Source organism: Somniosus microcephalus, chromosome 12 (genome assembly GCF_052327205.1).
Source record: "Somniosus microcephalus isolate GS21.2 chromosome 12, FLI_Smic_1.0, whole genome shotgun sequence".
NCBI lineage: Eukaryota > Metazoa > Chordata > Chondrichthyes > Squaliformes > Somniosidae > Somniosus > Somniosus microcephalus.
The window spans coordinates 210,225,056-210,369,234 of record NC_140998.1 but is presented as its reverse complement, the minus strand read 5'-3'; the positions used below and the strand labels follow the sequence as shown (position 1 = coordinate 210,369,234).

Below are 144,179 nucleotides of genomic sequence, written 5' to 3'. Positions count from 1 at the left end.
ATTGGGGCGGTACTGTCACATAAATTCCTTGATGGTTTAGAGAGGCCGATAGCTTTTGCGTCACGCTCGTTAACTTCTGCCGAGCGTAACTACGCCCAGATTGACAGAGAGGCCCTCAGCCTAGTGTGGGGGGTGAAGAAGTTCAATCACTATCTGCACGGTCAAAAATTTACTCTACTAACCGATCATCAACCTCTTGTCTCCATTTTCAACCCTCAGAAGGGCGTACCGATAATGACGGCACAACGGCTGCAGAGATGGCCCCTTTTCCTAGGGGCACACCAATATGACATCGAGTACAAAGGAACTAAACAGCATGGAAATGCTGATGGATTGTCACGCCTACCGTTGCCGATGGTGGAAGAAGAAGACCTTGCAGTGGATCCAATGGAGTTATTCCACTCGACCATAGTCGAATGTCTCCCTGTGACAAATGCAAAAATAGAAAAGGAAACACGGAATGACCTGACACTATCACGGGTCTATGATTTAACGGTGAAGGGATGGCCAGCACATGGCGAACCACTGCTGCCAGCATTCTCACCGAGAAGAGAACAGCTGTCAGTGTGCAGAGGAACCTTGATGTGTGGATCCAGAGTAGTAATTCCACCTAAGTTGATGGATAGAGTACTCAATGAGCTTCATGCGGGTCACCTGGGTGGGGTAAAAATGAAGAACTTAGCCAGAGCGTTTGTGTGGTGGCCGGGAATCGATAGAGAAATCGAAGAGATGACCAAGAGCTGTGCAGGATGCCAGAAGGTCCAAAACACCCCACCACAAGCTCCTCTGCATCCATGGGAGTGGCCCTCATCTCCATGGCAACGGGTGCACATTGATTTTGCTGGTCCCTTCATGGACTCGATGTTTTTAATTGCGGTGAATGCACATTCAAAGTGGCCAGAGGTAATAAAAATGTCCTCAACCACCACGGAAAAAACTATCACAGTTTTGCGAACCATATTCGCCAGGAATGGGCTGCCTGAACAGATTTGCTCTGACAATGGACCACAGTTTGTGTCTGAAGAGTTCCGGAGGTTCTTAAAGAACAATGGCGTTAAGCATTACACATCTGCCCCATATCATCCAGCCACTAATGGATTGGCCGAGAGGTTTGTCCAAACATTCAAGAAGGCTATCAAGGCAATGTGTAATGAAGATATACCCCTACAACACAAGGTGGACAACTTTTTTTTTGCCTACCGGAATGCGACACATGTGGTTACCAACCAAACTCCAGCCATGATGTTCTTCAATCGAAGACTACGATGCCGCTTGGATTTGGTTAAGCCAAACGTCCGAAGAGATGTGGAGAACAGGCAGTTTCAGAATATGAATGAAAGGCCGACCAGGAGTTTTAAGATAGGTCAACCAGTTTTGGCCCGGGACTACCGCACTGAGAAATGGCAGCCAGGAACGATTTGTACATGACAAGGACCTCTCATGTATACCGTGGACATTGGGGAGAGCATTGTAAGACGCCATGCTGACCAGATTCTAGAGTCACTGGAAAACGTCAACTCCACACCACGATCTGATACACCTGGTAATGAAATTGATGTTCCAATTGCAGCTACCGCAGAGCCGGTAATATTGGAAGCAGATGAACCAAACAACGACATTGATCCCGACGCAACATTGCCAGAAGAACCTGATACCCCAAAGAGGCGTTATCCAGACAGAATCAGAAAGCCTCCTCAGAGACTGAACTTATAATTGCTTAAACTTAACCAATGTATCTAGCAACAGTAATTGTGATTGTAATTAGTTATCATTTAGTTGTTAAATGAATGTTACGTACTGTTTATCTAAAAGGGGAGGAATTGTTGTGTATGTACCGTTAAGAGAATAACTGGTCTCAGACTGCAGTACCGGCAGTGACCACCCCTGTATAAAAGGCGCTAGAGAGCCTCTGTTTGTTAGTTTTCACTATTGACTTCCACCAGTAAAGACTTGTTTGTTTTCACTCCTGCTAGTCCGTGTCTCAATCATTCACGGACTTAACAACGTCCTGGTGAATTTTCCCTGCACCCTCTCCAAAGCAATCACATCCTTCCTATAGTGAGGTGACCAGAACTGCACACAGTACTCCAGCTGTGGCCTTACCAGCTTATTGTACAGCTCCATCATAACCTCCCTGCTCTTATATTCTATGCCTCGGCTAATGAAGGCAAGTATCCCATATGCCTTTTTAACCACCTTATCTACCTGTTCCACTGCCTTCAGGGATCTATGTACATGTACACCAAGGTCCCTCTGGCCCTCTGTACTTCCTAGGGTCCTACCACTCATTGTGTATTCCCTTGCCTTATTTGTCCATCCAAATGCATCACCTCGCACTTTTCAGGGTTAAATTCCATTTGCCACTTTTCCGCCCATCTGACCAACCCGTTTATATCGTCCTGTAGCCTGAGGCTTTCCTCCTCGCAATTTACCACCCCACCAATTTTCGTGTCATCTGCGAACTTACTGATCATACCTTTTACATTCTCATCCAAATCATTTATGTAGATCACAAACAGCAAGGGACCCAGCACCGATCCCTGAGGTACCCCACTGGACACAGGCTTCCAGTCACAAAAGCAACCTTCGACCATCACCCTCTGCCTCCTGCCACTCAGCCAGTTTAGGATCTAACGTGCCAAGGCACCCTGGATCCCATGGGCTCTTACCTTCTTGACCAGTCTCCTATGCGGGATTTTGTCAAAAGCCTTACTGAAGTCCATGTATACCACATCCACAGCATTTCCCTCATCCACACATCTAGTCACCCCCTCAAAAAATTCAACCAGATTGGTCGGACATGATTTACCCTTGAAAAAGCCATGCTGACTATCCCCGATTAATCCTTGCCTCTCCAAGTGGAGACTAATTTTGTCCCTCAGAATTTTTTCCAATAATTTCCCTACCACAGATGTTAGGCTCACTGGCCTGTAATTCCCTGGTTTATCCCTGCTACCCTTCTTGAATAATGGTACTACGTTAGCTGTTCTCCAGTCCTCTGGTACATCCCCTGTGGCCAGAGAGGTTCTGAAAATTTGTGTCAGAGCCCCTGCAATCTCCTCCCTTGCCTCCCACAACAGCCTGGGATACATCTCGTCCGGGCCTGGGGATTTATCCACTTTTTGGCCTGCTAAAACCGCTAGTACCTCCTCCCTCTCGATGCTAATATGTTCAAGTATATCACAGCCCCCTTGCCCGATTTCTATGTCTACATCGTCTTTCTCCATAGTGAACACAGATGCAAAAAATTCATTTAAAACCCCGCCTACATCATCTGGCTCGACACACAGAATGCCACTTTGGTCCCTAATGGGCCCTACCCTTTCCCTGGTTATCCTCTTGCCTTTAATATACTTATAAAACATCTTAGGATTTTCCTTTATTTTGCTCGCCAGTGTTATTTCATGGCCCCTCCTCGCTCTCCTAATTTCTTTTTTAAGTATGCCCCTGCACTTTTTATACTCCTCTAGGGCTTCCTCCGTCTTTAGTCTTTTGTAACTGCCAAAAGCCCCCCTTTTTTTCCTAATGCATTTTTGTATATCCCTTGTCATCCAAGGTTCCCTTTGCTTGTTGGTCCCACCCTTGATCTTTACGGGAACATGTTGGCGTTGTACTCTCTCTATTTCCCTTCTGAAAGTCTCCCACTGCTTTGATGTGGATTTTCCTATAAGTAGCTGCTCCCAGTCCACTTTGGCCAGATCCTGCCTTATCATATTAAAATCGGCCTTCCCCCAATTTAGAACCCTTATTTCCGGGCCGTCTTTGTCTTTTTCCATGACCACCTTAAATCTCACCGAATTATGGTCACTGTCGCCAAAATGCTCTCCTACTGACACTTCCACTACTTGCCCGGCTACATTCCCTAGAATTAGGTCCAGTACCGCCCCCTCTCTTGTAGGACTTTCTACATGTTGGCTCAAAAAGCTCTCCTGGATGCACTTTAAGAATTCTGCACCCTCTAAGCCTTTCACACTTTGACTATCCCAATTAATATTGGGGAAGTTGAAATCCCCCACTATTATTACCCTATTATTTTCGCACTTCTCTGAAATTTGCCTACATATCTGTTCCTCTATCTCCCCCTGACTGTTTGGGGGCCTATAGTACACTCCCAGCAAAGTGCTTGCCCCCTTTTTGTTTTTAAGTTCTACCCATATGGCCTCATTAGAAGAACCCGCTAATATATCATCCCTCCTTACAGCAGTAATTGACTCCTTAATTAATATTGCAACACCCCCTCCCCTTTTACCCCCCCTCCCTCTGTCTCGCCTGAAGATTCTATACCCTGGAATATTGAGCTGCCAGTCCTGACCCTCCCTCAACCATGTCTCCGTGATAGCAACAATATCGTACTCCCATGTGTTCAACAACAACTTCAGTTCATCCACCTTATTTGCAAGACTCCTTGCATTAAAATAAATGCCTTCCAGCCTTGCCATATTCCCTTTTGCCTTCACATATTTGCTCTGCCTTCCCAGTTGACTTGTTCTTTCCTCCGTATTTGGCTGTAAATCACCCCCTACTATAGCTCCACTCTGTATCCCATCCCCCTGCCAAGTTAGTTTAAACCCCCAACAACAGTGCTAGCAAACCTCCCCGCAAGGATATTTGTCCCCCTCTGGTTCAGGTGTAAACCGTCCGACTTGTACAAGTCCCACCTTTCCCAGAAGCAGACCCAGTGATCCAGGAAACTAAAGCCCTCCCTCCTGCACCATCCCTTTAGCCACGCATTAATCTGTTCTATCTTCCTATTCCTATACTCACAAGCACGTGGCACCGGGAGAAATCCAGAGACAGTGCGGCGCTCCCTCAGTACTGCCCCTCCGACAGTGCGGTGCTCCCTCAGTGCTGCCACCCCGACAGTGCGGCGCTCCCTCAGTACAGCCCCCTCCGACAGTGCGGCGCTCCCTCAGTACGCCCCGCCGACAGTGCGCCGCTCTCCCAGTACTACCTCTCCCACACGGCGGCGCTCCCTCGGTACTGCCCCTCAGACAGTGCGTCGTGCCCTCTGTACAGCTCCTCCGACAGTGCGGCGCTCCAACAGTACTGCCTCTGCGACAGTGCGGTGCTCCCTCAGGACTGCCCCTCCGACAGTAAGGCCCTCCCTCAGTACTGCCTCTGACAGTGCGGTGCACCCTCAGTACTGCCCCTCCGACAGTGCGGTGCTCCCTCAGTACTGCCACTCCGACAGTGCAGTGCTCCCTCAGTACTGAACCTCCAACAGCGCTGTGCTCCCTCAGTACTGCCCCTCCGAGAGCGCTGCGCTCTCTCAGTACTGCCACTCTGACAGTGCGGCACTCCATCAGTACTGCCCCTCCGACAGTACGGCACTGCCAGAGTACTGCCCATCCGACAGTGCGACGCTCTCTCAGTACTGCCCCTTTGACAGTGCGGTACTCCCTCCGTACTGCCCCTCCGCCAATGCGGCGCTCCCTCAGTACTGCCCTTCCGACAGTGCGGTGCTCCCTCAGTGCTGCCACCCCAACAGTGCGGCGCTCCCTCAGTACAGCCCCCTCCGACAGTGCGGCGCTCCCTCAGTACGCCCCGCCGACAGTGCGCCGCTCTCCCAGTGCTACCTCTCCCACAGGGCGGCGCTCCCTCGGTACTGCACCTCCGACAGTGCGTCGCGCCCTCTGTACAGCTCCTCTGACAGTGCGGCGCTCCATCAGTACTGCCTCTGAGACAGTGCGGTGCTCCCTCAGGACCACCCCTCCGACAGTAAGGCCCTCCCTCAGTACTGCCTCTGACAGTGCGGTGCACCCTCAGTACTGCCGCTCCGACAGTGCGGTGCTCCCTCAGTACTGCCACTCCGACAGTGCAGTGCTCCCTCAGTACTGCCCCTCCGACAGTGCGGCGCTCCCTCAGTACTGCCGCTCCGACAGTGCAGTGCTCCCTCAGTACTGCCCCTCCGACAGTGCGGTGCTCCCTCAGTACTGCCGCTCCGACAGTGCGGTGCTCCCTCAGTACTGCCCCTCCGACAGTGCGGCGCTCTCTCAGTACTGCCGCTCCGACAGTGCAGTGCTCCCTCAGTACTGCCGCTCCGACAGTGCGGTGCTCCCTCAGTACTGCCCCTCCGACAGTGCGGCGCTCTCTCAGTACTGCCCCTCCGACAGTGCGTCGCGCCCTCTGCACAGCTCCTCCGACAGTGCGGCGCTCCCTCAGTAATGCCTCTGCGACAGTGCGGCGCTCCCTCAGGACTGCCCCTCCGACAGTGCGGCACTCCCTCAGTACCGCCTCTGACAGTGCAGTGCACCTTCAATACTGCCCCTCCGACAATGCGGTGCTCCCTCAGTACTGACCCTCCAACAGTGCGGCGCTCCCTCAGTACTGACCCTCTGACAGTGCGGCACTCCCTCAGTACTGCCCCTCCGACATTGTGGCACTGCCTCAGTACTGCCCATCTGACAGCACGATGCTCTCTCAGTACTGCCCCCCCGACAGTGCGGCACTCACTCAGTACTGCCTCTCCGACAGTGCGACGCTCCCTCAGTACTGCCCATCTGAGAGTGTGGCGCTCTCTCAGTACTGCCCCTCCGACAGTGCGGTGCTCCCTCAGTAAAGCCCCCCGACAGTGCGGCACTCCCTCAGTACTGCCCCTCCAAGAGTGCGGTGCTCCCTCAGTACTGTCCCTCCGACAGTGTGGCACTCCCTCAGTACTGCCTCTCCGACAGTGCAGCACACCCTCAGTACTGCCCCTCAGACAGTGCGGCGTTCCCTCAGTACTTCCTCTCCAACAGTGCAGTGCTCCCTCAGTACCGCCCCTCCCACAGTGCAGTGCTCCCTCAGTAATGCTCTTTCGACAGTGCGGAGCTCCCTCAGTACTGCCCCTCCGACAGTGCCGCGCTCCCTCAGTACATCCACCCCGACAGAGCGGCGTTCCCTCAGTACTGTCCCTCCGACAGTGCCGCGCTCCCTCAGTACTGACCCTCCGACAGTGCCGCGCTGCCTCAGTGCTGCTCCCCGGACAGTGCGGCGCTCCCTCAGTACTGCCCTTCCGACAGTGCGGCGCTCCCTCAGCAATGCCCCTCCGACAGTGCAGCATTCCTCAGTACTGACCCTCTGACAGTACAGGGCTCCCTCAGTACTACCCCTCCGACAGTGCAGCGCACCCTCAGTACTGCCCCTGAGACAGTGCGGCGTTCCCTCAGTACTGCCACTCCAACAGTGCGGCGCTCACTCTGTACTTCCTCTCCAACAGTGCAGTGCTCCCTCAGTACCGCCCCTCCCACAGTGCAGTGCTCCCTCAGTAATGCTCTTTCGACAGTGCGGAGCTCCCTCAGTACTGCCCCTCCGACAGTGCCGCGCACCCTCAGTACTTCCACCCCAACAGAGCGGCGTTCCCTCAGTACTGCCCCACCGAGAGTGACCCATTCCCTCAGTACCACCCCTCCGATAGTGCAGCCCTCCCTCAGTACTGCCCCTCCGACAGTGCGGCGCTCCCTCAGCACTGTCCCTCGGACAGTGCCGCGCTGCCTCAATACTGCTCCCCGGACAGTGCGGCGCTCCCTCAGTACTGCCCTTCCGACAGTGCGGCTCTCCCTCAGTAATGCACCTCCGATAGTGCGGCACTCCCTCAGTTCTGCCCCTCCAACAGTGCAGCATTCCTCAGTACTGACCCTCTGACAGTACAGGGCTCCCTCAGTACTATCCCTCCGACAGTAGAGGGCTACCGCTGTACTGCCCCTCCGACAGTGCAGCAATCCCTCAGTACTGCCCCTCCGACACTGCGGCGCTCCCTCAGTACTGCCCCTCCGACAGTGCGGCGCTCCCGCAGTACTGTCCCTCCGACAGTTCGGCGCTCCCTCAGCAATGACCCGATGACAGTGCGGCGCTCCCTCAGTACTGCCCCTCCGACAGTGCGACACTCCCTCAGTACTGCCCCTCCGACAGTGCAGCACTCCCTCAGTACTGCCCCTCCGACAGTGCGGCACTCCCTCAGTACTGCCCCTCCGACAGTGCGGCGCTCCCTCGGTACTGCCCCTCCGAAAGTGCAGCGCTCCCTCAGCACTGCCCCTCTGACAGTGCGGCGCTCCCGCAGTACTGCCCCTCCGACAGTGCGGCGCTCCCTCAGTACTGCCCCTCCGACAGAGCGGCGCTCCCTCAGTACTGCTCCTCCGACAGTGCTGCGCTCGCTGATTACCGCCCCTCCGACAGTGCGGCGCTCCTTCAGTACTGTCCCTCCGACAGTGCGGCGCTCCCTCAATACTGTCCCTCCGACAGTGCGGCGCTCCCTCAGTACTGTCCCTCCGACAGTGCCGCGCTCCATCAGTACTGAACCTTCAACAGAGCAGCGCTCCCTCAGTACTGCCCCTCCGACAGTGCTGCGATCCCTCAGAACTGCCCCTCCGACAGTGTGGCACTCCCTCAGTACTGCCCTTCCCACAGTGCAGCGCTCCCTCAGTACCGCCCCTCCAACAGTGCAGCGCTCCCTCAGTACTGCCCCTCCGAAAGAGCGGTGCTCCCTCAGTACTACACCTCCGACATTGCGGCGCTCCCTCAGTACTGCCCCTCCGACAGTGCGGCGCTCCTTCAGTATTGCCCCTCCGACAGTGCGGCGCTCCCTCAGTACTGCCCCTCCGACAGTGCCGCGCTCCCTCAGTACTGCCCCTCCGACAGTGCGGCGCTCCCTCAGTACTGCCCCATCGAGAGTGCAGAACTCCCTCAGTACTGCCCCTCCGACAGTGCAGCACTCCCTCAGTACTGCCCCTCCGACAGTGCAGCACTCCCTCAGTACTGCCCCTCCGACAGTGCAGCGTTCCCTCAGTACTGCCCTTTCGACAGTGCGGCGCTCCCTCAGTACTGCCCCTCAGACAGTGCGGCGCTCCCTCAGTATTGCCCCTCCGACAGTGCCGCGCTCCCTCAGTACTGCCCCCCCGACAGTGCCACGTTCCCTCAGTACTGCCACCCCGACACTGCGGCGCTCCCTCGGTACTGCCCCTCCGACAGTACGGCTCTCCCTCAGTACTGCCCCTCCGACAGTGCAGCGTTCCCTCAGTACTGCCCCTCCGACAGTGCAGCACTCCCTCAGTACTGCCCCTCCGACAGTGCAGCGTTCCCTCAGTACTGCCCCTTCGGCAGTGCGGCGCTCCCTCAGTACTGCCCCTCCGACAGTGCGGCGCTCCCTCAGTATTGCCCCTCCGACAGTGCCGCGCTCCCTCAGTACTGCCGCTCCGACAGTGCCACGTTCCCTCAGTACTGCCACCCCGACACTGCGGCGCTCCCTCGGTACTGCACCTCCGACAGTACGGCTCTCCCTCAGGACTGCCCCTCCGACAGTGTGGCGCACCCTCAGAACGGCCCCTCCGAAAGTGCGACGCTCCCTCAGTACTGCCCCTCCGACAGTGCGGCGCACCCTCAGTACGGCCCCTCCGACAGTGCGGCGCTCCCTCAGTACTGCCCCTCCGACAGTGCGGCGCACCCTCATTACGGCCCCTCCAACAGTGCTGCGCTACCTCAGTACTGCCCCTCCGACAGTGCGGCGTTCCCTCAGTACTTCCCCGCTGGCAGTACGGCGCGCCCTCAGTCCTGCCCCTCCGACAGTGCTGCGCTCCCTCAGTACTGACCCTCAGACAGTGCGGCGCTCCCTCAGTTCGGCCCCTCCGACAGTGTGGCGCTCCCTCAGTACCGCCCATCTGACAGTGCGGCGCTCTCTCAGTACTGCCCCTCCGACAGTGCGGCGGCCATCAGTACTGCCCCTCCGAGAGTGCGGCGCTCCCTCAGCACGGCCCCTCCGACAGTGCGGCACTCCCTCAGTACTGCCCTTCCGACAGTGCGGTGCTCCCTCAGTGCTGCCACCCCAACAGTGCGGCGCTCCCTCAGTACAGCCCCCTCCGACAGTGCGGCGCTCCCTCAGTACGCCCCGCCGACAGTGCGCCGCTCTCCCAGTGCTACCTCTCCCACAGGGCGGCGCTCCCTCGGTACTGCACCTCCGACAGTGCGTCGCGCCCTCTGTACAGCTCCTCTGACAGTGCGGCGCTCCATCAGTACTGCCTCTGAGACAGTGCGGTGCTCCCTCAGGACCACCCCTCCGACAGTAAGGCCCTCCCTCAGTACTGCCTCTGACAGTGCGGTGCACCCTCAGTACTGCCGCTCCGACAGTGCGGTGCTCCCTCAGTACTGCCACTCCGACAGTGCAGTGCTCCCTCAGTACTGCCCCTCCGACAGTGCGGCGCTCCCTCAGTACTGCCGCTCCGACAGTGCAGTGCTCCCTCAGTACTGCCCCTCCGACAGTGCGGTGCTCCCTCAGTACTGCCGCTCCGACAGTGCGGTGCTCCCTCAGTACTGCCCCTCCGACAGTGCGGCGCTCTCTCAGTAATGCCGCTCCGACAGTGCGGTGCTCCCTCAGTACTGCCGCTCCGACAGTGCGGTGCTCCCTCAGTACTGCCCCTCCGACAGTGCGGCGCTCTCTCAGTACTGCCCCTCCGACAGTGCGGCACTCCCTCAGTACCGCCTCTGACAGTGCAGTGCACCTTCAATACTGCCCCTCCGACAATGCGGTGCTCCCTCAGTACTGACCCTCCAACAGTGCGGCGCTCCCTCAGTACTGACCCTCTGACAGTGCGGCACTCCCTCAGTACTGCCCCTCCGACATTGTGGCACTGCCTCAGTACTGCCCATCTGACAGCACGATGCTCTCTCAGTACTGCCCCCCCGACAGTGCGGCACTCACTCAGTACTGCCTCTCCGACAGTGCGACGCTCCCTCAGTACTGCCCATCTGAGAGTGTGGCGCTCTCTCAGTACTGCCCCTCCGACAGTGCGGTGCTCCCTCAGTAAAGCCCCCCGACAGTGCGGCACTCCCTCAGTACTGCCCCTCCAAGAGTGCGGTGCTCCCTCAGTACTGTCCCTCCGACAGTGCGGCGTTCCCTCAGTACTTCCTCTCCAACAGTGCAGTGCTCCCTCAGTACCGCCCCTCCCACAGTGCAGTGCTCCCTCAGTAATGCTCTTTCGACAGTGCGGAGCTCCCTCAGTACTGCCCCTCCGACAGTGCCGCGCTCCCTCAGTACGTCCACCCCGACAGAGCGGCGTTCCCTCAGTACTGTCCCTCCGACAGTGCCGCGCTCCCTCAGTACTGACCCTCCGACAGTGCCGCGCTGCCTCAGTGCTGCTCCCCGGACAGTGCGGCGCTCCCTCAGTACTGCCCTTCCGACAGTGCGGCGCTCCCTCAGCAATGCCCCTCCGACAGTGCAGCATTCCTCAGTACTGACCCTCTGACAGTACAGGGCTCCCTCAGTACTACCCCTCCGACAGTGCAGCGCACCCTCAGTACTGCCCCTGAGACAGTGCGGCGTTCCCTCAGTACTGCCACTCCAACAGTGCGGCGCTCACTCTGTACTTCCTCTCCAACAGTGCAGTGCTCCCTCAGTACCGCCCCTCCCACAGTGCAGTGCTCCCTCAGTAATGCTCTTTCGACAGTGCGGAGCTCCCTCAGTACTGCCCCTCCGACAGTGCCGCGCTCCCTCAGTACTTCCACCCCAACAGAGCGGCGTTCCCTCAGTACTGCCCCACCGAGAGTGACCCATTCCCTCAGTACCACCCCTCCGATAGTGCAGCCCTCCCTCAGTACTGCCCCTCCGACAGTGCGGCGCTCCCTCAGCACTGTCCCTCGGACAGTGCCGCGCTGCCTCAATACTGCTCCCCGGACAGTGCGGCGCTCCCTCAGTACTGCCCTTCCGACAGTGCGGCTCTCCCTCAGTAATGCACCTCCGATAGTGCGGCACTCCCTCAGTTCTGCCCCTCCAACAGTGCAGCATTCCTCAGTACTGACCCTCTGACAGTACAGGGCTCCCTCAGTACTACCCCTCCGACAGTAGAGGGCTACCGCTGTACTGCCCCTCCGACAGTGCAGCAATCCCTCAGTACTGCCCCTCCGACACTGCGGCGCTCCCTCAGTACTGCCCCTCCGACAGTGCGGCGCTCCCGCAGTACTGTCCCTCCGACAGTTCGGCGCTCCCTCAGCAATGACCCGATGACAGTGCGGCGCTCCCTCAGTACTGCCCCTCCGACAGTGCAGCACTCCCTCAGTACTGCCCCTCCGACAGTGCGGCACTCCCTCGGTACTGCCCCTCCGACAGTGCGGCGCTCCCTCGGTACTGCCCCTCCGAAAGTGCAGCGCTCCCTCAGCACTGCCCCTCTGACAGTGCGGCGCTCCCGCAGTACTGCCCCTCCGACAGTGCGGTGCTCCCTCAGTACTGCCCCTCCGACAGAGCGGCGCTCCCTCAGTACTGCTCCTCCGACAGTGCTGCGCTCGCTGATTACCGCCCCTCCGACAGTGCGGCGCTCCTTCAGTACTGTCCCTCCGACAGTGCGGCGCTCCCTCAATACTGTCCCTCCGACAGTGCGGCGCTCCCTCAGTACTGTCCCTCCGACAGTGCCGCGCTCCATCAGTACTGAACCTTCAACAGAGCAGCGCTCCCTCAGTACTGCCCCTCCGACAGTGCTGCGATCCCTCAGAACTGCCCCTCCGACAGTGTGGCACTCCCTCAGTACTGCCCTTCCCACAGTGCAGCGCTCCCTCAGTACCGCCCCTCCAACAGTGCAGCGCTCCCTCAGTACTGCCCCTCCGAAAGAGCGGTGCTCCCTCAGTACTACACCTCCGACATTGCGGCGCTCCCTCAGTACTGCCCCTCCGACAGTGCGGCGCTCCTTCAGTATTGCCCCTCCGACAGTGCGGCGCTCCCTCAGTACTGCCCCTCCGACAGTGCCGCGCTCCCTCAGTACTGCCCCTCCGACAGTGCGGCGCTCCCTCAGTACTGCCCCATCGAGAGTGCAGAACTCCCTCAGTACTGCCCCTCCGACAGTGCAGCACTCCCTCAGTACTGCCCCTCCGACAGTGCAGCACTCCCTCAGTACTGCCCCTCCGACAGTGCAGCGTTCCCTCAGTACTGCCCTTTCGACAGTGCGGCGCTCCCTCAGTACTGCCCCTCAGACAGTGCGGCGCTCCCTCAGTATTGCCCCTCCGACAGTGCCGCGCTCCCTCAGTACTGCCCCCCCGACAGTGCCACGTTCCCTCAGTACTGCCACCCCGACACTGCGGCGCTCCCTCGGTACTGCCCCTCCGACAGTACGGCTCTCCCTCAGTACTGCCCCTCCGACAGTGCAGCGTTCCCTCAGTACTGCCCCTCCGACAGTGCAGCACTCCCTCAGTACTGCCCCTCCGACAGTGCAGCGTTCCCTCAGTACTGCCCCTTCGGCAGTGCGGCGCTCCCTCAGTACTGCCCCTCCGACAGTGCGGCGCTCCCTCAGTATTGCCCCTCCGACAGTGCCGCGCTCCCTCAGTACTGCCGCTCCGACAGTGCCACGTTCCCTCAGTACTGCCACCCCGACACTGCGGCGCTCCCTCGGTACTGCCCCTCCGACAGTACGGCTCTCCCTCAGGACTGCCCCTCCGACAGTGTGGCGCACCCTCAGAACGGCCCCTCCGAAAGTGCGACGCTCCCTCAGTACTGCCCCTCCGACAGTGCGGCGCACCCTCAGTACGGCCCCTCCGACAGTGCGGCGCTCCCTCAGTACTGCCCCTCCGACAGTGCGGCGCACCCTCATTACGGCCCCTCCAACAGTGCTGCGCTACCTCAGTACTGCCCCTCCGACAGTGCGGCGTTCCCTCAGTACTTCCCCGCTGGCAGTACGGCGCGCCCTCAGTCCTGCCCCTCCGACAGTGCTGCGCTCCCTCAGTACTGACCCTCAGACAGTGCGGCGCTCCCTCAGTTCGGCCCCTCCGACAGTGTGGCGCTCCCTCAGTACCGCCCATCTGACAGTGCGGCGCTCTCTCAGTACTGCCCCTCCGACAGTGCGGCGGCCATCAGTACTGCCCCTCCGAGAGTGCGGCGCTCCCTCAGCACGGCCCCTCCGACAGTGCGGCACTCCCTCAGTACTGCCCTTCCGACAGTGCGGTGCTCCCTCAGTGCTGCCACCCCAACAGTGCGGCGCTCCCTCAGTACAGCCCCCTCCGACAGTGCGGCGCTCCCTCAGTACGCCCCGCCGACAGTGCGCCGCTCTCCCAGTGCTACCTCTCCCACAGGGCGGCGCTCCCTCGGTACTGCACCTCCGACAGTGCGTCGCGCCCTCTGTACAGCTCCTCTGACAGTGCGGCGCTCCATCAGTACTGCCTCTGAGACAGTGCGGTGCTCCCTCAGGACCACCCCTCCGACAGTAAGGCCCTCCCTCAGTACTGCCTCTGACAGTGCGGTGCACCCTCAGTACTGCCGCTCCGACAGTGCGGTGCTCCCTCAGTACTGCCACTCCGACAGTGCAGTGCTCCCTCAGTACTGCCCCTCCGACAGTGCGGCGCTCCCTCAGTACTGCCGCTCCGACAGTGCAGTGCTCCCTCAGTACTGCCCCTCCGACAGTGCGGTGCTCCCTCAGTACTGCCGCTCCGACAGTGCGGTGCTCCCTCAGTACTGCCCCTCCGACAGTGCGGCGCTCTCTCAGTACTGCCGCTCCGACAGTGCGGTGCTCCCTCAGTACTGCCGCTCCGACAGTGCGGTGCTCCCTCAGTACTGCCCCTCCGACAGTGCGGCGCTCTCTCAGTACTGCCCCTCCGACAGTGCGTCGCGCCCTCTGCACAGCTCCTCCGACAGTGCGGCGCTCCCTCAGTAATGCCTCTGCGACAGTGCGGCGCTCCCTCAGGACTGCCCCTCCGACAGTGCGGCACTCGCTCAGTACCGCCTCTGACAGTGCAGTGCACCTTCAATACTGCCCCTCCGACAATGCGGTGCTCCCTCAGTACTGACCCTCCAACAGTGCGGCGCTCCCTCAGTACTGACCCTCTGACAGTGCGGCACTCCCTCAGTACTGCCCCTCCGACATTGTGGCACTGCCTCAGTACTGCCCATCTGACAGCACGATGCTCTCTCAGTACTGCCCCCCCGACAGTGCGGCACTCACTCAGTACTGCCTCTCCGACAGTGCGACGCTCCCTCAGTACTGCCCATCTGAGAGTGTGGCGCTCTCTCAGTACTGCCCCTCCGACAGTGCGGTGCTCCCTCAGTAAAGCCCCCCGACAGTGCGGCACTCCCTCAGTACTGCCCCTCCAAGAGTGCGGTGCTCCCTCAGTACTGTCCCTCCGACAGTGTGGCACTCCCTCAGTACTGCCTCTCCGACAGTGCAGCACACCCTCAGTACTGCCCCTCAGACAGTGCGGCGTTCCCTCAGTACTTCCTCTCCAACAGTGCAGTGCTCCCTCAGTACCGCCCCTCCCACAGTGCAGTGCTCCCTCAGTAATGCTCTTTCGACAGTGCGGAGCTCCCTCAGTACTGCCCCTCCGACAGTGCCGCGCTCCCTCAGTACGTCCACCCCGACAGAGCGGCGTTCCCTCAGTACTGTCCCTCCGACAGTGCCGCGCTCCCTCAGTACTGACCCTCCGACAGTGCCGCGCTGCCTCAGTGCTGCTCCCCGGACAGTGCGGCGCTCCCTCAGTACTGCCCTTCCGACAGTGCGGCGCTCCCTCAGCAATGCCCCTCCGACAGTGCAGCATTCCTCAGTACTGACCCTCTGACAGTACAGGGCTCCCTCAGTACTACCCCTCCGACAGTGCAGCGCACCCTCAGTACTGCCCCTGAGACAGTGCGGCGTTCCCTCAGTACTGCCACTCCAACAGTGCGGCGCTCACTCTGTACTTCCTCTCCAACAGTGCAGTGCTCCCTCAGTACCGCCCCTCCCACAGTGCAGTGCTCCCTCAGTAATGCTCTTTCGACAGTGCGGAGCTCCCTCAGTACTGCCCCTCCGACAGTGCCGCGCTCCCTCAGTACTTCCACCCCAACAGAGCGGCGTTCCCTCAGTACTGCCCCACCGAGAGTGACCCATTCCCTCAGTACCACCCCTCCGATAGTGCAGCCCTCCCTCAGTACTGCCCCTCCGACAGTGCGGCGCTCCCTCAGCACTGTCCCTCGGACAGTGCCGCGCTGCCTCAATACTGCTCCCCGGACAGTGCGGCGCTCCCTCAGTACTGCCCTTTCGACAGTGCGGCTCTCCCTCAGTAATGCACCTCCGATAGTGCGGCACTCCCTCAGTTCTGCCCCTCCAACAGTGCAGCATTCCTCAGTACTGACCCTCTGACAGTACAGGGCTCCCTCAGTACTACCCCTCCGACAGTAGAGGGCTACCGCTGTACTGCCCCTCCGACAGTGCAGCAATCCCTCAGTACTGCCCCTCCGACACTGCGGCGCTCCCTCAGTACTGCCCCTCCGACAGTGCGGCGCTCCCGCAGTACTGTCCCTCCGACAGTTCGGCGCTCCCTCAGCAATGACCCGATGACAGTGCGGCGCTCCCTCAGTACTGCCCCTCCGACAGTGCAGCACTCCCTCAGTACTGCCCCTCCGACAGTGCGGCACTCCCTCAGTACTGCCCCTCCGACAGTGCGGCGCTCCCTCGGTACTGCCCCTCCGAAAGTGCAGCGCTCCCTCAGCACTGCCCCTCTGACAGTGCGGCGCTCCCGCAGTACTGCCCCTCCGACAGTGCGGCGCTCCCTCAGTACTGCCCCTCCGACAGAGCGGCGCTCCCTCAGTACTGCTCCTCCGACAGTGCTGCGCTCGCTGATTACCGCCCCTCCGACAGTGCGGCGCTCCTTCAGTACTGTCCCTCCGACAGTGCGGCGCTCCCTCAATACTGTCCCTCCGACAGTGCGGCGCTCCCTCAGTACTGTCCCTCCGACAGTGCCGCGCTCCATCAGTACTGAACCTTCAACAGAGCAGCGCTCCCTCAGTACTGCCCCTCCGACAGTGCTGCGATCCCTCAGAACTGCCCCTCCGACAGTGTGGCACTCCCTCAGTACTGCCCTTCCCACAGTGCAGCGCTCCCTCAGTACCGCCCCTCCAACAGTGCAGCGCTCCCTCAGTACTGCCCCTCCGAAAGAGCGGTGCTCCCTCAGTACTACACCTCCGACATTGCGGCGCTCCCTCAGTACTGCCCCTCCGACAGTGCGGCGCTCCTTCAGTATTGCCCCTCCGACAGTGCGGCGCTCCCTCAGTACTGCCCCTCCGACAGTGCCGCGCTCCCTCAGTACTGCCCCTCCGACAGTGCGGCGCTCCCTCGGTACTGCCCCATCGAGAGTGCAGAACTCCCTCAGTACTGCCCCTCCGACAGTGCAGCACTCCCTCAGTACTGCCCCTCCGACAGTGCAGCACTCCCTCAGTACTGCCCCTCCGACAGTGCAGCGTTCCCTCAGTACTGCCCTTTCGACAGTGCGGCGCTCCCTCAGTACTGCCCCTCAGACAGTGCGGCGCTCCCTCAGTATTGCCCCTCCGACAGTGCCGCGCTCCCTCAGTACTGCCCCCCCGACAGTGCCACGTTCCCTCAGTACTGCCACCCCGACACTGCGGCGCTCCCTCGGTACTGCCCCTCCGACAGTACGGCTCTCCCTCAGTACTGCCCCTCCGACAGTGCAGCGTTCCCTCAGTACTGCCCCTCCGACAGTGCAGCACTCCCTCAGTACTGCCCCTCCGACAGTGCAGCGTTCCCTCAGTACTGCCCCTTCGGCAGTGCGGCGCTCCCTCAGTACTGCCCCTCCGACAGTGCGGCGCTCCCTCAGTATTGCCCCTCCGACAGTGCCGCGCTCCCTCAGTACTGCCGCTCCGACAGTGCCACGTTCCCTCAGTACTGCCACCCCGACACTGCGGCGCTCCCTCGGTACTGCCCCTCCGACAGTACGGCTCTCCCTCAGGACTGCCCCTCCGACAGTGTGGCGCACCCTCAGAACGGCCCCTCCGAAAGTGCGACGCTCCCTCAGTACTGCCCCTCCGACAGTGCGGCGCACCCTCAGTACGGCCCCTCCGACAGTGCGGCGCTCCCTCAGTACTGCCCCTCCGACAGTGCGGCGCACCCTCATTACGGCCCCTCCAACAGTGCTGCGCTACCTCAGTACTGCCCCTCCGACAGTGCGGCGTTCCCTCAGTACTTCCCCGCTGGCAGTACGGCGCGCCCTCAGTCCTGCCCCTCCGACAGTGCTGCGCTCCCTCAGTACTGACCCTCAGACAGTGCGGCGCTCCCTCAGTTCGGCCCCTCCGACAGTGTGGCGCTCCCTCAGTACCGCCCATCTGACAGTGCGGCGCTCTCTCAGTACTGCCCCTCCGACAGTGCGGCGGCCATCAGTACTGCCCCTCCGAGAGTGCGGCGCTCCCTCAGCACGGCCCCTCCGACAGTGCGGCACTCCCTCAGTACTGCCTCTCCGACATAGCGGCGCTCCCTCAGTACTCCCCCTCTGACAGTGTGGCGCTCTCTCAGTACTGCCCCCCGACAGAGCGGCGCTCCCTCATTACTGCCCCTCCGAGAGTGCGGTGCTCCCTCAGTACTGTCCCTCCGACAGTGCGGGACTCCCTCAGTACTGTCCCTCCAACAGTGCGGCACTACCTCAGTACTGCCCCTCCAAAAGTGCGGCGCTCCCTCAGTACTGCCACTCCGACAGTGCGGAGCTCCCTCAGTATTGCCCCTCCCACAGTGCGGCACTCCCTCAGTACTTCCCCCCCGACAGAGCGGCGCTCCCTCAGTATTGCCCCTCCCACAGTGCGGCACTCCCTCAGTACCGCCCCTCCGACAGTGCGCCGCTCCCCCAGTACTGCTTCTCCCGCAGTGCGGTGCTCCCTCAGTACTGCCCCTCCGACAGTGCGGCGCTCCCTCAGTAATGCCTCTGCGACAGTGCGGCGCTCCCTCTGGACTGCCCCTCCGACAGTGCGGCACTCCCTCAGTACCGCCTCTGACAGTGCAGTGCACCTTCAATACCGCCCCTCCGACAATGCGGTGCTCCCTCAGTACTGACCCTCCAACAGTGCGGCACTCCCTCAGTACTGCCCCTCTGACATTGTGGCACTGCCTCAGTACTGCCCATCTGACAGCACGATGCTCTCTCAGTACTGCCCCCCCGACAGTGCGGCACTCCCTCAGTACTGCCTCTCCGACAGTGCGACGCTCCCTCAGTTCTGCCCATCTGACAGTGTGGCGCTCTCTCAGTACTGCCCCTCCGACAGTGCGGCGCTCCCTCAGTAAAGCCCCCCGACAGTGCGGCTCTCCCTCAGTACTGCCCCTCCAAGAGTGCGGTGCTCCCTCAGTACTGTCCCTCCGACAGTGTGGCACTCCCTCAGTACTGCCTCTCCGACAGTGCAGCGCACCCTCAGTACTGCCCCTCCGAGAGTGCGGACCTCCCTCAGTACTGTCCCTCCGACAGTGCGGCACTTCCTCAGTACTGCCCCTCCAAAAGTGCGGCGCTCCCTCAGTACTGCCACTCCGACTGTGCGGCGCTCCCTCAGTACTTCCCCCCCGACAGAGCGGCGCTCCCTCAGTATTGCCCCTCCGACAGTATCGCGCTCCCTCAGTACTTCCCCCCAGACAGAGCGGCGCTCCCTCAGTATTGCCCCTCCCACAGTGCGGCACTCCCGCAGTACCGCCCCTCCGACTGAGCGGCGCTCCCCCAGTACTGCTTCTCCCACAGTGCGGTGCTCCCTCAGTACCGCCCCTCCGACAGTGCGCCGCTCCCCCAGTACTGCTTCTCCCACAGTGCGGTGCTCCCTCAGTACTGCCCCTCCGACAGTGCGTCGCGCCCTCTGCACAGCTCCTCCGACAGTGCGGCGCTCCCTCAGTAAAGCCTCTGCGACAGTGCGGCGCTCCCTCAGGACTGCCCCTCCGACAGTGCGGCACTCCCTCAGTACCGCCTCTGACAGTGCAGTGCACCTTCAACACTGCCCCTCCGACAATGCGGTGCTCCCTCAGTACTGACCCTCCAACAGTGCGGCGCTCCCTCAGTACTGACCCTCTGACAGTGCGGCACTCCCTCAGTACTGCCCCTCCGACATTGTGGCACTGCCTCAGTACTGCCCATCTGACAGCACGATGCTCTCTCAGTACTGCCCCCCCGACAGTGCGGCACTCCCTCAGTACTGCCTCTCCGACAGTGCGACGCTCCCTCAGTTCTGCCCATCTGACAGTGTGGCGCTCTCTCAGTACTGCCCCTCCGGCAGTGCGGCGCTCCCTCAGTAAAGCCCCCCGACAGTGCGGCGCTCCCTCAGTACTGCCCCTCCAAGAGTGCGGTGCTCCCTCAGTACTGTCCCTCCGACAGTGTGGCACTCCCTCAGTACTGCCTCTCCGACAGTGCAGCGCACCCTCAGTACTGCCCCTCAGACAGTGCGGCGTTCCCTCAGCACTGCCCCTCCAACAGTGCGGCACTCAGTCTGTACTGCCTCTCCAACAGTGCAGTGCTCCCTCAGTACCGCCCCTCCCACAGTGCAGTGCTCCCTCAGTAATGTTCCTTCGACAGTGCGGAGCTCCCTCAGTACTGCCCCTCCGACAGTGCCGCGCTCCCTCAGTACTTCCACCCCGACAGAGCGGCGTTCCCTCAGTACTGCCCCACCGAGATTGCCCCATTCCCTCAGTACCGCCCCTCCGACAGTTCCGCACTCCCTCAGTACTGCCCCTCCGACAGTACGGCACTCCCTCAGTACTTTCCCTCCGACAGTGCCGCGCTCCCTCAGTACTGACCCTCCGACAGTGCCGCGCTGCCTCAGTACTGCTCCCCGGACAGTGCGGCGCTCCCTCAGTACTGCCCTTCCGACAGTGCGGCGTTCCCTCAGTAATGCCCCTCCGACAGTGCGGCGCTCCCTCAGTTCTGCCCCTCCAACAGTGCAGCGTTCCTCAGTACTGACCATCTGACAGTACAGGGCTCCCTCAGTACTACCCCTCCGACAGTAGAGGGCTCCCGCTGTACTGCCCCTCCGACAGTGCAGCAATCCCTCAGTACTGCCCCTCCGACAGTGCGGCGCTCCCGCAGTACGGTCCCTCCGACAGTTCAGCGCTCCCTCAGCATTGATCCGATGACAGTGCGGCGCTCCCTCAGTAATGCCCCTCCGACAGTGCAGCACTCCCTCAGTACTGCCCCTCCGACAGTGCGGCACTCCCTCAGTACTGCCCCTCTGACAGTGCGGCGCTCCCTCGGTACTGCCCCTCCGACAGTGCAGCGCTCCCTCAGCACTGCCCCTCTGACAGTGCGGCGCTCCCTCAGTACTGCCCCTCCGGCAGTGCGGCGCTCCCTCAGTACTGCCCCTCCGACAGTGCGGAGCTCCCTCAGTACTGCTCCTCCGACAGTGCTGCGCTCCCTGATTACCGCCCCTCCGACAGTGCGGCGCCCCTTCAGTACTGTCCCTCCGACAGTGCGGCGCTCCCTCAATAACGTCCCTCCGACAGTGCGGCGCTCCCTCAGTACTGTCCATCCGACAGTGCCGCGCTCCATCAGTACTGAACCTCCGACAGTGCCGCGCTGCCTCAGTACTGCTCCCTGGACAGTGCGGCGCTCCCTCAGTACAGCCCCTCCAACAGCGCGGCGCTCCCTCAGTAATGCCCCTCCGACAGTGCTGCGATCCCTCAGTACTGCCCCTCCAACAGCGCAGCGCTCCCTCAGAACTGCCCCTCCGACAGTGTGGCACTCCCTCAGTGCTGCCCCTCCCACAGTGCAGCGCTCCCTCAGTACCGCCCCTCCAACAGTGCAGCGCTCCCTCAGTACTGCCCCTCCGAAAGAGCAGTGCTCCCTCAGGACTACACCTCCGACAGTGCGGCGCTCCCTCAGTACTGCCCCTCCGACAGTGCGCTGCTCCTTCAGTAATGCCCCTCCGACATTGCGGCGCTCCCTCAGTACTGCCCCTCCGACAGTGCCGCGCTCCCTCAGTACTGCCCCTCTGACAGTGCAGCGTTCCCTCAGTACCGCCCCTCCAACAGTGCGGCGCTCCCTCAATACTGCCCCACCGAGAGTGCAGAACTCCCTCAGTACTGCCCCTCCGACAGTGCAGCACTCCCTCAGTACTTCCCCTCCGACAGTGCAGCACTCCCTCAGTACTGCCCCTCCGACAGTGCAGCGTTCCCTCTGTACTGCCCCTTCGACAGTGCGGCGCTCCCTCAGTACTGCCCCTCCGACAGTGCAGCGCTCCCTCAATACTGCCCCTCCGAAAGTGCGGCGCTCCCTCAGCACTGCCCCACCGACATTGCGGTGTTCCCTCAGTATTGCCCCTCCGACAGTTCGGCACTCCCTCAGTACTGCCCCTCCGACACTGCCGTGCTCCCTCAGTACTGCCCCACCGACAGTGCAGCGTTCCCTCACTACTGCCCCTCCGATAGTGCGGCGCTCCCTCAGTACTGCCCCTCCGACAGTGCGGTGCTCCCTCAGTACTGCCACCCCGACAGTGCGGCGCTGCCTCAGTACTGCCCCTCCGACAGTGCGGCGCTCCCTCAGTATTGCCCCTCCGACAGTGCGGCGCTCCCTCAGTACTGCCACTCCGACAGTGCGGTGCTCCCTCAGTATTGCCCCTCCGACAGTACGGCGCTCCCTCAGTACTGCCCCTCCGACAGTGCGGTGCTCCCTCAGTATTGCCCCTCCGACAGTGCGGCGCTCCCTCAGTACTGCCCCTCCGACAGTGCGGTGCTCCCTCAGTACTGCCCCTCCGACAGTGCCACGTTCCCTCAGTACTGCCACACCGACACTGCGGCGCTCCCTCGGTACTGCCCCTCCGACAGTACGGCTCTCCCTCAGGACTGCCCCTCCGACAGTGTGGCGCACCCTCAGCACGGCCCCTCCGAAAGTGCGGCGCTCCCTCAGTACTGCCCCTCCGACAGTGCGGCACACCCTCAGTACGGCCCCTCCGACAGTGCGGCGCTCCCTCAGCACTGCCCCTCCGACAGTGCGGCACACCCTCAGTACGGCCCCTCCAACAGTGCTGCGCTACCTCAGTACTGCCCCTCCGAAAGTGCGGCGTTCCCTCAGTACTTCCCCACTGACAGTGCGGCGCTCCCTCAGTCCTGCCCCTCCGACAGTGCTGCGCTCCCTCAGTACTGACCCTCTGACAGTGCGACGCTCCCTCAGTTCGGCCCCTCCGACAGTGTGGCGCATCCTCAGTACCGCCCCTCCGACAGTGCGGTGCTCTCTCAGTACCGCCCCTCCGACAGTGCCGCGCTCCCTCAGTACTGCCCCTTCGACAGTGCAGCGCTCCCTTGGCACTGCCCCTCTGACAGTGCGACATTCCCTCAGTACTGTCCCTCCGACAGTGCTGCGCTCCCTCAGTACTGCCCATCCGACAGTGCGGCGCTCCCTCAGTACTGACCCTATGACAGTGCGGCGCTCCCTCAGTACTGCCCCTCCGACAGTGCGGCTCTCCCTCAGTACCAGCCCGCCGACAGTGCGGCGCTCCATCATTACCGCCCCTCCGACAGTCCGGTCCTCCCTCAGTACTGCCCCTCCGATAGTGCGGCGCTCCCTCAGTACTGCCCATCCGACAGTGCGGCGCTCCCTCAGTACTGTCCCTTCGACAGTGCGGTGCTGCCTCAGTACTGCCCATCCGACAGTGCGGCGCTCCCTCAGTACTGGCCCTCTGACAGTGCAGCGCTCCCTCAGTACTGACCCTATGACAGTGTGGCGCTCCCTCAGTACTGCCCCTCCGACAGTGCGGCGCTCCCTCGGTACTGCCCCACCGACAGTGCAGCGCTCCCTCAGTACTGCCCCTCCGACAGTGCGGCTCTCCCTCAGTACCGCCCCGCCGACAGTGCGGCGCTCCATCAGTACCGCCCCTCCGACAGTGCGGCCCTCCCTCAGTACTGCCCCTCCGATAGTGCGGCGCTCCCTCAGTCGTACCCCTCCGACAGTGCTGCACTCCCTCAGTACCGCCCGCCGACAGTGCGGCGCTACCTCAGTACTGCCCCTCCGACAGTGCGGCGCTCCCTCAGTACTGCCCCTCCGACAGTGCGGCGCTCCCTCAGTACTGCTCCTCCGACAGTGCTGCGCTCCCTGATTACCGCCCCTCCGACAGTGCGGCGCTCCCTCAGTACTGTCCCTCCGACAGTGCGGCGCTCCCTCAATACTGCCCCTCCGACAGTGCGGCGCTCCCTCAGTACCGCCCTTCCAACAGTGCGGCGCTCCCTCAGTACTGCCCCTCTGACAGTACAGGGCTCCCTCAGTACCGCCCCTCCGACAGTAGAGGGCTCCCGCTGTACTGCCCCTCCGACAGTGCAGCAATCCGTCAGTACTGCCCCTCCGACAGTGCGGCGCTCCCGCAGTACGGTCCCTCCGACAGTTCGGCGCTCCCTCAGCATTGATCCGATGACAGTGCGGCGCTCCCTCAGTACTGCCCCTCCGACAGTGCAGCACTTCCTCAGTACTGCCCCTCCGACAGTGCGGCACTCCCTCAGTACTGCCCCTCTGACAGTGCGGCGCTCCCTCGGTACTGCCCCTCCGACAGTGCAGCGCTCCCTCAGCACTGCCCCTCCGACAGTGCGGAGCTCCCTCAGTACTGCCCCTCCGACAGTGCGGAGCTCCCTCAGTACTGTCCATCCGACAGTGCGGCGCTCCATTATTACTGCCCCTCCGACAGTGTGGCACTCCCTCAGTACTTCCCCTCCCATAGTGCAGCGCTCCCTCAGTACCGCCCCTCCAACAGTGCAGCGCTCCCTCAGTACTGCCCCTCCGAAAGAGCGGTGCTCCCTCAGTACTACACCTCCGACAGTGCGGCGCTCCCTCAGTACTGCCCCTCCGACAGTGCGGTGCTCCTTCAGTAATGCCCCTCCGACAGTGCGGCGCTCCCTCAGTACTGCCCCTCCGACAGTGCGGCGCTCCATCAGTACTGCTCCTCCGACAGTGCTGCGCTCCCTGATTACCGCCCCTCCGACAGTGCGGCGCTCCCTCAGTACTGTCCCTCCGACAGTGCGGCGCTCCCTCAATACTGCCCCTCCGACAGTGTGGCGGTCCCTCAGTACCGCCCTTCCAACAGTGCGGCGCTCCCTCAGTACTGCCCCTCTGACAGTACAGGGGTCCCTCAGTACCGCCCCTCCGACAGCAGAGGGCTCCCGCTGTACTGCCCCTCCGACAGTGCAGCAATCCGTCAGTACTGCCCCTCCGACAGTGCGGCGCTCCCGCAGTACGGTCCCTCCGACAGTTCGGCGCTCCCTCAGCATTGATCCGATGACAGAGCGGCGCTCCCTCAGTACTGCCCCTCCGACAGTGCAGCACTTCCTCAGTACTGCCCCTCCGACAGTGCGGCACTCCCTCAGTACTGCCCCTCTGACAGTGCGGCGCTCCCTCGGTACTGCCCCTCCGACAGTGCAGCGCTCCCTCAGCACTGCCCCTCCGACAGTGCGGAGCTCCCTCAGTACTGCCCCTGCGACAGTGCGGAGCTCCCTCAGTACTGTCCATCCGACAGTGCGGCGCTCCATTATTACTGCCCCTCCGACAGTGTGGCACTCCCTCAGTACTTCCCCTCCCATAGTGCAGCGCTCCCTCAGTACCGCCCCTCCAACAGTGCAGCCCTCCCTCAGTACTGCCCCTCCGAAAGAGCGGTGCTCCCTCAGTACTACACCTCCGACAGTGCGGCGCTCCCTCAGTACTGCCCCTCCGACAGTGCGGTGCTCCTTCAGTAATGCCCCTCCGACAGTGCGGCACTCCCTCAGTACTGCCCCTCCGACAGTGCCGCGCTCCCTCAGTACTGCCCCTCTGAAAGTGCAGCGTTCACTCAGTACCGCCCCTCCAACAGTGCGGCGCTCCCTCAGTACTGCCCCACCGAGAGTGCAGAGCTCCCTCAGTACTGCCCCTCCGACAGTGCAGCACTCCCTCAGTACTTCCCCTCCGACAGTGCAGCACTCCCTCAGTACTGCCCCTCCGACAGTGCAGCGTTCCCTCAGTACTTCCCCACTGACAGTGCGGCGCTCCCTCAGTCCTGCCCCTCCGACAGTGCTGCGGTCCCTCAGTACTGACCCTCTGACAGTGCGACGCTCCCTCAGTTCGGCCCCTCCGACAGTGTGGCGCATCCTCAGTACCGCCCCTCCGACAGTGCGGTGCTCTCTCAGTACCGCCCCTCCGACAGTGCCGCGCTCCCTCAGTACTGCCCCTTCGACAGTGCAGCGCTCCCTCGGCACTGCCCCTCTGACAGTGCGACATTCCCTCAGTACTGTCCCTCCGACAGTGCTGCGCTCCCTCAGTACTGCCCATCCGACAGTGCGGCGCTCCCTCAGTACTGACCCTATGACAGTGCGGCGCTCCCTCAGTACTGCCCCTCCGACAGTGCGGCTCTCCCTCAGTACCACCCCGCCGACAGTGCGGCGCTCCATCATTACCGCCCCTCCGACAGTGCGGTCCTCCCTCAGTACTGCCCCTCCGATAGTGCGGCGCTCCCTCAGTACTGCCCATCCGACAGTGCGGCGCTCCCTCAGTACTGTCCCTTCGACAGTGCGGTGCTGCCTCAGTACTGCCCATCCGACAGTGCGGCGCTCCCTCAGTACTGGCCCTCTGACAGTGCAGCGCTCCCTCAGTACTGACCCTATGACAGTGTGGCACTCCCTCAGTACTGCCCCTCCGACAGTGCGGCGCTCCCTCGGTACTGCCCCACCGACAGTGCAGCGCTCCCTCAGTACTGCCCCTCCGACAGTGCGGCTCTCCCTCAGTACCGCCCCGCCGACAGTGCGGCGCTCCATCAGTACCGCCCCTCCGACAGTGCGGCCCTCCCTCAGTACTGCCCCTCCGATAGTGCGATGCTCCCTCAGTCGTACCCCTCCGACAGTGCTGCACTCCCTCAGTACCGCCCGCCGACAGTGCGGCGCTCCCTCAGTACTGCCCCTCCGACAGTGCGGCGCTCCCTCAGTACTGCCCCTCCGACAGTGCGGCGCTCCCTCAGTACTGCTCCTCCGACAGTGCTGCGCTCCCTGATTACCGCCCCTCCGACAGTGCGGCGCTCCCTCAGTACTGTCCCTCCGACAGTGCGGCGCTCCCTCAATACTGCCCCTCCGACAGTGCGGCGCTCCCTCAGTACTGCTCCTCTGACAGTGTGGCGGTCCCTCAGTACCGCCCTTCCAACAGTGCGGCGCTCCCTCAGTACTGCCCCTCTGACAGTACAGGGCTCCCTCAGTACCGCCCCTCCGACAGTAGAGGGCTCCCGCTGTACTGCCCCTCCGACAGTGCAGCAATCCCTCAGTACTGCCCCTCCGACAGTGCGGCGCTCCCGCAGTACGGTCCCTCCGACAGTTCGGCGCTCCCTCAGCATTGATCCGATGACAGTGCGGCGCTCCCTCAGTACTGCCCCTCCGACAGTGCAGCACTTCCTCAGTACTGCCCCTCCGACAGTGCGGCACTCCCTCAGTACTGCCCCTCTGACAGTGCGGCGCTCCCTCGGTACTGCCCCTCCGACAGTGCAGCGCTCCCTCAGCACTGCCCCTCCGACAGTGCGGAGCTCCCTCAGTACTGCCCCTCCGACAGTGCGGAGCTCCCTCAGTACTGTCCATCCGACAGTGCGGCGCTCCATTATTACTGCCCCTCCGACAGTTTGGCACTCCCTCAGTACTTCCCCTCCCATAGTGCAGCGCTCCCTCAGCACCGCCCCTCCAACAGTGCAGCGCTCCCTCAGTACTGCCCCTCCGAAAGAGCGGTGCTCCCTCAGTACTACACCTCCGACAGTGCGGCGCTCCCTCAGTACTGCCCCTCCGACAGTGCGGTGCTCCCTCAGTACTGCCCCTCCGACAGTGCAGCACTCCCTCAGTACTTCCCCTCCGACAATGCAGCACTCCCTCAGTACTGCCCCTCCGACAGTGCAGCGTTCCCTCAGTACTGCCCCTTCGACAGTGCGGTGCTCCCTCAGTACTGCCCCTCCGACAGTGCAGCGCTCCCTCAATACTGCCCCTCCGAAAGTGCGGCGCTCCCTCAGCACTGCCCCACAGACATTGCGGTGTTCCCTCAGTATTGCCCCTCCGACAGTTCGGCACTCCCTCAGTACTGCCCCTCCGACAGTGCCGTGCTCCCTCAGTACTGCCCCACCGACAGTGCAGCGTTCCCTCACTACTGCCCCTCCGATAATGCGGTGCTCCCTCAGTACTGCCCCTCCGACTGTGCGGTGCTCCCTCAGTACTGCCACCCCGACAGTGCGGCGCTGCTTCAGTACTGCCCCTCCGACAGTGCGGCGCTCCCTCAGTATTGCCACTCCGACAGTGCGGTGCTCCCTCAATATTGCCCCTCCGACAGTATGGCGCTCCCTCAGTACTGCCCCTCCGACAGTGCGGTGCTCCCTCAGTATTGCCCCTCCGACAGTGCGGCGCTCCCTCAGTACTGCCCCTCCGACAGTGCGGTGCTCCCTCAGTATTGCCCCTCCGACAGTGCCACGTTCCCTCAGTACTGCCACCCCGACACTGCGGCGCTCCCTCGGTACTGCCCCTCCGACAGTACGGCTTTACCTCAGGACTGCCCCTCCGACAGTGTGGTGCACCCTCAGTACGGCCCCTCCGAAAGTGCGGCGCTCCCTCAGTACTGCCCCTCCGACAGTGCGGCGCACCCTCAGTACGGCCCCTCCGACAGTGCGGCGCTCCCTCAGCACTGTCCCTCCGACAGTGCGGCGCAACCTCAGTACGGCCCCTCCAACAGTGCTGCGCTACCTCAGTACTGCCCCTCCGACAGTGCGGCGTTCTTTCAGTACTTCCCCGCTGACAGTGCGGCGCTCCCTCAGTCCTGCCCCTCCGACAGTGCTGCGCTCCCTCAGTACTGACCCTCTGACAGTGCGGCGCACCCTCAGTACGGCCCCTCCGACAGTGCGGCGCTCCCTCAGCACTGTCCCTCCGACAGTGCGGCGCAACCTCAGTACGGCCCCTCCAACAGTGCTGCGCTACCTCAGTACTGCCCCTCCGACAGTGCGGCGTTCTTTCAGTACTTCCCCGCTGACAGTGCGGCGCTCCCTCAGTCCTGCCCCTCCGACATTGCTGCGCTCCCTCGGCACTGCCCCTCTGACAGTGCGACATTCCCTCAGTACTGTCCCTCCGACAGTGCTGCGCTCCCTCAGTACTGCCCATCCGACAGTGCGGCGCTCCCTCAGTACTGACCCTATGACAGTGCGGCGCTCCCTCAGTACTGCCCCTCCGACAGTGCGGCTCTCCCTCAGTACCACCCCGCCGACAGTGCGGCGCTCCATCATTACCGCCCCTCCGACAGTGCGGTCCTCCCTCAGTACTGCCCCTCCGATAGTGCGGCGCTCCCTCAGTACTGCCCATCCGACAGTGCGGCGCTCCCTCAGTACTGTCCCTTCGACAGTGCGGTGCTGCCTCAGTACTGCCCATCCGACAGTGCGGCGCTCCCTCAGTACTGGCCCTCTGACAGTGCAGCGCTCCCTCAGTACTGACCCTATGACAGTGTGGCACTCCCTCAGTACTGCCCCTCCGACAGTGCGGCGCTCCCTCGGTACTGCCCCACCGACAGTGCAGCGCTCCCTCAGTACTGCCCCTCCAACAGTGCGGCTCTCCCTCAGTACCGCCCCGCCGGCAGTGCGGCGCTCCATCAGTACCGCCCCTCCGACAGTGCGGCCCTCCCTCAGTACTGCCCCTCCGATAGTGCGGCGCTCCCTCAGTCGTACCCCTCCGACAGTGCTGCACTCCCTCAGTACCGCCCGCCGACAGTGCGGCGCTCCCTCAGTACTGCCCCTCCGACAGTGCGGCGCTCCCTCAGTACTGCCCCTCCGACAGTGCGGCGCTCCCTCAGTACTGCTCCTCCGACAGTGCTGCGCTCCCTGATTACCGCCCCTCCGACAGTGCGGCGCTCCCTCAGTACTGTCCCTCCGACAGTGCGGCGCTCCCTCAATACTGCCCCTCCGACAGTGCGGCGCTCCCTCAGTACTGCTCCTCTGACAGTGTGGCGGTCCCTCAGTACCGCCCTTCCAACAGTGCGGCGCTCCCTCAGTACTGCCCCTCTGACAGTACAGGGCACCCTCAGTACTGACCCTCTGACAGTGCGGCGCTCCCTCAGTTCGGCCCCTCCGACAGTGTGGCGCTCCCTCAGTACCGCCCCTCCGACAGTGCGGTGCTCTCTCAGTACCGCCCCTCCGACAGTGCCGCGCTCCCTCAGTACTGCCCCTTCGACAGTGCAGCGCTCCCTCAGTACTACCCCTCTGACAGTGCGACATTCCCTCAGTACTGTCCCTCCGACAGTGCTGCGCTCCCTCAGTACTTCCCATCCGACAGTGCGGCGCTCCCTCAGTACTGACCCTATGACAGTGCGGCGCTCCCTCAGTACTGCCCCTCCGACAGTGCGGCGCTCCCTCGGTACTGCCCCTCCGGCAGTGCAGCGCTCCCTCAGTACTGCCCCTCCGACAGTGCGGCTCTCCCTCAGTACCGCCCCGCCGACAGTGCGGCGCTCCATCATTACCGCCCCTCCGATAGTGCGGCCCTCCCTCAGTACTGCCCCTCCGATATTGCGGCGCTCCCTCAGTACTGTCCATCCGACAGTGCAGCGCTCCCTCAGTACTGTCCCTCCGACAGTGCGGTGCTGCCTCAGTACTGCCCACCCGACAGTGCGGCGCTCCCTCAGTACTGGCCCTCTGACAGTGCAGCGCTCCCTCAGTACTGACCCTATGACAGTGTGGCGCTCCCTCAGTACTGCCCCTCCGACAGTGCAGCAATCCCTCAGTACTGCCCCTCCGACAGTGCGGCGCTCCCTCAGTACTGCCCCTCCGACAGTGCGGCGCTCCCTCGGTACTGCCCCTCCGACAGTGCAGCGCTCCCTCAGTACTGCCCCTCCGACAGTGCGGCTCTCCCTCAGTACCGCCCCGCCGACAGTGCGGCGCTCCATCAGTACTGCCCCTCCGACAGTGCGGCCCTCCCTCAGTACTGCCCCTCCGATAGTGCGGCGCTCCCTCAGTAGTACCCCTCCGACAGTGCTGCACTCCCTCAGTACCGCCCGCCGACAGTGCAGTGCTCCCTCAGTACTGTCCCTCCGACAGTGCAGCGCTCCCTCAGTACTGCTCCTCCGATAGTGCGGCGCTCCAGCAGTACTGTCCCTCCGACAGTTCGGCGCTCCCTCAGCACTGACCCGATGACAGTGTGGCGCTCCCTCAGTACTACCCCTCCGACAGTGCAGCACTCCCTAAGTACTGCCCCTCCGACAGTGCGGCGCTCCCTCTGTACTGCCCCTCCGACAGTGCGGCGCTCCCTCGGTACTGCCCCTCCGACAGTGCGGCGCTCCCTCAGTACTGCCCCTTCGACAGTGCGGCGCTCCCTCAGTACTGCTCCTCCGACAGTGCTGCGCTCCCTGATTACCGCCCCTCCGACAGTGCGGCGCTCCCTCAGTACTGTCCCTCCGACAGTGCGGCGCTCCCTCAATACTGCCCCTCCGACAGTGCGGCGCTCCCTCAGTACTGCTCCTCTGACAGTGTGGCACTCCCTCAGTACCGCCCTTCCGACAGTGCGGCGCTCCCTCAGTACTGCCCTTCCGACAGTGCGGCGCTCCCTCAGTACTGTCCCTCCGACAGTGCGGCGCTCCCTCAGCACTGACCCTATGACAGTGCGGCGCTCCCTCAGTACTGTGATTCCGACATTGCGGCGCTCCCTCAGTACTGTCCCTCCGACTGTGCAGCGCTCCCTCAGCTCTGCCCCTCCGACAGTGCGGCGCTCCCTCACTACCGCCCCTCCGACAGTGCGGCGCTCCCTCAGTACTGCTCCTCCAACAGTTCTGCGTTCCCTGATTACCGCCCCTCCGACAGTGTGGCGCTCCCTCAGTACCGCCCTTCCGACAGTGCGCTGCTCCCTCAGTACTGCTCCTCCGACAGTGCGGCGCTCCCTCAGTACTGCCCCCCCGACGTTGCAGCACTCCCTCAGTACTGCCCCTCCGACAGTGCGGCATTCTCTCAGTACTGAACCTCCGACAGTGCAGCACTCCCTCAGTACCGCCCCTCCGACAGTGCCGCGCTCCCTCAATACTGCTCCTCCGGCAGTGCGGCGCTCCCTCAATACTGCCCCCCCGACAGGCGGCGCTTCCTCAGTACTGCCCCTCCGACAGTGTGGTGCTCCCTCAGTACTGCCCCTCCGACAGTGCGGCGCTCCCTCAGTACTGCCCCTCCGACAGTGCGGCGCTCCCTCAGTACTGCCCCTCCGACAGTGCGGCGCTCCCTCAGTACTGCCCCTCCGACAGTGCGGCGCTCCCTCAGTACTGCCCCTCCGACAGTGCGGCGCTCCCTCAGTACTGCCCCTCCGACAGTGCGGCGCTCCCTCAGTACTGCTCCGCTGACTGCAGCGCTCCCTCAGTACTTGCGTGGGGCGTGTCGGCCTAGATTTTTTGCGCTCAAGTCTGCGGAGTGGGGACTCGTTCCCACCACCTTCTGACTGAGACGAGAGAGTGCGACCCACTGAGACCCCGGCTGACTGCTAACATTTTGAGGCACTTATCCTGTGCCATGAGGCTCCTGAGGGACATGGTCGTGTGAGATATAGATGCAAGCCTTCCTCTAAACACTTGGACCAGTAAGATAAGAATTGCTTCACCAGTGATTTTATTAAAGTGTGGTCATTTTATTGACATTGAATTCAGATCATTGGGATCCCATGTGGTCCAGTGATTTCTAGTTATTGTCCATGGTTTTCGTGATCCAAGCGATGTAGTTGCAGACTTTCGTGTAGACACCCGGATAATTCTTCTCGGCACATCCGGCTCCCCAAGAGACAATTCCTTCCAGTTTTCCGTTGCAGACCATAGGTCCCCCTGAATCCCCCTGTGAGTGAGTAAATTAGCACCGAATAAGAATACAACAGCTTGTATTTATATAGCGCCTTTAACGTAGTAAAACGTCCCAGGGCGCTTCACCGGAGCGTAAATCAGACACAATTTGACCCCGAGCCACATCAGGAGATATTACGACAGGCGACCAAAAGCTGGGTCGAAGAGGTCGGATTTAAGGAGCGTCTTAAAGGAGGAGAGAGAGAGGCGGAGAGGTTTAGGGAGGGAATTCCAGAGCTCGGGGCCCAGGCGGCTGAAGGCACGGCCGCCAATTCTAGAGCGATTAAAATCGGGGATGTTCAAGAGGCCAGATTTGGAGGAGCGCAGAGATCTGGGAGGGTTGTAGGGGCTGGAGGAGGTTACAGAGATAGGGAGGGTTGTAGGGGCTGGAGGAGGTTACAGAGATAGGGAGGGTTGTAGGGGGCTGGAGGAGGTTACAGAGATAGGGAGGGTTGTAGGGGCTGGAGGAGGTTACAGAGATAGGGAGGGTTGTAGGGGCTGGAGGAAGTTACAGAGATAGGGAGGGCTGTAGGGGCTGGAGGAGGTTACAGAGATAGGGAGGGTTGTAGGGGCTGGAGGAGGTTACAGAGATCTGGGAGGGTTGTAGGGGCTGGAGGAGGTTACAGAGATAGGGAGGGTTGTAGGGGCTGGGGGAGGTTACAGAGATAGGGAGGGTTGTAGGGGCTGGAGGAGGTTACAGACATCTGGGAGGGTTGTAGGGGCTGGAGGAGGTTACAGAGATAGGGAGGGTTGTAGGGGGCTGGAGGAGGTTACAGAGATAGGGAGGGTTGTAGGGGCTGGAGGAGGTTACAGAGATAGGGAGGGTTGTAGTGGCTGGAGAAGATTACAGAGATAGGGAGGGTTGTAGGGGCTGGAGGAGGTTACAGAGATAGGGAGGGTTGTAGGGGCTGGAGGAGGTTACAGAGATAGGGAGGGTTGTAGGGGCTGGAGGAGGTTACAGAGATAGGGAGGGTTGTAGGGGCTGGAGGAGGTTACAGAGATAGGGAGGGTTGTAGTGCTGGAGGAGGTTACAGAGATAAGGAGGGTTGCAGGGGGCTGGAGGAGGTTACAGAAATAGGGAGGGTTGTAGGGGCTGGAAGAGGTTACAGAGATAGGGAGTGTTGTAGGGGCTGGAGGAGGTTACAGAGATAGGGAGGGTTGCAGGGCTGGAGGAAGTTACAGAGATAGGGAGGGCTGTAGGGGCTGGAGGAGGTTACATAGATAGGGAGGGTTGTAGGGGCTGGAGGAGGTTACAGAGATAGGGAGGGTTGTAGGGGCTGGAGGAGGTTACAGAGATAGGGAGGGTTGTAGGGGGCTGGAGGAGGTTACAGAGATAGGGAGGGTTGTAGGGGCTGGAGGAGGTTACAGAGATAGGGAGGGTTGTAGGGGCTGGAGGAGGTTACAGAGATAGGGAGGGTTGTAGGGGCTGGAGGAGGTTACAGAGATAGGGAGGGTTGTAGTGCTGGAGGAGGTTACAGAGATAAGGAGGGTTGCAGGGGGCTGGAGGAGGTTACAGAAATAGGGAGGGTCGTAGGGGCTGGAAGAGGTTACAGCGATAGGGAGGGTTGTAGGGGCTGGAGGAGGTTACAGAGATAGGGAGGGTTGTGGGGGCTGGAGGAGGTTACAGAGATAGGGAGGGGTGTAGGGGCTGGAGGAGGTTACAGAGATAGGGAGGGTTGTAGGGGCTGGAAGAGGTTACAGAGATAGGGAGGGTGTAGGGGCTGGAGAAGGTTACAGAGATAAGGATGTTTGTAGGGGCTGGAGGAGGTTACAGAGATAGGGAGGGTTGTTGTGCTGGAGGAGGTTACAGAGATAGGGAGTGTTGCAGGGGGCTGGAGGAGGTTACAGAAATAGGGAGGGTCGTAGGGGCTGGAAGAGGTTACAGAGATAGGGATGGTTGTAGGGGCTGGAGGAGGTTACAGAGATAGGGAGGGTTGTAGGGGCTGGAGGAGGTTACAGAGATAGGGAGGGGTGTAGGGGCTGGAGGAGGTTACAGAGATAGGGAGGGTTGTAGGGGTTGGAGGAGGTTACAGAGATTGGGAGGGTTGTAGTGGCTGGAGGAGGTTACAGAGATAGGGAGGGTTGTAGGGGCTGGAGGAGATTACAGGGATAGGGAGGGTTGTAGGGGCTGGAGGAGGTTACAGAGATACGGAGGGGGTGAGGAGGGATTTGAAAACGAGGATGAGAATTTTGAAATCGAGGCGTTGCCGGACCGGGAGCCAGTGTAGGTGAGCGAGCAACAGGGGGTGATGGGTGAACAGGACTTGGTGCAGCTGAGTGTTGGAAGACCTCAAGTGTACGGAGGGTAGAGGATGGGAGGTCGGCCAGGAGTGTGTTGTAGTCGTCGAGTCTGGAGGTACAAAGGCACGGAAAGCTTTAATGAGGCAGCTGGACCTTGCATGGTCCAGACGGAATCCATCTCCAGCAAGAGAGAGTCTACCCACCTCCCCTTGACGTTCAACGGCATTACCATTGTTGAATCCCCCACCATCAGCATCTTGGGGCTCACCATTGACCAGGGCCTTAACAAGAACAGAGGCTGTATATATATTTTCTTACATTATAAACTAGGGGCAATTGTTCATCCTGTGAGCACCTATCTCTACACGACATGTAGAAGGGCCCATAGGAGATTCAACATGCGTATATATTTTCATCATGAATACAGGATAGCAGCATTGGGAGAAAGCCCAAAACATACACAGAGCTCTCTGCCTTGAAGTGTTCAGTTTGGACCCTGGTATCATAAATCAGGACCACACCTGGAGTACTATGTGCAGTTTTGGTCTCCTTACCTAAGAAAGGATAAACTTGCCATAGAGGGAGTGCAGCGAAAGTTCACCAGACTGATTCCTGGGGATGGCAGGACTGTCGTATGAGGAGAGATTGGGTGGACTCGGCCTGTATTCACTAGAGTTTAGAAGAATGAGAGGGGATCTTATTGAAACGTATAAAATTCTGACCGGGCTAGACAGACTGGATGCAGGGAGGATGTTTCCCCTGGCTTGGGGGGGGGTCTAGAACGAGGGGTCACAGTCTCAGGATACGGGGTAGGACATTTAGGACTGAGATGAGGAGAAATGTCTTCACTCAGAGGGTGGTGAACCTGTGGAATTCTCTACCACAGAAGGCTGTGGAGGCCAAGTCACTGAATATATTTAAGAAGGAGATCGATAGATTTCTAGACACAAAAGTCATCAAGGGGTATGGGGAGAGAGCGGGAATATGGTATTGAGATACAGGATCAGCCATGATCACATTGAATGGCGGAGCAGGCTCGAAGGGTTGAATGGCCGACTCCTGCTCCTATTTTTCTATCTTTCTATGTTTCAATCCGAATGGAGCCTTGGAAAAACTGGGATTATGTCCCTCTCTGAATCTGAAAGTGTGTAGGTAGCAGCTTTGAAGCGATGGAACAGGATGGAGGCTGAAGGCACTTGCTATTATGCATTGACCGGGTCTATCCGTCCTTACCTGACAGCTGTCCTTCCCACCCTCGAGAAATCCGGCGCAGAACATGTTCCTCGAGATCTGCCCAGGGTAGGACTTCCTACACGTGCGGGTAGGCAACACGGGGATGTCAAGACACTGAAGGTCAGCGGGGTACTCAACTGATAAAAGAACACAATTCAGAAAAGGTTATTCGATCTAGGATTGGCTACAGTCACACGGGATGCCCATATCAGTGTAAAACACTGGTTCGGCCTCAACTGGAGTATTGTGTTCAATTCTGGGCCCCGCACTTTAGGAAGGATGTGAAGGCCTTAGAGAGGATGCAGAAAAGATTTACGAGAATGATTCCAGGGATGAGGGGACTTCAGCGATGTGGAGAGACTGGAGAAGCTGGGGTTGTTCTCCTTGGAGCAGAGAAGGTTAAGGGGAGATTTAATCGAGGTGTTCAAAATCATGAGGGGTCTGGACAGAGCAGATAGAGAGATTGGGTCAATTGGGCTTATACTCGTTGGAGTTTAGAAGAATGAGAGGGGATCTCATTGAAACTTATAAAATTCTGACAGGACTGGACAAACTAGATGCAGGAAGGATGTTTCCGATGGTCGGGGAGTCCAGAACCAGGGGTCACAGTCTAAGGATAAGGAGTAAGCCACTTAGGACTGAGATGAGGAGGAATTTCTTCACCCAGAGAGTGGTGAACCTGTGGAATTCTCTACCACAGAAGGCAGTTGAGGCCAATTCATTAAATATATTCAAGAAGGAGTTGGATATATTTCTTAAGGCTAAAGGGATCAAGGGATATGGGGAGAAAGCAGGGACAGGGTACTGAGTTTGGATGATCAGCCATGATCTCATTGAATGGCGGAGCAGGCTCGAGGGGCCGAATGGCCTACTCCTGCTCCTATCTTCTGTGAAAACTGTTCCCATTGGCGGGAGGGTCGAGATCCAGAGGGCACAGATTTAAGGTGATTGGCAGAAGATCCAAAGGCGACATGAGGAGAAACCTTTTTTACGCAGCGAGTGGTCAGGATCTGGAATGCTCTGTCTGAGAGGGTGGTGGAGGCAGATTCAATCACGGCTTTCAAAAGGGAATTGGATAAGAACCTGAAGGAAAGAAATTGCAGGGCTACGGGGAAAGGGCGGTGGAGTGGGACTAGCTGAAGTGCTCTGGCAGAGAGCTGGCATGGGCTCGAGGGGCCGAATGGCCTCCTCCTGTGCTGTGACCATTCTCTGATTCTATGATTCTGTACTCTACTGATGACAGGAAGGAAGAGAAGAGGGATCAGGGAAATTTCTTCCATTAATAACCTGGCCTGACACCTTCAATGATTTATACACCCCCCCAAAGAGACACCACCTAAAAAAGACATAAACAGTTTACTTCGGCATTTATCTCACTGCCGGTTGTGGGATCTTGCTCTGTGTAAAATGGTTACAACTTTTGCAAGAGCTACAGCAAGAAAGACTTGTCCCAAAGCACTTTCCAGCCAATGAGCCACCTTTGAAGTGTAATCACTGTCAGTATATAGACAAGCAGAGCTGCCAACTTGTGCACAGCAAGATCCCTCAAAAAAAAGTTTTATTCATTTTATGGGACATGGGCGTCGCTGGCAAGGCCAGCATTTATTGCCCATCCCTAGTTGCCTTTGAGAAGGTGGTGGTGAGACGCCTTCTTGAACCTCTGCAGTCCGTGTGGTGAAGGTGCTCCCACAGTGCTGTTAGGGAGGGAGTTCCAGGATTTTGACCCAGCGATGATGAAGGAACGGCCGATATATCTCTAATTCAGGATGGTGGGAGACTTGGAGGGGAACTTGGAGGTGGTGGTGTTCCCATGCGCCTGCTGCCCTTGTCCTTCTAGGTGGAAGAGGTCGCGGGTTTGGGAGGTGCTGCCGAAGAAGCCTTGGCGAGTTGCTGCAGTGCATCTTGTAGATGGTACACACTGCAGCCACGGTACGCCGGTGGTGGAGGGAGTGAATGTTTAAGGTGGTGGATGGGGTGTCAATCAAACGGGCTGCTTTGTCCTGGATGGTGTCGAGCTTCTTGAGTGTTGTCGGAGCTGCACTCATCCAGGCAAGTGGAGAGTATTCCATCACACTCCTGACTTGTTCCTTGTAGATGGTGGAAAGGCTTTGGGGAGTCAGGAGGTGAGACACTCGCTGCAGAATACCCAACCTCTGACCTGCTCTAGTGGCCAATGAATTTACTGACCAGACGAGTTGTTTTATGTAATGAGGTCGGTTGGGGGCTGAGGGTTGGCCAGGACATCTTTAACACCTTGTCTCTCGGTGACATTAAACGCAAGTGTGAAAGTCCCCCAATCGCACGTGTTGTGGGCTGCCGAGGGGATGTCCCGCATCATGTCCACCCACCTCCTCCATCGTTGAGGAGATTTCCCCAGCCCGAGATCAGGCATTGCATCCCGGCGGAAGGGCAGGTGCTGGAGAGTTGGATCGGTCTGGCGTAGCTATTGAACCGGACGGGTTTTGACAGCTTGACCAGCATGATGTCATTGTTGATTGTCCTGGGATTGTAGGAGGGGTGACTGATGACCTTGGAGGCCGCAATATGCTGCTCAGTGCCTTCATCAACTTCGGTGTTCTGTTCACCAATGTGGGCGACGAGAGTCTTAGCTCTGCAAAAATAAAAGCGAGAAACAAAGAACATAATTGGCAAATGAAATGCAACACAGATAAATGTGAGGTGTTACACTTTGATAAGAAAAATAGGGAGGTCACATTCTACTTGGAAAATAACAATCAAAATGGGCTAGAGGAACAAGGGGATCTCGAAGTACAAATTGTTAGATCCGTGATTCTGAGAGTATGATGTTTTTCAATAACCACACGGATGCTGTAACTTAACAATAAACAGGTATTTACTGGAGGAGGGTAGTCTCAAGGCTGGGGGTACAGAGGCATGCGCAAGGCTTATATACAGGTGTGGTCACTGCCGGTACTACAGTATACAGGAGCTGTAAAAGTAGTTCTGTCTTAAAGGTACATACGCTACAATTCCTCCCCTTTTAGATTAGTAGTACCCCTAATATTCAAATAACAATTAACACTTTAACATGTACATTAAACAACAATAGTCCATTTATAGATTCAGTCTTTGGGGCGGCTTCCTGACCCTTTTGGGATAGCGCCTTTCCTGAGGTTCTCGTTCTTGGTGCAGAGGCGATTCTGGCCCCTTTTCATCGGGTAGTTCATCGGTTTCCACTGCTACTGGTTCTGAGGTAGATGCTACCGGTATGTCGGGTTCATCCCCAGGTACTCGAGACATGGGGTTGAATCGTTCCTGTGACGCTAAGATCTGGTCGACGTGGCGTCTCACAATGTTCTACCCGACATCCACTGTGTACATTAATGGCCCCTGCCTTGTGCATATCGTTCCGGGTTGCCATTTCTCTGTTTGGTAGTTACAGGCCACGACTGGTTGCCTTACATTGAAGCTCCTTGTCGACTTCTCATTGATGTGCTGGAATTGTTTGTCCTCAACATTTTTTCGCACATTTGGTCTGAGCAAATCCAGACGAGATCTCAACCTTCGGTTAAAGAACATCATGGCCGGGGTCTGGTTGGTAACTGCATGTGTCGCGTTTCGGTAGGCTAATAAGAAATTGTCCACCTTATGCTGTAGTGGAATTTCATCATCGCACATGGCCTTTATCGCCTTCTTAAAGGTTTGTACGAACCTCTCAGCCAATCCATTTGTGGCTGGATGATACGGGGCGGATGTGTAATGCCTTACGCCATTACTTCTCATAAATTTTCGAAACTCTTGACACAAACTGTGGTCCATTATCAGAGCAAATCTGCTCTGGCAAGCCGTTTCTGGCAAATATGGTCCATAGGACTGCAATCGTATTCTCTGTAGTGGTTGAGGACATTTTTATCACCTCAGGCCACTTCGAATGAGCTCCACTGCTATTAAGAACATTGAGTCCATGAATGGACCAGCGAAATCAATATGCACCCGTTGCCATGGAGAGGAGGGCCACTCCCATGGGTGTAGAGGGGCATGTGGTGGTGCATTTTGGACCTTCTGGCATCCTGAGCAGCTCTTGGTTAGGTCTTCGATTTGTTGATCGATTCCCGGCCACCATACATAAGCCCTAGCAAGGCTTTTCATTTTCACTCCCCCCAGATGACCTTCATGTATCTCATTTAGCACTCTCTCCCTTAACTTGGGTGGAATCACCACTCTGGATCCACACATCACTGTCCCCTGGCATACTGACAGCTGTTCTCTTCTGGATGAGAATGCTGGCAACAGTGAGTCGCCATGTGTTGGCCATCTTCTCACCGTCAAATCATATACCCGAGACAGCGTCGGATCATTGCGGGTCTCCTTCTCTATATCTGCGTTCGTTACTGGCAATCGTTCAATTATTGACGAATAAAATATCTCGATAGGGTCCACTGCTGGTGCTTCCTCCACAGTAGGCAGTGGCAGGCGCGATAGCCCATCAGCGTTCCCATGCTGTTTCGTGCCTTTATATTCTATTTCATATTGATTCGCCCCTAGAAACAGGGACCATCTTTGTAACCGTTGTGCAGTCATCACTGGAACGCCCTTCTTCGGATTAAAGATGGAGACAAGTGGTTGGTGGTCAGTCAGCAAGGTGAACTTCTGCCCATGCAGATAGTGGTTGAATTTTTTTACTCCCCATACTAGGCTGAGGGCCTCCCTGTCAATCTGGGCGTAGTTGCGCTCGGCTGAGGTTAGTGACCGAGACGCAAAGGCTACTGGCCTCTCCAACCCGTCTGAGAATTTGTGCGACAGCACCGCTCCAATACCATAGGGTGATGCATCACATGCCAAACGAATTGGTAGTGCTGGGTTGAAATGGGCCAACACCTCTTTTGATGTGATCAATTCTTTACACTTCTGGAAAGCTCATCTACGTTCGTCATTCCACTTCGATGGTACTCCTGTTTGCAGTAGGGTGTTCAGTGGGTGTAATACCGTGGACAAATTTGGTAAGAACTTGTGGTAGTAGTTTACCAGCCCGAGGAACGACCTCAGTTGTGACACATTTTCCGGTGCTGGAGCCTTGACTACTGCCTCAATCTTTTCAGGGGATTTATGTAACCCCTCTTCATCAATGACGTGGCCACAATACGAGATCTGTTTCTGGAAAAACTCAGACTTGTGGCGATTAGCTCGTAGCCCATACTCCTTCAATCTGGTGAGCACCTTCTCCAAGTTGGTGAGGTGCTTGCTGTCATTTTCGCCCGTGACCAGGATGTCGTCCAAATAACACTGGGTCCCTGGAATCCCTTGCAGGACTTGATCCATTGCCCTTTGCCAGATAGCCGGAGTCGAGGCTACCCCGAACACCAGCCGGTTGTATTGATAGAGACCTTTATGAGTGCTAATCGTAAGGTATTATTTCGAAGCTTCTTCTACTTCCATTTGCAAGTACGCCTGGGCTAGATCAATTTTGGTGAAGCGTTTACCTCCAGATAGCGAGGCGAAAATATCCTCAATTCGGGAAGCGGATATTGTACCGTGTGAAGGACTGGGTTCACTGTCACCTTAAAATCCCCACAGATGCGGACCTTCTTTGGTTCCCCAGGCGTATTACTCAACGACCTCTTCATTACAGGAACGATGGGTGTAGCCCACTCGCTCCAGTCCACTTTGGACAGTACTCCTGAACGTTTCAACCCTTCCAGCTCTGCTTCGACAGCTGGCCTGATCGCATAAGGCACTGGTCTGGCCTTAAGAAACTTTGGGCATGCGTTTTCCTCTATTTTAATCGTTGCTGTTATGCCTTTTAGTGTTCTGAGTCCCTCCTGGAACACTTCTTTTGCGTCAGTTAGCATTTTTGACAGTCGTCCAGGTGTGACGTCGTCATCCTTTTTGGCCTCAACCTTCAGTGCCTGTATGGAATGCCAATCTAATTGTATCTTTTGGATCCATTCACGTCCTAGCAGTGGTGGTCCTCCATCTGGCAATACATATATATCCATTTTAGGTATTTCCTGGCCTTTATATATCACTTTCAACCTTATTTTTCCTTTGGGGTAGACTTTTTGCCCCGTGTACGTCTTCAAGACAATCTCTGTAGCTTTCAAGGGCATGTGTGAAAATAGCCGCTTGTAGTCCCTTTGGTGTATGACTGTTAGGGCTGATCCTGTGTCGAATTCCATTTTCACTTGGACTCTGTCTATCTTGAGCGTGACCCAGATAGTATGGTGATCCTCCATTTTGGTTACCTTATGTAGTTTCAGACAACCCAGCTCCTTGCTTCCGGAGTCTGTGTCACTTTTCTGTTCGTCTGAACTACTGTCCATCACCTGGTGTACCTTTTTGTACTTCTCCTGTGGAGATTTCTTACTGTTGGTTTTCTTCCCAGACCTGCAGACTCTTGCTATGTGTCCTGCTTTTCCATGCTGTCTGCACACTTGGTCCTTGAACCAACAATCCTTCTGGTCGTGTGTTGTTCTGCCGCAGCGATAACACTTCCCTGTTCCATAGGACATTTCATTGGTGCCATATTCTTGCGGTCTCCGTTGTATCTCTGCAGCGCCCCGTGCGGCTGCTTCGTGTGATACTGCCATACTGAAAGCCTTGTCCAGCGTAAGGTCCTTTTCTGATAGAAGCCGTTTCTGGGTTCCTTCACTTAGTAGCCCACACACAAACTTGTCCCTTAACGTATCTGCTAGTCCCGCTCCAAACTGGCAGTGTTTCGATAGCTTGCGCAGTTCCGTTAGGTACTCAGCATTGCTTTCGTCTTTGTGTTGGTTCCTTTTATGGAACTTAAATCGTTCTGCTATCAGCAGCGGTGTGGGGTTTAAGTGGTCCTGTAGGATTTCCACTATACTTTTGAAATTCTTGTTTACCGGCTTCTCTAGGGTTATTAGATTTCGCAGTAACCCATAAGTTTTTGCACCCATGGAATTTAACAAAACCAGTGCTTCATTAGCATCTGGCACTTCATTCGCCCTGCAGTACACCTCAATACGTTCCACATATGTCGCCCAATCTTCGACTTCATTGTCGAACGTAGAGATACTGCCACTCTTCGGCATCCCTGGGTGTGAGTTAACTGTCAAAAATGGCGTCTCCCGCGCTTCCCCTTCTTCTCCGCTGGCACAAAATGGCGTCTCCCGTGCTTTCCTTCCTTCCCGCGCTCGCCCTTCTTCTCCGCTGCGGCTTCTAAAAATGGCGTCTCCCGCGCTCTTCCTTCTTCTCCGCGGCTCAATGGCGTCTCCTGCGCCCTCCCTTCTTCTCCCCGCGGACACTGTTCAGCCCTTGAGCCCTGGCTGTGCTCTGCGCGTTCTTCGACGCCGCTCGGTCCTGAACCCGGCTGTTGCTTTACCCTCTCTCTCTCCGCGTTGTTTTTTTTTTTTTTTTTTCGACACCGCTCGGTTTTCAACCCCCGGCTGCGCCCTGTGCGCTTCACCCTCTGTCTTACCCCGTCAACGCTGCTCGGCTTTCTCTCCACCGTCGGTCGGCTCCAGCCGCCGCTGTCCGGGAAGGGTCTGCGCTGGACCTGTCGTCAGTCTCTTGCTGATCGTCGTGGCTGGGGAACCAAGCCCGGCTCTCCACAGCCTCCCCAGCGATGTTCACTCTCTGCCGGACGACTGGGCGGCTGCTCGTGGTCGACGCCCGTGTTCCTGGCCTCGACTTTCTTACACCGCCCCCCCGGAGCGAATCCTCGAAGGGAAATGCAGAGTTGCAGGTAGATTCGAATCGACACTCGTCGCTACTGTTAGATCCATGATTCTGAGAGTATGATGTTTTTCAATAACCACACGGATGCTGTAACTTAACAATCAACAGGTATTTACTGGAGGAGGGTAGTCTCAAGACTGGGGGTACAGAGGCATGCGCAAGGCTTATATACAGGTGTGGTCACTGCCGGTACTACAGTATACAGGAGCTGTAAAAGTAGTTCTGTCTTAAAGGTACATACACTACACAAATCACTAAAAGTTGCGACACAGGTTAGCAAGGCCATAAAGAAAAGCAAACCAAGCACTAGGGTTTATTTCTAGAGGGATAGAATTGAAAAGTAGGGAAGTTATGCTAAACCTGTATCGAACCTTGGTTAGACCACACTTGGAGCACTGCGTACAGTTCTGGTCACCATATTATAAAAAGGATATAGAGGCACTGGAGAGGGTGCAGAGAAGATTGACAAGGATGATACCAGAAATGCGAGGGTACACCTATCAGGAAAGGATGAACAGGCTGGGTCTCTGTTCTCTTGAAAAGAGAAGGCTGAGGGGTGACCTAATAGAGGTCTGTAAAATGATGAAAGGTTTTGATAGAGTGGATACAGAGAGAATGTTTCCACTTGTAGGGAAGAGCATAACTGGAGGCCGTCAATAGAAGATAGTCACCAAGAAATCCAATAGGGAATTCAGGAGAAATTTCTTTACCCAGAGAGTGGTGAGAATGTGGAACTCGCTACCACAGGGAGTGGTTGAAGCGAATAGTATCGATGCATTTAAGGGGAGGCTGGACAAGCATCTGAGGGAGAAGGGAATAGAGGGTTACGCTGATAGATTGAGATGAGGAAAGACGGGAGGAGGCTCGAGTGGAGCATGGACTGGTTGGGACGAATGGCCTGTTTCTGTGCCGTATGTCCTGTGTAATCCTATGTTAAAAATTTAATTTCTATAGCGCCTTTCACTACCTCAGGACGCCCCAAAGCGCTTCACAGCCAATGAAGTACTCCTGGAAGTGTTGTGTCTGTTGTAATGTAGGAAACGCGGCAGCCAATTTGCACACAGCAAGCTCCCACAAACAGCAAAGAGATAATGACCAGATAGCGATTAATAGGTAGAAAGTTGGATAGATATAGAGAAACAAATACATTTAAAAAAACTTATTAATCAATAGATGGGCCGTTAGACAGATCACAGTGAACACCTGAACATACGACAGATCAAGGTGACTGAACTTACTGTAGTGTATGTACCTTTAAGAGAGAAATACTCTTACAGCTCCTGTATACTGTAGTACCGGCAGTGACCACACCTGTATCTAAGCCCTGAGCAGGCATCTGTACTGTTAGTTTTTAGACTACCCTCATCCAGTGAACACCTGTTGATTGTTGAGCTGCAGTCTCCGTCTACTTATTGAAGAACACCATACCTTAAGATTCACGGATTTAATAGTGGCGACGAGGTCGATTTGAACCTACCTGCAACTCTGCATTTCCTCCCAAGGATTCGCTCCTGGAGGACAGTGGAAGGAGTCGAGGCCAGAAGCACGGGCGTCGACCACGAGCAACCGCCCAGTCATCCGGCAGAGAGTGAGCATCGCAGTGGAGGCTGTTGAGAGCTGGGCTTGGTTCTCCAGCCACGACGATCCAGCAACAGGCTGGCACCAGGTACAGCGCAGACCCTTCCCGGACAGCGGCGGCTGGAGCCGACCGATGGCACAGAAAAGGCCGAGCAGCGTCGACAGGGTAAGAGAGAGGGTAAAGTGCACAGGGTGCAGCCGGGGGTTGAAGACCGAGCGGCGTCGACGGAAAACAAAAAGAGAGAGAGGGTAAAGCACAGCCGGGGGTTCAGGACGAGCGGCAGCAACGAGAGAGGCGCACAGGAAAACGCGCAGAGCGCAGCCAGGGCTCAAGGGCTGAGCAGCGAGCGGGGGAGACGCCATTTTGAGCCAGCGGAGAAGAAGGGAGAGCGTGGGAGATGCCATTTTAGCCAGTCTAACCACATCCAGGGATGCCGAAGAGTGGCAGTGTCACAGCGTTCGACAATGAAGTCGAAGATTGGGCGACATATGTGGAACGCATTGAGGTGTACTGCAAGGCAAATGAAGTGCCAGATGCCAGGAAAGCACTGGTTTTGTTGAATTCCATGGGTGCAAAAACGTATGGCTTACTGCGAAACCTAATAACCCCAGAGAAGCCAGTGGATAAGGATTTCGAAAGCATAGTGGAAATCCTACAGGACCACTTAAACCCCACACCGCTGCTGATAGCAGAAAGATTTAAGTTTCACAAAAGGAACCAGCATAAAGACGAAAGTAATGCTGAGTATCTAACGGAACTGCGCAAGCTATCGAAACACTGCCAGTTTGGAGCGGGACTAGCAGATACGTTAAGGGACAAGTTTGTGTGTGGGCTTCAAAGTGAAGGAACCCAGAAACGGCTTCTATCTGAAAAGGATCTTACGCTGGAAAAGGCTTTCAGCATGGCAGTATCACACGAAGCAGCCGCACGGGGCGCTGCAGAGATACAACGGAGACCGCAAGAATATGGCACAAATGAAATGTCATATGGAGCAGTGAAGTGTTATCGCTGCGGCAGAACAACACACGACCAGAAGGATTGTTGGTTCAAGGACAAAGTGTGCAGACAGTGTGGAAAAGCAGGACACATAGCAAGAGTCTGCAGGTCGGGAAAGAAAACCAGCAGCAAGAAATCTCCACAGGAGAAGTACAAAAAGGTACATAAGGTGATGGAGAGTAGTTCAGACGAACAGAAAAGTGATACAGACTCCGGAAGCAAGGAGCTGGGTTGTCTGAAACTACATAACGTAATCAAAATGAAGGATCACCAAACTATCTGGGTCACGCTCAAGATAGACGGAGTCCAAGTGAAAATGGAATTGGACACAGGATCAGCCCTAACAGTCATAAACCGAAGGGACTACAAGCGGCTATTCTCACATATACCCTTGAGAGATACAGAGATTGTCTTGAAGACGTACACGGGGCAAAAAGTCTACCCCAAAGGAAAAATAAGGGTAAACGTGATATACAACGGCAAGGAAACACCAAAAATGGACCTATATGTATTGCCAGATGGAGGACCTCCACTACTAGGACGTGAATGGATCCGGAAGATACAGTTAGATTGGCATTCCATACAAGCACTGACAGTAGATGCCAAAAATGATGACGACGTCACACCTGGACGACTGTCAAAAATGCTAACTGACGCACAAGAAGTGTTCCAGGAGGGACTCGGAACGCTAAAAGGCATAACAGCGACGATCAAAATAGAGGAAAATGCAAGCCCAAAGTTTTTCAAGGCCCGACCGGTGCCTTATGCGATCCACCCAGCCATCGAAGCAGAGCTGGAAGGTTTGGAACGGTCAGGAGTACTGTCCAAAGTGGACTGGAGCGAGTGGGCTACACCCATCGTTCCTGTAATGAAGAGGTCATTGAGCAATACGCCTGGGGAACCAAAGAAGGTTTGCATCTGTGGGGACTTTAAGGTGACAGTGAACCCAATCCTTCACACGGTACAATATCCGCTTCCGTGGATTGAAGATATTTTCGCCTCGCTATCTGGAGGAAAACGCTTCACTAAGATTGATCTGGCCCAGGCGTACCTGCAAATGGAGGTAGAAGAAGCCTCGAAACAGTACCTCACGATCAACACTCACAAAGGTCTCTACCAATACAACCGGCTGGTGTTCGGGGTAGAATCAACTCCAGCTATTTGGCAAAGGGCAATGGATCAAGTCCTGCAAGGGATTCCAGGGACCCAGTGTTATTTGGACGACATCCTGGTCACGGGCGAAAATGACAGGGATCACCTTGCCAACCTGGAGCAGGTGCTCACAAGATTGAAGGATTATGGGCTCCGAGCTAATCGCCACAAATGCGAGTTTTTCCAGAAGCAGATCTCGTATTGTGCCCACGTTATTGATGAACAGGGGTTACATAAGTCCCCTGAAAAGATTGAGGCAGTAGTCAAGGCTCCAACACCGGAAAATGTGTCACAACTGAGGTCGTTCCTCAGGCTGGTGAACTACTACCATAAGTTCTTGCCGAATTTGTCTACAGTATTACACCCACTGAACACCCTACTGCAAACGGGGGTACCATGGAAGTGGAATGACAAATGTAAATGAGCTTTCCAGAAGTGTAAAGAATTGATCACATCAAAAGAGGTGTTGGCCCATTTCAACCCAGCACTACCAATTCATTTGGCATGTGATGCATCACCCTATGGTATTGGAGCGGTGCTGTCGCACAAATTCCCAGACGGTTTGGAGAGGCCAGTAGCCTTTGCGTCTCGGTCACTAACCTCAGCCGAGCGCAACTACGCCCAGATTGACAAGGAGGCCCTCAGCCTAGTATGGGGAGTAAAAAAGTTCAACCACTATCTGCACGGGCAGAAGTTCACCTTGCTGACTGACCACCAACCACTTGTCTCCATCTTTAATCCAAAGAAGGGCGTTCCGGTGATGACTGCGCAACGGCTACAAAGATGGTTCCTTTTTCTAGGGGCGCACCAATATGAAATAGAGCATAAGGGCACGAAACAGCATGGAAACGCTGATGGGCTATCACGCCTGCCACTGCCTACGGCGGAGGAAGCACCAGCAGTGGACCCTATCGAAATATTTTATTCGTCGATAATTGAACGCTTGCCAGTAACTAACGCGGATATAGAGAAGGAGACCCGAAATGATCCGACACTGCCTCGGGTATATGATTTGATGGTGAAGGGATGGCCAACACATGGCGACTCACTGTTGCCAGCATTCTCATCCAGAAGAGAACAGCTGTCAGTATGCCAGGGGACAGTGATGTGTGGATCCCGAGTGGTAATTCCATCCAAGTTAAGAGAGAGAGTGCTCAATGAGCTTCACGAAGGCCATCTGGGAGGGGTAAAAATAAAAAGCCTTGCTAGGGCTTATGTGTGGTGGCTGGGAATCGATCAACAAATCAAGGACCTGACAAAGAGCTGCTCAGGGTGCCAGAAGGTCCAAAATGCATCACCACATGCCCCTCTACACCCATGGGAGTGGCCGTCCTCTCCATGGCAACGGGTGCATATTGATTTTGCTGGTCCATTCATGGACTCAATGTTCTTAATAGCAGTGGATGCGCACTCAAAATGGCCTGAGGTGATCAAAATGTCCTCCACCACTACAGAGAATACGATTGCAGTCCTACGGACCATATTTGCCAGGAACGGCTTGCCAGAGCAGATTTGCTCTGATAACGGACCACAGTTTGTGTCCTAAGAGTTTCGGAAATTTATGAGAAGGAATGGGGTAAGGCATTACACATCCGCCCCGTATCATCCAGCCACAAATGGATTGGCTGAGAGGTTCGTACAAACCTTTAAAAAGGCAGTAAGGGCCATGTGCAATGACGACATTCCACTGCAGCATAAGGTGGACAATTTCCTGTTAGCCTACAGAAATGCGACACTTGCAGTTACCAACCAGACCCCGGCCATGATGGTCTTTAAACGAAGGTTGAGATCTCGTCTGGATTTGCTCAGATCAAATGTGCGAAGAAATGTTGAGAATAAGCATTTCCAGCACATCAATGAGAAGCCGACAAGGAGCTTCAATGTAGGACAACCAGTCTTGGCCCGTGACTACCGAACAGAGAAATGGCAACCCGGAATGATATGCACACGGCAGGGGCCACTAATGTACACAGTGGATGTCGGGGAGAACATTGTGAGACGCCATGTCGACCAGATCCTAGCGTCACAGGAACGAGTCAACCCCATGTCTCGCGTACCTGGTGATGAACCCAACAAACCGGTAGCATCTACCCCAGAAACAGTAGCATCGGAAAATGATGAACTCACCGGCGACAGGGGGCCAGAATCGCCTCCGCACCAAGAACAAGACACTCAGGAAAGGTGCTATCCAGAAAGGATCAGGAAGCCTCCCGAAAGATTGAATCTATAAATGGACTATTTCAGTTAATGTGCATGTTAAAAGTGTTAACTGTTATTTGAATGTTATGATACTGTTAATCTAAAAGGGGAGGAATTGTAGTGTATGTACCTTTAAGAGAGAACGACTTTTACAGCTCCTGTATACTGTAGTACCGGCAGTGACCACACCTGTATATAAGCCCTGAGCAGGCATCTGTACTGTTAGTTTTTAGAATACCCTCATCCAGTAAACACCTGTTGATTGTTGATCTGCAGTCTCCGTCTATTTATTGAAGAACACCATACCTTAAGATTCACGGATTTAATACTTACGACAGATCGCAGGTAGTGACTGTACTTAAAACTGATCGTGGAAGAGACTGTACTTATGGCAGATCATAGGGAGTGAATGTACTTATGTCTGATCGTAGGGAGGGTCTGTACTTACAACTGATCGTAGGCAGAGACTGTACTTACAACTGATCGTAGGAAGAGACTGTATTTATGGCAGATCATAGGGAGAGACTGTACTTACAACTGACCGTAGGGAGAGACTGTACTTACAACTGATCGTAGGGAGAGACTGTATTTACAACTGATCGTAGGGAGAGACTGTACTTACAACTGATCGTAGGGAGAGACTGTATTTACAACTGACGGTAGGGAGAGACTGTACTTACAACTGACCGTAGGGAGAGACTGTACTTAAAACTGATCGTAGGGAGAGACTGTACTTAAAACTGATCGTAGGGAGAGACTGTACTTAAAACTGATCGAAGGGAGAGACTGTACTTACAACTGATCGTAGGGAGAGACTGTACTTACAACTGATCGTAGGGAGAGACTGTACTTAAAACTGATCGAAGGGAGACACTGTACTTACAACTGATCGTAGGGAGAGACTGTACTTACAACTGATCGTAGGGAGAGACTGTACTTACAACTGATCATAGGGAGAGACTGTATTTACAACTGATCGTAGGGAGAGACTGTATTTACAACTGACGGTAGGGAGAGACTGTACTTACAACTGACCGTAGGGAGAGACTGTACTTACAACTGATCGAAGGGAGGGACTGTACTTACAACTGATCGTAGGGAGAGACTGACCTTAAAACTGATCGAAGGGAGAGACTGTACTTACAACTGATCGTAGGGAGAGACTGTACTTACAACTGATGGTAGGGAGAGACTGTACTTACAACTGATCATAGGGAGAGACTGTACTTACAACTGATCGTAGGGAGAGACTGTACTTACAACTGACCGTAGGGAGAGACTGTACTTACAACTGATCGTAGGGAGAGACTGTACTTACAACTGACCGTAGGGAGAGACTGTACTTACAACTGATCATAGGGAGAGACTGTACTTACAACTGATCGTAGGGAGAGACTGTACTTACAACTGATCGTAGGGAGAGACTGTACTTACAACTGACCGTAGGGAGAGACTGTACTTACAACTGATCGTAGGGAGAGACTGTACTTACAACTGATCGTAGGGAGAGACTGTACTTACAACTGATGGTAGGGAGAGACTGTACTTACAACTGATGGTAGGGAGAGACTGTACTTACAACTGATCGTAGGGAGAGACTGTACTTACAACTGATCGTAGGGAGAGACTGTACTTACAACTGATCGTAGGGAGAGACTGTACTTACAACTGATCGTAGGGAGAGACTGTACTTACAACTGATCGTAGGGAGAGACTGTACTTACAACTGATCGTAGGGAGAGACTGTACTTACAACTGACCATAGGGAGAGACTGTATTTACAACTGATCATAGGGAGAGACTGTACTTACAACTGATCGTAGGGAGAGACTGTACTTACAACTGATCGTAGGGAGAGACTGTACTTACAACTGATCGTAGGGAGAGACTGTACTTACAACTGATCATAGGGAGAGACTGTACTTACAACTGACCGTAGGGAGAGACTGTATTGACAACTGACGGTAGGGAGAGACTGTACATACAACTGATCGTAGGGAGAGACTGTACGTACAACTGATCGTAGTGAGAGACTGTACTTACAACTGATCGTAGGGAGAGACTGTACTTACAACTGACCGTAGGGAGAGACTGTACTTACAACTGACGGTAGGGAGAGACTGTACTTACAACTGATCGTAGGGAGAGACTGTACTTACAACTGATCGTAGGGAGAGACTGTACTTACAACTGATCGTAGGGAGAGACTTTACTTACAACTGACCGTAGGGAGAGACTGTACTTACAACTGATCGTAGGGAGAGACTGTACTTACAACTGATCGTAGGGAGAGACTGTACTTACAACTGATCATAGGGAGAGACTGTACTTACAACTGACCGTAGGGAGAGACTGTACTGACAACTGACGGTAGGGAGAGACTGTACTTACAACTGATCGTAGGGAGAGACTGTACTTACAACTGACCGTAGGGAGAGACTGTACTTACAACTGATCGTAGGGAGAGACTGTATTTACAACTGACGGTAGGGAGAGACTGTACTTACAACTGATCGTAGGGAGAGACTGTACTTACAACTGATCGTAGGGAGAGACTGTACTTACAACTGATCGTAGGGAGAGACTGTACTTACAACTGATCATAGGGAGAGACTGTACTTACAACTGATCATAGTGAGAGACTGTACTTACAACTGATCGTAGGGAGAGACTGTACTTACAACTGATGGTAGGGAGAGACTGTACTTACAACTGATCGTAGGGAGAGACAGTACTTACAACTGATCGTAGGGAGAGACTGTACTTACAACTGATCGTAGTGAGAGACTGTACTTACAACTGATCGTAGGGAGAGACTGTACTTACAACTGATCGTAGGGAGAGACTGTACTTACAACTGATCGTAGGGAGAGACTGTACTTACAACTGACCGTAGGGAGAGACTGTACTTACAACTGATGGTAGGGAGAGACTGTACTTACAACTGATCGTAGGGAGAGACTGTACTTACAACTGATCGTAGGGAGAGACTTTACTTACAACTGACCGTAGGGAGAGACTGTACTTACAACTGATCGTAGGGAGAGACTGTACTTACAACTGATCGTAGGGAGAGACTGTACTTACAACTGATCATAGGGAGAGACTGTACTTACAACTGACCGTAGGGAGAGACTGTACTTACAACTGACGGTAGGGAGAGACTGTACTTACAACTGATCGTAGGGAGAGACTGTACTTACAACTGACCGTAGGGAGAGACTGTACTTACAACTGATCGTAGGGAGAGACTGTATTTACAACTGATGGTAGGGAGAGACTGTACTTACAATTGATCGTAGGGAGAGACTGTACTTACAATTGATTGTAGGGAGAGACTGTACTTACAACTGATCGTAGGGAGAGACTGTACTTACAACTGATCATAGGGAGAGACTGTACTTACAACTGATCATAGTGAGAGACTGTACTTACAACTGATCGTAGGGAGAGACTGTACTTACAACTGATGGTAGGGAGAGACTGTACTTACAACTGATCGTAGGGAGAGACAGTACTTACAACTGATCGTAGGGAGAGACTGTACTTACAACTGATCGTAGTGAGAGACTGTACTTACAACTGATCGTAGGGAGAGACTGTACTTACAACTGATCGTAGGGAGAGACTGTACTTACAACTGATCGTAGGGAGAGACTGTACTTACAACTGACCGTAGGGAGAGACTGTACTTACAACTGATGGTAGGGAGAGACTGTACTTACAACTGATCGTAGGGAGAGACTGTACTTACAACTGATCGTAGGGAGAGACTGTACTTACAACTGATCGTACGGAGAGACTGTATTTATGGCAGATCATAGGGAGAGACTGTACTTACAACTGACCGTAGGGAGAGACTGTACTTACAACTGATCGTAGGGAGAGACTGTATTTACAACTGATCGTAGGGAGAGACTGTACTTACAACTGATCGTAGGGAGAGACTGTATTTACAACTGACGGTAGGGAGAGACTGTACTTACAACTGACCGTAGGGAGAGACTGTACTTAAAACTGATCGTAGGGAGAGACTGTACTTAAAACTGATCGTAGGGAGAGACTGTACTTAAAACTGATCGAAGGGAGAGACTGTACTTACAACTGATCGTAGGGAGAGACTGTACTTACAACTGATCGTAGGGAGAGACTGTACTTAAAACTGATCGAAGGGAGAGACTGTACTTACAACTGATCGTAGGGAGAGACTGTACTTACAACTGATCGTAGGGAGAGACTGTACTTACAACTGATCATAGGGAGAGACTGTATTTACAACTGATCGTAGGGAGAGACTGTATTTACAACTGACGGTAGGGAGAGACTGTACTTACAACTGACCGTAGGGAGAGACTGTACTTACAACTGATCGAAGGGAGGGACTGTACTTACAACTGATCGTAGGGAGAGACTGACCTTAAAACTGATCGAAGGGAGAGACTGTACTTACAACTGATCGTAGGGAGAGACTGTACTTACAACTGATGGTAGGGAGAGACTGTACTTACAACTGATCATAGGGAGAGACTGTACTTACAACTGATCGTAGGGAGAGACTGTACTTACAACTGACCGTAGGGAGAGACTGTACTTACAACTGATCGTAGGGAGAGACTGTACTTACAACTGACCGTAGGGAGAGACTGTACTTACAACTGATCATAGGGAGAGACTGTACTTACAACTGATCGTAGGGAGAGACTGTACTTACAACTGATCGTAGGGAGAGACTGTACTTACAATTGATTGTAGGGAGAGACTGTACTTAAAACTGATCGAAGGGAGAGACTGTACTTACAACTGATCGTAGGGAGAGACTGTACTTACAACTGATCGTAGGGAGAGACTGTACTTAAAACTGATCGAAGGGAGAGACTGTACTTACAACTGATCGTAGGGAGAGACTGTATTTACAACTGATGGTAGGGAGAGACTGTACTTACAATTGATCGTAGGGAGAGACTGTACTTACAATTGATTGTAGGGAGAGACTGTACTTACAACTGATCGTAGGGAGAGACTGTACTTACAACTGATCATAGGGAGAGACTGTACTTACAACTGATCATAGTGAGAGACTGTACTTACAACTGATCGTAGGGAGAGACTGTACTTACAACTGATGGTAGGGAGAGACTGTACTTACAACTGATCGTAGGGAGAGACAGTACTTACAACTGATCGTAGGGAGAGACTGTACTTACAACTGATCGTAGTGAGAGACTGTACTTACAACTGATCGTAGGGAGAGACTGTACTTACAACTGATCGTAGGGAGAGACTGTACTTACAACTGATCGTAGGGAGAGACTGTACTTACAACTGACCGTAGGGAGAGACTGTACTTACAACTGATGGTAGGGAGAGACTGTACTTACAACTGATCGTAGGGAGAGACTGTACTTACAACTGATCGTAGGGAGAGACTGTACTTACAACTGATCGTACGGAGAGACTGTATTTATGGCAGATCATAGGGAGAGACTGTACTTACAACTGACCGTAGGGAGAGACTGTACTTACAACTGATCGTAGGGAGAGACTGTATTTACAACTGATCGTAGGGAGAGACTGTACTTACAACTGATCGTAGGGAGAGACTGTATTTACAACTGACGGTAGGGAGAGACTGTACTTACAACTGACCGTAGGGAGAGACTGTACTTAAAACTGATCGTAGGGAGAGACTGTACTTAAAACTGATCGTAGGGAGAGACTGTACTTAAAACTGATCGAAGGGAGAGACTGTACTTACAACTGATCGTAGGGAGAGACTGTACTTACAACTGATCGTAGGGAGAGACTGTACTTAAAACTGATCGAAGGGAGAGACTGTACTTACAACTGATCGTAGGGAGAGACTGTACTTACAACTGATCGTAGGGAGAGACTGTACTTACAACTGATCATAGGGAGAGACTGTATTTACAACTGATCGTAGGGAGAGACTGTATTTACAACTGACGGTAGGGAGAGACTGTACTTACAACTGACCGTAGGGAGAGACTGTACTTACAACTGATCGAAGGGAGGGACTGTACTTACAACTGATCGTAGGGAGAGACTGACCTTAAAACTGATCGAAGGGAGAGACTGTACTTACAACTGATCGTAGGGAGAGACTGTACTTACAACTGATGGTAGGGAGAGACTGTACTTACAACTGATCATAGGGAGAGACTGTACTTACAACTGATCGTAGGGAGAGACTGTACTTACAACTGACCGTAGGGAGAGACTGTACTTACAACTGATCGTAGGGAGAGACTGTACTTACAACTGACCGTAGGGAGAGACTGTACTTACAACTGATCATAGGGAGAGACTGTACTTACAACTGATCGTAGGGAGAGACTGTACTTACAACTGATCGTAGGGAGAGACTGTACTTACAACTGACCGTAGGGAGAGACTGTACTTACAACTGATCGTAGGGAGAGACTGTACTTACAACTGATCGTAGGGAGAGACTGTACTTACAACTGATGGTAGGGAGAGACTGTACTTACAACTGATGGTAGGGAGAGACTGTACTTACAACTGATCGTAGGGAGAGACTGTACTTACAACTGATCGTAGGGAGAGACTGTACTTACAACTGATCGTAGGGAGAGACTGTACTTACAACTGATCGTAGGGAGAGACTGTACTTACAACTGATCGTAGGGAGAGACTGTACTTACAACTGATCGTAGGGAGAGACTGTACTTACAACTGACCATAGGGAGAGACTGTATTTACAACTGATCATAGGGAGAGACTGTACTTACAACTGATCGTAGGGAGAGACTGTACTTACAACTGATCGTAGGGAGAGACTGTACTTACAACTGATCGTAGGGAGAGACTGTACTTACAACTGATCATAGGGAGAGACTGTACTTACAACTGACCGTAGGGAGAGACTGTATTGACAACTGACGGTAGGGAGAGACTGTACTTACAACTGATCGTAGGGAGAGACTGTACTTACAACTGATCGTAGGGAGAGACTGTACTTACAACTGATCATAGGGAGAGACTGTACTTACAACTGACCGTAGGGAGAGACTGTACTTACAACTGACGGTAGGGAGAGACTGTACTTACAACTGATCGTAGGGAGAGACTGTACTTACAACTGACCGTAGGGAGAGACTGTACTTACAACTGATCGTAGGGAGAGACTGTATTTACAACTGATGGTAGGGAGAGACTGTACTTACAATTGATCGTAGGGAGAGACTGTACTTACAATTGATTGTAGGGAGAGACTGTACTTACAACTGATCATAGGGAGAGACTGTATTTACAACTGATCGTAGGGAGAGACTGTATTTACAACTGACGGTAGGGAGAGACTGTACTTACAACTGACCGTAGGGAGAGACTGTACTTACAACTGATCGTAGGGAGAGACTGTACTTAAAACTGATCGAAGGGAGAGACTGTACTTACAACTGATCGTAGGGAGAGACTGTACTTACAACTGATCGTAGGGAGAGACTGTACTTACAACTGATCGTAGGGAGAGACTTTACTTACAACTGACCGTAGGGAGAGACTGTACTTACAACTGATCGTAGGGAGAGACTGTACTTACAACTGATCGTAGGGAGAGACTGTACTTACAACTGATCATAGGGAGAGACTGTACTTACAACTGACCGTAGGGAGAGACTGTACTTACAACTGACGGTAGGGAGAGACTGTACTTACAACTGATCATAGGGAGAGACTGTACTTACAACTGACCGTAGGGAGAGACTGTACTTACAACTGATCGTAGGGAGAGACTGTATTTACAACTGATGGTAGGGAGAGACTGTACTTACAATTGATCGTAGGGAGAGACTGTACTTACAATTGATTGTAGGGAGAGACTGTACTTACAACTGATCGTAGGGAGAGACTGTACTTACAACTGATCATAGGGAGAGACTGTACTTACAACTGATCATAGTGAGAGACTGTACTTACAACTGATCGTAGGGAGAGACTGTACTTACAACTGATGGTAGGGAGAGACTGTACTTACAACTGATCGTAGGGAGAGACAGTACTTACAACTGATCGTAGGGAGAGACTGTACTTACAACTGATCGTAGTGAGAGACTGTACTTACAACTGATCGTAGGGAGAGACTGTACTTACAACTGATCGTAGGGAGAGACTGTACTTACAACTGATCGTAGGGAGAGACTGTACTTACAACTGACCGTAGGGAGAGACTGTACTTACAACTGATGGTAGGGAGAGACTGTACTTACAACTGATCGTAGGGAGAGACTGTACTTACAACTGATCGTAGGGAGAGACTGTACTTACAACTGATCGTACGGAGAGACTGTATTTATGGCAGATCATAGGGAGAGACTGTACTTACAACTGACCGTAGGGAGAGACTGTACTTACAACTGATCGTAGGGAGAGACTGTATTTACAACTGATCGTAGGGAGAGACTGTACTTACAACTGATCGTAGGGAGAGACTGTATTTACAACTGACGGTAGGGAGAGACTGTACTTACAACTGACCGTAGGGAGAGACTGTATTTACAACTGATCGTAGGGAGAGACTGTACTTACAACTGATCGTAGGGAGAGACTGTATTTACAACTGACGGTAGGGAGAGACTGTACTTACAACTGACCGTAGGGAGAGACTGTACTTAAAACTGATCGTAGGGAGAGACTGTACTTAAAACTGATCGTAGGGAGAGACTGTACTTAAAACTGATCGAAGGGAGAGACTGTACTTACAACTGATCGTAGGGAGAGACTGTACTTACAACTGATCGTAGGGAGAGACTGTACTTAAAACTGATCGAAGGGAGAGACTGTACTTACAACTGATCGTAGGGAGAGACTGTACTTACAACTGATCGTAGGGAGAGACTGTACTTACAACTGATCATAGGGAGAGACTGTATTTACAACTGATCGTAGGGAGAGACTGTATTTACAACTGACGGTAGGGAGAGACTGTACTTACAACTGACCGTAGGGAGAGACTGTACTTACAACTGATCGAAGGGAGGGACTGTACTTACAACTGATCGTAGGGAGAGACTGACCTTAAAACTGATCGAAGGGAGAGACTGTACTTACAACTGATCGTAGGGAGAGACTGTACTTACAACTGATGGTAGGGAGAGACTGTACTTACAACTGATCATAGGGAGAGACTGTACTTACAACTGATCGTAGGGAGAGACTGTACTTACAACTGACCGTAGGGAGAGACTGTACTTACAACTGATCGTAGGGAGAGACTGTACTTACAACTGACCGTAGGGAGAGACTGTACTTACAACTGATCATAGGGAGAGACTGTACTTACAACTGATCGTAGGGAGAGACTGTACTTACAACTGATCGTAGGGAGAGACTGTACTTACAACTGACCGTAGGGAGAGACTGTACTTACAACTGATCGTAGGGAGAGACTGTACTTACAACTGATCGTAGGGAGAGACTGTACTTACAACTGATGGTAGGGAGAGACTGTACTTACAACTGATGGTAGGGAGAGACTGTACTTACAACTGATCGTAGGGAGAGACTGTACTTACAACTGATCGTAGGGAGAGACTGTACTTACAACTGATCGTAGGGAGAGACTGTACTTACAACTGATCGTAGGGAGAGACTGTACTTACAACTGATCGTAGGGAGAGACTGTACTTACAACTGATCGTAGGGAGAGACTGTACTTACAACTGACCATAGGGAGAGACTGTATTTACAACTGATCATAGGGAGAGACTGTACTTACAACTGATCGTAGGGAGAGACTGTACTTACAACTGATCGTAGGGAGAGACTGTACTTACAACTGATCGTAGGGAGAGACTGTACTTACAACTGATCATAGGGAGAGACTGTACTTACAACTGACCATAGGGAGAGACTGTATTGACAACTGACGGTAGGGAGAGACTGTACTTACAACTGATCGTAGGGAGAGACTGTACTTACAACTGATCGTAGGGAGAGACTGTACTTACAACTGATCATAGGGAGAGACTGTACTTACAACTGACCGTAGGGAGAGACTGTACTTACAACTGACGGTAGGGAGAGACTGTACTTACAACTGATCGTAGGGAGAGACTGTACTTACAACTGACCGTAGGGAGAGACTGTACTTACAACTGATCGTAGGGAGAGACTGTATTTACAACTGATGGTAGGGAGAGACTGTACTTACAATTGATCGTAGGGAGAGACTGTACTTACAATTGATTGTAGGGAGAGACTGTACTTACAACTGATCATAGGGAGAGACTGTATTTACAACTGATCGTAGGGAGAGACTGTATTTACAACTGACGGTAGGGAGAGACTGTACTTACAACTGACCGTAGGGAGAGACTGTACTTACAACTGATCGTAGGGAGAGACTGTACTTAAAACTGATCGAAGGGAGAGACTGTACTTACAACTGATCGTAGGGAGAGACTGTACTTACAACTGATCGTAGGGAGAGACTGTACTTACAACTGATCGTAGGGAGAGACTTTACTTACAACTGACCGTAGGGAGAGACTGTACTTACAACTGATCGTAGGGAGAGACTGTACTTACAACTGATCGTAGGGAGAGACTGTACTTACAACTGATCATAGGGAGAGACTGTACTTACAACTGACCGTAGGGAGAGACTGTACTTACAACTGACGGTAGGGAGAGACTGTACTTACAACTGATCATAGGGAGAGACTGTACTTACAACTGACCGTAGGGAGAGACTGTACTTACAACTGATCGTAGGGAGAGACTGTATTTACAACTGATGGTAGGGAGAGACTGTACTTACAATTGATCGTAGGGAGAGACTGTACTTACAATTGATTGTAGGGAGAGACTGTACTTACAACTGATCGTAGGGAGAGACTGTACTTACAACTGATCATAGGGAGAGACTGTACTTACAACTGATCATAGTGAGAGACTGTACTTACAACTGATCGTAGGGAGAGACTGTACTTACAACTGATGGTAGGGAGAGACTGTACTTACAACTGATCGTAGGGAGAGACAGTACTTACAACTGATCGTAGGGAGAGACTGTACTTACAACTGATCGTAGTGAGAGACTGTACTTACAACTGATCGTAGGGAGAGACTGTACTTACAACTGATCGTAGGGAGAGACTGTACTTACAACTGATCGTAGGGAGAGACTGTACTTACAACTGACCGTAGGGAGAGACTGTACTTACAACTGATGGTAGGGAGAGACTGTACTTACAACTGATCGTAGGGAGAGACTGTACTTACAACTGATCGTAGGGAGAGACTGTACTTACAACTGATCGTACGGAGAGACTGTATTTATGGCAGATCATAGGGAGAGACTGTACTTACAACTGACCGTAGGGAGAGACTGTACTTACAACTGATCGTAGGGAGAGACTGTATTTACAACTGATCGTAGGGAGAGACTGTACTTACAACTGATCGTAGGGAGAGACTGTATTTACAACTGACGGTAGGGAGAGACTGTACTTACAACTGACCGTAGGGAGAGACTGTACTTAAAACTGATCGTAGGGAGAGACTGTACTTAAAACTGATCGTAGGGAGAGACTGTACTTAAAACTGATCGAAGGGAGAGACTGTACTTACAACTGATCGTAGGGAGAGACTGTACTTACAACTGATCGTAGGGAGAGACTGTACTTACAACTGATCGTAGGGAGAGACTGTACTTACAACTGATCGTAGGGAGAGACTGTACTTACAACTGATCGTAGGGAGAGACTGTACTTACAACTGATCATAGGGAGAGACTGTATTTACAACTGATCGTAGGGAGAGACTGTATTTACAACTGACGGTAGGGAGAGACTGTACTTACAACTGACCGTAGGGAGAGACTGTACTTACAACTGATCGAAGGGAGGGACTGTACTTACAACTGATCGTAGGGAGAGACTGACCTTAAAACTGATCGAAGGGAGAGACTGTACTTACAACTGATCGTAGGGAGAGACTGTACTTACAACTGATGGTAGGGAGAGACTGTACTTACAACTGATCATAGGGAGAGACTGTACTTACAACTGATCGTAGGGAGAGACTGTACTTACAACTGACCGTAGGGAGAGACTGTACTTACAACTGATCGTAGGGAGAGACTGTACTTACAACTGACCGTAGGGAGAGACTGTACTTACAACTGATCATAGGGAGAGACTGTACTTACAACTGATCGTAGGGAGAGACTGTACTTACAACTGATCGTAGGGAGAGACTGTACTTACAACTGACCGTAGGGAGAGACTGTACTTACAACTGATCGTAGGGAGAGACTGTACTTACAACTGATCGTAGGGAGAGACTGTACTTACAACTGATGGTAGGGAGAGACTGTACTTACAACTGATGGTAGGGAGAGACTGTACTTACAACTGATCGTAGGGAGAGACTGTACTTACAACTGATCGTAGGGAGAGACTGTACTTACAACTGATCGTAGGGAGAGACTGTACTTACAACTGATCGTAGGGAGAGACTGTACTTACAACTGATCGTAGGGAGAGACTGTACTTACAACTGATCGTAGGGAGAGACTGTACTTACAACTGACCATAGGGAGAGACTGTATTTACAACTGATCATAGGGAGAGACTGTACTTACAACTGATCGTAGGGAGAGACTGTACTTACAACTGATCGTAGGGAGAGACTGTACTTACAACTGATCGTAGGGAGAGACTGTACTTACAACTGATCATAGGGAGAGACTGTACTTACAACTGACCGTAGGGAGAGACTGTATTGACAACTGACGGTAGGGAGAGACTGTACATACAACTGATCGTAGGGAGAGACTGTACGTACAACTGATCGTAGTGAGAGACTGTACTTACAACTGATCGTAGGGAGAGACTGTACTTACAACTGACCGTAGGGAGAGACTGTACTTACAACTGACGGTAGGGAGAGACTGTACTTACAACTGATCGTAGGGAGAGACTGTACTTACAACTGATCGTAGGGAGAGACTGTACTTACAACTGATCGTAGGGAGAGACTTTACTTACAACTGACCGTAGGGAGAGACTGTAGTTACAACTGATCGTAGGGAGAGACTGTACTTACAACTGATCGTAGGGAGAGACTGTACTTACAACTGATCATAGGGAGAGACTGTACTTACAACTGACCGTAGGGAGAGACTGTACTGACAACTGACGGTAGGGAGAGACTGTACTTACAACTGATCGTAGGGAGAGACTGTACTTACAACTGACCGTAGGGAGAGACTGTACTTACAACTGATCGTAGGGAGAGACTGTATTTACAACTGACGGTAGGGAGAGACTGTACTTACAACTGATCGTAGGGAGAGACTGTACTTACAACTGATCGTAGGGAGAGACTGTACTTACAACTGATCGTAGGGAGAGACTGTACTTACAACTGATCATAGGGAGAGACTGTACTTACAACTGATCATAGTGAGAGACTGTACTTACAACTGATCGTAGGGAGAGACTGTACTTACAACTGATGGTAGGGAGAGACTGTACTTACAACTGATCGTAGGGAGAGACAGTACTTACAACTGATCGTAGGGAGAGACTGTACTTACAACTGATCGTAGTGAGAGACTGTACTTACAACTGATCGTAGGGAGAGACTGTACTTACAACTGATCGTAGGGAGAGACTGTACTTACAACTGATCGTAGGGAGAGACTGTACTTACAACTGACCGTAGGGAGAGACTGTACTTACAACTGATGGTAGGGAGAGACTGTACTTACAACTGATCGTAGGGAGAGACTGTACTTACAACTGATCGTAGGGAGAGACTGTACTTACAACTGATCATACGGAGAGACTGTATTTACAACTGATCGTAGGGAGAGACTGTACTTACAACTGATCGTAGGGAGAGACTGTACTTACAACTGATCGTAGGGAGAGACTGTACTTACAACTGATCGTAGGGAGAGACTGTACTTACAACTGATCGTAGGGAGAGACTGTACTTACAACTGATGGTCGGGAGAGACTGTACTTACAACTGATCGTAGGGAGAGACTGTACTTACAACTGATCGGAGGGAGAGACTGTACTTACAACTGATGGTAGGGAGAGACTGTACTTACAACTGATCGTAGGGAGAGACTGTACTTACAACTGATCGTAGGGAGAGACTGTACTTACAACTGATGGTCGGGAGAGACTGTACTTACAACTGATCGTAGGGAGAGACTGTACTTACAACTGATCGTAGGGAGAGACTGTACTTACAACTGATCGTAGTGAGAGACTGTACTTACGGCAGATCATAGGGAGAGACTGTACTTACAACTGACCGTAGGGAGAGACTGTACTTACAACTGATCGTAGGGAGAGACTGTACTTACAACTGATCGTAGGGAGAGACTGTACTTACAACTGATCGTAGGGAGAGACTGTACTTACAACTGATCGTAGGGAGAGACTGTACTTACAACTGATCATAGGGAGAGACTGTACTTACAACTGACCGTAGGGAGAGACTGTACTTACAACTGACCGTAGGGAGAGACTGTACTTACAACTGATCGTAGGGAGAGACTGTACTTACAACTGATCGTAGGGAGAGACTGTACTTACAACTGATCGTAGGGAGAGACTGTACTTACAACTGACCGTAGGGAGAGACTGTACTTACAACTGATCGTAGGGAGAGACTGTACTTACAACTGATCGTAGGGAGAGACTGTACTTACAACTGATCGTTGGGAGAGACTGTACTTACAACTGATCATAGGGAGTGACTGTACTTACAACTGATCGGAGGGAGAGACTGTATTTACAACTGACCGTAGGGAGAGACTGTACTTACAACTGTTCGTAGGGAGAGACTGTACTTACAACTGATCGTAGGGAGAGACTATACTTACAACTGACCGTAGGGAGAGACTGTACTTACAACTGATCGTAGGGAGAGACTGTACTTACAACTGATCGTAGGGAGAGACTGTACTTACAACTGATCGTAGGGAGTGACTGTACTTACAACTGACCGTAGGGAGAGACTGTACTTACAACTGATCGTAGTGAGAGACTGTACTTACAACTGACCGTAGGGAGAGACTACTTACAACTGATCGTAGGGAGAGACTGTACTTACAACTGACCGTAGGGAGAGACTGTACTTACAACTGATGGTAGGGAGAGACTGTACTTACAACTGATCGTAGTGAGAGACTGTACTTACAACTGATCGTAGGGAGAGACTGTACTTACAACTGATCGTAGGGAGAGACTGTACTTACAACTGATCGTAGGGAGAGACTACTTACAACTGATCGTAGGGAGAGACTGTACTTACAACTGACCGTAGGGAGAGACTGTACTTACAACTGATGGTAGGGAGAGACTGTACTTACAACTGATCATAGGGAGAGACTGTACTTACAACTGATCGTAGTGAGAGACTGTACTTACAACTGATCGTAGGGAGAGACTGTACTTACAACTGATGGTAGGGAGAGACTGTACTTACAACTGATCGTAGTGAGAGACTGTACTTACAACTGATCGTAGGGAGAGACTGTACTTACAACTGATCGTAGGGAGAGACTGTACTTACAACTGATCGTAGGGAGTGACTGTACTTACAACTGACCGTAGGGAGAGACTGTACTTACAACTGATGGTAGGGAGAGACTGTACTTACAACTGATCATAGGGAGAGACTGTACTTACAACTGATCGGAGGGAGAGACTGTACTTACAACTGATGGTAGGGAGAGACTGTACTTACAACTGACCGTAGGGAGAGACTGTACTTACAACTGATCATAGGGAGAGACTGTACTTACAACTGATGGTAGGGAGAGACTGTACTGACAACTGATCATAGGGAGAGACTGTACTTACAACTGATCGTAGGGAGAGACTGTACTTACAACTGACCGTAGGGAGTGACTGTACTTACAACTGACCGTAGGGAGAGACTGTACTTACAACTGATGGTAGGGAGAGACTGTACTTACAACTGATGGTAGGGAGAGACTGTACTTACAACTGATCATAGGGAGAGACTGTACTTACAACTGATATAGGGAGAGACTGTACTTACAACTGATCGTAGGGAGAGACTGTACTTACAACTGATCGTAGGGAGAGACTGTACTTACAACTGATCATAGGGAGAGACTGTACTTCCAACTGATGGTAGGGAGAGACTGTACTTACAACTGATCATAGGGAGAGACTGTACTTACAACTGATCGTAGGGAGAGACTGTACTTACAACTGATGGTAGGGAGAGACTGTACTTACAACTGATCGTAGGGAGAGACTGTACTTACAACTGATGGTAGGGAGAGACTGTACTTACAACTGATCATAGGGAGAGACTGTACTTACAACTGATCATAGGGAGTGACTGTACTTACAACTGATGGTAGGGAGAGACTGTACTTACAACTGATCGTAGTGAGAGACTGTACTTACAACTGATCGTAGGGAGAGACTGTACTTACAACTGATCGTAGGGAGAGACTTTTCTTACAACTGACCGTAGGGAGAGACTGTACTTACAACTGATCGTAGGGAGAGACTGTACTTACAACTGATCGTAGGGAGAGACTGTACTTACAACTGATCATAGGGAGAGACTGTACTTACAACTGACCGTAGGGAGAGACTGTACTTACAACTGACGGTAGGGAGAGACTGTACTTACAACTGATCGTAGGGAGAGACTGTACTTACAACTGACCGTAGGGAGAGACTGTACTTACAACTGATCGTAGGGAGAGACTGTATTTACAACTGATGGTAGGGAGAGACTGTACTTACAATTGATCGTAGGGAGAGACTGTACTTACAATTGATTGTAGGGAGAGACTGTACTTACAACTGATCGTAGGGAGAGACTGTACTTACAACTGATCATAGGGAGAGACTGTACTTACAACTGATCATAGTGAGAGACTGTACTTACAACTGATCGTAGGGAGAGACTGTACTTACAACTGATGGTAGGGAGAGACTGTACTTACAACTGATCGTAGGGAGAGACAGTACTTACAACTGATCGTAGGGAGAGACTGTACTTACAACTGATCGTAGTGAGAGACTGTACTTACAACTGATCGTAGGGAGAGACTGTACTTACAACTGATCGTAGGGAGAGACTGTACTTACAACTGATCGTAGGGAGAGACTGTACTTACAACTGACCGTAGGGAGAGACTGTACTTACAACTGATGGTAGGGAGAGACTGTACTTACAACTGATCGTAGGGAGAGACTGTACTTACAACTGATCGTAGGGAGAGACTGTACTTACAACTGATCGTACGGAGAGACTGTATTTACAACTGATCGTAGGGAGAGACTGTACTTACAACTGATCGTAGGGAGAGACTGTACTTACAACTGATCGTAGGGAGAGACTGTACTTACAACTGATCGTAGGGAGAGACTGTACTTACAACTGATCGTAGGGAGAGACTGTACTTACAACTGATGGTCGGGAGAGACTGTACTTACAACTGATCGTAGGGAGAGACTGTACTTACAACTGATCGGAGGGAGAGACTGTACTTACAACTGATGGTAGGGAGAGACTGTACTTACAACTGATCGTAGGGAGAGACTGTACTTACAACTGATCGTAGGGAGAGACTGTACTTACAACTGATGGTCGGGAGAGACTGTACTTACAACTGATCGTAGGGAGAGACTGTACTTACAACTGATCGTAGGGAGAGACTGTACTTACAACTGATCGTAGGGAGAGACTGTACTTACAACTGATGGTCGGGAGAGACTGTACTTACAACTGATCGTAGGGAGAGACTGTACTTACAACTGATCGTAGGGAGAGACTGTACTTACAACTGATCGTAGTGAGAGACTGTACTTACGGCAGATCATAGGGAGAGACTGTACTTACAACTGACCGTAGTGAGAGACTGTACTTACAACTGATCGTAGGGAGAGACTGTACTTACAACTGATCGTAGGGAGAGACTGTACTTACAACTGATCGTAGGGAGAGACTGTACTTACAACTGACCGTAGGGAGAGACTGTACTTACAACTGATGGTAGGGAGAGACTGTACTTACAACTGATCGTAGGGAGAGACTGTACTTACAACTGATCGTAGGGAGAGACTGTACTTACAACTGATCGTACGGAGAGACTGTATTTACAACTGATCGTAGGGAGAGACTGTACTTACAACTGATCGTAGGGAGAGACTGTACTTACAACTGATCGTAGGGAGAGACTGTACTTACAACTGATCGTAGGGAGAGACTGTACTTACAACTGATCGTAGGGAGAGACTGTACTTACAACTGATGGTCGGGAGAGACTGTACTTACAACTGATCGTAGGGAGAGACTGTACTTACAACTGATCGTAGGGAGAGACTGTACTTACAACTGATGGTAGGGAGAGACTGTACTTACAACTGATCGTAGGGAGAGACTGTACTTACAACTGATCGTAGGGAGAGACTGTACTTACAACTGATGGTCGGGAGAGACTGTACTTACAACTGATGGTAGGGAGAGACTGTACTTACAACTGATCGTAGGGAGAGACTGTACTTACAACTGATCGTAGGGAGAGACTGTACTTACAACTGATGGTCGGGAGAGACTGTACTTACAACTGATCGTAGGGAGAGACTGTACTTACAACTGATCGTAGGGAGAGACTGTACTTACAACTGATCGTAGTGAGAGACTGTACTTACGGCAGATCATAGGGAGAGACTGTACTTACAACTGACCGTAGTGAGAGACTGTACTTACAACTGATCGTAGGCAGAGACTGTACTTACAACTGATCGTAGGGAGAGACTGTACTTACAACTGATCGTAGGGAGAGACTACTTACAACTGATCGTAGGGAGAGACTGTACTTACAACTGACCGTAGGGAGAGACTGTACTTACAACTGATGGTAGGGAGAGACTGTACTTACAACTGATCATAGGGAGAGACTGTACTTACAACTGATCGTAGTGAGAGACTGTACTTACAACTGATCGTAGGGAGAGACTGTACTTACAACTGATGGTAGGGAGAGACTGTACTTACAACTGATCGTAGTGAGAGACTGTACTTACAACTGATCGTAGGGAGAGACTGTACTTACAACTGATCGTAGGGAGAGACTGTACTTACAACTGATCGTAGGGAGTGACTGTACTTACAACTGACCGTAGGGAGAGACTGTACTTACAACTGATGGTAGGGAGAGACTGTACTTACAACTGATCATAGGGAGAGACTGTACTTACAACTGATCGGAGGGAGAGACTGTACTTACAACTGATGGTAGGGAGAGACTGTACTTACAACTGACCGTAGGGAGAGACTGTACTTACAACTGATCATAGGGAGAGACTGTACTTACAACTGATGGTAGGGAGAGACTGTACTGACAACTGATCATAGGGAGAGACTGTACTTACAACTGATCGTAGGGAGAGACTGTACTTACAACTGACCGTAGGGAGTGACTGTACTTACAACTGACCGTAGGGAGAGACTGTACTTACAACTGATGGTAGGGAGAGACTGTACTTACAACTGATGGTAGGGAGAGACTGTACTTACAACTGATCATAGGGAGAGACTGTACTTACAACTGATATAGGGAGAGACTGTACTTACAACTGATCGTAGGGAGAGACTGTACTTACAACTGATCATAGGGAGAGACTGTACTTACAACTGATCGGAGGGAGAGACTGTACTTACAACTGATGGTAGGGAGAGACTGTACTTACAACTGACCGTAGGGAGAGACTGTACTTACAACTGATCATAGGGAGAGACTGTACTTACAACTGATGGTAGGGAGAGACTGTACTGACAACTGATCATAGGGAGAGACTGTACTTACAACTGATCGTAGGGAGAGACTGTACTTACAACTGACCGTAGGGAGTGACTGTACTTACAACTGACCGTAGGGAGAGACTGTACTTACAACTGATCGTAGGGAGAGACTGTACTTACAACTGATCGTAGGGAGTGACTGTACTTACAACTGACCGTAGGGAGAGACTGTACTTACAACTGATCGTAGTGAGAGACTGTACTTACAACTGACCGTAGGGAGAGACTACTTACAACTGATCGTAGGGAGAGACTGTACTTACAACTGACCGTAGGGAGAGACTGTACTTACAACTGATGGTAGGGAGAGACTGTACTTACAACTGATCGTAGTGAGAGACTGTACTTACAACTGATCGTAGGGAGAGACTGTACTTACAACTGATCGTAGGGAGAGACTGTACTTACAACTGATCGTAGGGAGAGACTACTTACAACTGATCGTAGGGAGAGACTGTACTTACAACTGACCGTAGGGAGAGACTGTACTTACAACTGATGGTAGGGAGAGACTGTACTTACAACTGATCATAGGGAGAGACTGTACTTACAACTGATCGTAGTGAGAGACTGTACTTACAACTGATCGTAGGGAGAGACTGTACTTACAACTGATGGTAGGGAGAGACTGTACTTACAACTGATCGTAGTGAGAGACTGTACTTACAACTGATCGTAGGGAGAGACTGTACTTACAACTGATCGTAGGGAGAGACTGTACTTACAACTGATCGTAGGGAGTGACTGTACTTACAACTGACCGTAGGGAGAGACTGTACTTACAACTGATGGTAGGGAGAGACTGTACTTACAACTGATCATAGGGAGAGACTGTACTTACAACTGATCGGAGGGAGAGACTGTACTTACAACTGATGGTAGGGAGAGACTGTACTTACAACTGACCGTAGGGAGAGACTGTACTTACAACTGATCATAGGGAGAGACTGTACTTACAACTGATGGTAGGGAGAGACTGTACTGACAACTGATCATAGGGAGAGACTGTACTTACAACTGATCGTAGGGAGAGACTGTACTTACAACTGACCGTAGGGAGTGACTGTACTTACAACTGACCATAGGGAGAGACTGTACTTACAACTGATGGTAGGGAGAGACTGTACTTACAACTGATGGTAGGGAGAGACTGTACTTACAACTGATCATAGGGAGAGACTGTACTTACAACTGATATAGGGAGAGACTGTACTTACAACTGATCGTAGGGAGAGACTGTACTTACAACTGATCGTAGGGAGAGACTGTACTTACAACTGATCATAGGGAGAGACTGTACTTCCAACTGATGGTAGGGAGAGACTGTACTTACAACTGATCATAGGGAGAGACTGTACTTACAACTGATCGTAGGGAGAGACTGTACTTACAACTGATGGTAGGGAGAGACTGTACTTACAACTGATCGTAGGGAGAGACTGTACTTACAACTGATGGTAGGGAGAGACTGTACTTACAACTGATCATAGGGAGAGACTGTACTTACAACTGATCATAGGGAGTGACTGTACTTACAACTGATGGTAGGGAGAGACTGTACTTACAACTGATCGTAGTGAGAGACTGTACTTACAACTGATCGTAGGGAGAGACTGTACTTACAACTGATCGTAGGGAGAGACTTTACTTACAACTGACCGTAGGGAGAGACTGTACTTACAACTGATCGTAGGGAGAGACTGTACTTACAACTGATCGTAGGGAGAGACTGTACTTACAACTGATCATAGGGAGAGACTGTACTTACAACTGACCGTAGGGAGAGACTGTACTTACAACTGACGGTAGGGAGAGACTGTACTTACAACTGATCGTAGGGAGAGACTGTACTTACAACTGACCGTAGGGAGAGACTGTACTTACAACTGATCGTAGGGAGAGACTGTATTTACAACTGATGGTAGGGAGAGACTGTACTTACAATTGATCGTAGGGAGAGACTGTACTTACAATTGATTGTAGGGAGAGACTGTACTTACAACTGATCATAGGGAGAGACTGTACTTACAACTGATCATAGGGAGAGACTGTACTTACAACTGATCATAGTGAGAGACTGTACTTACAACTGATCGTAGGGAGAGACTGTACTTACAACTGATGGTAGGGAGAGACTGTACTTACAACTGATCGTAGGGAGAGACAGTACTTACAACTGATCGTAGGGAGAGACTGTACTTACAACTGATCGTAGTGAGAGACTGTACTTACAACTGATCGTAGGGAGAGACTGTACTTACAACTGATCGTAGGGAGAGACTGTACTTACAACTGATCGTAGGGAGAGACTGTACTTACAACTGACCGTAGGGAGAGACTGTACTTACAACTGATGGTAGGGAGAGACTGTACTTACAACTGATCGTAGGGAGAGACTGTACTTACAACTGATCGTAGGGAGAGACTGTACTTACAACTGATCGTACGGAGAGACTGTATTTACAACTGATCGTAGGGAGAGACTGTACTTACAACTGATCGTAGGGAGAGACTGTACTTACAACTGATCGTAGGGAGAGACTGTACTTACAACTGATCGTAGGGAGAGACTGTACTTACAACTGATCGTAGGGAGAGACTGTACTTACAACTGATGGTCGGGAGAGACTGTACTTACAACTGATCGTAGGGAGAGACTCTACTTACAACTGATCGGAGGGAGAGACTGTACTTACAACTGATGGTAGGGAGAGACTGTACTTACAACTGATCGTAGGGAGAGACTGTACTTACAACTGATCGTAGGGAGAGACTGTACTTACAACTGATGGTCGGGAGAGACTGTACTTACAACTGATCGTAGGGAGAGACTGTACTTACAACTGATCGTAGGGAGAGACTGTACTTACAACTGATCGTAGGGAGAGACTGTACTTACAACTGATGGTCGGGAGAGACTGTACTTACAACTGATCGTAGGGAGAGACTGTACTTACAACTGATCGTAGGGAGAGACTGTACTTACAACTGATCGTAGTGAGAGACTGTACTTACGGCAGATCATAGGGAGAGACTGTACTTACAACTGACCGTAGTGAGAGACTGTACTTACAACTGATCGTAGGGAGAGACTGTACTTACAACTGATCGTAGGGAGAGACTGTACTTACAACTGATCGTAGGGAGAGACTGTACTTACAACTGACCGTAGGGAGAGACTGTACTTACAACTGATGGTAGGGAGAGACTGTACTTACAACTGATCGTAGGGAGAGACTGTACTTACAACTGATCGTAGGGAGAGACTGTACTTACAACTGATCGTACGGAGAGACTGTATTTACAACTGATCGTAGGGAGAGACTGTACTTACAACTGATCGTAGGGAGAGACTGTACTTACAACTGATCGTAGGGAGAGACTGTACTTACAACTGATCGTAGGGAGAGACTGTACTTACAACTGATCGTAGGGAGAGACTGTACTTACAACTGATGGTCGGGAGAGACTGTACTTACAACTGATCGTAGGGAGAGACTGTACTTACAACTGATCGGAGGGAGAGACTGTACTTACAACTGATGGTAGGGAGAGACTGTACTTACAACTGATCGTAGGGAGAGACTGTACTTACAACTGATCGTAGGGAGAGACTGTACTTACAACTGATGGTCGGGAGAGACTGTACTTACAACTGATGGTAGGGAGAGACTGTACTTACAACTGATCGTAGGGAGAGACTGTACTTACAACTGATCGTAGGGAGAGACTGTACTTACAACTGATGGTCGGGAGAGACTGTACTTACAACTGATCGTAGGGAGAGACTGTACTTACAACTGATCGTAGGGAGAGACTGTACTTACAACTGATCGTAGTGAGAGACTGTACTTACGGCAGATCATAGGGAGAGACTGTACTTACAACTGACCGTAGTGAGAGACTGTACTTACAACTGATCGTAGGCAGAGACTGTACTTACAACTGATCGTAGGGAGAGACTGTACTTACAACTGATCGTAGGGAGAGACTACTTACAACTGATCGTAGGGAGAGACTGTACTTACAACTGACCGTAGGGAGAGACTGTACTTACAACTGATGGTAGGGAGAGACTGTACTTACAACTGATCATAGGGAGAGACTGTACTTACAACTGATCGTAGTGAGAGACTGTACTTACAACTGATCGTAGGGAGAGACTGTACTTACAACTGATGGTAGGGAGAGACTGTACTTACAACTGATCGTAGTGAGAGAATGTACTTACAACTGATCGTAGGGAGAGACTGTACTTACAACTGATCGTAGGGAGAGACTGTACTTACAACTGATCGTAGGGAGTGACTGTACTTACAACTGACCGTAGGGAGAGACTGTACTTACAACTGATGGTAGGGAGAGACTGTACTTACAACTGATCATAGGGAGAGACTGTACTTACAACTGATCGGAGGGAGAGACTGTACTTACAACTGATGGTAGGGAGAGACTGTACTTACAACTGACCGTAGGGAGAGACTGTACTTACAACTGATCATAGGGAGAGACTGTACTTACAACTGATGGTAGGGAGAGACTGTACTGACAACTGATCATAGGGAGAGACTGTACTTACAACTGATCGTAGGGAGAGACTGTACTTACAACTGACCGTAGGGAGTGACTGTACTTACAACTGACCGTAGGGAGAGACTGTACTTACAACTGATGGTAGGGAGAGACTGTACTTACAACTGATGGTAGGGAGAGACTGTACTTACAACTGATCATAGGGAGAGACTGTACTTACAACTGATATAGGGAGAGACTGTACTTACAACTGATCGTAGGGAGAGACTGTACTTACAACTGATCGTAGGGAGAGACTGTACTTACAACTGATCATAGGGAGAGACTGTACTTCGAACTGATGGTAGGGAGAGACTGTACTTACAACTGATCATAGGGAGAGACTGTACTTACAACTGATCGTAGGGAGAGACTGTACTTACAACTGATGGTAGGGAGAGACTGTACTTACAACTGATCGTAGGGAGAGACTGTACTTACAACTGATGGTAGGGAGAGACTGTACTTACAACTGATCATAGGGAGAGACTGTACTTACAACTGATCATAGGGAGTGACTGTACTTACAACTGATGGTAGGGAGAGACTGTACTTACAACTGATCGTAGTGAGAGACTGTACTTACAACTGATCGTAGGGAGAGACTGTACTTACAACTGATCGTAGGGAGAGACTTTACTTACAACTGACCGTAGGGAGAGACTGTACTTACAACTGATCGTAGGGAGAGACTGTACTTACAACTGATCGTAGGGAGAGACTGTACTTACAACTGATCATAGGGAGAGACTGTACTTACAACTGACCGTAGGGAGAGACTGTACTTACAACTGACGGTAGGGAGAGACGGTACTTACAACTGATCGTAGGGAGAGACTGTACTTACAACTGACCGTAGGGAGAGACTGTACTTACAACTGATCGTAGGGAGAGACTGTATTTACAACTGATGGTAGGGAGAGACTGTACTTACAACTGATCGTAGGGAGAGACTGTACTTACAATTGATTGTAGGGAGAGACTGTACTTACAACTGATGGTAGGGAGAGACTGTACTTACAACTGATCATAGGGAGAGACTGTACTTACAACTGATCATAGGGAGTGACTGTACTTACAACTGATGGTAGGGAGAGACTGTACTTACAACTGATCGTAGTGAGAGACTGTACTTACAACTGATCGTAGGGAGAGACTGTACTTACAACTGATCGTAGGGAGAGACTTTACTTACAACTGACCGTAGGGAGAGACTGTACTTACAACTGATCGTAGGGAGAGACTGTACTTACAACTGATCGTAGGGAGAGACTGTACTTACAACTGATCATAGGGAGAGACTGTACTTACAACTGACCGTAGGGAGAGACTGTACTTACAACTGACGGTAGGGAGAGACTGTACTTACAACTGATCGTAGGGAGAGACTGTACTTACAACTGACCGTAGGGAGAGACTGTACTTACAACTGATCGTAGGGAGAGACTGTATTTACAACTGATGGTAGGGAGAGACTGTACTTACAATTGATCGTAGGGAGAGACTGTACTTACAATTGATTGTAGGGAGAGACTGTACTTACAACTGATCATAGGGAGAGACTGTACTTACAACTGATCATAGGGAGAGACTGTACTTACAACTGATCATAGTGAGAGACTGTACTTACAACTGATCGTAGGGAGAGACTGTACTTACAACTGATGGTAGGGAGAGACTGTACTTACAACTGATCGTAGGGAGAGACAGTACTTACAACTGATCGTAGGGAGAGACTGTACTTACAACTGATCGTAGTGAGAGACTGTACTTACAACTGATCGTAGGGAGAGACTGTACTTACAACTGATCGTAGGGAGAGACTGTACTTACAACTGATCGTAGGGAGAGACTGTACTTACAACTGACCGTAGGGAGAGACTGTACTTACAACTGATGGTAGGGAGAGACTGTACTTACAACTGATCGTAGGGAGAGACTGTACTTACAACTGATCGTAGGGAGAGACTGTACTTACAACTGATCGTACGGAGAGACTGTATTTACAACTGATCGTAGGGAGAGACTGTACTTACAACTGATCGTAGGGAGAGACTGTACTTACAACTGATCGTAGGGAGAGACTGTACTTACAACTGATCGTAGGGAGAGACTGTACTTACAACTGATCGTAGGGAGAGACTGTACTTACAACTGATGGTCGGGAGAGACTGTACTTACAACTGATCGTAGGGAGAGACTCTACTTACAACTGATCGGAGGGAGAGACTGTACTTACAACTGATGGTAGGGAGAGACTGTACTTACAACTGATCGTAGGGAGAGACTGTACTTACAACTGATCGTAGGGAGAGACTGTACTTACAACTGATGGTCGGGAGAGACTGTACTTACAACTGATCGTAGGGAGAGACTGTACTTACAACTGATCGTAGGGAGAGACTGTACTTACAACTGATCGTAGGGAGAGACTGTACTTACAACTGATGGTCGGGAGAGACTGTACTTACAACTGATCGTAGGGAGAGACTGTACTTACAACTGATCGTAGGGAGAGACTGTACTTACAACTGATCGTAGTGAGAGACTGTACTTACGGCAGATCATAGGGAGAGACTGTACTTACAACTGACCGTAGTGAGAGACTGTACTTACAACTGATCGTAGGGAGAGACTGTACTTACAACTGATCGTAGGGAGAGACTGTACTTACAACTGATCGTAGGGAGAGACTGTACTTACAACTGACCGTAGGGAGAGACTGTACTTACAACTGATGGTAGGGAGAGACTGTACTTACAACTGATCGTAGGGAGAGACTGTACTTACAACTGATCGTAGGGAGAGACTGTACTTACAACTGATCGTACGGAGAGACTGTATTTACAACTGATCGTAGGGAGAGACTGTACTTACAACTGATCGTAGGGAGAGACTGTACTTACAACTGATCGTAGGGAGAGACTGTACTTACAACTGATCGTAGGGAGAGACTGTACTTACAACTGATCGTAGGGAGAGACTGTACTTACAACTGATGGTCGGGAGAGACTGTACTTACAACTGATCGTAGGGAGAGACTGTACTTACAACTGATCGGAGGGAGAGACTGTACTTACAACTGATGGTAGGGAGAGACTGTACTTACAACTGATCGTAGGGAGAGACTGTACTTACAACTGATCGTAGGGAGAGACTGTACTTACAACTGATGGTCGGGAGAGACTGTACTTACAACTGATGGTAGGGAGAGACTGTACTTACAACTGATCGTAGGGAGAGACTGTACTTACAACTGATCGTAGGGAGAGACTGTACTTACAACTGATGGTCGGGAGAGACTGTACTTACAACTGATCGTAGGGAGAGACTGTACTTACAACTGATCGTAGGGAGAGACTGTACTTACAACTGATCGTAGTGAGAGACTGTACTTACGGCAGATCATAGGGAGAGACTGTACTTACAACTGACCGTAGTGAGAGACTGTACTTACAACTGATCGTAGGCAGAGACTGTACTTACAACTGATCGTAGGGAGAGACTGTACTTACAACTGATCGTAGGGAGAGACTACTTACAACTGATCGTAGGGAGAGACTGTACTTACAACTGACCGTAGGGAGAGACTGTACTTACAACTGATGGTAGGGAGAGACTGTACTTACAACTGATCATAGGGAGAGACTGTACTTACAACTGATCGTAGTGAGAGACTGTACTTACAACTGATCGTAGGGAGAGACTGTACTTACAACTGATGGTAGGGAGAGACTGTACTTACAACTGATCGTAGTGAGAGAATGTACTTACAACTGATCGTAGGGAGAGACTGTACTTACAACTGATCGTAGGGAGAGACTGTACTTACAACTGATCGTAGGGAGTGACTGTACTTACAACTGACCGTAGGGAGAGACTGTACTTACAACTGATGGTAGGGAGAGACTGTACTTACAACTGATCATAGGGAGAGACTGTACTTACAACTGATCGGAGGGAGAGACTGTACTTACAACTGATGGTAGGGAGAGACTGTACTTACAACTGACCGTAGGGAGAGACTGTACTTACAACTGATCATAGGGAGAGACTGTACTTACAACTGATGGTAGGGAGAGACTGTACTGACAACTGATCATAGGGAGAGACTGTACTTACAACTGATCGTAGGGAGAGACTGTACTTACAACTGACCGTAGGGAGTGACTGTACTTACAACTGACCGTAGGGAGAGACTGTACTTACAACTGATGGTAGGGAGAGACTGTACTTACAACTGATGGTAGGGAGAGACTGTACTTACAACTGATCATAGGGAGAGACTGTACTTACAACTGATATAGGGAGAGACTGTACTTACAACTGATCGTAGGGAGAGACTGTACTTACAACTGATCGTAGGGAGAGACTGTACTTACAACTGATCATAGGGAGAGACTGTACTTCGAACTGATGGTAGGGAGAGACTGTACTTACAACTGATCATAGGGAGAGACTGTACTTACAACTGATCGTAGGGAGAGACTGTACTTACAACTGATGGTAGGGAGAGACTGTACTTACAACTGATCGTAGGGAGAGACTGTACTTACAACTGATGGTAGGGAGAGACTGTACTTACAACTGATCATAGGGAGAGACTGTACTTACAACTGATCATAGGGAGTGACTGTACTTACAACTGATGGTAGGGAGAGACTGTACTTACAACTGATCGTAGTGAGAGACTGTACTTACAACTGATCGTAGGGAGAGACTGTACTTACAACTGATCGTAGGGAGAGACTTTACTTACAACTGACCGTAGGGAGAGACTGTACTTACAACTGATCGTAGGGAGAGACTGTACTTACAACTGATCGTAGGGAGAGACTGTACTTACAACTGATCATAGGGAGAGACTGTACTTACAACTGACCGTAGGGAGAGACTGTACTTACAACTGACGGTAGGGAGAGACGGTACTTACAACTGATCGTAGGGAGAGACTGTACTTACAACTGACCGTAGGGAGAGACTGTACTTACAACTGATCGTAGGGAGAGACTGTATTTACAACTGATGGTAGGGAGAGACTGTACTTACAACTGATCGTAGGGAGAGACTGTACTTACAATTGATTGTAGGGAGAGACTGTACTTACAACTGATCGTAGGGAGAGACTGTACTTACAACTGATCATAGGGAGAGACTGTACTTACAACTGATCATAGTGAGAGACTGTACTTACAACTGATCGTAGGGAGAGACTGTACTTACAACTGATGGTAGGGAGAGACTGTACTTACAACTGATCGTAGGGAGAGACAGTACTTACAACTGATCGTAGGGAGAGACTGTACTTACAACTGATCGTAGTGAGAGACTGTACTTACAACTGATCGTAGGGAGAGACTGTACTTACAACTGATCGTAGGGAGAGACTGTACTTACAACTGATCGTAGGGAGAGACTGTACTTACAACTGACCGTAGGGAGAGACTGTACTTACAACTGATGGTAGGGAGAGACTGTACTTACAACTGATCGTAGGGAGAGACTGTACTTACAACTGATCGTAGGGAGAGACTGTACTTACAACTGATCGTACGGAGAGACTGTATTTACAACTGATCGTAGGGAGAGACTGTACTTACAACTGATCGTAGGGAGAGACTGTACTTACAACTGATCGTAGGGAGAGACTGTACTTACAACTGATCGTAGGGAGAGACTGTACTTACAACTGATCGTAGGGAGAGACTGTACTTACAACTGATGGTCGGGAGAGACTGTACTTACAACTGATCGTAGGGAGAGACTGTACTTACAACTGATTGGAGGGAGAGACTGTACTTACAACTGATGGTAGGGAGAGACTGTACTTACAACTGATCGTAGGGAGAGACTGTACTTACAACTGATCGTAGGGAGAGACTGTACTTACAACTGATCGTAGGGAGAGACTGTACTTACAACTGATCGTAGGGAGAGACTGTACTTACAACTGATCGTAGGGAGAGACTGTACTTACAACTGACCGTAGGGAGAGACTGTACTTACAACTGATGGTAGGGAGAGACTGTACTTACAACTGATCGTAGGGAGAGACTGTACTTACAACTGATCGTAGGGAGAGACTGTACTTACAACTGATCGTACGGAGAGACTGTATTTACAACTGATCGTAGGGAGAGACTGTACTTACAACTGATCGTAGGGAGAGACTGTACTTACAACTGATCGTAGGGAGAGACTGTACTTACAACTGATCGTAGGGAGAGACTGTACTTACAACTGATCGTAGGGAGAGACTGTACTTACAACTGATGGTCGGGAGAGACTGTACTTACAACTGATCGTAGGGAGAGACTGTACTTACAACTGATCGGAGGGAGAGACTGTACTTACAACTGATGGTAGGGAGAGACTGTACTTACAACTGATCGTAGGGAGAGACTGTACTTACAACTGATCGTAGGGAGAGACTGTACTTACAACTGATGGTCGGGAGAGACTGTACTTACAACTGATGGTAGGGAGAGACTGTACTTACAACTGATCGTAGGGAGAGACTGTACTTACAACTGATCGTAGGGAGAGACTGTACTTACAACTGATGGTCGGGAGAGACTGTACTTACAACTGATCGTAGGGAGAGACTGTTCTTACAACTGATCGTAGGGAGAGACTGTACTTACAACTGATCGTAGTGAGAGACTGTACTTACGGCAGATCATAGGGAGAGACTGTACTTACAACTGACCGTAGTGAGAGACTGTACTTACAACTGATCGTAGGCAGAGACTGTACTTACAACTGATCGTAGGGAGAGACTGTACTTACAACTGATCGTAGGGAGAGACTACTTACAACTGATCGTAGGGAGAGACTGTACTTACAACTGATCGTAGTGAGAGAATGTACTTACAACTGATCGTAGGGAGAGACTGTACTTACAACTGATCGTAGGGAGAGACTGTACTTACAACTGATCGTAGGGAGTGACTGTACTTACAACTGACCGTAGGGAGAGACTGTACTTACAACTGATGGTAGGGAGAGACTGTACTTACAACTGATCATAGGGAGAGACTGTACTTACAACTGATCGGAGGGAGAGACTGTACTTACAACTGATGGTAGGGAGAGACTGTACTTACAACTGACCGTAGGGAGAGACTGTACTTACAACTGATCATAGGGAGAGACTGTACTTACAACTGATGGTAGGGAGAGACTGTACTGACAACTGATCATAGGGAGAGACTGTACTTACAACTGATCGTAGGGAGAGACTGTACTTACAACTGACCGTAGGGAGTGACTGTACTTACAACTGACCGTAGGGAGAGACTGTACTTACAACTGATGGTAGGGAGAGACTGTACTTACAACTGATGGTAGGGAGAGACTGTACTTACAACTGATCATAGGGAGAGACTGTACTTACAACTGATATAGGGAGAGACTGTACTTACAACTGATCGTAGGGAGAGACTGTACTTACAACTGATCGTAGGGAGAGACTGTACTTACAACTGATCATAGGGAGAGACTGTACTTCGAACTGATGGTAGGGAGAGACTGTACTTACAACTGATCATAGGGAGAGACTGTACTTACAACTGATCGTAGGGAGAGACTGTACTTACAACTGATGGTAGGGAGAGACTGTACTTACAACTGATCGTAGGGAGAGACTGTACTTACAACTGATGGTAGGGAGAGACTGTACTTACAACTGATCATAGGGAGAGACTGTACTTACAACTGATCATAGGGAGTGACTGTACTTACAACTGATGGTAGGGAGAGACTGTACTTACAACTGATCGTAGTGAGAGACTGTACTTACAACTGATCGTAGGGAGAGACTGTACTTACAACTGATCGTAGGGAGAGACTTTACTTACAACTGACCGTAGGGAGAGACTGTACTTACAACTGATCGTAGGGAGAGACTGTACTTAGAACTGATCGTAGGGAGAGACTGTACTTACAACTGATCATAGGGAGAGACTGTACTTACAACTGACCGTAGGGAGAGACTGTACTTACAACTGACGGTAGGGAGAGACGGTACTTACAACTGATCGTAGGGAGAGACTGTACTTACAACTGACCGTAGGGAGAGACTGTACTTACAACTGATCGTAGGGAGAGACTGTATTTACAACTGATGGTAGGGAGAGACTGTACTTACAACTGATCGTAGGGAGAGACTGTACTTACAATTGATTGTAGGGAGAGACTGTACTTACAACTGATCGTAGGGAGAGACTGTACTTACAACTGATCATAGGGAGAGACTGTACTTACAACTGATCATAGTGAGAGACTGTACTTACAACTGATCGTAGGGAGAGACTGTACTTACAACTGATGGTAGGGAGAGACTGTACTTACAACTGATCGTAGGGAGAGACAGTACTTACAACTGATCGTAGGGAGAGACTGTACTTACAACTGATCGTAGTGAGAGACTGTACTTACAACTGATCGTAGGGAGAGACTGTACTTACAACTGATCGTAGGGAGAGACTGTACTTACAACTGATCGTAGGGAGAGACTGTACTTACAACTGACCGTAGGGAGAGACTGTACTTACAACTGATGGTAGGGAGAGACTGTACTTACAACTGATCGTAGGGAGAGACTGTACTTACAACTGATCGTAGGGAGAGACTGTACTTACAACTGATCGTACGGAGAGACTGTATTTACAACTGATCGTAGGGAGAGACTGTACTTACAACTGATCGTAGGGAGAGACTGTACTTACAACTGATCGTAGGGAGAGACTGTACTTACAACTGATCGTAGGGAGAGACTGTACTTACAACTGATCGTAGGGAGAGACTGTACTTACAACTGATGGTCGGGAGAGACTGTACTTACAACTGATCGTAGGGAGAGACTGTACTTACAACTGATTGGAGGGAGAGACTGTACTTACAACTGATGGTAGGGAGAGACTGTACTTACAACTGATCGTAGGGAGAGACTGTACTTACAACTGATCGTAGGGAGAGACTGTACTTACAACTGATGGTCGGGAGAGACTGTACTTACAACTGATCGTAGGGAGAGACTGTACTTACAACTGATCGTAGGGAGAGACTGTACTTACAACTGATCGTAGTGAGAGACTGTACTTACGGCAGATCATAGGGAGAGACTGTACTTACAACTGACCGTAGGGAGAGACTGTACTTACAACTGATCGTAGGGAGAGACTGTACTTACAACTGATCGTAGGGAGAGACTGTACTTACAACTGATCGTAGGGAGAGACTGTACTTACAACTGATCGTAGGGAGAGACTGTACTTACAACTGATCGTAGGGAGAGACTGTACTTACAACTGACCGTAGGGAGAGACTGTACTTACAACTGATCGTAGGGAGAGACTGTACTTACAACTGATCGTAGGGAGAGACTGTACTTACAACTGATGGTAGGGAGAGACTGTACTTACAACTGATCGTAGGGAGAGACTGTACTTACAACTGTTCATAGGGAGAGACTGTACTTACAACTGATCATAGGGAGAGACTGTACTTACAACTGATCGTAGGGAGAGACTGTACTTACAACTGATCGTAGGGAGTGACTGTACTTACAACTGATCGGAGGGAGAGACTGTATTTACAACTGACCGTAGGGAGAGACTGTACTTACAACTGTTCGTAGGGAGAGACTGTACTTACAACTGATCGTAGGGAGAGACTATACTTACAACTGACCGTAGGGAGAGACTGTACTTACAACTGATCGTAGGGAGAGACTGTACTTACAACTGATCGTAGGGAGAGACTGTACTTACAACTGATCGTAGGGAGTGACTGTACTTACAACTGACCGTAGGGGGAGACTGTACTTACAACTGATCGTAGTGAGAGACTGTACTTACAACTGACCGTAGGGAGAGACTACTTACAACTGATCGTAGGGAGAGACTGTACTTACAACTGACCATAGGGAGAGACTGTACTTACAACTGATGGTAGGGAGAGACTGTACTTACAACTGATCGTAGTGAGAGACTGTACTTACAACTGATCGTAGGGAGAGACTGTACTTACAACTGATCGTAGGGAGAGACTGTACTTACAACTGATCGTAGGGAGAGACTACTTACAACTGATCGTAGGGAGAGACTGTACTTACAACTGACCGTAGGGAGAGACTGTACTTACAACTGATGGTAGGGAGAGACTGTACTTACAACTGATCATAGGGAGAGACTGTACTTACAACTGATCGTAGTGAGAGACTGTACTTACAACTGATCGTAGGGAGAGACTGTACTTACAACTGATGGTAGGGAGAGACTGTACTTACAACTGATCGTAGTGAGAGACTGTACTTACAACTGATCGTAGGGAGAGACTGTACTTACAACTGATCGTAGGGAGAGACTGTACTTACAACTGATCGTAGGGAGTGACTGTACTTACAACTGACCGTAGGGAGAGACTGTACTTACAACTGATGGTAGGGAGAGACTGTACTTACAACTGATCATAGGGAGAGACTGTACTTACAACTGATCGGAGGGAGAGACTGTACTTACAACGGATGGTAGGGAGAGACTGTACTTACAACTGACCGTAGGGAGAGACTGTACTTACAACTGATCATAGGGAGAGACTGTACTTACAACTGATGGTAGGGAGAGACTGTACTGACAACTGATCATAGGGAGAGACTGTACTTACAACTGATCGTAGGGAGAGACTGTACTTACAACTGACCGTAGGGAGTGACTGTACTTACAACTGATGGTAGGGAGAGACTGTACTTACAACTGATGGTAGGGAGAGACTGTACTTACAACTGATCATAGGGAGAGACTGTACTTACAACTGATCATAGGGAGAGACTGTACTTACAACTGATCGTAGGGAGAGACTGTACTTACAACTGATCGTAGGGAGAGACTGTACTTACAACTGATCATAGGGAGAGACTGTACTTCCAACTGATGGTAGGGAGAGACTGTACTTACAACTGATCGTAGGGAGAGACTGTACTTACAACTGATCGTAGGGAGAGACTGTACTTACAACTGATGGTAGGGAGAGACTGTACTTACAACTGATGGTAGGGAGAGACTGTACTTACAACTGATCATAGGGAGAGACTGTACTTACAACTGATCATAGGGAGTGACTGTACTTACAACTGATGGTAGGGAGAGACTGTACTTACAACTGATCGTAGTGAGAGACTGTACTTACAACTGATCGTAGGGAGAGACTGTACTTACAACTGATGGTAGGGAGAGACTGTACTTACAACTGATCGTAGGGAGAGACTGTACTTACAACTGATTGTAGGGAGAGACTGTACTTACAACTGATCACAGGGAGAGACTGTACTTACAACTGATCGTAGGGAGAGACTGTACTTACAACTGACCGTAGGGAGAGACTGTACTTACAACTGATCATAGGGAGAGACTGTACTTACAACTGATCATAGGGAGAGACTGTACTTACAACTGATCGTAGGGAGAGACTGTACTTACAACTGACCATAGAGAGAGACTGTACTTACAACTGATCGTAGGGAGAGACTGTACTTACAACTGATCGTAGGGAGAGACTGTACTTACAACTGATCGTAGGGAGAGACTGTACTTACAACTGATCATAGCGAGAGACGGTACTTGCAACTGATCGTAGGGAGAGACTGTACTTACAACTGACCGTAGGGAGAGACTGTACTTACAACTGACCGTAGGGAGAGACTGTACTTACAACTGACCGTAGGGAGAGACTGTACTTACAACTGACCGTAGGGAGAGACTGTACTTACAACTGATCGTAGGGAGAGACTGTACTTACAACTGATCGTAGGGAGTGACTGTACTTACAACTGACCATAGGGAGAGACTGTACTTACAACTGATCGTAGGGAGAGACTGTACTTACAACGGACCGTCGGGAGAGACTGTACTTACAACTGATCGTAGGGAGAGACTGTACTTACAACTGACCTTAGGGAGAGACTGTACTTACAACTGATCGTCGGGAGAGACTGTACTTACAACTGACCATAGGGAGAGACTGTACTTACAACTGATCGTAGGGAGAGACTGTACTTACAACTGACCGTAGGGAGAGACTGTACTTACAACTGATCATAGGGAGAGACTGTACTTACAACTGACCTTAGGGAGAGACTGTACTTACAACTGATCGTAGGGAGAGACTGTACTTACAACTGACCGTCGGGAGAGACTGTACTTACAACTGATGGTAGGGAGAGACTGTACTTACAACTGATCGTAGGGAGAGACTGTACTTACAACTGATCGTAGGGAGAGACTGTACTTACAACTGACCGTAGGGAGAGACTGTACTTACAACTGATGGTAGGGAGAGACTGTACTTACAACTGATCGTAGGGAGAGACTGTACTTACAACTGATCGTAGGGAGAGACTGTACTTACAACTGATCATAGGGAGAGACTGTACTTACAACTGATCGTAGGGAGAGACTGTACTTACAACTGACCGTAGGGAGAGACTGTACTTACAATTGACCGTAGGGAGAGACTGTACTTACAACTGACTGGAGGGAGAGACTGTACTTACAGCTGATCATAGGGAGAGACTGTACTTACGACTGATCGTAGGGAGAGACTGTACTTACAACTGATCGAAGGGAGAGACTGTACTTACAACTGATCGTAGGGAGAGACTGTACTTACAACTGATCGTAGGGAGAGACTGTACTTACAACTGACCGTAGGGAGAGACTGTACTTACAACTGATCGTAGGGAGAGACTGTACTTACAACTGATCGTAGGGAGAGACTGTACTTACAACTGATCTATGTGAGAGACTGTACTTACAACTGATCGTAGGGAGCGACTGTACTTACAACTGATCGTAGGGAGAGACTGTACTTACAACTGATCGTAGGGAGAGACTGTACTTACAACTGATCGTAGGGAGAGACTGTACTTACAACTGATCGGAGGGAGAGACTGTACTTACAACTGATCGTAGGGAGAGACTGTACTTACAACTGACCGTAGGGAGAGACTGTACTTGCAACTGACCGTAGGGAGAGACTGTACTTACAACTGACCGTAGGGAGAGACTGTACTTACAACTGACCGTAGGGAGAGACTGTACTTACAACTGATCGTAGGGAGAGACTGTACTTACAACTGATCGTAGGGAGTGACTGTACTTACAACTGACCATAGGGAGAGACTGTACTTACAACTGATCGTAGGGAGAGACTGTACTTACAACGGACCGTCGGGAGAGACTGTACTTACAACTGATCGTAGGGAGAGACTGTACTTACAACTGACCTTAGGGAGAGACTGTACTTACAACTGATCGTCGGGAGAGACTGTACTTACAACTGACCATAGGGAGAGACTGTACTTACAACTGATCGTAGGGAGAGACTGTACTTACAACTGACCGTAGGGAGAGACTGTACTTACAACTGATCATAGGGAGAGACTGTACTTACAACTGACCTTAGGGAGAGACTGTACTTACAACTGATCGTAGGGAGAGACTGTACTTACAACTGACCGTCGGGAGAGACTGTACTTACAACTGATGGTAGGGAGAGACTGTACTTACAACTGATCGTAGGGAGAGACTGTACTTACAACTGATCGTAGGGAGAGACTGTACTTACAACTGACCGTAGGGAGAGACTGTACTTACAACTGATGGTAGGGAGAGACTGTACTTACAACTGATCGTAGGGAGAGACTGTACTTACAACTGATCGTAGGGAGAGACTGTACTTACAACTGATCATAGGGAGAGACTGTACTTACAACTGATCGTAGGGAGAGACTGTACTTACAACTGACCGTAGGGAGAGACTGTACTTACAATTGACCGTAGGGAGAGACTGTACTTACAACTGACTGGAGGGAGAGACTGTACTTACAGCTGATCATAGGGAGAGACTGTACTTACGACTGATCGTAGGGAGAGACTGTACTTACAACTGATCGAAGGGAGAGACTGTACTTACAACTGATCGTAGGGAGAGACTGTACTTACAACTGATCGTAGGGAGAGACTGTACTTACAACTGACCGTAGGGAGAGACTGTACTTACAACTGATCGTAGGGAGAGACTGTACTTACAACTGATCGTAGGGAGAGACTGTACTTACAACTGATCTATGTGAGAGACTGTACTTACAACTGATCGTAGGGAGCGACTGTACTTACAACTGATCGTAGGGAGAGACTGTACTTACAACTGATCGTAGGGAGAGACTGTACTTACAACTGATCGTAGGGAGAGACTGTACTTACAACTGATCGGAGGGAGAGACTGTACTTACAACTGATCGTAGGGAGAGACTGTACTTACAACTGACCGTAGGGAGAGACTGTACTTGCAACTGACCGTAGGGAGAGACTGTACTTACAACTGACCGTAGGGAGAGACTGTACTTACAACTGATCGTAGGGAGAGACTGTACTTACAACTGATCGTAGGGAGAGACTGTACTTACAACTGACCTTAGGGAGAGACTGTACTTACAACTGATCGTAGTGAGAGACTGTACTTACAACTGATGGTAGGGAGAGACTGTACTTACAACTGATCGTAGGGAGAGACTGTGCTTACAACTGACCGTAGGGAGAGACTGTACTTACAACTGATCGGAGGGAGAGACTGTACTTACAACTGATGGTAGGGAGAGACTGTACTTACAACTGATCGTAGGGAGAGACTGTACTTACAACTGACCGTAGGGAGAGACTGTACTTACAACTGACCGTAGGGAGAGACTGTACTTACAACTGACCGTAGGGCGAGACTGTACTTACAACTGATCGTAGGGAGAGACTGTACTTACAACTGATCATAGTGAGAGACTCTACTTACAACTGATCATAGGGAGAGACTGTACTTATAACTGATCATAGGGAGAGACTGTACTTACAACTGATCATAGGGAGAGACTGTACTTACAACTGATCGTAGGGAGAGACTGTACTTACAACTGACCGTAGGGAGAGACTGTACTTACAACTGATGGTAGGGAGAGACTGTACTTACAACTGATCGGAGGGAGAGACTGTACTTACAACTGATCGTAGGGAGAGACTGTACTTACAACTGATCGTAGGGAGAGACTGTACTTACAACTGATCGTAGGGAGAGACTGTACTTAAAGCTGATCATAGGGAGAGACTGTACTTACAACTGATCGTAGGGAGAGACTATACTTACAACTGACCGTAGGGAGAGACTGTACTTACAACTGACTGTAGGGAGAGACTGTACTTACAACTGATCGTAGGGAGAGACTGTACTTACAATTGATCGTAGTGAGAGACTGTACTTACAACTGATCGTAGGGAGAGACTGTACTTACAACTGATCGTAGGGAGAGACTGTGCTTACAACTGACCGTAGGGAGAGACTGTACTTACAACTGATCGTAGGGAGAGACTGTACTTAAAGCTGATCATAGGGAGAGACTGTACTTACAACTGATCGTAGGGAGAGACTGTACTTACAACTGACCGTAGGGAGAGACTGTACTTACAACTGACCATAGGGAGAGACTGTACTTACAACTGATCGTAGGGAGAGACTGTACTTACAATTGATCGTAGTGAGAGACTGTACTTACAACTGATCGTAGGGAGGGACTGTACTTACAACTGATCGTAGTGAGAGACTGTACTTACAACTGATCGTAGGGAGTGACTGTACTTACAACTGACCATAGGGAGAGACTGTACTTACAACTGATCGTAGGGCGTGACTGTACTTACAACTGATGGTAGGGAGAGACTGTACTTACAACTGATCGTAGGGAGAGACTGTACTTACAACTGATCGTAGGGAGAGACTGTACTTACAACTGATCGTAGTGAGAGACTGTACTTACAACTGACCGTAGGGAGAGACTGTACTTACAACTGATCGTAGTGAGAGACTGTACTTACAACTGATCGTAGGGAGAGACTGTATTTACAACTGATCGTAGGGAGAGACTGTACTTACAACTGATCATAGGGAGAGACTGTACTTACAACTGATCGTAGGGAGTGACTGTACTTACAACTGACCGTAGGGAGAGACTGTACTTACAACTGATCGTAGGGAGTGACTGTACTTACAACTGATGGTAGGGAGAGATTGTACTTACAACTGATCGTAGGGAGAGACTGTACTTACAACTGATCGTAGGGAGAGACTGTTCTTACAACTGATCGTAGTGAGAGACTGTACTTACAACTGACCGTAGGGAGAGACTGTACTTACAACTGATCGTAGGGAGAGACTGTACTTACAACTGATCGTAGGGAGAGACTGTACTTACAACTGATCGTAGGGAGAGACTGTACTTACAACTGATCGTAGGGAGAGACTGTACTTACAACTGATCGTAGTGAGAGACTGTACTTACAACTGACCGTAGGGAGAGACTGTACTTACAACTGATCGTAGGGAAAGACTGTACTTACAACTGATCGTAGGGAGAGACTGTACTTACAACTGACCGTAGGGAGAGACTGTACTTACAACTGACCGTAGGGAGAGACTGTACTTACAACTGATCGTAGGGAGAGACTGTACTTACAACTGATCGTAGTGAGAGACTGTACTTACAACTGACCGTCGGGAGAGACTGTACTTACAACTGATCGTAGGGAGAGACTGTACTTACAACTGATCGTAGGGAGAGACTGTACTTACAACTGATCGTAGGGAGAGACTGTACTTACAACGGATCATAGGGAGAGACTGCACTTACAACTGATCATAGTGAGAGACTGTACTTACAACTGACCGTAGGGAGAGACTGTACTTACAACTGATCATAGGGAGAGACTGTACTTACAACTGATCGTAGGGAGAGACTGTACTTACAACTGATCGTAGGGAGAGACTGTACTTACAACTGATCGTAGGGAGAGACTGTACTTACGACTGATCGTAGGGAGAGACTGTACTTACAACTGACCATAGGGAGAGACTGTACTTACAACTGATCGTAGGGAGAGACTGTACTTACAACTGATCATAGGGAAAGACTGTACTTACGACTGATCGTAGGGAGAGACTGTACTTACGACTGATCGTAGGGAGTGACTGTATTTACAACTGATCGTAGGGAGAGACTGTACTTACAACTGATCGTAGGGAGAGACTGTACTTACAACTGATCATAGGGAGAGACTGTACTTACAACTGACCGTAGGGAGAGACTGTACTTACAACTGATCGTAGGGAGAGACTGTACTTACGACTGATCGTAGGGAGTGACTGTACTTACAACTGATCATAGGGAGAGACTGTACTTACAACTGATCGTAGGGAGAGACTGTACTTACGGCTGATCGTAGGGAGAGACTGTACTTACAACTGACCGTAGGTAGAGACTGTACTTACAACTGATCGTAGGGAGAGACTGTACTTACAACTGACCGTAGGGAGAGACTGTACTTACAACTGATCATAGGGAGAGACTGTACTTACAACTGATCATAGGGAGAGACTATACTTACAACTGATCGTAGGGAGAGACTGTACTTACAACTGATCATAGGGAGAGACTGTACTTACAACTGATCGTAGGGAGAGACTGTACTTACAACTGACCGTAGGGAGAGACTGTACTTACAACTGATGGTAGGGAGAGACTGTACTTACAACTGACCGTAGGGAGAGACTGTACTTACAACTGATGGTAGGGAGAGACTGTACTTACAACTGATCGGAGGGAGAGACTGTACTTACAACTGATCGTAGGGAGAGACTGTACTTACAACTGATCGTAGGGAGAGACTGTACTTACAACTGATCGTAGGGAGAGACTGTACTTAAAGCTGATCATAGGGAGAGACTGTACTTACAACTGATCGCAGGGAGAGACTATACTTACAACTGACCGTAGGGAGAGACTGTACTTACAACTGACTGTAGGGAGAGACTGTACTTACAACTGATCGTAGGGAGAGACTGTACTTACAATTGATCGTAGTGAGAGACTGTACTTACAACTAATCGTAGGGAGAGACTGTACTTACAACTGATCGTAGTGAGAGACTGTACTTACAACTGATCGTAGGGAGAGACTGTACTTACAACTGATCATAGTGAGAGACTGTACTTACAACTGATCATAGGGAGAGACTGTACTTACAACTGATCATAGGGAGAGACTGTACTTACAACTGACCGTAGGGAGAGACTGTACTTACAACTGATCGTAGGGAGAGACTGTACTTACAACTGATCGTAGGGAGAGACTGTACTTACAACTGATCGTAGGGAGAGACTGTACTTACAACTGATCGTAGGGAGAGACTGTACTTACAACTGATCGTAGGGAGAGACTGTGCTTACAACTGACCGTAGGGAGAGACTGTACTTACAACTGATCGTAGGGAGAGACTGTACTTAAAGCTGATCATAGGGAGAGACTGTACTTACAACTGATCGTAGGGAGAGACTGTACTTACAACTGACCGTAGGGAGAGACTGTACTTACAACTGACCATAGGGAGAGACTGTACTTACAACTGATCGTAGGGAGAGACTGTACTTACAATTGATCGTAGTGAGAGACTGTACTTACAACTGATCGTAGGGAGGGACTGTACTTACAACTGATCGTAGTGAGAGACTGTACTTACAACTGATCGTAGGGAGTGACTGTACTTACAACTGACCGTAGGGAGAGACTGTACTTACAACTGATCGTAGGGAGTGACTGTACTTACAACTGATGGTAGGGAGAGACTGTACTTACAACTGATCGTAGGGAGAGACTGTACTTACAACTGATCGTAGGGAGAGACTGTACTTACAACTGATCGTAGTGAGAGACTGTACTTACAACTGACCGTAGGGAGAGACTGTACTTACAACTGATCGTAGTGAGAGACTGTACTTACAACTGATCGTAGGGAGAGACTGTATTTACAACTGATCGTAGGGAGAGACTGTACTTACAACTGATCATAGGGAGAGACTGTACTTACAACTGATCGTAGGGAGTGACTGTACTTACAACTGACCATAGGGAGAGACTGTACTTACAACTGATCGTAGGGAGGGACTGTACTTACAACTGACCATAGGGAGAGACTGTACTTACAACTGATCGTAGGGAGAGACTGTACTTACAACTGATCGTAGGGAGAGACTGTACTTACAACTGATCGTAGGGAGAGACTGTACTTACAACTGATCGTAGGGAGAGACTGTACTTACAACTGATCATAGTGAGAGACTGTACTTACAACTGACCGTAGGGAGAGACTGTACTTACAACTGATCGTAGGGAAAGACTGTACTTACAACTGATCGTAGGGAGAGACTGTACTTACAACTGACCGTAGGGAGAGACTGTACTTACAACTGACCGTAGGGAGAGACTGTACTTACAACTGATCGTAGGGAGAGACTGTACTTACAACTGATCGTAGTGAGAGACTGTACTTACAACTGACCGTCGGGAGAGACTGTACTTACAACTGATCGTAGGGAGAGACTGTACTTACAACTGATCGTAGGGAGAGACTGTACTTACAACTGATCGTAGGGAGAGACTGTACTTACAACGGATCATAGGGAGAGACTGCACTTACAACTGATCATAGTGAGAGACTGTACTTACAACTGACCGTAGGGAGAGACTGTACTTACAACTGATCATAGGGAGAGACTGTACTTACAACTGATCGTAGGGAGAGACTGTACTTACAACTGATCGTAGGGAGAGACTGTACTTACAACTGATCGTAGGGAGAGACTGTACTTACGACTGATCGTAGGGAGAGACTGCACTTACAACTGACCATAGGGAGATACTGTACTTACAACTGATCGTAGGGAGAGACTGTACTTACAACTGATCATAGGGAAAGACTGTACTTACGACTGATCGTAGGGAGAGACTGTACTTACGACTGATCGTAGGGAGTGACTGTATTTACAACTGATCGTAGGGAGAGACTGTACTTACAACTGATCGTAGGGAGAGACTGTACTTACAACTGATCATAGGGAGAGACTGTACTTACAACTGACATTAGGGAGAGACTGTACTTACGACTGATCGTAGGGAGAGACTGTACTTACGACTGATCGTAGGGAGTGACTGTACTTACAACTGATCGTAGGGAGAGACTGTACTTACAACTGATCGTAGGGAGAGACTGTACTTACGGCTGATCATAGGGAGAGACTGTACTTACAACTGACCGTAGGTAGAGACTGTACTTACAACTGATCGTAGGGAGAGACTGTACTTACAACTGACCGTAGGGAGAGACTGTACTTACAACTGATCATAGGGAGAGACTGTACTTACAACTGATCATAGGGAGAGACTATACTTACAACTGATCGTAGGGAGAGACTGTACTTACAACTGATCATAGGGAGAGACTGTACTTACAACTGATCGTAGGGAGAGACTGTACTTACAACTGACCGTAGGGAGAGACTGTACTTACAACTGATGGTAGGGAGAGACTGTACTTACAACTGATCATAGGGAGAGACTGAACTTACAACTGATCGTAGGGAGAGACTGTACTTACAACTGATCGTAGGGAGAGACTGTACTTACAACTGATCGTAGGGAGAGACTGTACTTACAACTGATCGTAGGGAGAGACTGTACTTACAACTGACCGTAGGGAGATACTGTACTTGCATCTGATCGTAGGGAGAGACTGTACTTACAACTGATCGTAGGGAGAGACTGTACTTACAACTGATCGTAGCGAGAGACTGTACTTACAACTGATCGTAGTGAGATACTGTACTTACAACTGATCGTAGGGAGAGACTGTACTTACAACTGATCGTAGGGAGAGACTGTACTTACGGCAGATCGTAGGGAGAGACTGTACTTACAACTGATCGTAGGGAGAGACTGTACTTACAACTGATCGTAGGGAGTGACTGTACTTACAACTGACCGTAGGGAGAGACTGTACTTACAACTGGTCGTAGGGAGTGACTGTACTTACAACTGATGGTAGGGAGAGACTGTACTTACAACTGATCGTAGGGAGAGACTGTACTTACAACTGATCGTAGGGAGAGACTGTACTTACAACTGATTGTTGGGAGAGACTGTACTTACAACTGATCGTAGGGAGAGACTGTACTTACAACTGATCGTAGGGAGAGACTGTACTTACAACTGATCGTAGTGAGAGACGGTACGTACAACTGACCGTAGGGAGAGACTGTACTTACAACTGATCGTAGGGAGAGACTGTACTTACAACTGATCGTAGGGAGAGACTGTACTTACAACTGATCATAGGGAGAGACTGTACTTACAACTGATCGTAGGGAGAGACTGTACTTACAACTGATCGTAGTGAGAGACTGTACTTACAACTGACCGTAGGGAGAGACTGTACTTACAACTGATCGTAGGGAGAGACTGTACTTACAACTGATCATAGGGAGAGACTGTACTTACAACTGATCGTAGGGAGAGACTGTACTTACAACTGACCGTAGGGAGAGACTGTACTTACAACTGACCGTAGGGAGAGACTGTACTTACAACTGATCGTAGGGAGAGACTGTACTTACAACTGATCGTAGTGAGAGACTGTACTTACAACTGATCATAGGGAGAGACTGTACTTACAACTGACCGTAGGGAGAGACTGTACTTACAACTGATCGTAGGGAGAGACTGTACTTACAACTGACCGTAGGGAGAGACTGTACTTACAACTGACCGTAGGGAGAGACTGTACTTACAACTGACCGTAGGGAGAGACTGTACTTACAACTGATCGTAGGGAGAGACTGTACTTACAACTGATCGTAGTGAGAGACTGTACTTACAACTGACCATCGGGAGAGACTGTACTTACAACTGACCGTAGGCAGAGACTGTACTTACAACTGATCGTAGGGAGAGACTGTGCTTACAAATGATCGTAGGGACAGACTGCACTTACAACTGATCGTAGGGAGAGACTGTACTTACAACTGATGGTAGGGAGAGACTTTACTTACAACTGATCGTAGGGAGAGACTGTACTTACAACTGATTGTAGTGAGAGACTGTACTTACAACTGACCGTAGGGAGAGACTGTACTTACAACTGATCATAGGGAGAGACTGTACTTACAACTGATCATAGGGAGAGACTGTACTTACAACTGATCGTAGTGAGAGACTGTACTTACAACTGACCGTAGGGAGAGACTGTACTTACAACTGATCATCGGGAGAGACTGTACTTACAACTGATCATAGGGAGAGACTGTACTTACAACTGATCGTAGGGAGAGACTGTACTTACAACTGATCGTAGTGAGAGACTGTACTTACAACTGATCGTAGGGAGAGACTGTACTTACAACTGATCGTAGGGAGAGACTGTACTTACAACTGATCGTAGGGAGTGACTGTACTTACAACTGACCGTAGGGAGAGACTGTACTTACAACTGACCGTAGGGTGAGACTGTACTTACAACTGATCATAGGGAGAGACTGTACTTACGACTGATCGTAGGGAGAGACTGTACTTACAACTGACCGTAGGGAGAGACTGTACTTACAACTGATCATCGGGAGAGACTGTACTTACGACTGATCGTAGGGAGAGACTGTACTTACGACTGATCGTAGGGAGTGACTGTACTTACACCTGATCGTAGGGAGGGACTGTACTTACAACTGACCGTAGGGAGAGACTGTACTTACAACTGATGGTAGGGAGAGACTGTACTTACAACTGATCGTAGTGAGAGACTGTACTTACACCTGATCGTAGGGAGAGACTGTACTTACAACTGATCGTAGGGAGAGACTGTACTTATGACTGATCGTAGGGAGAGACTGTACTTACGACTGATCGTAGGGAGTGACTGTACTTACAACTGATCGTAGGGAGAGACTGTACTTACAACTGATCATAGGGAGAGACTGTACTTACGACTGATCGTAGGGAGAGACTTTACTTACAACTGATCGTAGGGAGTGACTGTACTTACAACTGATCGTAGGGAGAGACTGTACTTACAACTGATTGTAGGGAGAGAATGTACTTACAACTGATCGTAGGGAGAGACTGTACTTACAACTGATCGTAGGGAGTGACTGTACTTACAACTGATCGTAGGGTGAGACTGTACTTACAACTGATCGTTGTGAGAGACTGTACTTACAACTGATCGTAGGGAGAGACTGTACTTACAACTGATCGTAGGGAGAGACTGTACTTACAACTGATCGTAGTGAGAGACTGTACTTACAACTGATCGTCGGGAGAGACTGTACTTTCAACTGATCGTAGGGAGAGACTGTACTTACAACTGATCGTAGGGAGAGACTGTACTTTTAACTGATGGTAGGGAGAGACTGTACTTACAACTGATCATAGTGAGAGACTGTACTTACAACTGACCGTAGGGAGAGACTGTACTTACAACTGATCATAGGGAGAGACTGTACTTACAACTAATCGTAGGGAGAGACTGTACTTACAACTGATCGTAGGGAGAGACTGTACTTACAACTGATGGTAGGGAGAGACTGTACTTACAACTGATCGTAGGGAGAGACTGTACTTACAACTGATCGTAGGGAGAGACTGTACTTACAACTGATCGTAGGGAGAGACTGTACTTACAACTGATCGTAGGGAGAGACTGTACTTACAACTGATCGTAGGGAGAGTCTGTACTTACAACTGATCGTAGGGAGAGACTGTACTTACAACTGATCGAAGGGAGAGACTGTACTTACAACTGACCGTAGGGAGAGACTGTACTTACAACTGATCGTAGGGAGAGACTGTACTTACAACTGATGGTAGGGAGAGACTGTACTTACAACTGACCGTAGGGAGAGACTGTACTTACAACTGATCGTAGGGAGAGACTGTACTTACAACTGATCATAGGGAGAGACTGTACTTACAACTGATCGTAGGGAGAGACTGTACTTACAACTGATCGTAGGGAGAGACTGTACTTACGACTGACCGTAGGGAGAGACTCTACTTACAACTGATCGTAGGGAGAGACTGTACTTACAACTGACCGTAGGGAGTGACTGTACTTACAACTGATCGTAGGGAGAGACTGTACTTACAACTGACCGTAGGGAGTGACTGTACTTACAACTGATCGTAGGGAGAGACTTTACTTACAACTGATGGTAGGGAGAGACTGTACTTACAACTGATCGTAGGGAGAGACTGTACTTACAACTGATCGTAGGGAGAGACTGTACTTACAACTGATCGTAGGGAGAGACTTTACTTACAACTGATCATAGGGAGAGACTGTACTTGCAACTGATCATAGGGAGAGACTGTACTTACAACTGATCATAGGGAGAGACTGTACTTACAACTGATCGTAGGGAGAGACTGTACTTACAACTGATCGTAGGGAGAGACTGTACTTACAACTGATCGTAGGGAGAGACTGTACTTACAACTGATTGTAGGGAGAGACTGTACTTACAACTGATCGTAGGGAGAGACTGTACTTACATCTGATCATCGGGAGAGACTGTACTTACAACTGATCGTAGGGAGTGACTGTACTTACAACTGATGGTAGGGAGAGACTGTACTTACGACTGATCGTAGGGAGAGACTGTACTTACAACTGATCGTAGGGAGTGACTGTACTTACAACTGATGGTAGGGAGAGACTGTACTTACGACTGATCGTAGGGAGAGACTGTACTTACAACTGATCGTAGGGAGTGACTGTACTTACGACTGATCGTAGGGACGGACGGCACTTACGGTTTCTTGCAGTGTGCGGCTGAGAGGACCCACCACTCGCTGATTATTGAGCCACCACACCAGCGGTCACCGTCGGTGGTGAAGTACACTTGCCAAGGCTGGGAGTGCGGTGGGCAGTCATAGCCATTGATGATCTTGTCATCGTCCATCGCCACTGGATAATCAGAGAAGGAGTGTCACAGAAAGTAGCATGCTCACATATATCTATAATATCCAAAAAACTTTACATCGAGCATGCGTTCACTGTCAAAGGGGCAGTACTGGGGGAGCACCGCACTGTCGGAGGGGCAGTACTGAGGGAGCGCCGCACTGTCGGAGGGGCAGTACTGAGGGAGCGCCGCACTGTCGGAGGGGCAGTACTGAGGGAGCGCTGCACGGTCGGAGGGGCAGAACTGAGAGAGTGTCGCACTGACAGAGGGGAAGTACTGAGGGAGCGCCACACCGTCGGAGGGGCAGAACTGAGGGAGCGACGCACTGTCGGAGGGGCAGTACTGAGGGAGCACCGCACTGACAGAGGGGAAGAACTGAGGGAGCGCCGCACTGTCGGAGGGGCAGTACTGAGGGAGCGCCGTAATGTTGGAGGGGCAGTGCTGAGGGAGCGCCGCACTGTCGGAGGGGCAGTACTGAGGGAGCGCCGCACTGCTAGAGGGGCAGTGCTGAGAGAACACCGCACTGTTGGAGCGGCAGTCCTGAGGGAGCGCCGCACTGTCGGAGTGGCAGTACTGAGGGAGCGCCGCACTGACAGAGGGGAAGTACTGAGGGAGTGCCACACTGTCGGAGGGGCAGTACTGAGGGAGCACCGCACTGTCGGAGGGGCAGTACTGAGAGAAAACCGCTCTGTCGGAGCGGCAGATCTGAGGGAGCGCCACACTGTCGGGGGGGCAGTACTGAGGGAGCGCCGCACTGTCGGAGGGACAGTACTGAGGGAGCGCCGCTCTGTCTGAGGGGCAGTATTGAGGGAGCAGCGCACTGTTGGAGGGGTAGTACTGAGTGAGCGCGACACTGTGGGAGGGGCAGTACGGAGGGAGCGCCGCACTGTCGGAGGGGCAGTACTGAGGGAGTGTGGTACTATCAGAGGGGCAGTCCTGAGGGAGCGACGCACTGTCGAAGGGGCAGTATTGAGGGAGCGCAGCACTGTCGGAGGGGCAGTACTGAGGGAGCGCTGCACTGTCGGAGGGGCAGTGCTGAGGGAGCGCCGCATTGTCGGAACAGCAGTACTGAGGGAGTGCTACACTGTCGGAGGGGCAGTATTGAGAGAGCACCGCACTGTCGGAGGGGCAGCATTGAGGGAGCGCCGCACTGTCAGAGGGGCAGTACTGAGGGAGCGTCGCACTGTCGGAGAGGCAGTACTGAGGGAGTGCCGCACTGTCGGAGGGGCAGCACTAAGGGAGCGCCGGACTGTTGAAGGGGCAGTACTGAGGGAGTACTGCACTGTCGGAGGGGCAGTACTGAGAGAGCACCGCACTATCCGAGGGGCAGTACTGAGGGAGCGCCGCACTGGCAGAGGGGCGGTACTGAGGGAGCGACGCACTGTCGGATGGGCAGTACTGAGGGAGCACCGCACTCTCGGAGGGGCAGAACTGAGGGAGCGCCGCAATGTTGGACGGGCAGTAATGATGGAGCGCCGCACTGTCGGAGGGGCAGTACTGAGGGAGCGCAGCACTGTCGGAGGGGCAGTACTGACAGAGTGCCGCACTGTCGGAGCGGCAGTAATGAGGGAGCACTGCATTTTCGGAGGGACAGTACTGACGGAGCACCGCACTGTCGAAGGGGCAGCACTGAGGGAGCATTGCACTGTCGGAGGGACAGTACTGAGAGAGCACCGCACGATCCGAGGGGCAGTACTGAGGGAGTGCCGCACTGTCGGAGGGGCAGTATTGAGGGAGCGCCGCACTGTCGGAGGGGCAGTACTGAGGGAGCGCCGCACTGTGGGAGGGGCATCACTGAGGGAGTGCCACACTGTCAGAGGGGCAGTATTGAGGGAGCGCTGCACTGTCGGAGGGGCAGTACTGAGGGAGCACCGCACTGTCGGTCGGGCAGTACTGAGGGAGCGCCTCACTGTCAGAGGGGCAGTACTGAGGGAGCAACGCACTGTCAGATGGGCAGTACGGAGGGAGCACCGCACTGTCGGAGGGGCAGTACTGCGGGAGCGCCGCACTGTCGGAAGGGCAGTACAGAGGGAGTGCTGCACTGTCAGAGGGGCAGTACTGAGGGGGCACTGCACTGACGGATGGGCAGCACTGAGGGAGAGCCACACTGTCGAAGGGGCAGTACTGAGGAAGAAACTTCTTCAGAGGGGCAGGACTGAGGCAGCGCCGCACTGTCGGAGGGGCAGTACTGAGAGAGCACCGCACTGTCGGAGGGGCAGCACTGAGGGAGCGCCGCACTGTTGGAGGGGTAGTACTGAGGGAGCGCGACACTGTTGGAGGGGCAGTTCTGAGGGAGCGCCGCACTGGCAGAGGGGCGGTACTGAGGGAACGACGCACTGTCGGATGGGCAGTACTGAGGGAGCACCGCACTCTCGGAGGGGCAGAACTGTGGGAGTGCCGCAATGTTGGACGGGCAGTAATGATGGAGCGCCGCACTGTCGGAGGGGCAGTACTGAGGGAGCGCAGCACTGTCGGAGGGGCAGTACTGATGGAGCACCGCACTGTCGAAGGGGCAGCACTGAGGGAGCATTGCACTGTCGGAGGGGCAGTACTGAGAGAGCACCGCACGATCCGAGGGGCAGTACTGAGGGAGTGCCGCTTTGTCGGAGGGGCAGTATTGAGGGAGTGCCGCACTGTCGGAGGGGGAGTACTGAGGGAGCGCCGCACTGTCGGAGGTGCATCACTGAGGGAGTGCCACACTGTCAGAGGGGCAGTATTGAGGGAGCGCTCCACTGTCGGAGGGGCAGTACTGAGGGAGCGCTGCACTGTCGGTGGGGCAGTACTGAGGGAGTGCCTCACTGTCAGAGGGGCAGTACTGAGGGAGCAACGCACTGTCAGATGGGCAGTACGGAGGGAGCACCGCACTGTCGGAGGGGCAGTACTGCGGGAGCGCCGCACTGTCGGAAGGGCAGGACAGAGGGAGTGCTGCACTGTCAGAGGGGCAGTACTGAGGGGGCACTGCACTGTCGGATGGGCAGCACTGAGGGAGCGCCACACTGTCGAAGGGGCAGTACTGAGGAAGAAACTTCTTCAGAGGGGCAGGACTGAGGCAGCGCCGCACTGTCGGAGGGGCAGTACTGAGAGAGTACCGCACTGTCGGAGAGGCAGCACTGAGGGAGCGCCGCACTGTCGGAGATGCAGTACTGAGGGAGCGCCGCACTGTCGAAGAGGCAGTACTGAGGGAGCGCCGCATTGTCGGAATGGCAGTACTGAGGGAGTGCTGCACTGTTGGAGGGGCAGTACTGAGGGAGCACAGCACTGTCGGAGGGGCAGTACTGAGAGAGCACCGCACGATCCGAGGGGCAGTTCAGAGGGAGCGTCGCACTGTCGGATAGATGGTACTGAGAGAGCGCCGCACTGTCGGAGGGGCAGTACTGAGGGAGCGCCGCACTGTTGGATGGGTAGTACTGAGGGAGCGCAACACTGTGGGAGGGGCAGTACTGAGGAAGCGCCGCACAGTCAGAGGGGCGGCACTGAGGGAGCGCCGCACTGGCAGAGGGCGGTACTGAGGGAGTGCTGCACTGTCGGAGGGGCAGTACTGAGGGAGCACTGCACTGTCGGAGGGGCAGTGCTGAGGGAGCGCCGCACTGTCGGAGGGGCAGTACTGAGGGAGCGCTGCACTGTCGGAGGGGCAGTACTGAGACAGCACTGTATTGTTGGAGGGGCAGCACTGAGAGAGCGCCGCACAGTCAGAGGGGCAGTACTGAGGGATCGCTGCACTGTTGGAGGGGAAGTACTGAGGGAGCGCGACACAGTGGGAGGGGGAGTTCTGAGGGAGCACCGCACAGTCAGCGGGGCAGTGCTGAGAGAGTGACGAACTGTCGGTAGGGCAGTACTGAGAGAGTGCCGCACTATCGGAGGGGCAGTACTTAGGGAGTGCCGCACTGTCGGAGGGGCAGTACTGAGGGAGCGCCGCACTGTCGGAGGGGCAGTACTGAGGGAGCGCCGCTCTCTCGGAGGGGCAGAACTGAGGGAGCGCCGCACTGTCGGAGGGGCAGTACTGAGGGAGCGCCGCTCTCTCGGAGGGGCAGAACTGAGGTAACGTCGCACTGTCGGTTGGGCAGTACTGAGGGAGCGCCACACTGTCGGAGGGACAGAACTGAGTGAGCGCCGCATTGTCGGATGGGCAGTACTGAGGGAGCGCCTCACTGTCGGAGGGGCAGTAATGAGGGAGCGCCGCACTGTCGGAGGGGCAGTTCTGAGGGAGCGCCGCAGTATCGGAGGGGCAGTACTGAGGGAGCGCCGCACTGTCGGAGAGGCAGTACTGAGGGAGCGCCGCACTGTCGGAGGGGCAATACTGAGGGGATGCCGCACTGTCGGAGGGGCAGTTCTGAGGGAGCGCCGCAGTATCGGAGGGGCAGTACTGAGGGAGCGCCGCACTGTCGGAGAGGCAGTACTGAGGGAGCGCCGCACTGTCGGAGGGGCAGTACTGAGGGAGTGCCGCACTGTCGGAGGGGCTGTTCTGAGGGAGCGCCGCAGTATCGGAGGGGCAGTACTGAGGGAGCGCCGCACTGTCGGAGAGGCAGTACTGAGGGAGCGCCGCACTGTCGGAGAGGCAGTACTGAGGGAGCGCTGCACTGTCGGAGTGGCAGTACTGAGTGGGCGTGGTCCTATCAGAGGGGCAGTACTGAGGGAGCGCAACACTGTGGGAGGGGCAGGACTGAGGCAGTGCAGCACTTTCGGAGGGGCAGAACTGAAGCAGCGCCGCAGTCTCGGAGGGGCAGTACTGAGGGAGCGCCGCACTGTCGGAGAGGCAGTACTGAGGGAGTTCTGCAGTGTCGGAGGGGCAGTACTGAGACAGCACTGCACTGTCGGATAGGCAGCACTGAGGGAGGGCCGCACTGTTGGAGGGGCAGTACTGAGGGAGCACAGCACTGTCGGAGCGGCAGTGCTGAGAGAGCACCGCACTATCCGAGGGGCAGTACTGAGGGAGCGCCGAACTGTCGGATGGACGGTACTGAGACAGCGCCGCACTGTCGGAGAGGCAGTACTGAGGGAGTTCTGCAGTGTCGGAGGGGCAGTACTGAGACAGCACTGCACTGTCGGATAGGCAGCACTGAGGGAGGGCCGCACTGTCGGAGGGGCAGTACTGAGGGAGTGCCGCACTGTCGGAGGGGCAGTTCTGAGGGAGCGCCGCAGTATCGGAGGGGCAGTACTGAGGGAGTGCCGCACTGTCGGAGAGGCAGTACTGAGGGAGCGCCGCACTGTCGGAGAGGCAGTACTGAGGGAGCGCCGCACTGTCGGAGTGGCAGTACTGAGTGGGCGTGGTACTATCAGAGGGGCAGTACTGAGGGAGCGCAGCACTGTGGGAGGGGCAGGACTGAGGCAGTGCAGCACTTTTGGAGGGGCAGAACTGAAGCAGCGCCGCAGTCTCGGAGGGGCAGTACTGAGGGAGCGCCGCACTGTCGGAGAGGCAGTACTGAGGGAGTTCTGCAGTGTCGGAGGGGCAGTACTGAGACAGCACTGCACTGTCGGATAGGCAGCACTGAGGGAGGGCCGCACTGTTGGAGGGGCAGTACTGAGGGAGCACAGCACTGTCGGAGCGGCAGTGCTGAGAGAGCACCGCACTATCCGAGGGGCAGTACTGAGGGAGCGCCGAACTGTCGGATGGACGGTACTGAGACAGCGCCGCACTGTCGGAGAGGCAGTACTGAGGGAGTTCTGCAGTGTCGGAGGGGCAGTACTGAGACAGCACTGCACTGTCGGATAGGCAGCACTGAGGGAGGGCTGCACTGTTGGAGGGGCAGTACTGAGGGAGTGCCGCACTGTCGGAGGGGCAGTTCTGAGGGAGCGCCGCAGTATCGGAGGGGCAGTACTGAGGGAGCGCCGCACTGTCGGAGAGGCAGTACTGAGGGAGCGCCGCACTGTCGGAGAGGCAGTACTGAGGGAGCGCCGCACTGTCGGAGTGGCAGTACTGAGTGGGCGTGGTACTATCAGAGGGGCAGTACTGAGGGAGCGCAGCACTGTGGGAGGGGCAGGACTGAGGCAGTGCAGCACTTTTGGAGGGGCAGAACTGAAGCAGCGCCGCAGTCTCGGAGGGGCAGTACTGAGGGAGCGCCGCACTGTCGGAGAGGCAGTATTGAGGGAGTTCTGCAGTGTCAGAGGGGCAGTACTGAGACAGCACTGCACTGTCGGATAGGCAGTACTGAGGGAGGGCCGCACTGTTGGAGGGGCAGTACTGAGGGAGCACAGCACTGTCGGAGCGGCAGTGCTGAGAGAGCACCGCACTATCCGAGGGGCAGTACTGAGGGAGCGCTGAACTGTCGGATGGACGGTACTGAGACAGCGCCGCACTGTCGGAGAGGCAGTACTGAGGGAGTTCTGCAGTGTCGGAGGGGCAGTACTGAGACAGCACTGCACTGTCGGATAGGCAGCACTGAGGGAGGGCCGCACTGTCGGAGCGGCAGTGCTGAGAGAGCACCGCACTATCCGAGGGGCAGTAATGAGGGAGCGCCGAACTGTCGGATGGACGGTACTGAGACAGCGCCACACTGTCGGAGGGGCAGTACTGAGGGATCGCTGCACCATTGGAGGGCCAGCACTGAGGGAGCGCCGTACTCTCCGAGGGGCAGTAATGAGGGTGCACTGCACTTTCAGTGGGGCAGTACTGACAGAGCACCGCACTGTCCAAGGGGCAGTACTGAAGGAGCGCCGCACCGTTGGATGGATGGTACTGAGAGAGCACCACACTGTCGGAGGGGCAGTACTGAGGGAGCACCGCACTGTCGGAGGGGCAGAACTGAGGGAGCGCCGCAATGTCAGATGGGCAGTACTGAAGGAGCGCCGCACTGTCGGAGGGGCAGTACTGAGGGAGCACCGCACTGTCAGAGCGGCAGTTCTGAGGGAGCACCGCACTGTCGGAGGGGCAGTACTGAGGGAGCGCCGCACTGTCGCAGGGGCAGTAGTGAGGGAGCACCGCACTGTTGGAGGGGCAGTACTGGGGGTGCACTGCAATGTTGGAGGGGCAGTTCTGAGGGAGCACCGCACTGTCGAAGGGGCAGCACTGAGGGAGAGCCGCACTGTCGGAGGGGCAGTACTGAGGGAGCGCTGCACTGTTGGAGGGGCAGTACTGAGAGAGCACCGCACTATCCGAGGGGCAGTACTGAGGGAGCGCCGCACTGTCGGATGGGCAGTACTGAGGGCACGCCGCACTGTCGGAGGGGCAGTATTGAGGGAACACTGCACTGTCGGAGTGGCAGTACTGAGGGAGTGCCGCACTGTCGAAGGGGCAGTACTGAGGGAGCGCCGCACTGTCGGTGGGGCAGTACTGAGGGAGCGCTGCATTGTCAGAGGGGCAGTACTGAGGGAGCGCTGCACTGTCTGAGGGGCAGTACTGAGGGAGCGCGGCACTGTCGGAGGGGCAGTACTGAGGGAGCGCCGCATTGTCAGAGGGGCAGTACTGAGGGGGCGCTGCACTATTGGCGGGGCAGTACTGTGGGAGTGCCGCACTGTTGGAGGCGCAGTACTGAGGGAGCACTGCACTGTCGGTTGGGCAGTACTGAGGGAGCATCGCACTGTCGGAGGGGCAGTACTGAGGGAGCGCCGCACTGTCGGAGGGGCAGTACTGAGGGAGCATTGCGCTGTCGGAGAGGCAGTACTGAGGGAGCACTGCACTGTCGGAGGGGCAGTACTGATGGACCGGCACACTGTCGGAGAGGCAGTACTGAGGGAGTGCTGCACTGTCGGAGGTGCAGTACTGAGGGAGCTCCGCGCTGCCGGTGGGACAGTACTGAGGGAGCGCCTCACTGTCGGAGGGACAGTACTGAGGGACTGGCGCACTGTCGGAGGGGCAGTACAGAGAGAGCGCCGCACTGCTGGAGGTGTAGTACTGAGGGAGTGCCACACTGTCGGAGGGGCAGTACAGAGGGAGCGCCGCAATGTCGGATGGGCAGTACTGAGGGAGCGCCTCGCTTTTGGAGGGGCAGTACTGAGGGAGCACAGCATTGTCAGAGGGGCAGTACTGAGGGAGCACCACACGATCGAAGGGGCAGTACTGCGGGAGCGCCGCTCTGTCGGAAGGGCAGTACTGAGGGAGTGCTGCACTATCGGAGAGGCAGCACTGAGGGAGCACCACACTGTCCGAGGGGCAGTACTGAGGGAGCACTGCACTTTCAGAGGGGCAGTATTGAGAGAGCCCCGCACTGTCCGAGGGGCAGTACTGAAGGAGCGCCGCACTGTCGGATGGACGGTACTGAGAGAGCGCCGCACTGTCGGAGGGTGGTACTGAGGGAGAACCGCACTGTCGGACAGACAGCAGTGAGGGAGCGCCGCAATGTCGGAGTGGTAGTACTGAGGGAGCACCGCACTGTCGGAGGGGCACACTTGAGGGAGCGCTGAACTGTTTGAGAGGCAGTACTGAGGGAGCACGGCTGTGTGTGAGGGGCAGTGCTGAGAGAGTGCTGCACTGTCAGAGGGGCAGGACTGAGGGAGCGACGTATTGTCGGATGGGCAGTACTGAGGGAGCACCTCACTTTCGGAGGGGTAGAACTGAGGGAGCGCCGCACTGTCGGAGGGGCAGTACTGAGGGAGCGCCGCACTGTCGGCGGGGCGGTACTGAGTCAGCGCCGCACTGTCGGAGGGGCAATACTGAGGGAGCGCCACACTGTCGGAGAGGCAGTACTGAGGGAGCGCCGCACTGTCGGCGGGGCGGTACTGAGGGAGCGCCGCACTGTCGGAGGGGCAGTACTGAGGGAGCGCCACACTGTCGGAGAGGCAGTACTGAGGGAGCACCGCACTGTTGGAGGGGCAGTACTGAGGGAGTTCTGCACTGTCGGATGACCAGTACTGATAGAGCACCGCACTGTCGGAGGGGCAGCACTGAGGGAACACCGCACTGTCGGAGGGGCAGTACTGAGGGAGCACTGCACTGTCGGAGGGGCAGTACTGAGGGAGCGCCGCACTGTCGAAGGAGGAGTACTGAGGGAGCGCCGCACTGTCGATGGGGCAGTACTGAGGGAGCGCTGCACTGTTGGAGGGGCAGTACTGAGGGAGCGCCGCACTGACGGTGAGGCAGTACTGAGGGAGCATCGCAGTGTAAGAGGGGCAGCACTGAGGGAGCACCGCACTGTCAGAGGGGCAGTACTGAGGGAGCGCCGCACTGTCGGTGGGGCAGTACTGAGGGAGCGCCGCACTGTCTGAGGGGCGGTACTGAGCGAGCGTTGGTGCGAAGATTAAGGGAGGGGAGTCTGAGAATGGTGAGGTTTCCCACAGTTTTGAGGGGAGACTGAGGGAGGGGAGGAGTCCCACAGTTTGGAGGGGAGACTGAGGGAGGGGAGGAGTCCCACAGTTTGAGGAGAGACTGAGGGAGGGGAGGAGTCCCAGAGTTTGGAGGGGAGACTGAGGGAGGGGAGGAGTCCCACAGTTTGGAGGGGAGACTGAGGGAGGGGGGGAGTCCCACAGTTTGGAGGGGGACTGAGGGAGGGGAGGAGTCCCACATATTGGAGGAGAGACTGAGGGAGGGGAGGAGTCCCACAGTTTGGAGGGGAGACTGAGGGAGGGGAGGAGTCCCACAGTTCGGAGGGGAGACTGAGGGAGGGGAGGAGTCCCACAGTTTGGAGGGGAGACTGAGGGAGGGGAGGAGTCCCACAGTTTGGAGGGGAGACTGAGGGAGGGGAGGAGTCCCACAGTTCGGAGGGGAGACTGAGGGAGGGGAGGAGTCCCACAGTTTGGAGGGGAGGCTGAGGGAGGGGAGGAGTCCCACAGTTTGGAGGAGAGACTGAGGGAGGGGAGGAGTCCCACAGTTTGGAGGGAGACTGAGGGAGGGGAGGAGTCCCACAGTTTGGAGGGGAGACTGAGGGAGGTGAGGAGTCCCACAGTTTGGAGGGGAGACTGAAGGAGGGGAGGAGTCCCACAGTTTGGAGGGGAGACTGAGGGAGGGGAGGAGCCCCACAGTTTGGAGGGAGACTGAGGGAGGGGAGGAGTCCCACAGTTTGGAGGGAGACTGAGGGAGGGGAGGAGTCCCACAGTTTGAGGGGAGACTGAGGGAGGGGAGGAGTCCCACAGTTTGGAGGGGAGACTGAGGGAGGGGAGGAGTCCCACAGTTTGGAGGGGAGACTGAGGGAGGGGAGGAGTCCCACAGTTAGGAGGGAGACTGAGGGAGGGGAGGAGTCCCACAGTTTGGAGGGGAGACTGAGGGAGGTGAGGAGTCCCACAGTTTGGAGGAGAGACTGAGGGAGGGGAGGAGTCCCACAGATTGAAGCAGAGACTGAGGGAGGGGAGGAGTCCCACAGTTCGGAGGGGAGACTGAGGGAGGGGAGGAGTCCCACAGTTTGGAGGAGAGACTGAGGGAGGGGAGGAGTCCCACAGTTTGGAGGGGAGACTGAGGGAGGGGAGGAGTCCCACAGTTTGGAGGGGAGACTGAGGGAGGGGAGGAGTCCCACAGTTTGGAGGGGAGACTGAGGGAGGGGAGGAGCCCCACAGTTTGGAGGGGAGACTGAAGGAGGGGAGGAGTCCCACAGTTTGGAGGGGAGACTGAGGGAGGGGAGGAGTCCCACAGTTTGAGGAGAGACTGAGGGAGGGGAGGAGTCCCAGAGTTTGGAGGGGAGACAGAGGGAGGGGAGGAGTCCCACAGTTTGGAGGGAGACTGAGGGAGGGGAGGAGTCCCACATATTGGAGGAGAGACTGAGGGAGGGGAGGAGTCCCACAGTTCGGAGGGGAGACTGAGGGAGGGGAGGAGTCCCACAGTTTGGAGGAGAGACTGAGGGAGGGGAGGAGTCCCACAGTTCGGAGGGGAGACTGAGGGAGGGGAGGAGTCCCACAGTTTGGAGGAGAGACTGAGGGAGGGGAGGAGTCCCACAGTTTGGAGGGGAGACTGAGGGAGGGGAGGAGTGCCACAGTTTGGAGTGGAGACTGAGGGAGGGGAGGAGTCCCACAGTTTGGAGGGGAGACTGAGGGAGGGGAGGAGTGCCACAGTTTGGAGTGGAGACTGAGGGAGGGGAGGAGTCCCACACTTTTGAGGAGAGACTGAGGGAGGGGAGGAGTCCCACAGTTTGGAGGAGAGACTGAGGGAGAGGAGGATTCCCACAGTTTGGAGGGGAGACTGAGGGAGGGGAGGAGTCCCACAGTTTGGAGGGGTGACTGAGGGAGGGGAGGAGTCCCACGGTTTGGAGGGGAGACTGAGGGAGGGGAGGATTCCCACAGTTTGGAGGGGAGACTGAGGGAGGGGAGGAGTCCCACAGTTTGGAGGGGAGACTGAGGGAGGGGAGGAGTCCCACAGTTTGGAGGGGAGACTGAGGGAGGGGAGGAGTCCCACAGTTTGGAGGGGAGACTGAGGGAGGGGAGGAGTCCCACAGTTTGGAGGGGAGACTGAGGGAGGGGAGGAGTCCCACAGTTTGGAGGGGAGACTGAGGGAGGGGAGGAGTCCCACAGTTTGGAGGAGAGACTGAGGGAGGGGAGGAGTCCCACAGTTTGGAGGGGAGACTGAGGGAGGGGAGGAGCCCCACAGTTTGGAGGGGTGACTGAGGGAGGTGAGGAGTCCCACAGTTTGGAGGGGAGACTGAGGGAGGGGAGGAGTTCCACAGTTTGGAGGGAGACTGAGGGAGGTGAGGACTCCCACACTTTGGAGGGGAGACTGAGGGAGGGGAGGAGTCCCACAGTTCGGAGGGGAGACTGAGGGAGGTGAGGAGTCCCACAGTTTGGAGGGGAGACCGAGGGAGGGGAGGAGTCCCATAGATTGGAGGGGAGACTGAGGGAGCTGAGGAGTCCCACAGTTTGGAGGGAGACTGTAGGAGCGGAGGAGTCCCACAGTTTGGAGGGGAGACTGAGGGAGGGGAGGAGTCCCACAGTTTGGAGGGGAGACTGAGGGAGGGGAGGAGTCCCACAGTTTGGAGGGGAGACTGAGGGAGGGGAGGAGTCCCACAGTTCGGAGGGAGACTGAGGGAGGGGCGGAGTCCCACAGTTTGGAGGGGAGACTGAGGGAGGGAGGAGTCCCACAGTTTGGAGGGGAGACTGAGGGAGGGGAGGAGTCCCACAGTTTGGAGGGGAGACTGAGGGAGGTGAGGGGTCCCACAGTTTGGAGGGAAGACGGAGGGAGGGGCGGAGTACCACAGTTTGGAGGGGAGACTGAGGGAGGGGAGGAGTCCCACAGTTCGGAGGGGAGACTGAGGGAGGGAAGGTGTCCCACAGTTTGGAGGTGAGACTGAGGGAGGGGAGGAGTCCCACAGTTTGGAGGGAGACTGAGGGAGGGGAGGAGTCCCACAGTTTGGAGGGGAGACTGAGGGAGGGGAGGAGTCCCACAGTTTGGAGGGGAGACTGAGGGAGGGGAGGAGGCCCACAGTTTGGAGGGGAGACTGAGGGAGGGGAGGAGTCCCACAGTTTGGAGGAGAGACTGAGGGAGGGGAGGAGTCCCACAGTTTGGAGGGAGACTGAGGGAGGGGAGGAGTCCCACAGTTTGGAGGAGAGACTGAGGGAGGGGAGGAGTCCCACAGTTTGGAGGGGAGACTGAGGGAGGGGAGGAGTCCCACAGTTTGGAGGGGAGACTGAGGGAGGGGAGGAGTCCCACAGTTTGGAGGGAGACTGAGGGAGGGGAGGAGTCCCACAGTTTGGAGGGAGACTGAGGGAGGTGAGGAGTCCCACAGTTTGGAGGGGAGACTGACGGAGGAGAGGAGTCCCTCAGTTTGGAGGGGAGACTGAGGGAGGGGAGGAGTCCCACAGTTTGGAGGGGAGACTGAGTGAGGGGAGGAGCCCCACAGTTTGGAGGGGAGACTGAGTGAGGGGAGGAGCCCCACAGTTTGGAGGGGAGACTGAGGGAGGGGAGGAGTCCCACAGTTTGGAGGAGAGACTGAGGGAGGGGAGGAGTCCCACAGTTTGGAGGGGAGACTGAGGGAGGGGAGGAGTCCCACAGTTTGGAGGAGAGACTGAGGGAGGGGAGGAGTCCCACAGTTTGGAGGAGAGACTGAGGGACGGGAGGAGTCACACAGTTTGGAGGAGGGATTGAGGGAGGGGAGGAGTCCCACAGTTTGGAGGGGAGACTGAGGGAGGGGAGGAGCCCCACAGTTTGGAGGGGAGACTGAGGGAGGGGAGGAGTCCCACAGTTCGGAGGGGAGACTGAGGGAGGTGAGGAGTCCCACAGTTTGGAGGGGAGACTGAGGGAGGTGAGGAGTCCCACAGTTTGGAGAGGAGACCGAGGGAGGGGAGGAGTCCCATAGATTGGAGGGGAGACTGAGGGAGGTGAGGAGTCCCACAGTTTGGAGGGAGACTGAGGGAGCGGAGGAGTCCCACAGTTTGGAGGGGAGACTGAGGGAGGGGAGGAGTCCCACAGTTTGGAGGGGAGACTGAGGGAGGGGAGGTGTCCCACAGTTTGGAGGGGAGACTGAGGGAGGGGAGGAGTCCCACAGTTCGGAGGGAGACTGAGGGAGGGGCGGAGTTCCACAGTTTGGAGGGGAGACTGAGGGAGGGAGGAGTCCCACAGTTTGGAGGGGAGACTGAGGGAGGGGAGGAGTCCCACAGTTTGGAGGGGAGACTGAGGGAGGTGAGGGGTCCCACAGTTTGGAGGGAAGACGGAGGGAGGGGCGGAGTCCCACAGTTTGGAGGGGAGACTGAGGGAGGGGAGGAGTCCCACAGTTCGGAGGGGAGACTGAGGGAGGGAAGGTGTCCCACAGTTTGGAGGTGAGACTGAGGGAGGGGAGGAGTCCCACAGTTTGGAGGGGAGACTGAGGGAGGGGAGGAGCCCACAGTTTGGAGGGGAGACTGAGGGAGGTGAGGGGTCCCACAGTTTGGAGGGAAGACGGAGGGAGGGGCGGAGTACCACAGTTTGGAGGGGAGACTGAGGGAGGGGAGGAGTCCCACAGTTCGGAGGGGAGACTGAGGGAGGGAAGGTGTCCCACAGTTTGGAGGTGAGACTGAGGGAGGGGAGGAGTCCCACAGTTTGGAGGGAGACTGAGGGAGGGGAGGAGTCCCACAGTTTGGAGGGGAGACTGAGGGAGGGGAGGAGTCCCACAGTTTGGAGGGGAGACTGAGGGAGGGGAGGAGGCCCACAGTTTGGAGGGGAGACTGAGGGAGGGGAGGAGTCCCACAGTTTGGAGGAGAGACTGAGGGAGGGGAGGAGTCCCACAGTTTGGAGGGAGACTGAGGGAGGGGAGGAGTCCCACAGTTTGGAGGAGAGACTGAGGGAGGGGAGGAGTCCCACAGTTTGGAGGGAGACTGAGGGAGGGGCGGAGTTCCACAGTTTGGAGGGGAGACTGAGGGAGGGAGGAGTCCCACAGTTTGGAGGGAAGACTGAGGGAGGGGCGGAGTCCCACAGTTTGGAGGGGAGACTGAGGGAGGGGAGGAGTCCCACAGTTTGGAGGGGAGACTGAGGGAGGGGAGGAGTCCCACAGTTTGGAGGGGAGACTGAGGGAGGGGAGGAGTCCCACAGTTTGGAGGGGAGACTGAGGGAGGGGAGGAGTCCCACAGTTTGGAGGAGAGACTGAGGGAGGGGAGGAGTCCCACAGTTTGGAGGGAGACTGAGGGAGGGGAGGAGTCCCACAGTTTGGAGGGGAGACTGAGGGAGGGGAGGAGTCCCACAGTTTGGAGGAGAGACTGAGGGAGGGGAGGAGTCCCACAGTTTGGAGGGGAGACTGAGGGAGGGGAGGAGTCCCACAATTTGGAGGGGAAACTGAGGGAGGGGAGGAGTCCCACAGTTTGGAGGGAGACTGAGGGAGGGGAGGAGTCCCACAGTTTGGAGGGGAGACTGAGGGAGGGGAGGAGTCCCACAGTTTGGAGGAGAGACTGAGGGAGGTGAGGAGTCCCACAGTTTGGAGGAGAGACTGAGGGAGGTGAGGAGTCCCACAGTTTGGAGGGGAGACTGACGGAGGGGAGGAGTCCCACAGTTTGGAGGGGAGACTGAGGGAGGGGAGGAGTCCCACAGTTTGGAGGAGAGACTGAGGGAGGTGAGGAGTCCCACAGTTTGGAGGGGAGACTGACGGAGGGGAGGAGTCCCACAGTTTGGAGGAGAGACTGAGGGAGGTGAGGAGTCCCACAGTTTGGAGGGGAGACTGAGTGAGGGGAGGAGCCCCACAGTTTGGAGGGGAGACTGAGTGAGGGGAGGAGCCCCACAGTTTGGAGGGGAGACTGAGGGAGGGGAGGAGTCCCACAGTTTGGAGGGGAGACTGAGGGAGGGGAGGAGTCCCACAATTTGGAGGAGAGACTGAGGGAGGGGAGGAGTCCCACAGTTTGGAGGGGAGACTGAGTGAGGGGAGGAGCCCCACAGTTTGGAGGGGAGACTGAGGGAGGGGAGGAGTCCCACAGTTTGGAGGGGAGACTGAGGGAGGGGAGGAGTCCCACAGTTTGGAGGGGAGACTGAGGGAGGGGAGGAGTCCCACAGTTTGGAGGAGAGACTGAGGGAGGGGAGGAATCCCACAGTTTGGAGGAGAGACTGAGGGACGGGAGGAGTCCCACAGTTTGGAGGAGGGATTGAGGGAGGGGAGGAGTCCCACAGTTTGGAGGGGAGACTGAGGGAGGGGAGGAGTCCCACAGTTTGGAGGGGAGACTGCGGGAGGGGAGGAGTCCCACAGTTTGGAGGGGAGACTGAGGGAGGGGAGGAGTCCCACAGTTTGGAGGAGAGACTGAGGGAGGGGAGGAGTCCCACAGTTTGGAGGGGAGACTGAGGGAGGGGAGGAGTCCCACAGTTTGGAGGGGAGACTGAGGGAGGGGAGGAGTCCCACAGTTTGGAGGAGAGACTGAGGGAGGGGAGGAGTCCCACAGTTTGGAGGGGAGACTGAGGGAGGGGAGGAGCCCCACAGTTTGGAGGGGTGACTGAGGGAGGTGAGGAGTCCCACAGTTTGGAGGGGAGACTGAGGGAGGGGAGGAGTTCCACAGTTTGGAGGGAGACTGAGGGAGGTGAGGACTCCCACACTTTGGAGGGGAGACTGAGGGAGGGGAGGAGTCCCACAGTTCGGAGGGGAGACTGAGGGAGGTGAGGAGTCCCACAGTTTGGAGGGGAGACCGAGGGAGGGGAGGAGTCCCATAGATTGGAGGGGAGACTGAGGGAGCTGAGGAGTCCCACAGTTTGGAGGGAGACTGTAGGAGCGGAGGAGTCCCACAGTTTGGAGGGGAGACTGAGGGAGGGGAGGAGTCCCACAGTTTGGAGGGGAGACTGAGGGAGGGGAGGAGTCCCACAGTTTGGAGGGGAGACTGAGGGAGGGGAGGAGTCCCACAGTTCGGAGGGAGACTGAGGGAGGGGCGGAGTCCCACAGTTTGGAGGGGAGACTGAGGGAGGGAGGAGTCCCACAGTTTGGAGGGGAGACTGAGGGAGGGGAGGAGTCCCACAGTTTGGAGGGGAGACTGAGGGAGGTGAGGGGTCCCACAGTTTGGAGGGAAGACGGAGGGAGGGGCGGAGTACCACAGTTTGGAGGGGAGACTGAGGGAGGGGAGGAGTCCCACAGTTCGGAGGGGAGACTGAGGGAGGGAAGGTGTCCCACAGTTTGGAGTTGAGACTGAGGGAGGGGAGGAGTCCCACAGTTTGGAGGGAGACTGAGGGAGGGGAGGAGTCCCACAGTTTGGAGGGGAGACTGAGGGAGGGGAGGAGTCCCACAGTTTGGAGGGGAGACTGAGGGAGGGGAGGAGGCCCACAGTTTGGAGGGGAGACTGAGGGAGGGGAGGAGTCCCACAGTTTGGAGGAGAGACTGAGGGAGGGGAGGAGTCCCACAGTTTGGAGGGAGACTGAGGGAGGGGAGGAGTCCCACAGTTTGGAGGAGAGACTGAGGGAGGGGAGGAGTCCCACAGTTTGGAGGGGAGACTGAGGGAGGGGAGGAGTCCCACAGTTTGGAGGGGAGACTGAGGGAGGGGAGGAGTCCCACAGTTTGGAGGGAGACTGAGGGAGGGGAGGAGTCCCACAGTTTGGAGGGAGACTGAGGGAGGTGAGGAGTCCCACAGTTTGGAGGGGAGACTGACGGAGGAGAGGAGTCCCTCAGTTTGGAGGGGAGACTGAGGGAGGGGAGGAGTCCCACAGTTTGGAGGGGAGACTGAGTGAGGGGAGGAGTCCCACAGTTTGGAGGAGAGACTGAGGGAGGGGAGGAGTCCCACAGTTTGGAGGGAGACTGAGGGAGGGGAGGAGTCCCACAGTTTGGAGGAGAGACTGAGGGAGGGGAGGAGTCCCACAGTTTGGAGGAGAGACTGAGGGAGGGGAGGAGTTCCACAGTTTGGAGGGAGACTGAGGGAGGTGAGGACTCCCACACTTTGGAGGGGAGACTGAGGGAGGGGAGGAGTCCCACAGTTCGGAGGGGAGACTGAGGGAGGTGAGGAGTCCCACAGTTTGGAGGGGAGACCGAGGGAGGGGAGGAGTCCCATAGATTGGAGGGGAGACTGAGGGAGCTGAGGAGTCCCACAGTTTGGAGGGAGACTGTAGGAGCGGAGGAGTCCCACAGTTTGGAGGGGAGACTGAGGGAGGGGAGGAGTCCCACAGTTTGGAGGGGAGACTGAGGGAGGGGAGGAGTCCCACAGTTTGGAGGGGAGACTGAGGGAGGGGAGGAGTCCCACAGTTCGGAGGGAGACTGAGGGAGGGGCGGAGTCCCACAGTTTGGAGGGGAGACTGAGGGAGGGAGGAGTCCCACAGTTTGGAGGGGAGACTGAGGGAGGGGAGGAGTCCCACAGTTTGGAGGGGAGACTGAGGGAGGTGAGGGGTCCCACAGTTTGGAGGGAAGACGGAGGGAGGGGCGGAGTACCACAGTTTGGAGGGGAGACTGAGGGAGGGGAGGAGTCCCACAGTTCGGAGGGGAGACTGAGGGAGGGAAGGTGTCCCACAGTTTGGAGGTGAGACTGAGGGAGGGGAGGAGTCCCACAGTTTGGAGGGAGACTGAGGGAGGGGAGGAGTCCCACAGTTTGGAGGGGAGACTGAGGGAGGGGAGGAGTCCCACAGTTTGGAGGGGAGACTGAGGGAGGGGAGGAGGCCCACAGTTTGGAGGGGAGACTGAGGGAGGGGAGGAGTCCCACAGTTTGGAGGAGAGACTGAGGGAGGGGAGGAGTCCCACAGTTTGGAGGGAGACTGAGGGAGGGGAGGAGTCCCACAGTTTGGAGGAGAGACTGAGGGAGGGGAGGAGTCCCACAGTTTGGAGGGGAGACTGAGGGAGGGGAGGAGTCCCACAGTTTGGAGGGGAGACTGAGGGAGGGGAGGAGTCCCACAGTTTGGAGGGAGACTGAGGGAGGGGAGGAGTCCCACAGTTTGGAGGGAGACTGAGGGAGGTGAGGAGTCCCACAGTTTGGAGGGGAGACTGACGGAGGAGAGGAGTCCCTCAGTTTGGAGGGGAGACTGAGGGAGGGGAGGAGTCCCACAGTTTGGAGGGGAGACTGAGTGAGGGGAGGAGCCCCACAGTTTGGAGGGGAGACTGAGTGAGGGGAGGAGCCCCACAGTTTGGAGGGGAGACTGAGGGAGGGGAGGAGTCCCACAGTTTGGAGGAGAGACTGAGGGAGGGGAGGAGTCCCACAGTTTGGAGGGGAGACTGAGGGAGGGGAGGAGTCCCACAGTTTGGAGGAGAGACTGAGGGAGGGGAGGAGTCCCACAGTTTGGAGGAGAGACTGAGGGACGGGAGGAGTCACACAGTTTGGAGGAGGGATTGAGGGAGGGGAGGAGTCCCACAGTTTGGAGGGGAGACTGAGGGAGGGGAGGAGCCCCACAGTTTGGAGGGGAGACTGAGGGAGGGGAGGAGTCCCACAGTTCGGAGGGGAGACTGAGGGAGGTGAGGAGTCCCACAGTTTGGAGGGGAGACTGAGGGAGGTGAGGAGTCCCACAGTTTGGAGAGGAGACCGAGGGAGGGGAGGAGTCCCATAGATTGGAGGGGAGACTGAGGGAGGTGAGGAGTCCCACAGTTTGGAGGGAGACTGAGGGAGCGGAGGAGTCCCACAGTTTGGAGGGGAGACTGAGGGAGGGGAGGAGTCCCACAGTTTGGAGGGGAGACTGAGGGAGGGGAGGTGTCCCACAGTTTGGAGGGGAGACTGAGGGAGGGGAGGAGTCCCACAGTTCGGAGGGAGACTGAGGGAGGGGCGGAGTTCCACAGTTTGGAGGGGAGACTGAGGGAGGGAGGAGTCCCACAGTTTGGAGGGGAGACTGAGGGAGGGGAGGAGTCCCACAGTTTGGAGGGGAGACTGAGGGAGGTGAGGGGTCCCACAGTTTGGAGGGAAGACGGAGGGAGGGGCGGAGTCCCACAGTTTGGAGGGGAGACTGAGGGAGGGGAGGAGTCCCACAGTTCGGAGGGGAGACTGAGGGAGGGAAGGTGTCCCACAGTTTGGAGGTGAGACTGAGGGAGGGGAGGAGTCCCACAGTTTGGAGGGGAGACTGAGGGAGGGGAGGAGCCCACAGTTTGGAGGGGAGACTGAGGGAGGTGAGGGGTCCCACAGTTTGGAGGGAAGACGGAGGGAGGGGCGGAGTACCACAGTTTGGAGGGGAGACTGAGGGAGGGGAGGAGTCCCACAGTTCGGAGGGGAGACTGAGGGAGGGAAGGTGTCCCACAGTTTGGAGGTGAGACTGAGGGAGGGGAGGAGTCCCACAGTTTGGAGGGAGACTGAGGGAGGGGAGGAGTCCCACAGTTTGGAGGGGAGACTGAGGGAGGGGAGGAGTCCCACAGTTTGGAGGGGAGACTGAGGGAGGGGAGGAGGCCCACAGTTTGGAGGGGAGACTGAGGGAGGGGAGGAGTCCCACAGTTTGGAGGAGAGACTGAGGGAGGGGAGGAGTCCCACAGTTTGGAGGGAGACTGAGGGAGGGGAGGAGTCCCACAGTTTGGAGGAGAGACTGAGGGAGGGGAGGAGTCCCACAGTTTGGAGGGAGACTGAGGGAGGGGCGGAGTTCCACAGTTTGGAGGGGAGACTGAGGGAGGGAGGAGTCCCACAGTTTGGAGGGAAGACTGAGGGAGGGGCGGAGTCCCACAGTTTGGAGGGGAGACTGAGGGAGGGGAGGAGTCCCACAGTTTGGAGGGGAGACTGAGGGAGGGGAGGAGTCCCACAGTTTGGAGGGGAGACTGAGGGAGGGGAGGAGTCCCACAGTTTGGAGGGGAGACTGAGGGAGGGGAGGAGTCCCACAGTTTGGAGGAGAGACTGAGGGAGGGGAGGAGTCCCACAGTTTGGAGGGAGACTGAGGGAGGGGAGGACTCCCACAGTTTGGAGGGGAGACTGAGGGAGGGGAGGAGTCCCACAGTTTGGAGGAGAGACTGAGGGAGGGGAGGAGTCCCACAGTTTGGAGGGGAGACTGAGGGAGGGGAGGAGTCCCACAGTTTGGAGGGGAAACTGAGGGAGGGGAGGAGTCCCACAGTTTGGAGGGAGACTGAGGGAGGGGAGGAGTCCCACAGTTTGGAGGGGAGACTGAGGGAGGGGAGGAGTCCCACAGTTTGGAGGAGAGACTGAGGGAGGTGAGGAGTCCCACAGTTTGGAGGAGAGACTGAGGGAGGTGAGGAGTCCCACAGTTTGGAGGGGAGACTGACGGAGGGGAGGAGTCCCACAGTTTGGAGGGGAGACTGAGGGAGGGGAGGAGTCCCACAGTTTGGAGGAGAGACTGAGGGAGGTGAGGAGTCCCACAGTTTGGAGGGGAGACTGACGGAGGGGAGGAGTCCCACAGTTTGGAGGAGAGACTGAGGGAGGTGAGGAGTCCCACAGTTTGGAGGGGAGACTGAGTGAGGGGAGGAGCCCCACAGTTTGGAGGGGAGACTGAGTGAGGGGAGGAGCCCCACAGTTTGGAGGGGAGACTGAGGGAGGGGAGGAGTCCCACAGTTTGGAGGGGAGACTGAGGGAGGGGAGGAGTCCCACAATTTGGAGGAGAGACTGAGGGAGGGGAGGAGTCCCACAGTTTGGAGGGGAGACTGAGTGAGGGGAGGAGCCCCACAGTTTGGAGGGGAGACTGAGGGAGGGGAGGAGTCCCACAGTTTGGAGGGGAGACTGAGGGAGGGGAGGAGTCCCACAGTTTGGAGGGGAGACTGAGGGAGGGGAGGAGTCCCACAGTTTGGAGGAGAGACTGAGGGAGGGGAGGAATCCCACAGTTTGGAGGAGAGACTGAGGGACGGGAGGAGTCCCACAGTTTGGAGGAGGGATTGAGGGAGGGGAGGAGTCCCACAGTTTGGAGGGGAGACTGAGGGAGGGGAGGAGTCCCACAGTTTGGAGGGGAGACTGCGGGAGGGGAGGAGTCCCACAGTTTGGAGGGGAGACTGAGGGAGGGGAGGAGTCCCACAGTTTGGAGGAGAGACTGAGGGAGGGGAGGAGTCCCACAGTTTGGAGGGGAGACTGAGGGAGGGGAGGAGTCCCACAGTTTGGAGGGGAGACTGAGGGAGGGGAGGAGTCCCACAGTTTGGAGGAGAGACTGAGGGAGGGGAGGAGTCCCACAGTTTGGAGGGGAGACTGAGGGAGGGGAGGAGCCCCACAGTTTGGAGGGGTGACTGAGGGAGGTGAGGAGTCCCACAGTTTGGAGGGGAGACTGAGGGAGGGGAGGAGTTCCACAGTTTGGAGGGAGACTGAGGGAGGTGAGGACTCCCACACTTTGGAGGGGAGACTGAGGGAGGGGAGGAGTCCCACAGTTCGGAGGGGAGACTGAGGGAGGTGAGGAGTCCCACAGTTTGGAGGGGAGACCGAGGGAGGGGAGGAGTCCCATAGATTGGAGGGGAGACTGAGGGAGCTGAGGAGTCCCACAGTTTGGAGGGAGACTGTAGGAGCGGAGGAGTCCCACAGTTTGGAGGGGAGACTGAGGGAGGGGAGGAGTCCCACAGTTTGGAGGGGAGACTGAGGGAGGGGAGGAGTCCCACAGTTTGGAGGGGAGACTGAGGGAGGGGAGGAGTCCCACAGTTCGGAGGGAGACTGAGGGAGGGGCGGAGTCCCACAGTTTGGAGGGGAGACTGAGGGAGGGAGGAGTCCCACAGTTTGGAGGGGAGACTGAGGGAGGGGAGGAGTCCCACAGTTTGGAGGGGAGACTGAGGGAGGTGAGGGGTCCCACAGTTTGGAGGGAAGACGGAGGGAGGGGCGGAGTACCACAGTTTGGAGGGGAGACTGAGGGAGGGGAGGAGTCCCACAGTTCGGAGGGGAGACTGAGGGAGGGAAGGTGTCCCACAGTTTGGAGGTGAGACTGAGGGAGGGGAGGAGTCCCACAGTTTGGAGGGAGACTGAGGGAGGGGAGGAGTCCCACAGTTTGGAGGGGAGACTGAGGGAGGGGAGGAGTCCCACAGTTTGGAGGGGAGACTGAGGGAGGGGAGGAGGCCCACAGTTTGGAGGGGAGACTGAGGGAGGGGAGGAGTCCCACAGTTTGGAGGAGAGACTGAGGGAGGGGAGGAGTCCCACAGTTTGGAGGGAGACTGAGGGAGGGGAGGAGTCCCACAGTTTGGAGGAGAGACTGAGGGAGGGGAGGAGTCCCACAGTTTGGAGGGGAGACTGAGGGAGGGGAGGAGTCCCACAGTTTGGAGGGGAGACTGAGGGAGGGGAGGAGTCCCACAGTTTGGAGGGAGACTGAGGGAGGGGAGGAGTCCCACAGTTTGGAGGGAGACTGAGGGAGGTGAGGAGTCCCACAGTTTGGAGGGGAGACTGACGGAGGAGAGGAGTCCCTCAGTTTGGAGGGGAGACTGAGGGAGGGGAGGAGTCCCACAGTTTGGAGGGGAGACTGAGTGAGGGGAGGAGCCCCACAGTTTGGAGGGGAGACTGAGTGAGGGGAGGAGCCCCACAGTTTGGAGGGGAGACTGAGGGAGGGGAGGAGTCCCACAGTTTGGAGGAGAGACTGAGGGAGGGGAGGAGTCCCACAGTTTGGAGGGGAGACTGAGGGAGGGGAGGAGTCCCACAGTTTGGAGGGGAGACTGAGGGAGGGGAGGAGTCCCACAGTTCGGAGGGGAGACTGAGGGAGGTGAGGAGTCCCACAGTTTGGAGGGGAGACTGAGGGAGGTGAGGAGTCCCACAGTTTGGAGAGGAGACCGAGGGAGGGGAGGAGTCCCATAGATTGGAGGGGAGACTGAGGGAGGTGAGGAGTCCCACAGTTTGGAGGGAGACTGAGGGAGCGGAGGAGTCCCACAGTTTGGAGGGGAGACTGAGGGAGGGGAGGAGTCCCACAGTTTGGAGGGGAGACTGAGGGAGGGGAGGTGTCCCACAGTTTGGAGGGGAGACTGAGGGAGGGGAGGAGTCCCACAGTTCGGAGGGAGACTGAGGGAGGGGCGGAGTTCCACAGTTTGGAGGGGAGACTGAGGGAGGGAGGAGTCCCACAGTTTGGAGGGGAGACTGAGGGAGGGGAGGAGTCCCACAGTTTGGAGGGGAGACTGAGGGAGGTGAGGGGTCCCACAGTTTGGAGGGAAGACGGAGGGAGGGGCGGAGTCCCACAGTTTGGAGGGGAGACTGAGGGAGGGGAGGAGTCCCACAGTTCGGAGGGGAGACTGAGGGAGGGAAGGTGTCCCACAGTTTGGAGGTGAGACTGAGGGAGGGGAGGAGTCCCACAGTTTGGAGGGGAGACTGAGGGAGGGGAGGAGTCCCACAGTTTGGAGGGGAGACTGAGGGAGGTGAGGGGTCCCACAGTTTGGAGGGAAGACGGAGGGAGGGGCGGAGTACCACAGTTTGGAGGGGAGACTGAGGGAGGGGAGGAGTCCCACAGTTCGGAGGGGAGACTGAGGGAGGGAAGGTGTCCCACAGTTTGGAGGTGAGACTGAGGGAGGGGAGGAGTCCCACAGTTTGGAGGGAGACTGAGGGAGGGGAGGAGTCCCACAGTTTGGAGGGGAGACTGAGGGAGGGGAGGAGTCCCACAGTTTGGAGGGGAGACTGAGGGAGGGGAGGAGGCCCACAGTTTGGAGGGGAGACTGAGGGAGGGGAGGAGTCCCACAGTTTGGAGGAGAGACTGAGGGAGGGGAGGAGTCCCACAGTTTGGAGGGAGACTGAGGGAGGGGAGGAGTCCCACAGTTTGGAGGAGAGACTGAGGGAGGGGAGGAGTCCCACAGTTTGGAGGGAGACTGAGGGAGGGGCGGAGTTCCACAGTTTGGAGGGGAGACTGAGGGAGGGAGGAGTCCCACAGTTTGGAGGGGAGACTGAGGGAGGGGAGGAGTCCCACAGTTTGGAGGGGAGACTGAGGGAGGTGAGGGGTCCCACAGTTTGGAGGGAAGACGGAGGGAGGGGCGGAGTCCCACAGTTTGGAGGGGAGACTGAGGGAGGGGAGGAGTCCCACAGTTTGGAGGGGAGACTGAGGGAGGGGAGGAGTCCCACAGTTTGGAGGGGAGACTGAGGGAGGGGAGGAGTCCCACAGTTTGGAGGGGAGACTGAGGGAGGGGAGGAGTCCCACAGTTTGGAGGAGAGACTGAGGGAGGGGAGGAGTCCCACAGTTTGGAGGGAGACTGAGGGAGGGGAGGAGTCCCACAGTTTGGAGGGGAGATTGAGGGAGGGGAGGAGTCCCACAGTTTGGAGGAGAGACTGAGGGAGGGGAGGAGTCCCACAGTTTGGAGGGGAGACTGAGGGAGGGGAGGAGTCCCACAGTTTGGAGGGGAGACTGAGGGAGGGGAGGAGTTCCACAGTTTGGAGGGAGACTGAGGGAGGGGAGGAGTCCCACAGTTTGGAGGGGAGACTGAGGGAGGGGAGGAGTCCCACAGTTTGGAGGAGAGACTGAGGGAGGTGAGGAGTCCCACAGTTTGGAGGAGAGACTGAGGGAGGTGAGGAGTCCCACAGTTTGGAGGGGAGACTGACGGAGGGGAGGAGTCCCACAGTTTGGAGGGGAGACTGAGGGAGGGGAGGAGTCCCACAGTTTGGAAGAGAGACTGAGGGAGGTGAGGAGTCCCACAGTTTGGAGGGGAGACTGACGGAGGGGAGGAGTCCCACAGTTTGGAGGAGAGACTGAGGGAGGTGAGGAGTCCCACAGTTTGGAGGGGAGACTGAGTGAGGGGAGGAGCCCCACAGTTTGGAGGGGAGACTGAGTGAGGGGAGGAGCCCCACAGTTTGGAGGGGAGACTGAGGGAGGGGAGGAGTCCCACAGTTTGGAGGGGAGACTGAGGGAGGGGAGGAGTCCCACAATTTGGAGGAGAGACTGAGGGAGGGGAGGAGTCCCACAGTTTGGAGGGGAGACTGAGTGAGGGGAGGAGCCCCACAGTTTGGAGGGGAGACTGAGGGAGGGGAGGAGTCCCACAGTTTGGAGGGGAGACTGAGGGAGGGGAGGAGTCCCACAGTTTGGAGGGGAGACTGAGGGAGGGGAGGAGTCCCACAGTTTGGAGGAGAGACTGAGGGAGGGGAGGAGTCCCACAGTTTGGAGGAGAGACTGAGGGACGGGAGGAGTCCCACAGTTTGGAGGAGGGATTGAGGGAGGGGAGGAGTCCCACAGTTTGGAGGGGAGACTGAGGGAGGGGAGGAGTCCCACAGTTTGGAGGGGAGACTGAGGGAGGGGAGGAGTCCCACAGTTTGGAGGGGAGACTGAGGGAGGGGAGGAGTCCCACAGTTTGGAGGAGAGACTGAGGGAGGTGAGGAGTCCCACAGTTTGGAGGGGAGACTGACGGAGGGGAGGAGTCCCACAGTTTGGAGGAGAGACTGAGGGAGGTGAGGAGTCCCACAGTTTGGAGGGGAGACTGAGTGAGGGGAGGAGCCCCACAGTTTGGAGGGGAGACTGAGTGAGGGGAGGAGCCCCACAGTTTGGAGGGGAGACTGAGGGAGGGGAGGAGTCCCACAGTTTGGAGGGGAGACTGAGGGAGGGGAGGAGTCCCACAATTTGGAGGAGAGACTGAGGGAGGGGAGGAGTCCCACAGTTTGGAGGGGAGACTGAGTGAGGGGAGGAGCCCCACAGTTTGGAGGGGAGACTGAGGGAGGGGAGGAGTCCCACAGTTTGGAGGGGAGACTGAGGGAGGGGAGGAGTCCCACAGTTTGGAGGGGAGACTGAGGGAGGGGAGGAGTCCCACAGTTTGGAGGAGAGACTGAGGGAGGGGAGGAGTCCCACAGTTTGGAGGAGAGACTGAGGGACGGGAGGAGTCCCACAGTTTGGAGGAGGGATTGAGGGAGGGGAGGAGTCCCACAGTTTGGAGGGGAGACTGAGGGAGGGGAGGAGTCCCACAGTTTGGAGGGGAGACTGAGGGAGGGGAGGAGTCCCACAGTTTGGAGGGGAGACTGAGGGAGGGGAGGAGTCCCACAGTTTGGAGGAGTGACTGAGGGAGGGGAGGAGTCCCACAGTTTGGAGGGGAGACTGAGGGAGGGGAGGAGTCCCACAGTTTGGAGGGGAGACTGAGGGAGGGGAGGAGTCCCACAGTTTGGAGGAGAGACTGAGGGAGGGGAGGAGTCCCACAGTTTGGAGGAGAGACTGAGGGAGGGGAGGAGTCCCACAGTTTGGAGGGGAGACTGAGGGAGGGGAGGAGTCCCACAGTTTGGAGGGGAGACTGAGGGAGGGGAGGAGTCCCACAGTTTGGAGGGAGACTGAGGGAGGGGAGGAGTCCCACAGTTTGGAGGGGAGACTGAGGGAGGGGAGGAGTCCCACAGTTTGGAGGGGAGACTGAGGGAGGGGAGGAGTCCCACAGTTCAGAAACCCTGGGAATGAATGAGTTGGAGTTTGAAGAGGGTTCGATGAGACTTGACTCTAACACAGGGAGGAGGGAGCGTGTGCAGGACGATGGTATTTGCAGCCTCGGAGGGAGACGGAGAGAGGCAGTGGTTAGAGTAGGATATGAAATAGAGAGGGAGAGAGAGACAGATAGGATTGCATTGAAGAGAGAGGGAAGGTTGAAGGCTACAGATCAGTGAGGGATGAAATGTTGGACCATGAGCTTTTCTTGAATGCTCTCCCAGATTGTGAGAAAGGGGTGCGAGAGTCCTCCTAGACATGGGAGCAGATTTGTAAAGAGAGTTAAGAGGAACGGAAAGAATTGATTGTAGTAAAATAGAAAATAACCTGATGTCCCGAACAGCAAAGCCAGTAGAAAGACTTCCATTCTCCTGCCCCTTGTATAAGCACTCACGCTTTATAGCAGGCACGTTCGGTGCTTATATACTCTCGCAGAGGCCCTAAATATAGCTGTGATTAACCGGTCGAATCAGATAAACTACTCAACTCAACCCAGGGAATGGAAAGTCTTGCGTTGCGGACATTGAGATCGCTTTCTGAGGAAATTGGCCCAATCATGGACTCCTGAGTTGGTGGAAATATTGTAACTCAGCCCCTTCACCTGAGAGGCACACATCAACCAGGGTTCATCTCCTGATCTCCTGGCCTTTCCACCGATTACACGATTGATTAGTGTGAGAGTTTGGCAGGCTGCAAGGCCGAGCTGAGCTCACTGCCCGCTGGCCTGCTGCCTGTTTCCAGGTGTCCTGGTCGACACCTCTTATCTGTCCCCTTGACAAAGGTAGGACAAGTGAACCTGGAGGCCACGCAGGGGGCACAATCCCAGCAAAACAGCTGTGGCTCACTGCCTAGCAGCATTCCCTCTGAGCCAGAACGTTCAGTGTTCAAGTCCCACTCCAGGGACTTCAGCACAAAAAGCTAGGCTGACACTCCACTGCAGTACTGAGGGAGTGCCGCACTGTCAGAGGGGCAGTACTGAGGGAGCGCCGCACTGTCAGAGGGGCGATACTGAGGGAGCGCCGCACTGTCGGAGGGGCGATACTGAGGGAGCGCCGCACTGTCGGAGGGACAGTACTGAGGGAGTGCCACACTGTCGGAGGGGCGGTACTGAGGGAGCGCCGTACTGTCGGAGGGGCAGTACCGAGTGAGCGCCGCACTGTCGGAAGGGCAGTACTGAGGGAGGGCCGCACTGTCGGAGGGGCGGTACTGAGGGAGCGCCGCACCGTCGGAGGGGCGGTACTGAGGGAGCGCCGTAATGTCGGAGGGGCAGTCCTGAGGGAGCGCCGCACTGTCGGAGGGGTAGTACTGAGGTAGCGCCGCAATGTCGGAGGGGCAGTACTGAGGGAGCGCCGCACTGTCGGTGGGGGCATTACTGAGGGTGCGCCACACTGTCGGAGAGGCAGTATTGAGGGAGCGCCGCACTGTCAAAGGGGCAGTACTGAGGGAGCGCCACCCTGTCTGAGGGGCAGTACTGAGGGAGGGCCGCACTGTCGGAGAGGCAGTACTGAGTGATGCACTATCAATTACTCATAAAAGACTGAGAGTTAAGAGAGTAACTAAAGGCTTTTATTAACAAAAGAATGAAGGTCTGCCTCGAGTGGTCGACCGGTCCAGAAATACAAAGGGCTGGGGAGCAGTCACCTTTATACTAGGACTTGTGGGAGGAGTCAGCCGAGGCATGTCCAGGCATGTACACAGTGGAATACAAACAGTGGTTTACCACATTCACCCCTTGTTTAAAATTGAGTCCGGCGGGGTGAAGTGTATTAAAAGTTAGTGTATTGGAGTCTCTCCGGAGGTCTTGTCTGCCGCTGTGATCGGCGTGGCGACGGCAGGGGTAGTGGAGCTTCCGGCGTCGAGTCCTGCGTAGGCTGTGGCACAGGTGTGTCGTCCTCGTAGATGTCGAGCGGGTCGCGGGGCCCAGGCCTGCCGTCTGCTGGGGCTGGATACCGGATCGTGGGGGGGGGGTGGTAGTGAGTAGTGGGTTACTGCGGCCCCCGAGGGTGCAAGGTCTCTTATGGAGACTGTGTCCTCCCGCCCGTCCAGGTATGCAATGTAAGCATACTGGGGGTTGGCGTGGAGGAGGTCGACCCTCTCGACCAGGGGGTCCGTTTTATGGGTCCTCACGTGTCTTCTCAGTAGGACCGGCCCTGGGGACGTCAGCCATGGCGGTAGCGATGTCCCCGATGTGGACTTCCTTGGGAAGACAAACATTTTCTCATGAGGGGTGGCGTTAGTGGCAATGCAGAGCAGTGACCGAATAGAGTGGAGCGCATCGGGGAGCACATCCTGCCAGCGGGAGGTTGGAAGGCCCCTAGACTTTAAGGCTAGCAGGGCGGCCTTCCAAACTGTCGCATTTTCTCTTTCCACCTGTCCGTTCCCCCGGGGGTTGTAACTGGTGGTCCTGCTTGTGGCAATACCCCTAGTTAGCAGGTACTGACGGAGTTCGTCGCTCATAAACGATGAGCCCCGGTCGCTATGGATATAGCTGGGGAAACCGAACAGGGTGAAGAGGTCGTTCAGACATTTAATGACCGTGGCACTGGTCATGTCCGGGCAGGGGATGGTGAACGGGAAATGGGAGTACTCATCAATAATATTGAGGAAGTACACATTGCGGTCGGAGGAGGGGAGAGGCCCTTTAAAATCAACGCTCAGGCGCTCGAAGGGGCGAGTGGCTTTTATCAGGTGGGCCCTGTCTGGTCTATAAAAGTGCGGTTTGCACTCAGCGCAGACTTGGCAGTTCCTGGTCATGGTCCTGACCTCCTCAATAGAGTAAGGCAGGTTGCGGGCCTTGATGAAGTGGAAGAACCTGGTGACCGTCGGGTGGCAGAGGTCATTGTGGAGGGCCCGCAGTCTATCGATCTGCGCGCTGGCGCAGGTGCCACGCGATAGCGCATCCGGGGGTTCATTGAGCTTCCCGGGCCGGTACAAGATCTCGTAATTGTAGGTGGAAAGTTCGATTCTCCACCTCAAGATCTTGTCATTTTTGATTTTGCCCCTCTGCTTGTTGTTAAACATGAAAGCAACTGAACGCTGGTCAGTGAGCAGGGTAAATCGTTTTCCGGCCAGGTAGTGCCTCCAATGACGCACAGCCTCCACAATCGCCTGGGCCTCCTTCTCAACAGCGGAGTGTCTGGTCTCCGGGCCTTGGAGGGTTCGTGAAAAGAAGGCCACGGGTCTCCCCGCCTGATTGAGGGTAGCGGCCAGGGCAAAGTCGGACGCGTCGCTTTCCACCTGGAAGGGGATGGATTCGTCCACTGCGTGCATGGTGGCTTTGGCAATGTCCTCCTTGATACGGTGGAAGGCTAAGCGGGCCTCTGCCGTCAAGGGAAAAGAGGTGGACTTGATCAGCGGACGGGCCTTGTCCGCATAGTAGGGGACCCACTGGGCGTAATAGGAGAAAAACCCTAGGCACCTCTTCAGGGCCTTGAGGCAGTGGGGCAGTGGGAGTTCCATAAGGGGACGCATCCGGTCGGGGTCGGGGCCGATGACTCCGTGTTCCACAACACAGCCAATGATGGCGAGGCGGTTTGTGCGGAATATGCACTTCTCCTTGTTATATGTCAGGTTCAGGAGTTGGGCGGTGCGGAGGAATTTTTCGAGGTTTGCGTCATGGTCCTGCAAGTCACGGCCGCAGATGGTCACATTGTCCAGATATGGGAAAGTGGCCTGCAACGCATTTTGATCTACCATCCGGTCCATCTCCCTTTGGAAGACGGAGACCCCGTTGGTGACGCCAAAGGGAACCCTAAGGAAGTGATAGAGGCGGCCGTTTGCCTCAAAGGCAGTATACTGGCGGTCCTCAGGGCGGATAGGGAGCTGGTGGTACGCTGATTTCAGGTCAATGGTCGAGAAGACGCGGTACTGCGCGATCTGGTTGACCAAATCAGCTATGCGGGGGAGTGGGTAGGCGTCCAGCAGGGTGTAGCGATTTATTGTCTGGCTGTAGTCGATGACCAGGCGCTGCTTCTCGCCGGTATTAACGACCACAACCTGGGCTCGCCAGGGGCTGGTGCTGCCCTCAATAATCCCTTCCTTCAGGAGCCGCTCCACTTCGGTTTTAATGAAAACCCTGTCCCCGGCACTGTATCGCCTGCTCTTTGTGGCGATGGGCTTACAGTCGGGGGTGAGGTTAGCAAACAGTGGGGGGGGGGTGACTCTGAGTGTGGAGAGGTTGCACCTGGTGCGCGGCGGGCAATTTGGAAGCTGCTGGCTGCGGACTGTGAGTGGGGGAAGGGGTCCACCGTACGCCATCGTAACACTTTTAAGGTGGCACTGAAAATCTAACCCCAGCAGGACGGCAGCGCAGAGGTCGGGCAGGGCCAGAAGTTTAAAATGATCGTACACAGTCCCGTCTACTACGAGTGTCACCACGCAGTAGCCGCCGATGTCCGTCGACTGGGACTCGGAGGCCATAGAAATCCGCTGGTGCGCAGGCAGGACTGGGAGAGAGCAACGCCGCACCGTGTCGGGGTGGATGAAGCTCTCCGTGCTCCCAGAGTCAAAAAGGCAGATTGTATCGTGACCATTTACCTTAATGTCCATTGTGGAACTGGCCAGCTGGTGCGGTCTCGCTTGGTCCAGTGTAACGGATGCCAGCGTAGGGGTCGGTGTGTCGCTGCGGGTATCAGATGAGGCGGTGTTGGGGGCCTGCTCCGTTCCGGCTGTCGTCCAAGTTGGCGGCGTCCATGATCCCCATGTGGCTGGAGGCGTCCAAAATGGCTGCTGTACCGGTGGTTCGCACATGGCCGGGGAGGCCCAAGATGGCGGCCCGCATGGCCCACACACGGCGCTGCTGGGGTTCGGGGTGGCTTTGGCCCTGCAGACGCTAGCGTAGTGTCCCTTATTCCCGCAGCCCTAGCAGATCGCGTTTTTCGCCGGGCAGCGCGCTCTGGTGTGTTGTGCCTGGCCACAGAAGTAGCATTTCTGGCCTTGGGGCACTGCTGTCTGGCCTTGGGACACTGCTGCGGTAGTTGGGCCGTTGCTGGGGTGTGGCTGGGGTGGCACGGCGCTATGAGGCGGTCCTACCGTGTCCCAGGCTGTCATTCCCCGCGGCGTCCACGGTGCAGAGGAGTAGGCATCCATGCCCCGGTAGGCTGCATCCAATGATAGTGCGAGTTCAGAGGCCTTGTTGAGGTCGAGGTCACTCTGCTCCAACAGTCGCTGTCGGGTGTAATTGGATCTGTGGCCCGCTACAAAAGCGTCCCGGATAAGTTCCTCTGTGTACACGGCGGCCTTTACATCCTTACAACCACAGGCCCGGCCAAGCACAGGCAGTGCCTGAAGGTATTCCACGGTCGATTCCCCAGGTTGTTGTTTACGACTCCCCAGAAGGTGCCTGGCGTACACTTCGTTCACTGGGCGCGTGTACTGGTCCTTGAGGAGCTTGATAGCGTCCGCGTACGAGGTCGCGTCTTGGATGACCGAGTACACTCGGTGGTTCACTTTGGAGGTCAGGACATCCAGTTTGTCCTCGTCCGATTTGATTGCTGCGGAGGCGGTCAGGAATTTTTCGAAACACTTAAGCCAGTGAGTAAACTTGGTGGATGAGTCCGCCTCCCGATGATTTAAGTCCAGGCATGCTGGTGTGAAGATCTTCTCCATTATAAAAATTTTGTTAATAAAATTGATGCGCTATCAATTACTCATAAAAGACTGAGGCCTAGAAATTCAGTGGGTTGCGCCAGCCGCTAACGCCATAAAAGGGCTATATTTCCGGCGCTAGACACTTAGCGCCTGAACGCAGTCCGATCTGCGCCGACGCCCAAATTCAGTTGACATTTAGCGCCGGCGCAAAGTGTTTGCGCCCGCTCAGGTGCGTGCGCAGCTTATGACGTCATATCGTCGCGCAACGCTGTTTGTGCGCCCCAAACCGGAAATTCAGTGGCGCCCGCCCAATGTGGGCGTGGCGCTGCTAAGAACTGTGAGGTGGAACGCAAAAGAGGCCCTGTGGGCCTCGGGGAGCGCAAATTAAAGGGCACTTACACTGACCTATAAAGCCCAGCCATTTTGCTGCAATGACTTTACTGCTTTGGATTTCTGGACAGAGACCAAGGGACAGAGGTTACAGATTTGGGACAACATAGGAGAGGTATTTTTGGCTTCTGGCCAGTGCTTTGACATTTGATTCATTGTGATTTATCTGTTCTCAACTTTATTATGGGGACTGTATGGGGGGCCAACCCTCAGTTGCAGCATTATGTGCGAAGGGCTCGCAGACGCTGTGAGAGAGGGCCAGCCATGCCTAGACGCAGAGGGGCCATCAGGCGTCGGCAACGTAGGCCTTACCCACTCAGGCAATACCGGCAGCAGGTGTCCTATCTCACCATGACTGCGGCGCATTGTGTGAAGAGGCTGCGCTTCAGAAGGGAGGTGGTTGCAGAGATCTGCCAGCTGCTTCACACAGATCTGCGTCCACAGCTGATGTGCAGGACGTCTCTCTCGGTGGAAGTGAAGGTCACGGTGGCTCTGAACTTTTATGCAAGCGGCTCCTTCCAAGCCGCTGCTGCGGACATAGCGAACATCTCCCAGTTCGCCGCGCATCGCTGCATCCGGCAGGTCACCGATGCACTTTTCGCGAGGAGACACCAATTCATCTCCTTCCCCATGACCCGACAGAGGCAGGAGCAGCGTACAGTCGGATTTGGCAGGATCGCGGGCTTCCCCATGGTGCAGGGCGCCATTGACTGCACGCATGTGGCTATGCGGACACCTATCCACAATGCCGAGGATTACCGCAACCAGAAGGGCTACCATTCCCTAAATGTACAGCTGGTGTGTGACCACAGGCAGCGCATCCTAGCTGTCAATGCCCGCTTCCCAGGAAGCAGCCACGATGCATTTATCCTGCGCCAGACTACTGTGGCTGACATGTTCGAGGCACAGCCTCCACCAAGGGGATGGCTTATCGGGGACAAGGGCTACCCTTTGTGTACATGGCTCATGACACCGCTCCGCGCGCCCAGGACCCCAGCGGAGGAGGCATACAACGAAAGCCATCAAGCCACAAGGAACATCATGGAGCAAACGATAGGCGTCCTCAAGCAACGGTTCCGCTGCCTGGATCGTTCCGGAGGATCTCTTCAGTATTCGCCGGATAGAGTCTCCCAGTTCGTCATCGTGTGATGCATGCTGCACAACCTGGCTATCCGCAGGACTCAGGCACTGCCACCTGGCATTGCACCACCACCTCAGGAGGACGAGCAGGAGGAGGAGGAGGAGGAGGAGGAGGACCAGCCCAGGAGGGAGCGACAAGGGCCAAGGGCCGTCCGCCGGGGGCTTATTGATCGACACTTCTAGGCCCCCTGTCAGGGAATGGCCTGTGGCAATGAACGCACCTGAGGCAGCCGCTCCGCAAGCCCTCAGCCGGTTAACGCAACAACCACTTGAAACATGACACCTGGACATGCTGAATAAATCAAAAGCTTTATTTCACAAACTCAGGGCCCTTCCCACATGAAACAGAAAAACAGACAAGACCCCCAAAAAACAGTCAAAAACATCTGTCACTCCCAAAACCTGGGGAGGACTAACAAAACTTGCCCATCCAAAAGGCCTTCAACAGCGGCCTTACAAAAATAAGCCCCCCCCCCACAACAGAGACACCCCCATGAGAACAAAAAATGCCTTGATCCTCGGCCTTAACAAAATAATGCCCCCCACAACACAAGCCCCCCAATAGAAAAGAAACCGCTCTCACCACACTCTAATGGGTGTGCCGAGAGGGCGAGTCCTTAGACAGGCTTCTCCGGCCCCTGGCCGACCTGCTGCTCCGCCTCAACCTGGGCCCTGCGGGTGTGGCGAGGCTGGGGGAAGGCTCATGAGGGCCACAAAGCGTGTCGGCAGATGCCCTTGGGGGTCGGCCTAGACGAGGCCTGGCCCAGGAGGGGCCGGCTGCTGACTGCTGCAGCTGTGGCTGGGCAGCATCAGTCTTAGCAGCAGCTCATCGCACCTTGGCTGGGGGAGTGGCAGTGTCAGCAGCACCATTGGGGGCAAGCTGGCTGATGGCAGGTGCGCGCTGCTCGCCAGAGACACTGGCACTCGGCCGGGCTGGCAGTGTAGCAAGCGCAGCAATCTGGGGGAGGCCAGACCGCTGTGCTGCAGCAGGGCGGCGGGTGCCATGGCGATGCCTCCGTGCCACAGCGAGTGTGGCAGAAGTGAGTGCCCGAACTGCCCTGGTATGTGCCCGCATCAGCTCTGCCAGTGTCTGGACGGCACCACTCATCTCGCGAGTCGCATCCTGCTCTGCCGCCAGTTGCTGCACACCCACGTCCTGCGCTGCCGCGAGTTGCTGCACACCCCTGTCGTGCGCTGCGGCCAGTTGCTGGACACCCCTGTCGTGCGCTGCCGTGAGTTGTTCGAACCCCCTGGCCTGTGATTCCCCGAAAGCCACCACACTCTGAGCCAGGGACTCAATGGCGTGAGGCATCTGTTCGACCACCCCCATGAACTCTTGGTGGCGCCGCTCAGACGCCGCCGACATCTCATCGAGGACGCGCACCTCCTGGGCGAGGACCGTGTCCGGACTGGAGGGCGGACTCTCCCTCCGGGGAGAAGGCCGCCGAGCTGGGACCCTTCCCGCGTGCGTCGACCCCACTTGGGCCAGGTTCTGCCCTCCCCACCAACACCTCCCCCCTCTGGGCAGAAGGCCAGCGTGCTGCCGGAGCCTTCCGGCGTGCGTCCACCCTACTGGGACCAGCTTCGGCCCTGCCCTCCAACACCTCCCCCTGGCTCTCCTGCAGGCCAGACGTCTCCCCTCCATTGCCATCCCCTGGCGCGGAGGAGGGTTCCCCCGATGTGCCGCCTTCCTCCTGGTCCTCGACGCCCTCCTCCTCCAAGGGCCTGGCTCTCTGCGCTTCAGGGACCACCTCCTCCTCACCAGCTGAAAGCAGGAAGGCACAAGAGTAGCTTTAGAGTGAGGACAGGCCGTCAGCGAGGGAGGCCTGAGTGGTGCATTATGCGCATTTGTCGGTCAGTGGGAAAGGATGTAGATCTGAAGCGCGAGGGCAACGAGAGAGGTGCAACCGGTCATGTCCTTACCAGTGGGTACCAGTACAGGGTCCGCCTCGCCGATCGCGACAGGGCCAGTCACCCGGCCACGCATGAGTCGTGCCACGCTCTCCTCCAGATCAGTGAGCGCCTGGTACTCGGGACGGCCTCCACCAGTGACAGCCTGGCTCCTTACATTGCTCGCCAGCTTGGCCTGCAAGAGAAAGGACGGCCTCTAAGTACAGTGTGGTGCCCTGTCGCTGTGTGCACTGCCTCCCATGGTGGAATAGCTTGGCCAGTGTGGTGCCCTGTTGCTGGGTGCACTGCCTCCCATGGTCGAATAGCTTGGCCAGTGTGTTAAGTGCAGAAAGTGCTATTGATGAACATGCAAGTGCCATTGCTGCGGGAGGAGGGCTGCCCATTAGGCCTTTGAGGTCCCTTTGCCCATAATGTGAGGTGCACATACAAGGATGAGGGGGACACTGGAAAGGGTACTCACCTTCACCATCCGAGTGAGGTCGTTGAACTTCTTGCGGCATTGGTCCGCACTCCTGGGGACATCACAGGTGGATGACACCCTGCGGGCGATTTTGCCCCAGGCTCTCCTTTACTGCCTCCTGGGAGCCTTCCTGCCACTGTCCGGGCACAGGATCTCTCTTCTCTTCTCCACACCATGAATGAGCACACTCAGAGCATGCTCTGAGAAGCGCTGCGCTCGCTCACGGGCCCTCTCCATTGCTCCAGGTGCTATTTTGGCACACCAGTAGTGCTGAGGCCTAGCTGCAGGGCTCCAGTATGCAGGGCGTGGCAGCAGTCAAAGTTGACCCTTCCCCCTTTAAGAGCTGGCCGACGTCAGGGTGTCTGCTGTCAATCAAAACATGACCGCACCTGCGCTGCGATCGGCTTCGGCGTTATTAGGCCGCATCGCCGGCTTAGCGCCGGAACACAGCATTTCAACGCCAGTTTCAGCGCTCGGCCAAACTTAGGGCCAACTCTACTGAATTTCGGCGATGTGGCCTACACTTTCCGGCGGCCGCTAACTTTAGCGAGCGCCCGACTTTAGCGCCCCAAAAGTGTCCAGACTGAATTTCTAGGCCTGAGAGTTAAGAGAGTAATTAAAGGCTTTTATTAACAAAAGAATGAAGGTCTGCCTCGAGCGGTCGACCGGTCCAGAAATACAAAGGGCTGGGGAGCAGTCACCTTTATACTAGGACTTGTGGGAGGAGTCAGCCAAGGCATGTCCAGGCATGTGCACAGTGGAATACAAACAGTGGTTTACCACACTGAGGGAGCACCGCACTGTCGGAGGGGCAGTACTGAGGGAGCACCGCACTGTCGGAAGGGCAGTAATGAGGGAGCGCCGCACTGTCGGAGGGGCAGTATTGAGGGAGTGTCGGAGGGTCAGTACTGAGGGAGCGCCGCACTGTCAGATTGGCAGTACTGAGTGAGCGCCGTACTGTCAGAGGGGCAGTACTGAGGGAGCGCCGCACTCTCAGAGGGGCAGTACTGAGGGAGCGCCGCACTGTTGGAGGGGCGGTAGTGAGGGAGCGCCGCACTGTCGGAGGGGCAGCACTGAGGGAGTGCCGCACCGTCGGAGGCGCGGTACTGAGGGAGCGCCGCAATGTCGGAGGTGCAGTACTGAGGGAGCACCGTACTGTCGGAGGGGCAGTACTGAGGGAGCACCGCACTGTCGGAGGGACAATACTGAGGGAGGGCCGCACTGTCGGAGTGGCGGTACTGAGGGAGTGCCGCACTGTCGGAGGGGCAGTACTGAGAGAGTGCCGCACCATCGGAGGGGCGGTACTGAGGGAGCGCCGCACTGTCGGAGGTGCAGTACTGACGGAGTGCCGCACTGTTGGAGGGGCAGTACTGAGGGAGCGCTGCGCTGTCAGAGGGGCATTACTGAGGGTGCGCCGCACTGTCGGAGGGGCAGCACTGAGAGAGCGCCGCACTGTCGGAGGGACATTACACAGGGAGCGCCACACTGTGGGAGGGGCAGTACTGAGGGAGCGCCGCACTGTGGGAGGGGCAGTACTGAGGGAGCGCCACACTGTCGGAGGGGCAGTACTGAGGGAGTGCCGCGCTGTCGGAGAGACAGTACTGAGCGAGCGCCGCACTGTCGGAGGGGCAATACTGAGTGAGCGCCGCACTGTCAGAGGGGCAGTACTGAGGGAACGCCGCACTTTCGGAATGGCAGAACTGAGGGAGCGCCGCACTGTCGGAGGGTCGGTACTGAGGGAGCGCTGCACTGTTGGAGGGGCAGTACTGTGGGAGTGCCGCACTGTTGGAGGCACAGTACTGAGGGAGCGCCGCACTGTCGGTGGGGCAGCACTGAGGGAGCGCTGCATTGTCAGAGGGGCAGTACTGAGGGAGCGCTGCACTGCCTGAGGGGCAGTACTGAAGGCGCGCCGCAATGTTGTAGACGTAGTACTGATGGAGCGCCGCACTGTCAGAGGGGCAGTACTGAGGGAGCGCTGCACTGTTGGAAGGGCAGTACTGTGGGAGTGCCGCATTGTTGGAGGTGCAGTACTGAGGGAGCGCCGCATTGTCTGTGGGGCAGTACTGAGGGAGCATCGCACTTTTGGAGGGGCAGTACTGAAGGAGCGCCGCACTGTCGGAGGGTCAGTACTGAGGGAGAATCGCACTGTCGGAGGGGCAGTACTGAGGGACCGGCACACTGTCGGAGGGGCAGTACTGAGGGAGTGCTGCACTGTCGGAGGTGCAGTACTGAGGGAGCGCCGCACTGTCGGTGGGGCAGTACTGAGGGAGCGCCGCACTGTCGGAGGGACAGTACTGAGGGACTGGCACACTGTCGGAGGGGCAATACTGAGGGAGTGCCGCACTGTCTGAGGGGCAGTACTGAGAGAGTGCCGCACTGTTGGAGGGGCAGTACTGAGAGAGCATCGCGCTGTCAGAGGGGCAGTACTGAGGGAGCGCTGCACTGCCAGAGGGGCTGTACTGAGGGAGCGTTGCACTGTCAGAGGGGCAGTACTGAGGGAGCACCGCAATGTCGGAGAGGCAGTACTGAGTGAGCACCGCACTGTCGGAGGGGCAGTACTGAGGGAGCGCCGCACTGTCGGAGGGGAAGTACTGAGGGAGCCCGCACTGTCGGAGGAGCAGTACTGATGCAGCACCGCACTGTCGGAGGAGCTGTGCTGAGGGAGCGCCGCACTGTTGGAGGGGCAGTGCTGCAGGAGCGCCGCACTGTCGCAAGGGCAGCACTGATAGAGTGCTGCGCTGTCGGAGAGGCAGTACTGAGAGAGCACCGCATGGTCGGAGGGGCAGCACTGAGGGAGCGCCGCACTGTCGGAGGGGAAGCACTGAGGGAGCACTGCGCTGTCGGAGGGGCAGTACTGAGGGAGCACCACAGTGTCGAAGGGGCTGTACTGAGGGAGCGCCGCATTGTCGGAGGGGCAGCACTGAGGGAGCACCGCACTGTCGGAGGGGAAGCACTGAGGGAGCACTGCACTGTCGGAGGGGCAGTACTGAGGGAGCACCACAGTGTCGAAGGGGCTGTACTGAGGGAGCACCGCACTGTCGGAGGGGCAGTACTGAGGGAGCGCGGCACTGTCAGAGGGGCAGTACTGAGGGAGCGCTGCACTGTCGGAGGGGCAGTACTGAGAGAGGACCGCAATATCCGAGGGGCTGTATTGAGGGAGTGCCGCACTGTTGGAGGGGCAGTGCTGAAGGATCGCCGTACTGTCGAAGGCACAGTACTGAGGGAGCGCCACACCGTCGGAGAGGCAGTACTGAGGGAGCATCGCACTGTCAGAGGGGCAGTACTGAGGGAGCGCCGCACTGGCGGAGGGGCAGTACTGAGGGAGCACCGCACTGTCGGAGTGGCAGTACTGCGAGAGCGCCACACTGTCGGAAGGGCAGTACTGAGGGAGCGCGGCACTGTGGGAGGGGCAGTACTGAGTGAGCGCGGTATTATCAGAGGGGCAGTGCTGAGGGAGCGATGCACTGTCGGAGGCGCAGTACTGATGGCGCGCCGCACTGTCGGAGGGGCAGTACTGAGGGAGCACTGCACTGTCGAAGGGGCAGTATTGAGGGAGCGCCGCAGTGTCGGATGGGCTGTACTGAGGGAGCGCGGCACTGTCGGAGGGGCAGTACTGAGGGAGCACTGCACTGACGGAGGGGCAGTACTGAGAGAGCTCTGCACTCTCCGAGGGGCAGTACTTAGGGAGCGCCGCAGTGTTGGAGGGGCAGTACTGAGGGAGCGCCGCACTGTCGGAGGGGCAGTACTGAGGGAGCACCGCACTGTCGGAGGTGCAGTACTGAGGGAGCGGCGCACTGTCGGAGGGGCAGTACCGAGGGAGCGTTGGTGCGAAGATTGAGGGAGGGGAGGAGTCCCAAGTCTGGAGGGGAGATTGAGGGAGTGCCGCACTGTTGGAGGGGCAGCACTGAGGGAGGGCCGCACTGTCAGAGGGGCAGTACTGTGGGAGTGCCGCACTGTCGGGGGGGCAGTACTGAGGGAGCACTGCAGTGTCGGAGTGGCAGTACTGAGGGAGCACTGCACTGTCGGAGAGGCAGTACTGAGGAAGCACCGCACTATCGAAGGGGCAGTACTGAGGGAGCGCCGCACTGTTGGAGGGGCAGTACTGAGGGAACGCGGCACTTTCGGAGGGGCAGTACTGAGGGAGCGCTGCACTGTCGGAGGGGCAGTACGGAGAGAGCACCACACTACTCGAGGGGCAGTACTGAGGGAGCGCCGCAGTGTCGGATGGACCGTAATGAGAGAGTGCGGCACTGTCGGAGGGGCGGAACTGAGGGAGCGCTGCATTGTCGGAAGGGCGGTACTGAGGGAGCGTCGCAATGTCGGAGGGGCAGTACTGAGGGAGCGCCGCACTGTCGGAGCAGCAATCCTGAGGAAGCTCCGCACTGTCGGAGGGGCATTACTGAGGGAGCGCTGTACTGTCAGAGGGGCAGTCCGTAGGGAGCACCGCACTGTCGGAGGGGCACAACTGAGGGAGCGCGGCACTGTGGTAGGGGCAGTACCGAGGGAGCGCCGCAATGTCGGAGCGGCAGTACTGAGGGAGTGCGGTACTCTCAGAGGTGCAGTACTGAGGGAGCGCCGCACTGTCAGAGGGGCAGTACTGAGGGAGCGACGCACTGTCGGAGGGGCAGTACTGAGGGAGCGCCGCAATGTCGGAGGGGCAGCACTGAGGGAGCGCCGCACTGTCGGAGGCGCAGCACTGAGGAAGCACCGCACTGTCGGAGGGGCACTGCTGAGGGACCGGCACACTGCCGGAGGGGCAGTACTGAGGGAGCGCTGCATTGTCGGAGGGGCAGTACTGAGAGAGCACCGCACTATCCGAGGGGCTGTACTGAGGGAGCGCCGCACTGTTGGAGGGGCAGTACTGAAGGAGCGCCGCACTGTCGGAGGCACAGTACTGAGGGAGCGCCACACTGTCGGAGGGGCAGTGCTGAGGGAGCACCGCAAAGTCGGAGAGGCAGTACTGAGGGAGCACCGCACTGTCGGATGGGCAGTACTGAGGGAGCGCCGCACTGTCAGAGGGGTAGTACTGAGGGAGCACCGCACTGTCGGATGGGCAGTACTGAGGGAGCGCCGCACTGTCAGAGGGGTAGTACTGAGGAAGCGCCGCACTGGCGGAGGGGCAGTGCTGATGAAGCACCGCACTGTCGGAGGGGCAGTACTGCGAGAGCGCCGCACTGTGGGAGGGGCAGTACTGAGGGAGCACCGCACAGTCGGACGGACAGTACTGAGGGAGCGCCGCAATGTCGGAGTGGCAGTACTGAGGGAACGCGGTACTATCAGAGGGGCAGTGCTGAGGGAGCGATGCTCTGTCGGATGGCCAGTACTGAGGGAGCACCTCACTGTTGGAGGCGCAGTACTGATGGAGCGCCGCACTGTCGGAGGGGCAGTAGTGAGGGAGCGCCGCACTGTTGGAGGTGCAGTACTGAGGCAGTACCGCACTGTTGGAGGGTCAGTACTGAGGGACCGCCGCACTGTCGGAGGGTCAGTAGTGAGGGAGCGCCGCACTGTCAAAGGGGCACTACTGAGGGAGCGCCGCAGTGTTGGATGGGCTGTACTGAGGGAGCGCGGCACTGTCGGAGGGGCAGCACTGAGGGAGCACTGCCCTGACGGAGGGGCAGTACTGAGAGAGCTCCGCACTATCTGAGGGGCAGTACTTAGGGAGCGCCGCAGTTTTGGAGTGGCAGTGCTGAGGGAGCGCCGCACTGTCGGAGGTGCAGTACTGAGGGAGCGCCGCACTGTCGGAGGGGCAGTACTGAGGGAGCGCCGCACTGTCGGAGTTGCAGCACTGAGGGAGCGTTGGCACGAAGATTGATGGCAGGGAGGAGTCCCAAGTCTGGAGGGGAGACTGAGGGAGTGTCTCACTATTGGAGGGGCAGCATTGAGGGAGGGCCGCACTGTCAGAGGGGCAGTACTGTGGGAGTGCCGCCTGTAATGATATCAGCAAATAGAGATGGTATTTGCCTGTTCGATTATGATGCCTTTATAGCATGTTTGCATGTATTGATTGCTTGTGCCTGACCAGCAGAGGGCATGTGACCGAGACAAGCAAGGCAGTTTAGTTTAGTTTCGGTTTCGTTCTAGATGCATCACTAGCATCGAGTCTCCTGTAAATGCTGTTAAAAGAGTTGAACAAGCTTTAGATTAAAAGTCATTCTCTTTCATAAATGTCTCATCATTGAACCCACAAAGAAATCAATACATGGTGTCAGAAGTGATTGAAAGAGATGAAGAGAAATAATCTGAAGTTAAATTAGCTCTCCACAGATTAGCAAGCCAAAAGAGAACATCGTTACTTACCATTAGAGAATAGCTAATGAAGTGAAAAATGGAAGGTTTACTGCCACCGGCGACGCTTCAGTTGACAGGTAATGTGGCTGAAAATTAGAGAAGATTCAAACAACGTGTGGGGTTGTATTTATCAGCAATCGGAGCTGACGAGAAAAGTAATAAAAAGAAATCGTCACTGTTCTTACATGTCATGGGTGATGAAGCACTGGAGGTGTATAATAACTTCACATTCGCTGCTGATGGAGACAAAATGAAACTCGACAAAATAATGGAAAAGTTTGAAGCCTACTGCATACCTAAATGTAACGTGATGTTTGAGAGGCACAGATTTTTCACATGTGTACAGAAAACGGGTGAGACTATTGATCAGTATGTGACTGAACTGAGAAACAGAAGCAAATCGTGTGAATTTGGGGGACTGACAGACTCGCTGATAAAAGACAGACTGGTGTGTGGTATTCCAGATAATGGTCTAAGGGAAAGACTGCTAAGAGAGCAAGATCTAGACCTGGGAAAAGCCATAGCACTGTGTAGGGATACAGAGACTGTGAAGTCGCAGGCAAAGGAGATGTTCAGTGACAGTAGCTGCAACGTGGATGCAGTGAGTAAGAACGGACACAAACCGTTTAACAAAAAGAGCGCCAATGTGAAAAAAGAGGCGTGGCCAGCGAACGAAAATGAAAGGGACAATCGAAAGTCATGTAGTCGATGCGGTACACAGCATCCACCAAAAAAGTGTCCAGCATATGGTAAAACATGCAATAGTTGCAACAAGAACAACCATTATGCCCATTGCTGTAAGAACCAAGCGCAACAAAGCAAGGTCCATACAGTAGATGAAAGCGAGATAGAGGAGTTCTATGTAGATGTTGTGTCTGAAAACATAAAAGAAGAAAGAGACTGGATGTTGACACTAAAAGTGAATGACATGCACATTCCATTTAAATTGGATACTGGAGCACAAGTTAATGTGATATCAGAGACTGATTTTAAGAAAATTAGACCCAGACCAAAGATACATGGAATCAAAGTGAAAGTGACAGGATACTCAGGTACTGATATACCAGTGAAAGGAAGATGCATTGTCAAAGTAACACACAAGGACAGAGAGCACACGCTAGCATTAATCGTGGTGCCAAAGGATGTGCAAGCCATACTAGGTTTAAAAGCCTGTGAGAGACTGAACCTGGTAAAGAGAGTCCTCGTTGTGGAAAGCGAAGGAGAGACAGTCTATGATGAACTCATGAAAGAGTACAAAGACCTATTTAAGGGTCGAGGCTGCATTCCAGGAGAACACACGATCAGAGTAGATAAAAGTATGACACCGGTCATACATCCATGCAGAAAAGTTCCGTTTGCTCTTCAAAAGCAACTGAAGGCAGAGTTGGACAGGATGGAAAGCCTGAACGTGATTCGGAAGATAGACGAGCCAACTGAATGGGTGAGTTCCCTCGTCGTAGTGGACAAAAAGAATGGAAAGCTCAGAATTTGCCTGGATCCAAGAGATCTAAACAGAGCAATAAAGAGAGAGCACTTCAAGCTTCTTACACGTGAGGAAATCATGTCACAGTTTGCAAATGCAAAGTATTTCAGCAAGTTAGATGCATCATCAGGATTTTGGCAGATGAAGCTGGACGTGGCAAGTTCAAGACTGTGCACGTTCAACAGTCCATTTGGCAGATACAGATTCCTAAGGTTACCATTTGGCATTGCCTCAGCTCCTGAAGTGTATCACAAAACTATCCATATGATCTATGAGCACCTGGAGGGAGTTGATACATCAATGGATGACATCATAGTATGGGGAACCACGAGAACTGAGCATGACGAGAGACTGAAAAAAGCGCTGGAAGCAACAAGGAAAACAAACCTGAAGCTGAATAGAGAGAAATGCCAGCTCGGGGTGACAGAACTGACATTCGTGGGAGATATCCTTAGCAGTGAGGGCATCAGACCAGATCCCAGAAAGGTGTCCGCCATTGAGAATATGCCAAAGCCACAATGCAAAAAGGATGTGCAGAGGTTTAATGGAATGATCAACTACATGGGGAAATTCATATCCAACCTCTCAGAAAAGATGGCGCCACTGAGAAGACTAACTGAAAAGAACATAGAATGGGAATGGAATCATGAGCATGAGAAGTCATGGAGCGATCTAAAGAAACTGCTCACTGAGGAACCAGTTCTGAGGTTTTATGACCCAGCGAGACCCATCAAGATATCATCAGATGCATCACAGAGTGGGCTCGGTGCCGTTCTTCTGCAACAATATGACTACTGGCAACCTATTGGATATGCATCGCACTCAATGACAGATGCGGAGACGCGATATGCTCAAATAGAAAAGGAGTTGCTCAGCATCACATACGCCTGTGAAAGATTTCACCAATTTGTGGCAGGACAAGCAATCAGTGTAGAGACTGAACATAAGCCCTTGATTGCATTGTTCCAAAAGCCACTAAATAGCTGTCTGCTTAGAATACAAAGAATGATGATCAGGCTGCAACGCTATACACTGAATGTTGCGTACACACCGGGTAAGCTGATGTATACAGCAGACACGTTGTCCAGAGCTGTTGACCCAAGTGAGCCCGCAAACACCACAATGGATGAAAAAGTGAACGCCTACGTGGACATGATCACAAGTGCACTGCCCATAGCAGATGCAAAAATGGAGCTCATAAAGACTGAGACAAACAAAGATGAAACAATGAGACGACTGAGGAAAAGCATCTTGGATGGATGGCCCAACATGAAGCAAGACTGTTCACCTGACATAGCAGAGTACTGGAACTGCAGGGCAGAACTATCAGTGGTCGAAGACATCATCTACAAAGGAAGTAAAATAGTTATCCCAAAGAGTCTGAGAAAAGAGATGTTAAAAAAGATCCATGGAGGACATCTGGGAATCGAAAAGTGTAAGAAAAGAGCACGAGAGGTGATGTACTGGCCACGAATCAACCAAGATGTGACAAATGAGGTGTCAAACTGCACAATATGCCTGAAATATCGAGCAAGCAATCCGGTAGAACCACTAAAGCCACACCCAACGCCAGACAGACCTTACCAGAAGGTAGGCGCTGACCTATTCGTATGTCAAGGGAAGGACTATCTTG

At 54.1% G+C, this 144,179-nt stretch overlaps 1 protein-coding gene across 1 annotated transcript; it reads right to left on the bottom strand.

Moving 5' to 3' along the window:
- Nucleotides 1-32,224: 32,224 nt before the first annotated feature.
- Nucleotides 32,225-125,854, bottom strand: LOC147109997 (trypsin-3-like). The gene is made up of 5 exons (XM_086004233.1): nt 125,613-125,854; nt 98,703-98,856; nt 38,289-38,551; nt 35,941-36,077; nt 32,225-32,461 (listed from the first exon to the last, which is right to left on the bottom strand). The coding sequence occupies exons 1-5, from the start codon at nt 125,650-125,652 to the stop codon at nt 32,312-32,314; spliced, it is 744 nt and encodes a 247-aa protein (XP_085860359.1). The 5' UTR covers nt 125,653-125,854; the 3' UTR covers nt 32,225-32,311.
- Between the last annotated feature and the right edge of the window lie 18,325 nt (nt 125,855-144,179).

What these genes read in the sequence shown, in the direction of transcription:
- LOC147109997 (XM_086004233.1), bottom strand. Translation starts at nt 125,652, where the DNA reads ATGGAAGTCTTTCTACTGGCTTTGCTGTTCGGGACATCAG. An exon ending in TTTGCTGTTCGGGACATCAG is followed by an intron (nt 98,857 to 125,612) that starts GTTATTTTCTAT and finishes CTGATTATCCAG; the next exon opens with TGGCGATGGACGATGACAAG. An exon ending in TCTCCTCAACGATGGAGGAG is followed by an intron (nt 36,078 to 38,288) that starts GTGGGTGGACAT and finishes TTCTTTTATCAG; the next exon opens with TTGAGTACCCCGCTGACCTT.